This window comes from Ixodes scapularis, unplaced genomic scaffold, assembly GCF_016920785.2.
Source record: "Ixodes scapularis isolate PalLabHiFi unplaced genomic scaffold, ASM1692078v2 PGA_scaffold1__304_contigs__length_218370807, whole genome shotgun sequence".
Taxonomy (NCBI): Eukaryota; Metazoa; Arthropoda; class Arachnida; order Ixodida; family Ixodidae; genus Ixodes; species Ixodes scapularis.
The window spans coordinates 63316088-63460266 of NW_024609846.1; the positions used below are offsets into that span (position 1 = coordinate 63316088).

At 45.4% G+C, this 144179-nt stretch overlaps 2 protein-coding genes and 1 pseudogene across 2 annotated transcripts; 1 reads left to right on the plus strand and 2 right to left on the minus strand.

The window, feature by feature from the left end:
- Positions 1–35503: 35503 nt before the first annotated feature.
- Positions 35504–36414, minus strand: LOC121046900. Its single transcript, XM_040501609.2, has one exon. It carries the CDS (start codon positions 36400–36402, stop codon positions 35602–35604), a length of 801 nt encoding a protein of 266 aa, XP_040357543.2. The 5' UTR covers positions 36403–36414; the 3' UTR covers positions 35504–35601.
- A 12691-nt stretch (positions 36415–49105) lies between these two features.
- On the plus strand, positions 49106–80045 carry LOC8025045 (monocarboxylate transporter 12). Its single transcript, XM_002407830.5, has 4 exons — positions 49106–49277; positions 49854–49997; positions 70938–71786; positions 79906–80045. The coding sequence occupies exons 1-4, from the start codon at positions 49106–49108 to the stop codon at positions 80043–80045; spliced, it is 1305 nt and encodes a 434-aa protein (XP_002407874.5).
- A 19028-nt stretch (positions 80046–99073) lies between these two features.
- LOC120846648 lies at positions 99074–100532 on the minus strand (annotated as a pseudogene).
- Between the last annotated feature and the right edge of the window lie 43647 nt (positions 100533–144179).

A 144179-nucleotide genomic window follows, 5' to 3' on the forward strand; every position in this document is an offset into this window, starting at 1 on the left:
TTTTCTTAATACGGCTGAGTATGCGAGGTAAAACTCGGAGGCGCCATTGAAAAGCTCAATTTTAAGACACTTCTTATCTCTTATCTGTACTGACCCGCAACACTGCACGAAGTGAAGTCCCCACCCGCTTGCATTCCACTAATATTCAACATCGCGTATGCGCATAACGTTATTTGCAATCATTTAGGCAAATTGGCACATACAGACCGTTTTAAGAAAGCAAAAGTCGAGCACTTGTGTGAAGAATGTCGCACCGTTCTCCGGAAGTGCGCCGGACGGGCATGAACCCCTATGCGGTGTGCCGAACGAACGAATTCAAAGCGCGTTTGACGGTTGCTAATGGCCATAATATTTGTTATGTGTTTGCTTTCTTCCTGCCTGAGTATGCCGAGATAATTTCAGACACACCGTTCAGGCACAGATCTAGGGCGTAAGTAAAAGCTCGTCCAAAAAGGCTTAGCGAGGAGCAGGGGACGCTTGTTAGGGCCTCTGTCGTAGCTAGCCGATCTCACGTTTGCGAAAACTTAATCTTTTATCAGCATAAAATTTTAGTGTGAGATATGCGATGACACAAGGAAGACATCACACAAACTTTTGTGCAGAAGTGAGGTCGAATTTATTGCGTTCCCTTAAAAGTTCATGCGTAAACGCTGGGCTCAACTTTGATACCCTGCGAGGATGCGGTTTGCTTTTCGCCCAATGAAGTAACAAGAAGCGGACGTTTGGCAAACAAAATACGTGTAAGGCTCCAGATGAACAAATTTTAGTTCTAGTTCACTGGTACTAGACGGGATTATTGAAATTGAGCTCAAACATGCACTCGTGGGGTGAGGTGACTAAGCCACACTTACTACGTTTGCCTACGCACGCACAATATCCGGTGTTTCGGGAACCTAGGAAAGTGCCCCGGTCTTCGTCTTGTATCGCTCGAGAACGAGTGTAATGTACGTTCATGAAAAACCAGATAATCGAAAACGCAAGCAGCGCGTTCGGTCGCGGCGTGATAGCATGAGATAAAGATGCTCAGTCGAAACCGAAACTGAGTGGCCAACTATAGTTCCCAGAGTGCACTGCGTGGTATTTCGCCGCGATGGGGCGCGTCGGTTTTGGAAGAAGTCCATTGGTGTATATAGGTTGAAAATCTAGACTTCCTAACTTTTTGAGTAACCGCTGGTGAGGAAGCCTGTCAAAACCCTTAGAGAAATCTATAAACAGAGCATCTATTTGAACCCTACACTCTCAACAAAAGGGTAGTCGTTCGGTGCTACCTTTGGGGTAGTCAGAAGCCGTCACAGATATCGCTACACCCCCTTCGTTATACTAACAACCCCATGGGTAGTCACACGGCACGCAATCAACAGGTTGTCACAGTGAGCACCCCCAAAAGCAACATGGCGGCTGGCAAGCGACAGTGGAGCAATACGAGTAAGGCCTAGCGAGCTGGACTGCTTTTTGCTAAAATACGATTCTCAAGTGCGTGCGCCCGTTCGCGGCCTTCCGTGCGCACTGAAGCACTCCAAAACGCGCCTCGAACCACGGGCACCGCACCTATTACGAGTAGAGGCGACGATGTGAAAGGGCGGGGGGGGGGGGGGGGGGGGGGGCATTCGAGGGGGTTTGTCCGCGACTGCTTTCGGCGCGGCCGGCTGCATTTACTTCGCGGCCAGAAAACATTCAAGAAAGGAATCATATAGCGACAAATGGAATGATGTCTTTGCTTGCCGCAAGTGATCCGGCGTTTTCGGTTGACAGTGGCGAGGCGAAGCATCACCGATTTAAGCGGCGTCGGTTCCAATCGTTCAATGCTCCTGCTCGCCTGTTAGCATTCATTTTCCACTTTCAAGTCCCTGGTAAAGCTCACCGCGTCTGTACACGCACTTGGCGCTATTCACCGAACGGAACACCCATTCAACTGGCTATGAGACTGATTCCACTGGGACGAGAGGCCGAGAACCGAACCCTTTGGGGCTGCTCCGTGGAGCCATGGAACGCCTTCATGTTTTTTACTCAAATAAGCAGACACATAAACGCGCGACTCCTTGAATTGGGCGGCGGGACGCGCCACCTAACGGACAGCGCTCAAACAAGAAAAAAAAAACAGTTTTGTGTTTAGCGCCTTGCCAGACATGCACGTATGTACATATTCCACAACACACTGCACACATACGCGACAAACCGACATCATAGCATTCTACACAGGAACGCCTCCAGACACAGCACAATGTGCTGTGTCTGAACGCGTTGTAATTGTAACTCTTGACCCTGATGTAAATTTTATAATTTACGCAGACGATACGAGTATAATCATTTCTGATAAAAATTATGAACATCTTGTTACCCGAGCAAATATTGTTCTATCTAAATTAAAATGTTGGCGCGAAATTAACTCCCTCCATATAAATACTAATAAGAGCAAGGCTGTAATATTTCAACTACATTCTAGAACTCAAACAAATTTATTCCTTCCTTTCAAATATGGTTCTGATATTATTCATTGTGTTGAAAATGTCAAAACTCTGGGTGTATTTTTTTCCTTTAACATGTCCTGGTCTGAACATGTTAAATATGTTCGTACCAAACTTTCAAAAATAGTTGGAGTAATAAACAAATATAGAAACATTTTACCTACCAATATCGTACTTCAAATTTTTAAATAATTATTTTTCCCTGGCTTTGGATACCCGCATCTGATATGGGGATCAACTGGTTTAACCAACTTAAATTTGCTCCGCGTGCTGCAGAAAAAGCTCTTCGTGCAATAGCCAATGTTCCTACGACCTCACCATCATTGCCTCTGATAAATTTTCCATAACCGACGTGTCGAAACTTTACAGTCAACGCCTAATATTAACGTACCAATCGGCCCTAAAAGGTAAATCCGAAACATTTCTGAACCTCGCTGACCTTCATTTGCAAATTCCAATTTATCAAACCCGTCAAATACATCCATGGCAAATATCAAAATCACGTACGAACTTTGGACATCAAAGAATTAATCATGCACTTCCTCACTTACTAAATCATATCGGATCGCTAGAAATTAATATCACTTCACTTAATAAAAATAGCATCGTTAACATTGTATAAAAAAATGCACATTCTATGATTTATTAACATTGTATAAAAACGCACATTGTATTGTTTTTCTAGATTTATTTGTTTATTAAATGATCTCTTGTTGCGTTGTCTGCCATGTAGGGGTGCCAGGGGCTCGTCAAGCTGCATATAAGCAGCTTTTTCCCTTGGTATCCCCCGTCATGTGATGATGGAAAATAAAAGCTGATTTGATTTGATTTGATTTGAACATGAGATTTTGACACTCTACATTCCTATACACACGTCTAGTCGACACCACCTTATATACTGCTGTATTTTCTGTGACCGATTAGGATGGTAACCACTGTCATATTTTGCATAAATACGAAAAGACTGTGCAAGGTTTACGCGTATATATTATTCTCCTCTACTGCCCTTAGGAAAGCGCTCGTATCTCTAATGTAATCCATTGCAAAAGTGAACTGCAGGTAATGAATAAATTTGAATAGTCGCTACACGTCACGCTTTGATCAGTTTCGTTTTCTCCCTAGCCTACACATTAAGTATACAGAAGCCTGTTTAAATAATTGTATTAATTATCGAAACCAATTTCTGCAATCACAACTTTCTGAACACGCTGATGCATTTTCTTTTTTCTTTTTACATATCCGACCGACTTTAGCGGCGGTTGAGTACACGTTGAGTACACTGAGCACACGCAGGTGATTCCAGCGAAGCCCGTCCGCCGGTCTTCCCCGAAGCGTTGTTTCAGTTTTTTTCTTTTAGCTACAATTGTTTTTGCTCAAGCGCGTGCCGGTGAGTCTCTTTCGGTTCTCGACGCAACGCTGTCAAACTCATTCAAATGCAAGTGTCTGAACCGGCCTTACCGCTCATTCACACTGGAAGCGGATCCGCGTTTGCAAAGCGGTTGCGAACGCGGTTGTATAAATATCCAGTACAATTGCGCGCGCACTCCATGACATCAAGTGCGCGTGCAATTGGACTGGATCTTTATTCAACCGCGCTCACAACCGCTTTGCGAATGCGGATCCGCTTCCAGTGTGAATGAGGGGTTGAGCATCAAAGAACGCCGAGAACATAGTTCTCTGCGCTGCACCTGCTGTCGTCTCCAGCAGTACTTTTTCTAAAAAAAAAGAAATCGAAAACAAATAGCACGTATATGTTTGCCAATGCCTTATTTTTGGAAATTTACTTGGAATCTTTTATATAGGTAAAAGGAACGCGTGCCGGAAGGCCTGAAATCCTAGTCCCTTTCAAAGTACTCCGCCTTGGATGACACACACTTGTTTGAAGCATTTTTTTTATCGAGTATCCTCGATGAAATGTGCCAAATGAGCCAGTGAAGGTGAATGATGTATCCCGAGACAGAGAAATAGTGAAATACACGAACATGATCCAAGATATCTGTGTAGGTTCGTCCTGTCCAGCCTGAGTCGTGGTGTTCAATGCTTCATACTTCACTGCACTTGCAAGCAAAAAAATTGGGTACGACAGGAGCACAAGTTCGGCGGAACGGGCGGAACCGAGGAGACCATTTGCAACTGAACTGCACGTAGAACTGACCGATCACACCTTTAATGAGAGCAAGCTCTTTACTGAACCGCACAATAAAAGACGACAAGAGTATCTCGTGCGGCGAGCATTCAAGTCATCTCACGCCTGTGCGTAGCTTTCTGTGCTTTTCTAGAGATTTCGTTAAATTCCTCGAGCACGACGCTAGCTGCCAGCTGTTTACTGTTGTACATGGTAAAACCCGCGACGGAACCAAAAAGGACAACCGCGATACTTTTTATCTGCCTCGGGTTTTAGTAGATGCTTACCAAGGTTGCCTGTACTTGTTTGTTTTCTGCCAGTTTAGGCGATCTGAGCCACACGCTTGTTTCGCCCGGTTCAGATTTGAATAAATGGTAACCAACGCACAAAGAAAACAAGTTTTAAGTACTTTTTGAGATTTTTGTAGTGACTTTTACTATTGAACGACTGAATGCACTTGAATGTTCAATTCAAGAGTTTATAAAACGTGACTACCCCATGCTTGTCACCTTCCAACAGGGTGGTAACGCTCAATGGCTCGAGTCCAGTGAGTAGTTAGGTAAGCCTGTGGGGTAGTTACAGCAGTCAAAACGCACGATGACTAGGGGGGGTTCTTACTTTTTCTTAGAGTGTAGAATGAATAACTTCATGAATGCCGTTACCAATTCGAATAACTGCGTTTCACATGATTTATGTTTACGAAAACCGTGTTGATTGCAAAAGAGCAGGTCGTTGCCTGAAAGGTGACTCATAATGTTGCTATATAATATATGTTCTAAAAGCTTACAGGGAATATTAGTCAATGATATAGGGTATAGGTTAGGAGAATTTTTGTCATCGGACTTAAATATTGGCAGCACTTTTGCATGCTTCCAATCTTTAGGAATGTTTCCAAGTCAATACTCTGTTGGTACAACAAACTCAGGACACTACTAGAGTACGGGGCAGTTAGCTTGAGCAATTTGGCAGTGATATTGTCATTACCCGGAGAAGAGTAATGCGGAAGATTGTCGATGAGTTTGCTTATACCAAGAGAAGTAAGGCTCACTTTGTCTAGAAAAGGAATGTTGACATCGGGATCACAAGTTGGAAGTTGGAAAATCTCACTGGTGAATACTTCGCCAAAGAATACGTTCAAAGAGTTGGCACATTCAGAATCAGGCATAGGGTTACCTTCGTCGTTAAGAAGCCCCTTAGGGGTTCCCGGGGCCTTCTGAGGCCCACTAGTACTCCAAAATTTTCTTGGATTTGATTTTAACATATCTCTAAGCTTTACTCCAAAAAAGTCTTCTTTCGCTGTTTTCACTTCTATTTTACATACCTGCGCCTGATTATAGTAACGGTTTCATGAGTTCGTATTATTATTTCTTTTTGCTTTGACAAAAAAAAGTTTTTTTTAGTATTGAGGAGGCTGTTTAAAGACATAGAAACCTGGGTTTTTTTACATTAGAGGGAATCTTGATTTTTGAAACATGCAAGTTTTGCAATTTCAGTAATGTGTCCTTAATTAGGGTCCACCTCTCATCAATAGATCGGCACCTGTAGACCCTTTCAAACTGCCAAAGAAAAGCCTCTAAGGCTGTAGAAATCTCAGCTGTGTTTGCTTTCGCATAATCATAGATCACTTTTTCGTCATCCGATTTGTCATGTATTGCAATGTCTACCGTTACTAAAACCACTTTGTGGTCGCTAAGCTCTTCGATCAAGCAAACGGATTTAACCTTTTCATGTGCAGAAGTCAGAAATAAGTCAAGGATAGAATTCTCACGAGTCGGCGTGGGTACTACTTGTTCTGGGTGCCTCGACTTACACAAATCCAGAAATATTTGACACTGTGAGACATTTCTGCAGCCATCTTTTGGTTCGTACGCAGTCCAGTAAATATCTGGGAAATTAAAATCGCCTCTAAGAAAAACTGGGCACTGAGGGGATTGAAGAGTGACATAATCAAGGGCTTCACTCATTTCATCGTTGAACGAGGCATGCTCGTCAGGCGGTCTGTAACATGAACTTATTATGGCATAGGAAAATATGAACCTCAAACGAACAAAAACAATTTCAATATCTGTATAAAACAAGATTGGAGTGGTGGGAAAACAGTTTCTGATAGCAACAAGGACTCTACCGCCTCTTGATTGGTTCCTGTCTTTTCTATAGATAGTGTAATTTTTATTTATAAAGTGTGCGTTGTTGTCTATGTCACTCGAAAGCCAGGTTTCCGTCCCGAGAATGACACAAGGGTTGCATACTGCGATCAAGTTGTTTAAGAGGGAGCGCTCCTCGATTTTCATCTCCGATAGGAACTTTTCAAGATTCCAGATGGCGCGCGCGTCGAAGGCGTGAAAAGGCGCTCTCCCTCCGAGGCGAATGAGTGCGTAACGTATCTGGGTCTAGCAGCGAAATGAGAGCTCGTGTCCCTTAAAACTCCTCGGGAAAGAACGTAAACCACATTTTGGTTCGTTACAGTTGCATTTCCTTCAGTGTAGTCGAAACGCAACCAAAACGCCGCTAGTGACAGCCTTCACAGTGCTTCCGTGCCCCGAGAAATTCGCGGACGGCGCTTCACGTCTCCTTCGGTAGGGTGACGTAAACGACACGTGATGACGTCGCATTCGATGCTCGCAGCGGATTGGCGGGTTTGTGAGGCTCGTGCCGAGTCGCTCACGGCGGCGGCGGCGGGCGGGCCGCGGTCGGCAGTCGCCCTGAGGGGCTAGAGGGGTGAGGAGTGCGGTCGGTGAATGTTCGCGGGGAGTGACTTCTCCGGAGGATTCGCAGAACTCTGAACGCCGATATGTTGTCCGTCCGGCGGTGACGGCTGTTCGCGCACGACCGCTTTGTTTTGGTCGTTATTGGTTGAGAAGGCCTAGACTTTTCAGTCGCGATATGTCAGTCGGCTAGCCTTCCCGAAGAGAAGCAAAATCAAGAGGTAAGAACTTTTTTTTATGACGTCTCCATTCAGTTATGATTTCTGTCGCAAGTGATGTACATTTTCACTTTATCAAAATCGTGCGATTGCCACGATCAACTGAGAGTCACTTTGTGTACTTCAGGTTGGTGCGAACCACACACTGAATAAACGTATAACACCTATTGTAAACAGATTGCTTCCAGATTCGGATGTGTTCGAGGGACGAAGTACGTCGCTATCATTAGCTAGTTTGAAATTTTCATGAAAGCTCGCAACTGTTACTTGGTGTCCTGCATTGAACATAATTATTGACTCTGCTTTTAACCAATCTGCTATTTATACATTCTAGCGCAAGACTTGGTCGGCTCGGCAAACAGTCTTATCGACTCCACTTTGTGACCGCCTCCAGTGCTTCAACTTGGGCGGTTTCGTGCCTGAAGACTGCGCTAATCTGCAATCAAGGGACATGATGTTATCATTCTATGCACAGGCCTTTCAAACATCAACTCGTTATCGTCTTCACTGTGTTGGCGTTTTGGAGGAAGGACCAAGTCCCGCTACAGTATTCTGAGTGAGGACAGGAAGAACATGCGTTCTTTCAATCGAGAACGTTTTCCACTTGCGTCTATTTTCCAAATTTAGATGAATTTCATAATTGCAATATTAAAATGCGACCGCGCAATGTGAATAAAGTCTCCTGGGTGCTTGTTTTGCACTTGACTGACCACCAGTTTTCGTTTCTACATTTCTTGTCGTGTCTCTATAGTCGTTCCTAAGTTTGATTACTTCTCCTCGACTACTAAGATCCCTCTTTTGTACTCGAAAAAGTAAAGCTACTAAAATATGTTACGTGAAGGGTCCGATTTTCCTCTACCCACTAAAAGAACGCAATAAAATGTGATGGTGCATGCGTATTCTACATAAATAAAACGTACAGAAGTCACCTAGCTTACTGATATTTGTTTGTCAAATATACACGCAGTTGTGTTATGTTATGTCGCGGCAGAAGACGACTCCGTCTTCAGATAAGAACGGCCGACCGTGTCCGGTAACAGTTTTTAATTTTGACCAGAAAAATGCATCTTGCTGCCTCAATGCCCCGAAAAACGGAACCGGTCTTTGTTTTAGGAAAAAGCAAACTTGCCTTCAAGAAAAAAAGTCAGAAACACCTGCTCAATCTGAAGCGTTGTTTGTGGATTTCGCAAAATTGGCATTTCAGGCAGCTCTCCCCCAAACTGTGCTGTGGCTACTGGCCCCTATGGGGATGGTTGACCTAAATTATTTATCACGACGTATTGACGTCGTTATTTTGAAATAGAAAATCGCACAGACGACGGCACATTGAGCCATACTGCCTAAGTTTTAACTTTTTTTTTTCTCCGCATTTATTCAAGCCCGGATTTTCAAACTTTGCTAGCGTGTTGTCCTCTATCTGACCATAAATATTGTTGTCCTGATTAGCAAGAAAAGTTTACGAGAAACGCTTAAATGGAGGCATTTTACTAAATATGCATACTTTTGCAAATCAATTTAAAAAAAATTGCTATCTTAGATATTTTTAACTCTTCCAAATTAACGCCAATGATATCTATGAGCATGATGAGCAAAAATATCATTGCATTGTTTGCGTGTATTATACATACCCGTAGTTGACAAGTTCATAATTTTTACAGCCCGTAAAAGTGCTCCGGGGTGGTCAGATGGACAGCGCTCGGGTGGGCGATAGTTTCTAAGTGATAATTTTGAGCAAGTCATGTTTTCTTTGTACAAGATTTAAAAAAAAAAAAAAATCAGCATGACCCGGAGCAATCCAGAGACGCTAGCCTGTCGCACGCTTCGCAGGGTACGTTTCCAGTAGTCGGCGTGTACGCCAAGCAAAGGAATCAACCGAAGTGGCTCCGATAGCAGATGTTTATCTCAGCGTGTAAGAGAATGGGGCTGCCGACAACAATGAGCTTGGGCACGTAATCACAAAAGATATATTGTGCAACAATAAACAGGACGTGGACGGGAAGGAATACACGAAGTTTCGGGTGGACGCCCATCTTCTTGTAAGAAACAAAAAATCGGTGAGTAAGAAGCATAGCCCCCTTTTCTTGTGACGTATACAACCCTTTCCTTGTTCCTCACCGTGTTTCGTAACTATCACTTGAAGGACGTTCCCCCGAAACGTCGTATTTTCCTTCCAGTCCACGTTCTAGGCAGTTTAGCTGCATCCTTCGCGTTCTTGATTAATTAGTCACCCAGAGGATCACGTCACAAGAAGGAGTGCGTTGATTGGTGGAAAAGGAGGGGAGGCGAAACCATTAGAGGGCACAAACTCTTCGGTTGCCATATATTATTAGAGAATATATTCACAAGCAACGTCATGCGTAGTGACAACCAAAAAAAGGGCTTGTAGCTGCGCTCCGATCAGTGATGATACCAGCCACGATTCCTCCCGCACGTGCTACGGCCTTGGGAAAATTCACGAGTGGCTGAGGACGTTGCTCCTTTCTACGCACATTTTATCTAGGTCAGTGACGGCGGAGCAAGCTACTTCAAGAATAGGTACGAACTTCATGAGCTCGCTAAGACCGAGTACCTGTCGGCCAAGTAACAAGTTTCCGCTACTGGGAGGTAAGAACGCCTGCGATGGGATTGGAGGCCTCGTCAAGCACCATGATGCAACTGTTTACAACCTTCGAGGGCCGGCTACATCAGATATCAAATGTGCGTCAGATATGGAGGACGTCCTCAGCACCAAATTACCCAATGTGGCATTGGTTCGCAAGGGCTGACTTTCAGGAGTTCAGTTGAAATGAAAACCACAGCCTGGGATTCCCTCCATCCCGTGCCTGGAATTCAATTCTGGCACTGCTGACAGTGTATACATGCATCAACCCACTGCGACACGAATTGCTGGTAGCAAGAACGATAGCGTCTGCAAACAAGCCACTCGGACAATAAAGGCACGATTCCACCCAGGCCTGCTGGCAGTCTAGTGCGAAGCGGCTACAGTGAGTCTGAGACAAAAATGTGATGAAAAGGGAGCATAAAAAGTCTCAAGCAAACGAAAGTCTTTCTTTTCTTTTCTTTTTCTTTTTATTCTCTTCACGGTGTGCGGTGTGCGGCCCACCACGAGGCCCTATTGCCGCGCGAAGGTGCCCCCGTTGTACGTCGCCCTGTCCTCAATATCGTGTTAGAGCCCTATGTCGTGTTACCTAAACGCCTGTCATCGGAGCCGCACCGATCGTTTCCCCTACGTGGCGTGCGCACAGAGGCTACACGCCCGCTGTAGAAAACGGGCACTGCGAAGCGTGCGACAGGCTAGCGTCTCGCGATTGCTCCAACTTCTGCGCATTTTTGTGACTCTTGTACTAATAATAAGGACAAAAAACAACCGCATCTCCACGTGGTAAATGGTGTTGATTGAGGCGAAGATCTGGTGGTGCTTGTCTGCGTAGACGCTGAGCCGCAGCATGCCCAGCCTTTCGTTCGTTTTCATCCATGTCACGCTGCGATCAAATGCTCAAAGGCGTATATAACCACGTTCGATACCACGCATTCTCTTTCTGACATGGATGAAAACGAACGAAAGGCTCGGCATGCTGCGGCTCATTGTCTACGCCAGGTGGGGTAAAGGTGGGTGAGGAGGAGTGGCAAATCCCGCGCGCCTACATCAAGGGCCTACATCTTGGGTCCCGAGTGAAAGATCGCGAAAGAGAGCGACAGAACATGAGAGAAAGAAACCAATGTTGCCAGCTAAAGGACGGCAGTCGCAGTGGTAATCGAGAAGACTGAAAACTCTCAGCAATATAAACAGTGATAATTTAACTTTGTAAACTAAATTCTGAGCTATTCTAACGCTTATAAAAAGCAGTATACTCATTACGCTGCATTAACTTTCCTTCTGTTGAAATCTCGGAAATCTTGTGTTTGCTTGGTTTCGTATTCCTGAGGCGCGCCCACTCGCGCCCCGCCTGGGAGGACGGTTATCTGGTTTAGTTTAGCGTTGATGCGAGGCCGTACATCTCCGCGCTATGCAAAAAGAAAGCTTCGAAAGGAACGCGAATATCTTTCCACCGGTAAGTTCGTGGATTGTTGAAGTTCATGACACTGCTCTGATGATATAATTATATTCGCGAAATCGAAGGCAGTTGGTAACAATGTGTGGGACCCCGAGGGTCTGCCTGCATGCTCCGCCGCTTGCGGCAGCCAGAATGCATGGGAAAAGGGCGGACCTTTTCCTCTAGAGTTAGTATGTACGATCTCTATGGTCTACGCAGACAACCACCACCAGAGCTTCGCCCCAAACAACATCATTCACCACGTGGAGATGCGTTTTTTTTGCTCTACACGAGCACGTGCTCACGTGCTCGTGAGCGCGTGAGCTCACGAGCAGGAGCACGTGCACCCGGCGGCGGACGGACATACGGACATGGCTAGCCCCTAAGGAGGTTCGCCCCTAAAAAATACGTATCACGAATTATCACTTCAAAAGTACCCTCCACCTCTGTGCTGTCAATCTGACCACCCGGGAGCAGTTTTACGCTGTGTAAAAATAATGAAATTGTCAACTAGGCGTATGCACAGGCCTCATTCATGGCAACCGCGGTAGCCTCCATTTAGTCAGTTTCTTGCTTTGTAACTTCAAAGACACACAAATAATGCAACGTGTTTTTGCACATCCTGTTAGTGCATATCATTGGCGTGAACTTGGAAGAGTTTAAAAAAAATCGAAGATAGCCTTTTCTTTTTAAATTGATTTTCAACATTATGCACATTTAGGAAAATGCCTTTATTTGGGCGTTTTTCGGGAACTTTTGCCGCTAACCAGGACAAAAATATTTATCACGAAGATTAGCCAAATAGAGGACAACACGCTGACAAAGTTTGAAAATCCTGTCTTCAATAAATGCGGAGAAAAAAAGATGAAACTCATACCCTTGCCACACGGGCAACTCAAATGCCATTTACAAGGAATGAAATTTGAGCGAACGGCCAATGAGCGGGCGACACTCCGGGCGTGGCGCATTCCACGCGCGACAGAGTGCGAGCTGATTCTCCGATCACACAAATCTCATTCGTTGTAAATGGCATTCAAGTTGCCCGTGTGGCACGGGTATTGGGCAGAATGGCTCAATGTGCAGTCGTCTGTGCGATTTCTTATTTCAAAATAACGACGTCGACACTTCGTGATAAATATTTTGGCTCAACCATTCTCATACTTACTTTGTCGGTAAATATTTGTGGGCCAGTAGCCACAACACATTTTGGGGGAAAGTTCCCTGAAATGCCAATGTTTTGAAATCCGCAAACACCGCTTCAGATTGAGCAGGTGTTTCTGACTTTTTTTTTTTTTTTGAAAGCAACTCCTCTCCCGCTCCCCCCCCCCCCCCCCCCCACAGACACACACACACACGCAAACAAAAAAAAAGAAAAGAAACCAACAAAACAACGACCGGTTCCGTTTTCCTGGGCATTGAGACAGCAAGATGCATTTTTCTAGTCAAAATTAAAAATGGTCACCGGATATGGTCGGCCGTTCTTATCTGAGAACACCCTCTAGCATATGCCCCTTCCCCATTGTGCAAAGCATATCGAAGCGCGTAGATTAAATAAAATAAATAATGTCTTCGCTGTTTGCTATAATTGTTTTCGAGATATATATATATATATATATATATATATATATATATATATATATATATATATATATATATATATTTTTTTTTTTTTTTTTTTTTTTTAACATGTAGCAATGTGTTGGAATAAAGGTTGATTTTGTTTTGGTTGGTGAATGTCATTTATGCTGACATACATGATGATAAGCTACAATATTGAACTGCGGAAATAAAAAAACAAAAACAAAAAAAAAAAACAATTCTTATTGCACAAACTCTCTTCGCGAGATTATGAATTTCCCGAACAAATTACACATGGGTAATTAGATCCCCATGTATCGATTTAAGTTACCTTTAAACAAACGAGTTTTTTTTTTTTTTTTTTTTAGCACGACATACTTTTATATCTTTTTCGGCATTTATACGTTAGGCATTTGTCGCTTGATCACTTGGCGTTTTGGAGTTCACGCCCCTGTATTGTTCCAAACTAACATCCGCAAGGTGGCTCGTAAAGTAAAAGAAAAATTTGCAAAGCATACCTAAAATGCCTTCCGAAGTCATTATCTTGTGTAAGTACTAGGACGTTTTGGGAATTTCGGGGGTAAACCTAGGGAGATAAAGGTTATCACATTGACATAATGTCAGTGTTATCCGATTACCTCATCTTGCGAGACGTTTGCTTTTAGAATCTCAATAATTGGCATACTTTTCAAGCAACACAAGCAGCACACGCACACCTCAAAAAATCGTAAAGAAATGAAAAAAAAAAAAAAAAAAAAAAAGCGCGCGGCACGGGGCAGTTAGCATTACCTGCGCTGCGTCGCCCATTGGCAATGACATGAAACGCCAACAGCCCAAATGGACAGAGATGTGCGCATTTCAACGTCGCTCTTACCTCCGCGGATTACCGTTTTGTCGCGGAGGCATGCGGTTTAGAAGAGCTCCTTTTAGCGAACGCCGTTTTATCGATATCAGTTCATCCAATCGCAGTTTAGAGAAAATAGCGGCAGCCGGCGAGCCGTTTCCGATATCCCCCGATTCATTAGCCTAGATTGCCGAACCCTTGGCGGTGAACTATTGGTAGTGCACGCTCAAGCTTGAGATTATATTAAATTTTCCCCCAGCGACAGTGAGGGGCGCGCGCGCCAAGCGCGGTCTGATTGGAAGCCTAGCTTGCCGCCGCTACAAACAACAGTTCTCAAACGGAGGCCTCGATAAAACGTACACCTCTCGCTAAACCGTGCTTCCATAAACCGTACCCTTTTCGCTAAAATGAGCCTCGATATAAAGGCGTTCGATCAGCCGTAGTAAATGCGCTTTGTCGCTGTTAGTACAAAACCGACCGCTTTCGCGGAGCAAAATATTTTACTTTGTATATTTCACTTTTTTTTATCAACTGGTTAACTTGCTCGGTTCACTGGGTGTGAAGTCTTGCTAGTCTGTAAGTTGGCAAGCCCATTCATTTGCGGGTGCAAATGCCGCGATCGGCAGGTTGCGCGAATTTGCTTTCGCCTTCCTCCCCTCCAACTTCGCGTGAACTCGTCCGTCCGGGGCCCGCTCCCCCGCTCTTCGACAGAGACGTCTGCGCTCAACTTCAACTTCAAAGCCTCCTGCCTCCTTTTTCTCGGTTGGAGACGCGCGCGTCTGTCTCCTTCTGTTTCCCTTCACTTTCAGTGCCCGCAAAGTCCGTCTGCAGGGAGCTGGCGGCACCGGGCAGCGTTGGGTCGCGTGCGCAAAGTAAAAACAGAAGGAAAGACCTCGCGCGGAGTTTGCACGGGTTTTGGCTCTTTTGTTTGTTTTGGGTTAGTTTTTGTTTGGTGTTAGTTTTCACGGTGTTCATTCCGCAGCATTGTTGAATGCTAGACATCAAAACAAGTAAAATACGTACAAATAACCGCTCCCCCACAATTTTCTTTTCCGGTGAAGACCATCTGCACGTTCCGTAAAAAAGACTTGTGGTGTATTGCTTTCAAAAGACGTGCTCTAGCGTTCGACCCTGGCATACAGAGAAGTGAGGTTTAGAACATTTCATTGAGGTCCGGACGAAGATGAAAGGCGCAATCTTCGGGAGCAGCCAAGTGAAATGGCTTTGCCGCGACCGTTTGTTTTTAGATGAGCGCATACAAGTGTGCACATTTAGCTTGTCGGGAGCGACGGTTCAGGCTCTCAAAGAGTACATCGACGGGTTGCCTCTCAAAAAGTTGGATTTTGCGGCAGTCTACATAGGAGGAAACAACCTGCAGAATGGCGACAGGGGGTCAGCAGTGGTGAAAGAAGTCGTGGTAAGTATATGCCAGAATGGTTGTAAACTATGGAGAAAAATATGCTGATTTTCGGAGAAGTGCGGTTTAGCGAAGCTCGTTTTAGCGAACGCCGTTTTGGCGACAACAGTAAATCGGATTGCCGTTTAGAGAAAATGGCTATGCCGGTAGCTTGCCGAACCCTAACCAACCCTTGGCGATCCACGCGTTCGATCGACAGCGAGGGGTGACCGCACGAAGCGCGGTCTGTTTGGAAGCCTAGCTCGCCGTCGCCTACAAGCAGGATTTCTGGAACGGAGGCCTCGATAAAACGTATCCATTTTCGCTAAACCGTGCTTCGATAAACCGTACCCCTTTCGCTAAAATGAGCCTCGATAAAACGACGTTCGATCAACCGTAGTAAAGCCGTTTTTTTCACTTTTTTGTGGACACTATTAATAGTCGTTTGAAGCAAACAACAAAGTTCGTTGAGTAAAACGAAAGTCATGCAACTATCTTGAGGTCTTTTTATTTTAGTTTTATACTATACCCGTTTTCACCTCAAGGACCTTTTCTACGTAGTAAAAAAAGTCCGGCTCTTCGCGGAGCACTACTAATTGCCCCCTCCATGCTTATAATAAAAATATATATAGGTTAAATTTAGATTAGATATATGTTATCTCATCAAGACGTACGCGTTCTAAACGCCAAAAGCACCGCTTTTTCCTCCGACAACCGAATTCCGTAAGAACTACTTCGCGCCGCGTATGAACACTGCGCAAAACTTGCTTTTTTTCTTGAGGTGAAAATGGGTATAGTTCCGAAAGAAAAACATGACGTATCTACATATTTGGGCTAAATTTTATATTTTTGTGTCCTTTTTATCGAGAAATACTATTACAATTTTCCAATGATCCAATTAGTGTGCGCGTTTTTGCAAAGCGCTGCTAGCATCTGGACTTTGCTTTTCAGGAATTGCTCCTATGGCTCAGGCAAAGGGCATATTTCGTGTTCTGCTACAAGCTGATACCACAACTCCGAAAGAAGTCAGTTGACCCCGAAGTGCGGTTCTTCAACAAGGCGCTGCCACGTGCAATAAAGCGCGCGAAGGAGCGGAACTTGATCGCCCTGACTGTGGACGTAAGCTTGTATCTTTCCGAGTTGCCCTTTCTCATAAAATCGCTCGTCTCTTGTAAAGGCAAGGTCGTTAGATGTTCTAAGCAGCTAATTAGAAGAAAACGTAAACACTATTGAGAGGAGTTTACGCGTAATTTTGTTCAGTTTAACGAAATTACGCCTACTTTTTTAGACCCATTACATTCTAGCGAATAACGGCATTGATTTTCGCAAATGGTAAAGTACATTTGCATGAGCCAGGAGAAGCAGGAAAAACATTTTGATAATCTTAGTGACTTATTTGAGTCTTCAACATTCTTATTGTTAGAGTGCTGAAAATAAAAGCCATGAACGCAAGAACTTTCGCTCTGTCTCGGTCAGCGCGCACCTCGATAGAAATTCAGTTGCACCCGGAATAGGGGCAGCCACCCATCGTTCTCCCTTTCTATTTTTCCTTTATTAGACTTATTAAAAATGTTTTTAACAACAAACAAAAATGTTATTCCGGTCTACCTGCTGGCTACCATGAGCCTGTACATGCTGCACTGCCCTCTCCTAACTCGCTTATCCCCCAATGAATTACTGGCTTTTATTTCGCCTATTGTAGGGACAAAGGCGAGCACGTGCGCTAAAACCGGAGACCGTGACTAATTTGCTACCACGCGGTTTAAAGGGGCGTTGCAACGATTTTGAGTTCGAATTTCAGGCACTTTGTACAACTATACTAACACAAGTGTCACGCAAGCATACTCATGCGCAACGCCAATGAGCTACAAGTTTAATCGTCGTTGCGTAATTACGTTACCCTATGCAACAAGGTCACGTGACCATGTGACCACCATAGGTGCGCTATTCGCAATTTGGTTACGTGGCGCACAGGACCCCACGGGTAATGGCCCACCGATCACTTATTAGGGCACGACCGAACACTAATACGCAAGGTCTGTGGAGGGTTGCCACACGCTGTCCGCCGATAATGAACCTCAAGTACTTATTCGGAACAGTATTCGGTGAAAGTAGCAAAATCGTTGCATGGCCCCTCCAATGAAACAGCATTAACCATGATCATAATAAGCGGTTCAATCTTGCGGTACTATAGTGGAATAGGCCTGCTTTTGTCCAAAAACATCCTCTAAATCTCTGCTCGTTTTCAGCACAAATTCCTCGACCGAGAGAAAACGGTGAAAAAAGGCCTGCTAGCGGCCGACAACTATCACGTATCGGGTGGCCCCGGCACAGCGACCTTGGCTGGTATTCTGGTGGGCGCTCTGAGCGTCGCTTTTGGGCCATGGGTGAAGAAGCGGCCTTGCGTTGTTCGACGCCCACGAATTCAGAGTTGCGAAAGTTGTGGGGCTAAAGGCCACACGACAGGAGTTTGCCGGAGTTTCCTAATATAAAAATGCAGGCCCCAATGAAGTCTGCTGGCAGGTGGACTTTTTTATTTTTAAGTATTGTTCAAGTATTTTTCAGTCTAAACATATTAATGGCTTCGTCATTCGCTGAGCATCCTCCGTAGCTTACAGGGACTGGCCCAATTGCTTTGGGAAAACACAGACGCACGATAACTTTTTTTTTTTTTTTTTACCGCGGTATACAATTTGGACTGGTGTCACCCACTGTTTATTTTACCTTTATTTTTAAGATATTGAAAAGTGTCGACGAGCTAACGACGGCGGTAACGTTAATACAAAAAAGTGCGTTTCCTGAACAGTTGTGTACTAAGTTTCTATATATGTATATGCGCGTGTCAATAAAGATATCTGTAAATGTTTCGTAATTATACTGCTTATTTTATGGTATTTTGAACAAGAGGGCGGGTGACCACTTTTCTCCTGTGTCGCCAGCAATATGACGGCGGGAGGTTCGCCTGAAATAAGCAAATAGCACGACTCGCACGTATCTCAAATACTCAACTCAAAATACTGTAATTAAGATAATTTTGTCGGTATTTTGGTACCTTGAACATACATTTGATTGACGGTAATTAGTACTCTTTCTTAATTACATTTCTTGGTATCTTCTACTCAGTATCTCAAATACTTCTTTCCGGCTTATGAAGAAGTTTGTCCCCAAGGGGAAGTACTAACTCTAAATGTTCGTTTTTCTTCTTTGCACGTGTCTGCACGTGTCTAGGGGGACAAATGAGGTGTACTCTAGGAAATCATCAAACGATATGCGTTTCAGCTAAGTTAAGATAATCAGGGTGCCCCATTTTTTTATTTAGTTCTTATAACTTCAGCTCGTCGCGCGCTTGTCAGGTTTCTTCGAAAGTAATTCAATTATTTTTCAAAGTATTTGCACTCAACTCAAGATAGCTGGGCGCAAAATTAACTTTAATACTACTCTAAATACTTTCTTACTTGGGTACTTAGTATCTTGTATTAAATACTTTTTGTCGAGTATCTTGTACAACACTGCAAATAGCTGATGTCTATACCATATAAAGTATAGATAAAATCATCGGTTCAGATCGCCTTGAACCTGCAGACGAAAACCGCCTTGGTGTCGAAGCGCGAAGCAATTGATCGGATTTGGTCGGACACAGTGGGTCTAACAAATACTGGCAAGCGGGTTCCCAGTGGGTTCAGGCGTGTTGATAAAGTGATCATTTCAGCAATCTGTTTCGTTTTGCGTTCTTTGGCGAAGTGCACTCACAGACAACCTTTCGTGTCGGAGCCAGACTGAAGACTGACGTCTCGTTTATTAAATATGAAACGAAATAAAAGGAAGGCGCCTGTGGTACGGGGCGCTCAGGTTACGCGCGAAGCGGACCAACGGATGTTTAGATCTCGGGCTCCGCGCGCGAACGCTTGTTCTCGGTCCCTTTGGAGCTCGCTAGCGTCGGCGCGTCGGCGACTCCATAACACAATCCACCAGCCGGGATTTTTGTGCCACACGAATCATGAGATGATGGTCAGCTCTATGTACGCAAAATCATTGAACCATCGACCAAGCAAAAAGTAGAGTACCCATCTCACTCATATCCTTCAGTTTTATCAACGAGAATAATTTATCACTATGATTTCGCCTCGTCCTGCGATGGCCGTCGGCCGACGCTACGGCCCACAGGTTCAATCAGGAGCCAGTCACGTAATACATTACTTCAACGCGCGCATAAGAAAAGTACGCTAATGCACACGTGCGTATAACTGGTCTGTGATTGGACGTGGTGTACCCTAACCTATAGGTTCAGATAGGCACTCTAATTTTCGGATAAATGCTATAAACTCTCTAAACACTCGCCGATGAAACTATCGTGAATTCGGATTTATCCGAACAACTCCGAATTCGACGGCTGTCAGTTGTAAAATCTTGAGCGGTCCTGACCTTTTTCAGGGATCCTAGGACAGGTTTTGCAAACCGTGTTTTTTTTTTTTTTTTTTTTTTTTTTTTTGTAAGCGTCAAAAGGAACACCTTTCGCTGCACATATTTTTTTGTCACCCTCGCGGGCAACAGGAATTCGATAATCAGTCAGACTTTCAAAGTATCCGCAAGCAAAAGGCAGGACTGTGCAAAGGAATACAGATATTTTGAAGTAACTGACAGAGACATTTTATTGTCTTTATCATAGAACCTGAAAGTGTAATGAAAGAAAGAAAAAGAGAAAACGGAAGGAAGAGAAAAATGTGGACGGACCGTCTGCCTTTATGCGCCTTTATATGCGCGCATGCAGACACTAATATCCGTGCCACACGGACAACTCGAATGCCAGACGAATCGGCTCGCGACCTGTCGCGCGTGGAACGCCCCACGCCCGGGGTGTCGCGCGCTGATCGGCACATCGTTCAAATGTCATTCGTTGTAAATGGCATTCGAGTTGCCCGTGTGGCACGGGTATTAGACTACCTTTGATCACGATGAACATCCACCAGCTCACTTTGACTTCTGAATCGGTTTACTTTATGGTTTGCGAGTCTTAGAGTGTTAATTAAAATGATAATTAAATATCTCTGTTAATAGACCCTTTTCAAAAGTCAGAGTCCTCTTGTGGCAGTATAAAAAGCTCCATTATTGCCGCTCTAATGGCGGTGATAGGAGATCATGCGCGGCTAAATCAAACACCCTCGATTCCGTGCATCGAAGGTGACGTGAAAGGACCAACATCTTTTCCTTTTTCTGCTCTATGCTTTCGAAGACGTTCGATTTTTCTGGTGTGGAGAAACAGTGTAGTTCCGCCATTAGAGCGTCGGGTCTGGCTCTGCACAAGGTGGGTAGACTGACTTTCGTAAAGGGTCTATTAGCTACCTAATTCCAGAAACAACCTTGTGCTTAGTGACCCCCAAGTCGGGTAAGCTGTAGGCAAAATTAAAAGCATCCTAATGCCATTCTTTTTTATTTTTCATGCAATACGTTTGGTGCAACTAAAAAAAAAAAAAAAAAATGAAAAACACCCGGTATATAAATCAACTTCGGGAGGGAATATGGTATCAAGAGGCTAGTTCGTTTCACGTTATGTGCGAGCGAAGCTGACGCTACAAGCGCGAGCAGGGTGCTTGTAACAGCGCCTTTAGCGCACGAGCGCACGTGCGAAGCCGGAACGCTCAGAGCGTTGGGCTCGCGCTTCTAGCTTCGACTATATTATAATAAAAGTTTGCATCATCATCATCATCATCGCTCGCCATCCCTCTGCGGTGGCGCTGCCTTGAGCACGGCGCACATGCAGAGGCTTCTTCTCTGCAAAAACGAGATGCTGTGATTCCGCAGTGCCCCCACCCGGTGTGGGCAAAGCAAGCGTGTTTGGAAACACGGCAGTCTTCGCGCGCTCGTCTTACAGATGCAAACAAACAAAAACACAAAATGGTCGGGCAGTGAAATCGCCGAGATGTCGCCACTTCGCACAAGCGGAGTGGTGTCAGAAAAAGAAAAAAACGCCTGCTCCCCGCAAAATCAAACCACAAAAGCCTACAGTGTAAACGCGGGCGCAGACACGTCCCAGGCCCCACGCGCGCGCGCAGAAACGTTCCTCACTTTCCCTCTTTTCTTTCTCTGCGTGTTGTCTTGGATGTTTGTTTTTATATATTTCTCCCTTCGTTATCTCTCTTCCACGTCCCTCCTTTGACTCAGGTTCCTGCTCCGTTTCTCCTCACGATGGACCGCAGAGAACCCTACGAGCTATCAGAGCTAATCCAATGCCGCGTGAGCGTCACGTCACCTTTAGGACGGACACAGCGAAGCACGAGGCGCGTGGCCACGCGATACGTTCATATGCGCTGGATTGGCTCCTGCGGCTTGTGGCGTCCGTTGCGGTCCATCATAAGCTTGAGACGGGCTCCGTGTCCAACCATGTAACCGCCAAGAAACGCGCTCCGCGAACGGGCACGCTGTTTGAAGCTAGACGAGTTGCAACTATGCGTAGTACTCTCGCTTGGAAGAAGCACTGCCGTTGTTCGTGGGGAAGAACGCCGTCCGTCGTCATGTACGGCGACGCGGGGCTGGCGTTCTCGCCATCGCAATGTTTAATCTTCGTCTGGCCCTTGCAGAGCCCTTGAGCTGGTACGATAACTATCGCAAAGCCGCAGGGCTCGCTCGGAAGGTGTGGTAAAATTGATTTAGACGACTTTTGACAATATGACTTACACAACGTATGAAGTAAAAGCAGGGTGTTGGAACAAAATGTATTTTCGTACCGGTTTCATTTGCGTTCCATACAAAATAAGTTCAGTTCCGTTTCTGCTCCGGAACGAAACAAATAATGGTCCGTAACAACTCGTAAAGCACGCTTCAGACGGAGCAATTTCACCCAGCAACTTGACGTCGCAACACCAGCAACACCGGCCGCCCGCGTTCACACGCAGCAACCGAATCGCTCCGACTTGCCATCATCATGATTAAATTTGATTCTTTTTTCACTACTTAGACGCCCAGCTACGCACTACAAAAAGCGTTCTTATATCTTTGAACGGCGTTGAGAATACCAACTCATTTTTCTGAAACTATTTATTTCCGAAAACGATCCATTCCAAATCAGAACTAAGTCTTTAGCTGTCATTATCACCACCACAGGGGTGTCACGTGAAAATATCGCGTCTCTGATTGGCTGCAGCCGCTTCAACGGTCTTCGAATTGCTCCGAGTACCTCGCTTGTTCGAGCCGGACCCGATCTCAAGAATTCGCGTCGATCTAGGGAAAGTTAGGGAACAACCCGCCAGCAACCTCAAAATTGCTGGAAAAGTTGCCCCGTTTGAAGCGGGCTTAACAATTTGTGTCAAAAAAAAAAAAAAAAAAAAAAAATTGGAAAGGAATTTAACATTTCCTTTTACACAAAAATAGATAATTCAAGAGCTCTGGAGGGATCCGCGTAATCGACACTGCTTCTGAGATCATGTTCATTGCGTTGAGGACGATATCATGATCAAGGCACTGAGCATGAACTCAGAAGCAGCACGTCATCAACTGTGCTCGGTGAAATGCGAGACCTCTGGTACGATAAAATATATGTCAGCGCCCAGAAGGCCCGCTCTACGCTGGCTTGTGTGGCTGGCACACCTAGGGCTACTTGAGTTGACGTATAGACGCTTTGCTCACGCGTAAATTACAGCCGCCATAACTGACCATGTGTCTTGCCAAGAGGCCGGGCCACAAAAACTAGCGATGATGAGTGAAAACAAAGCCTGCGTCGGTGAAAGGAACACCATGGTGTCTAGAAAAGCATTGGCTTCTCATGTAACCACAGTAGTAAAGCGACCCGAATAAAAGGAAATAAAAAATGAAGGTCAGTTATGGTCGCGCCCATGCACATCTGCTGCAAAGTGTCCGGTACATTTGTCGTCCACACACGGTCCGCGAGTATGGACGACAAATGTAAACTGCTTGTGTATTTTTCAAAGGAAATCTAAAAGAACGATTCAGAGTCTGCGAGATGCACGAACTCGTGTTATAGTCCTCGTGCGAATAAAGCAATGGTCAGGGTAACGCGCGAGGAACCGCACCGCCGAAAGTGGTGGTCGTTTGTAAATTATGTACAAGGTAACCAATGTGTATGCTCTCGAAATAAACACCCAACTGTGTGGACAACAATCTAGAGAAAGCGGTCCCTATATTTCGATCCCCTCCCCAATAGTCAAATTCACGAGACGCTCTCACTGTTCATTAACTATTTCTAAGCCAGTTCATTCATGCTATAACGAGTCGCAAAAATTCATCAGCCTTGCTCTTCCAAGCGATAAAACAAATTCCGAGCAGGATACATTGAAATTCGTTTCAAAGCACACTGCCGAGATAAAGCCGCCCATAATAATTGTCTCTAAAATAGCAGCTGCAACATGACGAATCACGGAATTAACTCAAGATATTTAGCACATCTTAGTCCAGCGGTTCTCAGACTGTGGTCCGCGGCGACGTTTGAAGGGGTCCCAGCTGGTTCGAGGATCACCCTGTATATCTCTTCAAAAAAAGCGGCGCACAGACACAACTAAAGGGAAAAAAATTAAAACAAATACAAATTTAATAACTCGAGCAAAATAAGCGAGACCGTACTGAACGCAAGGTTGAATGTACTGAACGTAGATTCAAATAAACACTTGTCAATTACACACACATTGGACACGAGGCGACAAAGACAATCACAAGACATTACTTCAAAATCCGTCTTTACAAACGGACCGGCGTGGAGAGTTCGGCAGTAGCACTGTCAATATATAATAATTTTTTAATTACATAATATATTTCTCGCGACACTGTATTACATAAATGACCTTAATAAAACACTACCAAATGATCTCTCCCGCGACATGCGCTCCGGATTAAAATATTTTGTCAATATAAACATTGCGTTTGCAATTAACACGCTATTTATTTTGTACGAGGGGTTAGCGAGTGATTGCTTTATTCAATATGCAGAAATAGCGGTAGTGCGATTCCCGTGGCCAAACCAGCCAATTATGTTTGGTCCATTTAAATACCGCTGGATCCGCTCCGCAAGATAACCCAAAACAAATCAATGTGAAAACTGAAAACCTAGATACCTAAAATCCCTTTGGGTTTTAGCAATACGTCCAAATTTATTTAGCCTCTAATAACTTTAAATATATAATTCCAACACCAGCCATAAACCCGCTCGTGGGAAACTTGATTAGCAGATTTTAGTTATTTACCCACCCAGCTTATCGCTACAATGATCTCCCATGCAATGTTCGCTGAGCCCCCTAAAGGCACAGTGAATACGGCACTAAAGTAAATGCCTCCCCCTCTTTTAAAAGAAAAACACGTTCCAGTTAAGTAAAAACAACACTGTATATTAGGTACTTTAAAATTAAATACATAATCGAATACATATATGACAAACTACCGGCATAAACCTTCGTTACTTCATCACAACTGGTTAAAACCTCTATACGACAGAGTATTTTTATACAATTTTTCTCGACACTGATTGTTTCTTATCGTATTTCATAGCAAATTTGTAATGATTGGTGACCAGGCAGTTTTTCATCACTTGTGAGCCTATCTTCCAATAGTCCTGATCCCCACACGTTCTGCTCCTCGGAAGACTTCATAGAAGGTTGAGGCACTTTCGTGGTAGTTCGTTCCACAGTGCAGAATCGTTCAATCTAAAAAATAAAAGCAGAGAAAAACACCATGAACGGTTACAGTGTCTATTCACGTGCTGAGTCATCGCCCACAAACATGGCCACCACACGATAAAGCAAAACTTTGATTCACGAGTTGTGAAAAATAAAAGACAAAGCAAACTCGCCAATGGGATAACTGCGTTTGCCTTCGGCGGCCATACTTTTGTGTTGTGACTCGGCATCAAAAGGCAGTATGACGTAATACAAATACAGTCTATTAGCCCCGAGAACGAACGCAAGCGTCGCTGTTGTTTCAGTACACTGATTGGCCGAGGCGTCCAAGATCGTTTCATACGTCACAAGGAAAGGATACAGAGTTTAATCGCAAAAGATTACAATCGCACGAATAAAAATATAATAAAAACGGCGCTAAACATAAAGCAACAAATTACGGTGAAGATCACAGCGGCCAATCACCAACCGTCCGCAAAGTGAGTACTAGGGGTGTCGTGAACCAACCGAAGTTCGAGTTAGATAAGGTTGGACTTTTTCGAACTCTTCCCGCAAATATCGTCAAAAGTTCGACTGACGTTCAACTAATGTGCGCATGCGCGAACAGTGTACGTAGGAGCTTCGGAAACCAGACGTAAAAGAAATACCATATAAAGGGACGATTTTCAAATTCAACGCTCAACATTAGCAAGTGGGCTATTACCTAATGTGTGAACTAGCGTTGACGGCGTCGGCTACGCGTATTGTGCCCGCGTGTATACTTTCGCTCTACGCTCCCCGTTCGTGCGCGCCGTCGAGTCGTCGCTGAAATGTACTTTAGCGAAGTGGTTATCCGTGGACATTCCGAGGATTACCATGGGATGACGTTCCCCAGTGACAGAGGTTCGAAAAATTGTCACGAGAAGTAATTCTTATTCCTTATTTTATCGGAATGCTTTTCACTCACTGAGAGTGTTTAGCACGAATATTTTGAAAGACAATAAAATTCCTATGTTCTAGGTGTGATAAGAAAAGGACTAATTGGATATGTTGTTTATCACATTACGAACAAATTACATAGGTAAATGGTGACATATTTACTCTAATAAGTTTTCAAAATGGCCCATGTTTGTATGTAAGTCTGGCAACGCTGTCTATGAAGTCGAACTTTCTTGAATTTTGTGAAAAGTGCGAAGGTTCGTCGAACCAGTCGAACCTCCGGTTCGGCGAAAGTTCGCGACACCCCTAGTGAGTATGCAAGACAAAACTGTGCTGTGACGTCAGATCAGGTAGGCTGCCAGAGGGTAACTTCTCGGGGCTAATAGCAAGAGTGCCATCAATAGTTCTACATCACGGTGGTACATACAAATAAAACAAAACCAAGTTACCTCTTCCTCTTCCATCATGACATCACAATTCTGGCTTGGTTGACTGTCTGATTTTCGCTGACGAATTCACCCCAACTTGGGTCTGACAACACGAGACAAATGAGGTTCGCGTTATCAGTCCTCGTCACGTGGTAGTAATGAAAATAGATTTTTAAAGCAATTACGAAGTAAAATTTACTGGCAAATGGAACTGCTCTGGACAGATCCCACAAATATCGGTGATTTAAACACTTATCTTGTTCTCGCCAGGGGCAGTTCCTGTGTCATTCCAACGTGAAAATGATGCCGAAGGTTTTCAAGTAAAAAAATCCTGCAAATTACCATACCGTATCTGCAAGAACCTAACATGGATGAGCTTTTATTTATCAAACATGGCAAATAATGTTATCAATCTAACGATAACCTTGTCTCGCTTGCTATTTCTACTCGTGAAAGGTGATCGGCAAATATGCTACCTCCCCCTTTCAGTGACTGACACTGAGCAGGACCCGACGTTCCCCACTGGCGGACGGTGGAGTGCTGTTTCGAAGGCTTTGCCGCAACTCTTATAACATCGTCCGTCAGAGGCTCGCCGGGCGTCAGAGCTCAGTGCTTTCAAATTTGGAAGTCCCCCTCCCGAGTTTTAGTCGCTGCATGGGAAAACATTTTTACGCTGAAATTCGTGAAAATGGAGTTGAATTATAATTGGAGGTTTACCTGTCACACATCCAAACTACGAGTCCCGTTCGCATATCTGCGAACGGGACTCGTAGTTCAGCATGCACGGGGTCGTCTGCATGTTCCCGTATTCCTAGCAGTGTGGTAAAGGTGCGACAAACACCGGGAAAACAGTTCCGAAATAAAAGCTCTTCATATTCGTGCAAATACGGTATTTAAAATTAGTTCAGATGGCAGGATAGCAAAGAAAGCTACACAATATACTTCCAATTTCGAATGTAATTAAGCACATCCAACGTAAATATTACAAATAAAAGGTACGCACGTCTGTCATTGGAACCGCCGTAGTTTAAACCTGAAAGAAAAACACATTAGACGTGTCCACATAAAAGCTAGAATTGAATGTTTGAAACAAAAACTTAACTTTGACTTTAATGTGGTGGAGGTAACTAGTTTTCGGAGACTGGATACAAATATGTAAAGAAAAATATGTAACCAAATACATGCCACAATATAATGTAAAACATACAATAAAATACTTACACGCTAATGTTGATAACGGCACAGTATGCGTGCATCTGGTACCAATTGGCAGTGGGGACGGTTGAAGTTCATACAATTGAATAAAATGTAAGGAGCATAAAAACGCTACCAAAAGCCGAGATATATTTTCACACTCAGGTGGGCTCATGAATTTGGGCAACTGATTCAATGATAAAAAGATTACAGATATGCCGCTGTCGTACACTTTCACAGCTAATAACGCAGATAACACACTTATAAAAGCGAACTGTCGTTGTAACGAATTATCCTGGAGGGGCAATGGAAGCTTGGACGGTATCGTGAAACTACGAAGCTAATGGATGAAGAGAGCACACATATGCAAGCACCGTGTCGTTCCCATACCGTGTCAAGAGTTATCCAGGAGGAGACGGAAGCTTGGACGGTATCGTGAAACTACGAAGCTAATGGATGAAGAGAACACACATATGCAAGCACCGTGTCGTTCCCATACCGTGTCAAGAGTTATCCAGGAGGAGACGGAAGCTTGGACGGTATCGTGGAAGTACGAAGCTAATGGATGAAGAGAACACACATATTCAAGCACCGTGTCGTTGCCATACCGTGTCAAGAGTTATCCAGAAGGAGACGGAAGCTTGGACGGTATCGTGGAAGTACGAAGCTAATGGATGAAGAGAACACACATATGCAAGCACCGTGTCGTTCCCACACCGTGTCAAGAGTTATCCAGGAGGAGACGGAAGCTTGGACGGTATCGTGGAAGTACGAAGCTAATGGATGAAGAGAACACACATATGCAAGCACCGTGTCGTTCCCATACCGTGTCAAGAGTTATCCAGGAGGAGACGGAAGCTTGGACGGTATCGTGGAAGTACGAAGCTAATGGATGAAGAGAACACACATATGCAAGCACTGTGTCGTTCCCATACCGTGTCAAGAGTTATCCAGGAGGAGACGGAAGCTTGGACGGTATCGTGAAACTACGAAGCTAATGGATGAAGAGAACACACATATGCAAGCACCGTGTCGTTCCCATACCGTGTCAAGAGTTATCCAGGAGGAGACGGAAGCTTGGACGGTATCGTGGAAGTACGAAGCTAATGGATGAAGAGAACACACATATGCAAGCACCGTGTCGTTCCCATACCGTGTCAAGAGTTATCCAGAAGGAGACGGAAGCTTGGACGGTATCGTGGAAGTACGAAGCTAATGGATGAAGAGAACACACATATGCAAGCACTGTGTCGTTCCCACACCGTGTCAAGAGTTATCCAGGAGGAGACGGAAGCTTGGACGGTATCGTGGAAGTACGAAGCTAATGGATGAAGAGAACACACATATGCAAGCACCGTGTCGTTCCCATACCGTGTCAAGAGTTATCCAGGAGGAGACGGAAGCTTGGACGGTATCGTGGAAGTACGAAGCTAATGGATGAAGAGAACACACATATGCAAGCACCGTGTCGTTCCCATACCGTGTCAAGAGTTATCCAGAAGGAGACGGAAGCTTGGACGGTATCGTGGAAGTACGAAGCTAATGGATGAAGAGAACACACATATGCAAGCACCGTGTCGTTCCCATACCGTGTCAAGAGTTATCCAGGAGGAGACGGAAGCTTGGACGGTATCGTGGAAGTACGAAGCTAATGGATGAAGAGAACACACATATGCAAGCACCGTGTCGTTCCCATACCGTGTCAAGAGTTATCCAGGAGGAGACGGAAGCTTGGACGGTATCGTGGAAGTACGAAGCTAATGGATGAAGAGAACACACATATGCAAGCACCGTGTCGTTCCCATACCGTGTCAAGAGTTATCCAGGAGGAGACGGAAGCTTGGACGGTATCGTGGAAGTACGAAGCTAATGGATGAAGAGAACACACATATGCAAGCACTGTGTCGTTCCCATACCGTGTCAAGAGTTATCCAGGAGGAGACGGAAGCTTGGACGGTATCGTGGAAGTACGAAGCTAATGGATGAAGAGAACACACATATGCAAGCACTGTGTCGTTCCCATACCGTGTCAAGAGTTATCCAGAAGGAGACGGAAGCTTGGACGGTATCGTGGAAGTAGGAAGCTAATGGATGAAGAGAACACACATATGCAAGCACCGTGTCGTTCCCATACCGTGTCAAGAGTTATCCAGGAGGAGACGGAAGCTTGGACGGTATCGTGGAAGTACGAAGCTAATGGATGAAGAGAACACACATATGCAAGCACTGTGTCGTTCCCATACCGTGTCAAGAGTTATCCAGAAGGAGACGGAAGCTTGGACGGTATCGTGGAAGTACGAAGCTAATGGATGAAGAGAACACACATATGCAAGCACCGTGTCGTTCCCATACCGTGTCAAGAGTTATCCAGGAGGAGACGGAAGCTTGGACGGTATCGTGGAAGTACGAAGCTAATGGATGAAGAGAACACACATATGCAAGCACCGTGTCGTTCCCATACCGTGTCAAGAGTTATCCAGGAGGAGACGGAAGCTTGGACGGTATCGTGGAAGTACGAAGCTAATGGATGAAGAGAACACACATATGCAAGCACTGTGTCGTTCCCATACCGTGTCAAGAGTTATCCAGGAGGAGACGGAAGCTTGGACGGTATCGTGGAAGTACGAAGCTAATGGATGAAGAGAACACACATATGCAAGCACTGTGTCGTTCCCATACCGTGTCAAGAGTTATCCAGGAGGAGACGGAAGCTTGGACGGTATCGTGGAAGTACGAAGCTAATGGATGAAGAGAACACACATATGCAAGCACTGTGTCGTTCCCATACCGTGTCAAGAGTTATCCAGAAGGAGACGGAAGCTTGGACGGTATCGTGGAAGTACGAAGCTAATGGATGAAGAGAACACACATATGCAAGCACCGTGTCGTTCCCATACCGTGTCAAGAGTTATCCAGGAGGAGACGGAAGCTTGGACGGTATCGTGGAAGTACGAAGCTAATGGATGAAGAGAACACACATATGCAAGCACTGTGTCGTTCCCATACCGTGTCAAGAGTTATCCAGAAGGAGACGGAAGCTTGGACGGTATCGTGGAAGTACGAAGCTAATGGATGAAGAGAACACACATATGCAAGCACCGTGTCGTTCCCATACCGTGTCAAGAGTTATCCAGGAGGAGACGGAAGCTTGGACGGTATCGTGGAAGTACGAAGCTAATGGATGAAGAGAACACACATATGCAAGCACTGTGTCGTTCCCATACCGTGTCAAGAGTTATCCAGGAGGAGACGGAAGCTTGGACGGTATCGTGGAAGTACGAAGCTAATGGATGAAGAGAACACACATATGCAAGCACTGTGTCGTTCCCATACCGTGTCAAGAGTTATCCAGAAGGAGACGGAAGCTTGGACGGTATCGTGGAAGTACGAAGCTAATGGATGAAGAGAACACACATATGCAAGCACTGTGTCGTTCCCATACCGTGTCAAGAGTTATCCAGGAGGAGACGGAAGCTTGGACGGTATCGTGGAAGTACGAAGCTAATGGATGAAGAGAACACACATATGCAAGCACTGTGTCGTTCCCATACCGTGTCAAGAGTTATCCAGAAGGAGACGGAAGCTTGGACGGTATCGTGAAACTACGAAGCTAATGGATGAAGAGAACACATATATGCAAGCACCGTGTCGTTCCCATACCGTGTCAAGAGTTATCCAGGAGGAGACGGAAGCTTGGACGGTATCGTGGAAGTACGAAGCTAATGGATGAAGAGAACACACATATGCAAGCACCGTGTCGTTCCCATACCGTGTCAAGAGTTATCCAGGAGGAGACGGAAGCTTGGACGGTATCGTGGAAGTACGAAGCTAATGGATGAAGAGAACACACATATGCAAGCACTGTGTCGTTCCCATACCGTGTCAAGAGTTATCCAGGAGGAGACGGAAGCTTGGACGGTATCGTGGAAGTACGAAGCTAATGGATGAAGAGAACACACATATGCAAGCACTGTGTCGTTCCCATACCGTGTCAAGAGTTATCCAGGAGGAGACGGAAGCTTGGACGGTATCGTGGAAGTACGAAGCTAATGGATGAAGAGAACACACATATGCAAGCACCGTGTCGTTCCCATACCGTGTCAAGAGTTATCCAGGAGGAGACGGAAGCTTGGACGGTATCGTGGAAGTACGAAGCTAATGGATGAAGAGAACACACATATGCAAGCACCGTGTCGTTCCCATACCGTGTCAAGAGTTATCCAGGAGGAGACGGAAGCTTGGACGGTATCGTGGAAGTACGAAGCTAATGGATGAAGAGAACACACATATGCAAGCACTGTGTCGTTCCCATACCGTGTCAAGAGTTATCCAGGAGGAGACGGAAGCTTGGACGGTATCGTGGAAGTACGAAGCTAATGGATGAAGAGAACACACATATGCAAGCACTGTGTCGTTCCCATACCGTGTCAAGAGTTATCCAGGAGGAGACGGAAGCTTGGACGGTATCGTGGAAGTACGAAGCTAATGGATGAAGAGAACACACATATGCAAGCACCGTGTCGTTCCCATACCGTGTCAAGAGTTATCCAGGAGGAGACGGAAGCTTGGACGGTATCGTGGAAGTACGAAGCTAATGGATGAAGAGAACACACATATGCAAGCACTGTGTCGTTCCCATACCGTGTCAAGAGTTATCCAGAAGGAGACGGAAGCTTGGACGGTATCGTGGAAGTACGAAGCTAATGGATGAAGAGAACACACATATGCAAGCACCGTGTCGTTCCCATACCGTGTCAAGAGTTATCCAGGAGGAGACGGAAGCTTGGACGGTATCGTGGAAGTACGAAGCTAATGGATGAAGAGAACACACATATGCAAGCACTGTGTCGTTCCCATACCGTGTCAAGAGTTATCCAGGAGGAGACGGAAGCTTGGACGGTATCGTGGAAGTACGAAGCTAATGGATGAAGAGAACACACATATGCAAGCACTGTGTCGTTCCCATACCGTGTCAAGAGTTATCCAGGAGGAGACGGAAGCTTGGACGGTATCGTGGAAGTACGAAGCTAATGGATGAAGAGAACACACATATGCAAGCACCGTGTCGTTCCCATACCGTGTCAAGAGTTATCCAGGAGGAGACGGAAGCTTGGACGGTATCGTGGAAGTACGAAGCTAATGGATGAAGAGAACACACATATGCAAGCACTGTGTCGTTCCCATACCGTGTCAAGAGTTATCCAGAAGGAGACGGAAGCTTGGACGGTATCGTGGAAGTACGAAGCTAATGGATGAAGAGAACACACATATGCAAGCACCGTGTCGTTCCCATACCGTGTCAAGAGTTATCCAGGAGGAGACGGAAGCTTGGACGGTATCGTGGAAGTACGAAGCTAATGGACGAAGAGAACACACATATGCAAGCACCGTGTCGTTCCCATACCGTGTCAAGAGTTATCCAGGAGGAGACGGAAGCTTGGACGGTATCGTGGAAGTACGAAGCTAATGGATGAAGAGAACACACATATGCAAGCACCGTGTCGTTCCCATACCGTGTCAAGAGTTATCCAGGAGGAGACGGAAGCTTGGACGGTATCGTGGAAGTACGAAGCTAATGGATGAAGAGAACACACATATGCAAGCACTGTGTCGTTCCCATACCGTGTCAAGAGTTATCCAGAAGGAGACGGAAGCTTGGACGGTATCGTGGAAGTACGAAGCTAATGGATGAAGAGAACACACATATGCAAGCACCGTGTCGTTCCCATACCGTGTCAAGAGTTATCCAGGAGGAGACGGAAGCTTGGACGGTATCGTGGAAGTACGAAGCTAATGGACGAAGAGAACACACATATGCAAGCACCGTGTCGTTCCCATACCGTGTCAAGAGTTATCCAGGAGGAGACGGAAGCTTGGACGGTATCGTGGAAGTACGAAGCTAATGGATGAAGAGAACACACATATGCAAGCACCGTGTCGTTCCCATACCGTGTCAAGAGTTATCCAGGAGGAGACGGAAGCTTGGACGGTATCGTGGAAGTACGAAGCTAATGGATGAAGAGAACACACATATGCAAGCACCGTGTCGTTCCCATACCGTGTCAAGAGTTATCCAGGAGGAGACGGAAGCTTGGACGGTATCGTGGAAGTACGAAGCTAATGGATGAAGAGAACACACATATGCAAGCACCGTGTCGTTCCCATACCGTGTCAAGAGTTATCCAGGAGGAGACGGAAGCTTGGACGGTATCGTGGAAGTACGAAGCTAATGGATGAAGAGAACACACATATGCAAGCACCGTGTCGTTCCCATACCGTGTCAAGAGTTATCCAGAAGGAGACGGAAGCTTGGACGGTATCGTGGAAGTACGAAGCTAATGGATGAAGAGAACACACATATGCAAGCACCGTGTCGTTCCCATACCGTGTCAAGAGTTATCCAGGAGGAGACGGAAGCTTGGACGGTATCGTGGAAGTACGAAGCTAATGGATGAAGAGAACACACATATGCAAGCACCGTGTCGTTCCCATACCGTGTCAAGAGTTATCCAGGAGGAGACGGAAGCTTGGACGGTATCGTGGAAGTACGAAGCTAATGGATGAAGAGAACACACATATGCAAGCACCGTGTCGTTCCCATACCGTGTCAAGAGTTATCCAGGAGGAGACGGAAGCTTGGACGGTATCGTGGAAGTACGAAGCTAATGGATGAAGAGAACACACATATGCAAGCACCGTGTCGTTCCCATACCGTGTCAAGAGTTATCCAGGAGGAGACGGAAGCTTGGACGGTATCGTGGAAGTACGAAGCTAATGGATGAAGAGAACACACATATGCAAGCACTGTGTCGTTCCCATACCGTGTCAAGAGTTATCCAGAAGGAGACGGAAGCTTGGACGGTATCGTGGAAGTACGAAGCTAATGGATGAAGAGAACACACATATGCAAGCACCGTGTCGTTCCCATACCGTGCCAAGAGTTATCCAGGAGGAGACGGAAGCTTGGACGGTATCGTGGAAGTACGAAGCTAATGGATGAAGAGAACACACATTTGCAAGCACTGTGTCGTTCCCATACCGTGTCAAGAGTTATCCGGGAGGAGACGGAAGCTTGGACGGTATCGTGAAAGTACGAAGCTAATGGATGAAGAGAACACACATATGCAAGCACCGTGTCGTTCCCATACCGTGTCAAGAGTTATCCAGAAGGAGACGGAAGCTTGGACGGTATCATGAAAGTACGAAGCTAATGGATGAAGAGAACACACATATGCAACACCATGTCGTTCCCATACCGCGCAAAAATTGAACGAAAGGCACGGAGGAACGGCATACAAAACTTCAGCTTGGACAGTAACATGAATCTGGATAGCTAATGGGCGGTATCATGAAACAACTAAGCTAATGGACGGAGACAACAGACATATGCTAAATCATGTCGTTCCCATGCCGCGCAAAAATTGAACGAAAGGCACGGAGGAACGGCATACAAAACTTCAGCTTGGACAGTAACATGAATCTGGATAGCTAATGAGCGGTATCATGAAACCACTAAGCTAATGGACGGAGACAACACACATATGCTAAATCATGTCGTTCCCATGCCGCGCAAAAATTGAACGAAAGGCACGGAGGAACGGCAAACAAAACGTCGACTTGGACAGTAAAATGAAAGTGGAGGGGTAATGGGCGGTATCATGAAACAACTAAGCTAATGGACGGAGATAGCACACATATGCTACACCATGTCGTTCCCATGCCGCGCAAAAATTGAACGGAAGGCGCGGGAGGAACGGCAAACAAAACGTCGACTTGGACAGTAAAATGAAACTGGAGAGGTAATCGGCGGTATCACGAAAAAGCTAATGAACAGAGAGAACGCACATATCTAACACCATGTCGTTCCTACGCCGCGCAAAAATTGAACGAAAAGCACGGGAGGAACGGCAAACAGAACGTCAGCTTGGTTAGTATCATGAAACATCGACAAAACACTTGCGTTGCATTTTGAGGTGAGCGCGCTGGTATTAGTGAGAACGTAAGAAACAACTATACAATGTAAGAGCACACCGGAAAAGATTTTCACGCGCTTGCTGTTGCTGCAGGCTTAATGCTTTCTCATTTTTTCGCTTTCTTCGTCTTCGGTGCCTTCTGGGCTTTCTCCCTAATTGCCTCAAGGATGTAGTCAGGGTCCCTGATGGGCATGCTTCGACTTTGTCGGGGATCAACGATTTCTGGAAGCAGACAGTAGCGGTAAAACTTCTGGAGCTGTGGGAGCATCTGAGTTTCCCAGAACTGATCGTCTCGAGCGATTTTCTCGATGGAGATGTCGCTTCCCGTCCATATAACGAAGAGGCAAAACTGACGCCCTGTGATGTGCAGTTGTCCTTGAACTTGGTACCAGAAGTTGTGCGTCCTGATGAGACTGAAACGTCCATCTGTTTCCGTGACACACTTGATCTTCTTCTGCTTGACTCCCTCCAACACAGTGAGGCCACGGGCTGTGTAAGAAGACTTAACCTCAACCAGGCCGTCGTCATTCACCAGCCCATCAGGGCTTGCTCCAAGGTACGGGTGCTCCCGATCAACGAAAAGCCCACACTTTTCTACAGAAACTCCCATGTCAGCCTCGAGCCTTCTTAGAGCCAGAGGCTCTTGATCGTTGCCATACTGTGTTGCTGGTGAACTGAATTCCTTGTAGAGAAGCCCTACCACCGTCTTTGCGCAGCTTGTTGTTGGCTTCATCTTACAAACCTTGCCGAAGGAGGAAGCAGTCAGTCGCTTTTTCCGCTCCTCTTTCCATCTCGGGCATGCGGCCTGTCCCTGAGTGGCCCGTTCGAGCTCCGATCTACCCTCATCCGACAGACGAAGAGACTCCAGAAATACCTGACAAGTGTGCTGGAACGTCTCTGGTTCCATGTCTGGTTGCTGTGCCTGAGGGCCATAATCTGCGTCAGGCCCACAACGCCTAGAGGAAGATGCCATGATCAGGCAACGTCTTGCACGAGGCTGCTGCAACAGCTTTCGCTTCTTTCTCGCAGCCCGACGCGATGCCAGCGCCATCTGATACACCTTCGTGTATTTTCCGGGACTCTTCTTGCACACAGATTTGTGAACTGCTCGGTGATACCCTCCTGGCGAATTGAAAGCGACAGAGGCTCCAAGGCAACGCAGTCGGTACGACCCCCTTTGCGAGTAGTTAATACGCTTGCCGCCAACAAACTTCGCCACCAGAGAGTTCACATGCTCTGCTGAGTTGTTGTCAACGTCCAGGATCAGGCTGCTGGCATTGTTGGCAACACGATTTGCTGCAATCGCGACCTCATCGTACAAGCCACATCGCTTCAGTTCAGGCACATGATTCACTTCTCCTGGCTTTGGGCCCTTGCAAAAGTATGGGGCACAATTGTCGTGCTGCCCAAACACGTGACTTGGCCCATTTCGAATGTCCCTTGCCAAGTCCTCGGTTTTTGCACGCAAAGGACGATCCTCACCTGCTGCTCTCGCTTTGATGGCCGTGGCTACACCAAACCTCAGACGAACTGAACTCTGCAGGACGAGGTTCCTCAATGCTGCCGGGACTGGTGTCGACCTCTTTCTCTGAGCTACCTCTCTAAGGTGTCCACTGTAGTTACGGAGGATGTGATTCCTGCATTCAATCTTTTGGACCACCTGGTTTCCGTATGGAGCCGCTTCCAAGATTGCCCTATATGTGCTGGAATCACCATCTGCAATGAGACGAGTGTATTTGACGCCATGCATCACGACGCTTTGACGGAAACCTTCAACAATTATGTCCTTCTCCATGCCCGTTGAGCTCCCCTGCGAGTTCTTGAAGCACCTGTGGTCTGGCGGCGTTTCTCCGGGCTTCGTTCTTGCGCACATTATGCAAAACTTGTTCCTGACGCCAAGGAACAGGACTTTCTGGGTACTGTGGCCAACAATAGCTGCCTGCATCAAAAAAAAAAAAAAAGAAAGGTGAATAATTGTAATAAGTGATTGCCGCGCGGTCGGATCATGTAGGCTAATCGCACAGTGCTACAAGACACTTCGAGCATTGTTAAAACACTGTTTAGCTAAGTAAGATAGTTATCTTTCCTGGTCTCTAGAATCGTCATGCTTTATTTATTAAGTTGTAAAACCGGGTGTTTTTTCTAGTTGCACCAAATGTATAACATGATAAATAAAGAAAGAAAAGTGGCATTAGGGACTCTTTAAAAGAAATGACTTGGGGGTAACTAAGAACAAGGTTGTTCGTAGAATTATGCGGCTAATTAACGGAGATATTTACTTAACATTTTAATTAACTTTTAATTATTGACTTTAGAGGGCATATTGAAGTTACGAAATTGAAGCTCAACCTCCGTATGCTCCAACCGCATGCTGAAATTAACACAGAAAAAATCGCTGCAGGTGCTACCGGACAAATTATTCGATGACGCTGTCATACCTTTCCCATAGAGTTACGGTTTGCAGTGGTGTAATAGTTTGCCCGGTAGCACCCGCAGAGATTTTTTGTGAGCTTATTTCAGCGTGCAGTTGGAGCATACGGAGGTTGGGCTTCAATTCCATATCTGCAATATGCCCTCTAAAATCAATAATTACAAAGTTAATTAAAATGCTAATAAATTAAAACAATTCTAAGTCCTTGTTAAATAGCCGCCTGACTGCACAAAAACCTTGTTCCGACAGTCGGTTACAAGTCAAGAAGGTAGGAGAAGCTCCTCCCATAAGCGTGATGCGCCCGTTTCAAATCCATCCGCAGTTGAAAGAATAGTTCACTGGACACGCCCCTTGTTCCGCTTCAATGAATAGATATTGGCTACAGAGTGATGTCAACTAGGGAGCCGTCATGTGCGCTTTGCTAGGGTGATACCACCCTTTGTAATACCACTCGCCGACAAACCAGCAGCCATTTTGGTTCTCGACGATAATCCGTGGGGCTTATAACCCTCCCGGAAACGAGCACCTTATCTCACAAGTTCGGAGCAGCGTTGTGGAACCCACGGAGGGAGGATTAGCATTTTGCCCCTCGGATGGGAGGACCGATGGACACAAAGGCCACTTTCTGGCGCACGGGGAAACAATGAGAGGAACAAAATGGCGGTGGAAGAGGGTGTGGGAAAGAGAAACAGGCAGTTGGCATCACTCTATGCGAAGCGCACACGAAGGCACCCTAATGCCAACTTGTGACCTTTGTATTTCTCGGAGAGGGAACCGAACCCCTCAAAGGGACATTTGTATCCATCGGAGGGGAACCTAACCCCCCAAAGTCGTTTTTGATCCCATCGGGGGGTGGGACTTCTAATCTACCTCTTGTGGCTTTCACAATGCTAAGTCGAAGTCGAAAGATAAAGCAAATATTCACAGGAAGGCAAAACCCTCTCTCACGACGTCTCGGAAACAATGAGACGTGATTGGATGCGGAGGTGGTATTTGCCGCTACCTTCTTGACCTGTAACTTACTATGCTGACACCCAAGTCGGGTAAGGTAATGACAAAATTAAAAGCATACTACACGTAGCCAGGATTTTGTTTCGGGGGGGGGGGGGGGGGGGGGGGGGGGAGAGAGCCCATGACAAAATGCTGTATGAGAAGGAGGGAGGGGAGAGAAGGGGGCCTCAGCAAAATGAAAGATTGCCCCCCCCCCCCCCCCCCCCCCCCCGGGCTACGTGCCTGGTCCTAAAGCTACTCTTCTTTTTTTTTTTTATTTTAATGAAATACGTTTGGTGCAACTAAAAATATATTTACCCTATAGCACGATTCTTTCTCATTCAGGCAGCGTTACAAACAATTAGAATAAATAATATATAAGGCGTTTTTGGAAAGGTCGATAGAACTTTGCAATAAACGCCTTCTACGAGCTGTCATCTCTCCTTACTAGGCTATGGGACGCCTTCTAAGCATGCGTAGTAGCTCTCCTCCGCGAAATATCACACGCTGCGCCTGCGCTGCGTGCGATATTGCGCAGGCACGCAAGCACGCGAAAACGCGCACTTTCATGCGCGCACATGGACACGCATGCAGGCAGCGACATGCACGCACATGCAGGCACGCGTACGCAAGGCCACGCACGTACACACACATGGGCACAGGCATGTACACGCCCGCGCGTGCAGGCGCAACACGCACATTTAATTATGCGCACGCAAACACGCACGACCATGCGTGCGAACGTAAGCCCAAGTACATACGCGCCCACTCAAGCACGCACGCGCCAGCCCACACGCACGAAGTAGGCCCGCATACGCATGCGCGAACACAGGTACGCGGATATACGCGCACGCACGCGCAAGCACGGATGCGCATTCACGTACGCACGGACAAGCCCGTGCACACGCACGCATTCGCACATATGAAGGCACACGCCCACGCGTGTAAAAACCCACGCACATGCACGTATAATAATGTGAACACAGACAAGCGCGACGCGCGCATTTTAATTAACTTTTAATTCACGCGTAGGCAGGCAAACACGCATGTACAAGCACGCACAAAAAATCTCGCGCGTGCACGCGCACACGCAGACACGGACGCGCACTTACGTACGCAGGCGCGAGCACGAACATGCATGCACATAATAGAAAAATTCGACGAAACGTCATAAGGTGTATCGATGAAACGAACGCCGGCTATTTCCGACGGAAGGATTTATCGATGCAAAAGTGCATCTTCGAAGAAACGAGCTGTCTATGAAACGTCATTCGACGAACTGATTGCATGGCACCGCGTATATTCGGAATGTACTACATAAAACAGAGGTCACTAAAACAGGCACACAAGAAGCATAACTGTTTTCAATGCTTCGTGAGAAATCGTCGGACCCCAGTTGCCGAAACAAATCTTGCATTCACAGAAACACAGATACAATAAAGCGGCATTCTAACCACGGTCATCTCCTCATAAAAATAAACTACGCATTGTCAAATGCTCAGCCTCCGCCCAAATGCCGCCTAGCGACAGAGACTGAGCGTTCGACAATATATAATGTATTTTCGCGGCGAGAAAAACATGCTTCGGATTTCTTTCGAACGCACTCTAAAGAAATGCATATTATATCTATGATCAAAATTTGCATCCCTCTGAGAGGAAGAAATGTAGTACTTACCATGCCAGAAGAAGCGTCGTATTTGTTCTTGTAAGATCGCTTTGACCATGCACCGTCCGCAACGACGGTCACAAGCGGACAGCCTTCGGCATCGATCTCGCCAGATTCCCTCGCGCGCCTCGCTTCTTCAACTCCGGCCTGTTGCATGGCTTGCCAAGCGGCATCTTCAACACCCTGAGTCAATTTCTTCTCGCAGTTCGCAAAGGTCTTCCTGGACATCGCCGGCACATTCATTGAAGCTAAAAGCTCTGCCAAGTTCGATACCCCGCAACCAACGGAAATTATTCCCGAGACCGCGGCAGTGTTCACGTCCATGCGAGACTTTGCTTCCGCTGTGTGAGGAAGTACCTCAGACTCAATCACAGCCTTTTTGTTGCACATCTTGCAAACAAACGTGAAGGAACTGTGCAGCCCGCGTCTCTGTTCGGACACGAACAGCCATGTCTGCGAACGAGCAAGAGAATGGGGCATGGTCGCAAGCTCCTTGTACCGACCGAAACAAATGACCGATGTCGACAACGCGACGACCCTCCAAAACGGACGTGGATGCTTGCGCTTGTTCTGAAGGTCGGATCACATCTTCATCCACACAGAAGCCTATTCGTTCTGAAGAACCGCCTGGTTCCCCTGCAGGTTCTACCTGTTCGTCAAGAGCGAACGGCGAGTCTTCCGCGGTCGCAGCACCAGCATCGCCTGGATTTCTCTCACAAACTGAACCACGAGCGCTACGACACGATGACTCAACCTCACCTGAAACCTCACCATCCGTAGTTTCAGCAGAGGGTCGCTTACGAGTAAACTCTATTTGCGACTTCGAGACCTTTCGCTTGCCATATTTATACCTCTTTGGACCCATAGCTGCGACAACGGCCTTTGAAAACACGCACAGCTATCCGCCTGACACCCACTCCGAAGAACAAAACCACTCTGACTGGACGGGTCTTGCCGTCTCTGGACCACCACAAGCGCGTTACTGAAGAGCGCATGCGCGCGGAGTAATACAAAATCAGAGCAGCCTGCGTGGCGGAACCGTGGCGCCCTCACGCGCCGCTCTTCGAACTAGTCGTGACCGTCCAAACAAGGAAAATCAAGCCACATCACCTTGGTTCAGTTTTTTCGACGTAGTTACAGAACGGATGTACTTACAGCTATAATTCGAATATAATTGAATTCCATGTTAAATTCCGCAGATATTCCACCAGAAACATTTGTAGTTCGAAATTCACAGGTTTTTCAAAACGCGTTCTAACGTTAACATGTCAAAACAGCCGATTCCGACCGATTTCACGATTTAATATAAAATATAATAAAATTTTTTATGAAAAATATGCTCGGTGGGATATTTGGACGAAGAATCAATCTTTTTATAGCAAAAAAGTTTGAAAAAATCGGAGTAGCGGTTATTAAATGAGAATTTCCGTAAAATGGCAGAAAATCGCGTGTATTCTCTATGGGGCTTGGAGGAGCGCTCCCTCTTAAATCATCTTGTTTCGAGAGAATACTTCGAAAGTTAGCAACAAGAAAAGATGCACCCATATCGGTGCTGGGCCTCGTCCCGCACTGTCATTCCTGCCCTGTGCTTGTATTCGGCGCAGAAGTTTGAAACTGTTTTTGCCATCTGGCAACTGTATAAGTCAGGTGTCATTGGAGTTTGGGAACGAATGGAAACAATTTATACGCATGTAAAGTTTTTTTTTCTTTTTTTGTACTAGCGGTGTTTATATGTGTATCCTTGGACTTGTTCGAGAAATTCGCAGTGTTTAGCCAATTGTGGTTCGTTGTAGAAGGGCAATGTCGTTCTCAGTTTTGGAGATGGCCCCAGTTCCGGCTGTTAGCAGTGTCTAGTATTGTTTCTTTGGACTAAGTGAGTTGTTATAGAAAACGAAACTTTGAAGGTCAAACCCTTTTTTGTGTTCAGTAGTGATTCACCTACGTTCACCGGGGTGCCGGTGGTTATGCTAGAATGTGACCCTTTGTGTGAGTTTTTCGCAGCCGAGGTCAAGGGAGATAAGAGAAGGTTTACCCAAATTTCATTGTCCTCTTGTCATATTTTTTTTCCTGTAGAGACGGCGTTGGAGTTGTGCAATATAAGGCGTGTACGAAATAAACTTTGCAGCTGAGTTTGAGACGTTGCCTCCTCTTTTTTTACCTTCTGTTGTGTTCCCTTTTCTGCCCCAGTCTCAGGTTTACAATCATGTTCATCTTACACCAGCTCGCCTGCATTCTGACTATTTTTTCGTTAATCGTACCTGAAGCAGGCTTAATCCCCTTTTCTTATGAATCCACTCTTCCTTCGTCGTCTTTTATACTCATTTTTTGAGCACACAAGGCACTGGACAAGTTGGCACTTCGTTTGGCGGAACTGGAAGCAGACATCGCGTACTATGGACTTTCGTTGCGGAAAAACTTCATCGGCCCTGCGCAGTACAGACATCTATCAACAAGTGGTTTATCTTGGAGTTCAAAGAAGAAAGTTATGAATATATACAAGAAAGGAGCCACCAGGAGGATACAAAAACTCTACACGGCGTGCAACAGACTTTGGGACCTCCTTTTGGGAATGGACTACAGGCGTCGCAAGGAGTTCCAGCACTGGGACAACATCAAGAAGGCACAGTTCCACAGGATCTGGTATGTCAAAAGAACGCAAGTCTTGAACTATCTTAAGATAATGAAGAGGAGGGAGAATTGTTTGCTATTGGTATGGCGTAGTTCTCAGTGTGTGTCGGGATCTCGTTTAAATGCAGTCAACCCATGTAACATTTCGATTTCAGAAAGAACGGAAACTTTTTTTATCCAAGGGACCTAAATTTTGTCCCAATGTGAGGCCTTCCAGACTCGATGTGTTTTCCGCTGTTCAAAACGTTGCGCGCTTAGTAGGTCATGATGAAAAGACGGCTTTTGTGGATCAGACGGTGGGGATATTAGATAAAATCATGGGAGACATGTAACCAAAAGAAAAAAGGAATTTTAAGGATGTAAACATGGTCAAGAATTAGATAGATTCACGGTTGTTAAAATTACTCCAAACAAATAAATCGGGGAGGTTTGGTATCCTTCCGATGAAAGAATTTCAAAACAAAGCTGAAAAAGCCATGAGTGTATTGTTCAAGGACTGGAACGAAAAGTTGGCAAAGATGAGAAGGGACATATCCACAGTGTTAAAGGAAGAAGATAAAGAGCAACTTGCCAAAATAATAATGAGTCAATCCAAAATGTACCTATGTTTGAAATTTTTCCTAAAGGACCATAAAGATGAGATGCCTCTTAGAGTTGTTGTAAACGAAAACGGAACGTGGAAAAAAGTTGGATGTCTAAGTTTCTGCAGCATGGGTTAGGTCAGGTCAGTTTGGACAAATCCTTATCGCTGAGAGACACAGAAGAACTTATTCAGATCTTGAAACACAACCATGGGAGGAAGAGTTCGGTATTCTCCATGGATATAAAAGATTTATATTATTCTTTGGAAAAGAAGAGGCTGATGAACGCCGTGAAGGAGGTGCTAGAGTTGAATCTGGTAAAGTTTCAATCAGAATCGGGCGTAACAGTGGAAAGCTTCCTTACCGTGTTGGATCTCTATTTAAAGTCAACAGTCCTGGAATACAATAATCGAAAATACATCCAGAAATAAGGTGTATGCATAGGCTCGTCGGTCGCTCCGTTGTTAGCTGAGATATACCTCAACAATTGGATGGAGTGTTGTTTGACAGGCAGGTTGAGTTGTCACCTAACGTGGGCTTCATCAGAAGATATGTAGATGATTTTTTTGTCTGTACGTTTAAAGAAGGAAAATCGGATTATCTTGAAAAGCTTTTTAGGTCAACGGCCCCGGAGTTGCATTTCACGGTAGAAGAACCAGAGGATAACATGTTGCAGTTTTTGGACTTGGGAATTCAGGTGAAAAATGGCTGATGTTGGGAATATGGTAAGAAGATGGCTAAACCGGTGCTTCCCAAACGAAGTTGCCACTCTAAAATTGTTAAGGCGTGAGTTGCGAAATCATTAATTGGTAATGCGCTGAAAAGGTCATGTACCCATTTCATTAGTCAAACTTTAAAAAGACAATGGGGAAGACTGGAGGTCGACGCGGGGTAGGAGGAAACTTTTTTTAAAACGACAACCTTCTATTCAAATCAGGGACAAGCGGGATGAACCGAGTGTGAGGAACCGACGAGTTGCTATACCGTATTTTCACGGTATTTTTCATAACATAAAAGCGACGGCGAAAACGTTTCGCGTAGAAACAGTGTTCACATCTTTGAAGTTATGCAAACTTACACCTTTTGAATCGAAACAGAAAGTTTGCCAGAAGGCACATCGCGAAAAGTCGGTACCGTGTGAGAATTCGGTGGTTTATGAGATTCCTTTGGAGTGTGGATTTAAATACGTAAGTCAGACGTCGAGATGTCTAAATGATAGACTGACGGAACACAAACGGAATGTGAAAAACAACGCGTCCAATTCCGAGTTAGCCAGGCACCTTCTAGAGTGTAATAACTGTAAAGCCAACCAGGCACTTTCTAGAGTGTAATAATTGTAAAACCAACTGGTCTGAAACGGAAGTAATTCACAAAGAACGTAATGATATGAAACGTATAGTTCAAGAAACGATTCGTATAAAAACGTCTGGCAACTGTATAAGTCAGGCGTCATTGCAGTTTGGAAAGGAATGTAAACAATGTTTACGCTTGTCAAGGTTTTTTTGTTTTCTTTTGTACTAGCGGTGTTTATATGTGTATCCTTGGACTCGTTCGAGAAAGTCACAGTGTTTAGCCAATTGTGGCTCGTTGTAGAAGGGCAATGTTGTTCTCAGTTTTGGAGATGGCCTCAGTTCCGGCTGTTAGCAGTGACTAGTATTTTTTTTTTGGACTAAGTGAGTTGTTAGAGGAAACGCAACTTTGAAGGTCAAACCCTTTCTTTGCGTTCATTTGTGATTCACCTACGTTCGCCGGGTGGCGGTGGTTACGCTAGAATGTGACCCTTTGTGTGAGTGTTTCGCAGCCGAGGTGAAGGGAGATAAAATAAGGTTTACCCAAATTTCATTCTCCTCTTGTCATATATATATATATATATTTTTTTTTTTTTGTAGAGACGGCGTTGGACATGTGGTAAATAAGGCGTGTACGAAATAAGGTTTGCAGCTGAGTTTGAGACGTTGCCTCCTCTTTTTCTACCTTCTGTTGTGTTCTCTTTTCTGCCCCAGTCCCAGGTTTACAATCATGTTCAACGTACACCAGCTCGCCTGCACTCTGACTGTTCTTTTGTGCAAATAGTGACCGCTGGTGATCAAATCTTCAAGGTTGTTCTGGGAGAAGGCGAAAAGAGGTAACCAAGGAGGACAGATATAGCATTTTTGAACTGACTTAACTCATAACGAACAAATAAGGAACAATGGTCTAAGCGGGTATGCTGTTTCGGGATATGGCGATATGGGAAGAGGTGAAATGCGTAGGTCGTTTTTATACAGGTCGGAACAGGGAGGCACAAACGAGAAAATTGAAATGGGAATGGGTCGAAACGGGAACCACCCCTCCATGCACGCTTAATTTTAATGGAAGCTTAGCTCACACCAGGATTCTTTCGAACCCCATGGACCGCCTCTGTTAAGTCGTTTTCCTCTGGTGATCAACGTAAATGTTTGGATTTTCGGCGGCACTCAATCATTTGCGACGGCGTCCGCCGTTGAAAATTTTAAGGGTGTTGTTTGCATTTTGTTTTTAAAAAAAGTGTTACACCTCAAAATATAACAAGCTAGCGTAACAAAGCATGTAATACGTGTAAAATAGCGAATTTGAACTCACTAAGAACGGACTTCACAGTATCAATCATATAATCAACATTGCTATTTCAGCAACCTCATATTTTCTTTTCCAGGGAGCACCAACACCTACGGCCTACAAACTTATGACCTATAAAGCGATACGTTGTTCTTTCACGGACAGCCAGATTACTTCAAAATTCACTCACCCAACCAGAACCATGGAAAACAGCAAACAGAACCCGATACGGGTAGAGCAGATTGACAGCCAAGTGTTTAGTAATGTGAATATATTGACTAAGTCACATGTTGTGAAATTAATATGTCGACTAATGCTCACATGGTGTGCGCGCCCAACATGTCCACAAACTGTTACGCAACATGTTATGATGTCGCCATAGCAAGAAACGAACACTCCGTGCATGTTAAAAAAGATAAGGGGCATTTGTGTTTACGAATTTCATTTTTAAGCATTGGTCTAAAATTCTAAACACCGAACAAGTGCCTTGTCCCATAAAAATGAAACTATGCTATCCACGTCGGTTGACTAAACTCTTTAACGTCTCCTAACACTCACTTCATACAATATTAGGCTGACCCCCAAACTAGAACGTTGAACTAAAAGAAAACGTTTGCAACATTGAAGTTAGAAAATTATGACTTTATAAAAGTGGAGTCATTATTAGAATCCGCTAAATAAAATTTGACCATTTAAATATAAAATCCGGCAAGTTCTTTTAATAATTATCCTATCGCTTTTATGTTCCTTTGCCGGAAAGCCCCACCTAAGCGCGAAACACATTTAATTGGAAGAAACTGTGCCCCGCAGGTCAACGTACGTAACATTTATTTTTGTGTCTTCGTACCCCAGTCAACACCTCATCAACGAAGCGCTGCTGGTTATTCAAAACAGAAATATATTCAGCAGCAAACCAACTAGTTTCCAAGCACATAAAACAAAAAACTACGGAAGTGGAGCATCCACTGCACCTGCGGATATAGTGGGTGTATGTTTTTCGTCGAAAACTCACATAGAGCAGGTTGCAAAATTTTGTTTCTGTTTTCACGCGTATATGGCCCAACCGAAAACAATCTAGATCGTCGAGAACACAACGTGGACATGCGTACTCTCCGCTACATGTTGCAGCGGACATTTCTGACCTGAATACGCGTTACCGTAAACTGACAACACTCTCATTCGTAAGCCGTAGCATATAATGAAATCAAATTGGTAATTTGACACTGAACGTACTTCAAAACTGCACTGACCACTGCAGGGTAAGTGTTAATATTACAGCTACTACGTAATTTGGTTAACTGAAACTAGGAGCGTAGAAGTCTCCTGAGAAATCGCCATTGCCAGGTCGTTGTCTTCGACAACTTTCCCTGATGCTTTCGCGAAAGTAATTTGAATTACGTGAAACCTCTAAAAATATGCTGGGTTAACCTTCGTCCACTGACTTTTAGGTTATAACTTAAGCTTTAAAGGAGCCATGCAAAGATTTTCGAACTTTTCCCCCTTGGCAGTGGAAATTACTCTCTCATGCTTGAAGAGTGAAGAACAGAAAACAATGTTTACTTGTGTGCGCTAGCTTATATTTAACAATAATTAAAAAAACTGAACTTGAGATTCTGCTCAACTTTTACACCGTCTTCCGAGTCGCCTGTGCCGTGACATGAACACGGATGATAGGAGCTTCCGATTGTGTTCTCGAACACGCTCACGAACTCTCATTCTCCTTCTGTGGTCCGGATGTTTTCGCCTCAAATCAAAACACCTTTAAAGCTCCAGTTCAATCACGTCAGAACACCAGACCTAGTTGGCATCGCAGATAATCGCAAATGGTACCCGATCTCAGGAGAGAAGGAAAATTTACGCAGTAAACGTGATTTTGCTAGTTCGCCACAAAAGCAGCTGAGATTATGTGTTTCGTTGACTTTCCGTTTATGGCGCCACAGACAGCCGATCAAACTGTCTGTGACAATAAAAGTACCTTTACTCATTTAATTTAGTGTAGACGACAAAAAACGTAAAAAGACTACGTTTAATCTGAGCAGATATTTCACAACTTACTCATTCACTACACTTGTTCTCGTAATGACATCACGGGGTGGTTTCCATGGCCGCCGAACGCGGCTTTAGTTTGGCAAATACTCAGATATTTGCTTTGAAATAACAGGGTGGACTAACGCTTTTTCCAAGAAGATTCTGCATGTTTTTTTCTCCTTTTACATGGACTATGTTAAAAAAATTAAAGTAACACGCTGCACATTATTTTAATGTTAGAATTGTTCACCGCCCGTTGAAGAGCTTAATACACATTTGCGATTTTTTTTCGCTGAATCAAGGGGCGATTTTTAAAAACGTGTAATCCGTGTTATAATTTTAAAGCTAAATTAACAGTCACATAATTACATTACATTCTACATTTTTCTTGGCAGAAGAAATAATCGAACTATGTGTTGCTCGAGCTACGGTGATTGTTCTTGCCATTACCTTTATCTGGCAATTCAAAAACGTAATCTCCTAACAGATCGTAGATATTTAGATGTCAGCAACTGCTATTCCCTCAGTGAAGTTACTTGGAGCTCATCCTAAGAAATATAATTGTATACCTTTCAAGCAAACCGAATTGTAGATTTACGTGGACGACAAAACTGCGGTTGACGTTTTGTTTCTCTCTAGTTTTGCAGTGAACAATATGACGGAAGATGAACCCCAAGTCCAAAGGATTCCTGAAAATACCGATGATATAATGGATCGCAGTTGGCATGTGCCATTTCTTGGAGCCTTGGTGACCTTTTTCTCGTCATCGTTGTACAGGCTATCAGGCCTTCTTTTCGTGGAAATTATGGAAGAGTTTAGCGTGAACCGGGAGCAGGCTTCGTGGCCCGTGAATATGATGTCAAGCGGTTACGACATGGGTGGTAAGAAATGTTGCAGTTAGCATACTTACTTACAATTATCATTGCAATATAGCTAGCTTACAACATTATGTTAAGAAATGGCGACACAAAATCTGCATCATATAACTCAATTCTTTGAGCCCTATCATTAATGTTGCTAACCCCTAGCTCAATTCATGAGTGATGATATTGTGAGCTCATACTAGATATGTGGCATTTTACGCAGAACCTACCCTTAAAACCACAGCTTTGAGATTTTAAAGTGATGGCATACAGTTAGCGTCAAAGTTTCTGTAACTCATTATTTTTTAATATTAGTTCTAATATAACCACGTACTTTTACTTATGACGTACCTAGACATAATAAATCTTGTACCTCGATCGAGTCCATGTCAGATTTCATAGAAAACCTCAAACTCCTGAGGGTTCTACTGTCATCAGTTAATTTAAACCGACACGATCGCTCATACCGGAGCTTCTGTAAGAGCAACATCGAATTTTATCTCTAGGTTTTTAGGCAAAAGCCATACCAAGCCAAGCCAGATAGTAGAATGGGTTGACAAATCATTTTATCTTACTATTTATTCCAATGACCAGGTCTGCTGTATGGTCTACTTTCCCAGTGTCTAAGCTTACTTCAGACGGCCTTCATTGGAGCCTTGCTAACATCACTGGGAGTCATTACCTCTGTCTTCGTGTCGAACATTTGGTGGATGACTTTTACCTTGGGTTTGGTGCACGGTAAGAGCGAACTAATATTTTGCATTTTCCTTTCTACTTTCTACTTTCTGGCTGTCAAACGTCATCATGATTAGAAAGTTTTAGTAATGGGCATAGGAGCAAACGCAAGCACCGTTTGTTTGCGTCATCGTTGCGGGCTTTACATTGCGCATGCGCCACACGTACGCTACGCAGCGAGCTATATGCGTACATGCGCTCGATATGGCGTTTTGCGTGCTTAGGAAGCGGTGCAAATCCAATACGAGTCTCGCGCGCGGAAAGCGCGAGGCTCGCGTTGGCTGACCTGTAGGCTGACCGAATATTGGTCCTAGATTGCTCGGAGCAGTTCACATGTGTACATCTTGATGGCGCTGTAGCTGCAACCGTATACGTTCGCGTCCCGCTGCAATAAAATTACTGGTTTTGATGCGCTCCTCTGCGTTCCACTGAGAGCCTGCGTGCGTCGTACGCAGTGATAACGCAAGGACCTTTACTCCATTCTAAAACTCTGATATTTCAAGAACTAGCTACTGACGACTTGAGAAACGCAAAAGGGCGCGGCTCATTTTGTTACGCAACTTACCTCGCGATTTCTGAAGCGGCTGTTATGGACTGTGGGGATAAGGAAGCTCCCTCGAACTCGACGCATACAACGCCCGCGGGTGGGAATGCTCGTCCTCGTCCCATAACTCTAAAAGAAGTCTGTCCGTCTACTTTCCTGCACAACACTCTGAGAGCCAATCACCGCAACTTACGGAGGCAGCTCAGCGAATGACGATGCCGCAACATAAGTTTGGACCATAAACAACGTCTGAGTTGTGACATTAAGCAATGCAAAACGTCACGTTAGCATTGCTTAATGTCACTTTTTTTTGGTCTAAGCATACGTTTCGGCTTCGTCATTTGCTGAGCTGCCCCCTTAAGTTGCAGTGATTGGCTCTCCGAGTGTTGTGCGTGAAAGTAGATCCACAGACATTTTTTAGAGTGTATAATGAATGCCCTGAGCTCTCACAACACTTCGTTTCATATTAAGCCCGACCACAACCAACGATAAGATTCGAAGAAATCACAGCGATGGCGTCTGCACTCTAAAAAAAGTCTGTGCATCTACTTTCACGCACAACACTCGGAGAGCCAATCAGCGCAACTTACGGAGGCAGCTCAGCGAATGACGATGCCGAACGATATGTTTAGACCAAAAAACGCAGTCTGAGTTGTGACATTATGCAATGCAAGCGTGACGTTTTCCATTGCTTCATGTCACAACTCAGACTGCGTTTTTCGGTCTAAACATATGTTTCGGCAACGTCATTCGCTGAGCTGACTCCGTAAGTTGCGCTGATTGGCTCTCCGAGTTTTGTGCGAGAAAGTAGACGCACTGACCTTTTTTTACAGTGTGTCGATCAATCAGCGCCAAAAAATGCATCGTCATGGCGCTCATCCTTTTTTTTAGTCAGTTATTACCGACTCAAACGAATCACGGACAGTGAGCGCGCCGCGATTCTGTGTTTTTTTATGCGTGATTGTTTTAGCTGATGATATCAAACCCACGAAAACAACGATCGCCGCGACGAAGCACTTTTGGCGTTACTTCATAGGCTCCATGGGGTCAAACGCAAGAGTAAGATCCCATCCTTTAGACCCCGCCCTTCTTTGGTATGTGTGACTTAATTTTTCTCCGAGAGTGACAAGGCACAGTCGCCCAATTTTTCAATAATATCACGCGAGCGTCGACCGCACGGACGGCCAGCGCTGTGCCGCGGAGAAATGCGGCGTCAGGGGAGAGATTAGACGCGTGCACACAAAGCTCTCTCCGGTGCGAGCGTCGTCTGCTAGGCTATTCTGTTGACCGTACACAGACCCTGTTCCTTATCTGCTGACATAGCTGACTGCCTTTAAGCAAAGATCTGAACAGCGGTTGCTTGCGTGATACCGTGATATATATCTATTTATCTCTCTCTCTCTCGCTATATATATATGGGTGGTTTCATCTCAAATCGTGCAGGCAAAAAGGGTCGAATTTTTAATTTCGATGAAAAAAATATATGTTATGGCGCCGTTTTTGAAAACGCAGTCGCCGCAGACCGCAAGTTCGTCGGATTTTTTGTTCGCGACTTATGAATTTTTAAAGAGGCCGCGGCGAAAAGCAGTGTTTTTCACACCCGTCGTGGGTCGGATGTTTCGCTTGATCTCCCGCCGTGGATTTTCAGTCCACATTATATTATCTTTTTTAAAGCACTCTGTGGACACATTTAAAAGGCACCAATACCATAAAATAATTTTAGGCGTTTTGCTTTTTTTCTGTAAAAATGTCAAAAACGCCCCCTCGGTCAATTGTTGACGAACTTTGACAATTAATTACTGGCGATCTACTTCGGTTACATCAATACTTTTTATGTCCACGGAGAGCCCAAAACACGTTCTTTATATGTATTATAAAATAACTTGGCTGTATAAAATATTCTTTGCGGTACGTTTACGTTAATGTTATGTGAAAACCAAAAAGTACAATTTTTGAAATTGATTTTCTCAAAAAACCCATTTTTTATTTTTTTTATTTTTTGTTAAAATGTAGATGTGATAGTTTTCTATGCGAAAATCAAGTCTAGAAAGTGTATATTTTGTTTGTATGTTTTATATTTAAGCATCAATATCGTACAAAAACATGTTTTTACGGCACGAAATGGACTTACGAATTGCGCGTCTTCACAAGCTTGGAAATAGTTTTTTTTATTTTTTTCAACGTTCCCATATAAAAATGAAATACAGTATTTCCACCCTGTTATATTTATTGATTATTTAAGTTTTATTATAGGCGGCACGCTACATTGGGAGGAGTTCCAAAAAGAGAAAGCAACACTTCTTAACAGACCAGCAGGTGTCGTAAATTTTTAACGTGTAGGAGTCGGCAGACGTCGTATTGATTCGGGGCCCTCATTGGCCTGCATGAACGTCCCGCCCTTTCGGAGCCAGCGGATGACCACGACCTTTCGCGCTCGTTGTGTTAGATGGGACGGCCCGTGACAGTAAAGCGAGCAGCTCACCCTGTGTCACGAGGAGTGAAATGGTACGATTGTGTCGTTGACGCGGCGAACAGTGACAGCCACCCAGGAGGAGTCAGTCAGAGTATTGCACAAGGGAAAGCAAAGGAATCGTTGCCTGAAAGGATGAGGACACCATGGCCTTACAATATCGACGGTCAACAACTGTTCTGCCAGCCAAAACAACGCCGCGTGCGCGCTAAAACCGGCGGCGCGGGACAGAAATCCCACAGACGCACCCACGAAGATGGGCCGGTTTCGTTAGGGATGTGGGGAAATTTGAAACCAGCCATCCGTGCATGCGTGAAACGATACCGCCTGTTTGCCCCAGCTTCGAGCGCCCTATCCTTACCTTGAAACGGCCGTGCTGTCTCTCTCTCTCCGGGGAGATCCGATAGCACCGAAGGGTTATCTATTAAACTTGAGGAAGAAAACGAGAAGGGGCTGTTTAAGTTTAATTATCCCCACCAACCCGCTCATTCTGTCCTTATAAAGGGCTATCTCTTTTGGAAACAGCAAAGCCCGGAGACTGACATTAAAACGAGCGTGTTGGTAAATATACTTGTGTTTGTATTTTGCCCGGAGACTAGTTGGGTCGAAGTCAGCCTCCTTGTCAACTATAACCGTTTGTGAAGAGTGGGCTTCTCCCGAGATGAAAAGTCAGCGCCGGCTGACGTGCTCTTTTGAAAAAGGGATGGGGAAAGAGAAAGTTTGAGTAACTGCAGAAACTACCTCGAAAGCTCCTCTCCCGATATGAAGCTTCAGGCATAGTCTCGGTTACCTTCTCGCGCATCGCCTGCTCGAATCTATTCTTCACTTTCTTTCGCACAGCCACTGTTCCGCACAGCCGTCGTAGATGTGCGTAACAGAGGGAAAAACAGATTCGAGCATCATATGGACGCCGTCATCCTGCCAGACTTCAGTGTCGTGGGACCGACTCGTGTGTGTTTCTTCGCCCCGCTGAACTTAGTTTCTCGGGTGCGTTTTTGAACGTTTTTTTTTTCAATGTTTTCTTACTAACTGTTTGTTAGCACTGTTCAGTTGTTGGGTTTATTTTTTCATGGCGTAGCGGCCTAGGCGGTGATGTAGAGAGCGTGTTCGCACGCATTTGGTTGCGTCCCATTTAGGGAATGCCCGGAGGAGTTGGTTTATCTTCTTGCCATGTGCGGCTGAGTTTTCCCGTCTTTATTAAATTATTGATTTTTTTTTTGTTTTACCTTTACGTGCTGTCGACTTCTTTGTCTGACTCTCCACCAGGCGTGGACCTATCGTCTAGCCACCACTCCAACCTAAATACTTTATTTTTTAACGCAATTTTCGTTAAGATCGCAGCTGGGCAATTTAATTCCTATTTATTTATTTTTATTTCCTACCCCTCTCCATGACACACTCTCTGTGTGTTGCGGACCGTTTCTGTGTCACCACTTTTGTGTATTACGGAAGTGAAAGGACATTCCCTGGTGACCTGTGCGATGTGCGGTGAACAAACCCCCAGTGTTTGGTTTCGGAAAGAATTGTATATAACATATCGACGGATGTGGTGACTTTCTTTGTCTCAGTAATATGACAGCTATTAGCTAGTCGTGCTAGTTTACTGTGAAAGGTTTATAAATCGAAACAATACAACGTCTGTGCCTTTTGGTTATTCAAAGTCTACTAGGCCTGCTGATTTGGTTAGATATGTATCTCGTGGTTCCCGCTCTTATCAAAACATACATAAATATTCAATACCACGAAATTCGTTTATAATTGATTACAAAATGCAGAAGAAAATTCAAGAAAACTTTTTCACAATTCATAGAGACGCATGGGTCGGAATGTCTGACTTGGGTCTTGCAAAACAAAGACGTTTTTTTTCCGATATTGAGGCCTAAATATAAAACATACAAACAAAATATACACTTTCTAGACTTTATTTTCGCGTAGAAAACTATCACATCTACATTTTAACAAAAAATAAAAAAAAATAAAAAATGGGTTTTTTGAGAAAATCAGTTTCAAAAATGGTACTTTTTGGTTTTCACATAACATTAACGTAAACGTACCGCAAAGAATATTTTAGACAGCCAAGTCATTTTATAATACATATAAAGAGCGTGTTTTGGGCTCTCCGTGGACATAAAAAGTATTGATGTAACCCAAGTAGATCGCCAGTAATTAATTGTCAAAGTTCTTCAACAATTGACCGAGGGGGCGTTTTTGACATTTTTACAGAAAAAAAGCAAAACGCCTAAAATTATTTTATGGTATTGGAGCCTTTTAAATGTGTCCACAGAGTGCTTTAAAAAAGATAATATAATGTGGACTGAAAATCCACGGCGGGAGATCAAGCGAAACATCCGACCCACGACGGGTGTGAAAAACACTGCTTTTCGCCGCGGCCTCTTTAAAAATTCATAAGTCGCGAACAAAAAATCCGACGAACTTGCGGTCTGCGGCGACTGCGTTTTTAAAAACGGCGCCATAACATATATTTTTTTCATCGAAATTAAAAATTCGACCCTTTTTGCCTGCACGATTTGAGATGAAACCACCCATATATATATATATATATATATATAGCTGAGAAGAAAAAAACCCTTAGTGAAAACAGCAACAACGGACGATTTAATCTTCGACGTTTCGGCCGGAATCCGGCCTTCGTCAGGACGAAGGCCGGACTCCTGACGAAGGCCGGACTCCGGCCGAAACGTCGAAGATTAAATCGTCCGTTGTTGCTATTTTCACTAAGGGTTTTTTTCTTCTCAGTTTTATACCCGCGCCTTCGGCCTCCCGCCACCATGCCCGTTATATATATATATATATATATATATATATATATATATATGTTGTCCCCTCCCCTCCCCCTCTCTTTTTTTTAAGGATTTGGATAAAACGCGTCACACATGAGCTGTGTCGCCATTCCTGACGAAGGCAAGACTCTTGCCGAAACGTTGAAATAAACCTTCCGTGTTTTTGTTTCTCTGACTTGGGATTTTCAACTTTGTATATATATATACTCCTCAGTCGTGAAAGAAACCGCGCGTCATCTCGTCTAATTTAGTTCTTTTTTTATTCTTTAATTGTTTGTTTGCGTTTACTTTGTCAGCACCAAAAAAAAAAAATACGATGACGTGGCAAGCTGAATGCAACGATGCATTAAACTATATACCGCAGACAATGCTACGAACCATCAAAACCAATCCAGTGCTGTCACACTGCCACGTGACATCGTGCTTCCATGTGGAGTTGTGCCCAACAGGAAGGCCACCTGGACACGCTTTTAGCGATGCACAGAGTGAAACGGAGTATAAACAATCGGCGCAACGCGCTCCTTTGCTGCGGAGCAGGGACTGTGTGCGATCAGCGGAATAGCCTAGCAGATGACGCTCCTCGGAAAGGGCTTTGTGCGCACGCGCTTAGTCTCTCCCGTGACGCCGCATTTCTCCGCGGCACGGCACTGCCCGTCCCGGCGGTCGACGCTCGCGTGATATTATTAAAAAAATGGGCGACTGTACATATCACTGGCATGGACTTACGTTTTATCGAACCGGCCCACGGCGATGTAGTTCAAACTCGGTCAACATTGCCGCGGAGATGTGAGTCCGCTCTACCAGGTTGGACGCCTCCTGAATAAAGATCGCCACCGCAGCTGTAGAACCCTTTGTTTAGTACACGCTCTAAAAACAAGAATCCGTTCTTGAAAGGTGTTTGACGCACTAAGAACTCTTTCATCTCGGGAAGAACAGTTTCCTCTCAAGCACTATCGCCCCCTGCCGCACTAGAAAGGAAATCGACCGATGAAGAACGTTTTCCCATAAAAAGGAGCCTTAAAGAAACCCTTATACGGTTTTCACAAAGATCCCTTTAGGGGGTGCTTAAAGGAACTTTTTAAAGAAAAAATATGAACTAGCCGAAAAATTTATAAAAGTTTTTTTACGGCGAGAATTTTTTTAGTGTACTATCAGCTTTTTTTATAGTAGCGAAATCTGACCCCCCCCCCCCCCCCTCTCCTCCCGAAGCTAATGCCGTAATGTTATTAGCTGCAAAACCATATTAGGATAAACAGGACTACCCCACGTTCCGTTTCTTAAATGGAAACTGAAGAGGTTCTTGACAAAACGAGTTAAAGATGAATTCTACCGTATTTTGATTTTCCTGTGAATATGAATTTCGCAAGCATTTGACCTGAAGGTACACCAACAGATGGGAGAAAAACGGAAAAACCAACCGCTGCGTGCGACGTCATGTCCAGAGGTGTCAACTGCCTTGCGTGTGCAGCGTGTTTGACATGCTCCGGAAAGGCTTGCGGAAGACTCGAAAATGCAGAAATGTTCCAAAAGCCGGGTGAATTCATGATTAAAAAGGTTTACTCCGACTTAACATAGCAAATTGTAAACAAAAGGGTACAGACGTTTCCCCACCTATGCAGGTGGCATCTTCGGTATACACTGACACAAATGAGGAGAAGTCGACCGGTCTACTTATCAAACACGTTCCTGTAAACGTACGGCAGGAAGCCGCGGTTGCTGTCGCGCACCAATGCGTCACGACGGATGAACCAGAATTCGACGAATTTCCTTCGCCCAAACATTTGTTCTCGGGCCAGCGTCGTCACAATTTCTAGGTCGAAACTGTTCTGTCGTCCAGCAATGTTCGACAAGTTCCATCTTGGACCGCGTGGCATGGATGGACTTGGCAAAGTCCCTTTTGTGTTCTTTTAGTCTCGTTGCCCTCTTTCTGCCTGTTTCGCCAATGTAAGTCGCGTCACAATCCCTGCACTGCACTTTGTATACGACCCCGCTCTGGGCGTCCGCAGGGGTATGGTACTTCGGTTTCGGGAACACATTTATCTAGGTGTAATGTGGTTTAAAAACAATTTGTACTCCCAGCGGACGCAAAGGTCTCCGAACAGCATCTGACACACTCTGGACATAGGGAATAGATACAATAGACGTTGTCCGCACTCGTGACTCACTCCCCCTTTCCCTCTGCATTCACCTCTGCGTATTGTTAATAAATGTCCTGGGATAATGACATTGCTCTAACGCACCAACCGCATGTTCTACTTGTTGCAACCGTAGCTTCTTGTTAGAGCACACTGCATCATAACGGGATAAATAGTTCTCACAACAGACCGTTCGTGTTCGGTCAGGTGATACGAGTCAAGGACAAAAAATTTCCGGTGTCACACTGCTTACTGTAGATCGTCGTTTCCAAACTGCCATTACTGACCCAGCGCACCAGCACAAGCAAAAAAGGCACGACATTATCTCTATCTGTTTCGTACGTGAACTGAATGGCGTGGTGCACGCCGTTCAGCGCCGCGTAAAAGCCATCCAGGTTTGCCCTTTTCAAAATTACAAAAAGGTCATCTATGTACTTAAAATACATTTTCACCGGAAAGGGTAATCTTTTCAACTCCCGTGTTTCGGCATGCTCTATCACCAAGTTTGCTACGGTAACGGAAACAGGACTTCCTATAGAGCACCCTTCAATTTGATGGTTAATGGTGTTGGCGAAACTGAAGTATGTTTTGTTCAAGCAAAACCTCAGCAAAATTACAATCTCCTCCACAAGCAAGGACGTAGAACTCTCCAAATTACAATATTCTTTCAAACGCGCCTCTACATAATCTTTTGCCAGACCAATGGGAACATATGTAAACAACGCAATAATATCAGAAGACGCCATCACATCGTCATATTCAAGCAGCTGCGTACGAACATCGGCTACAAAATCGCGAGTTTCCAACCGACCTTGAGCCGCCCTCAGTTAACGGCTTCAGCACTTCAACCAAGACTTTCGGCAGGTTGTAAGTTGGTGAACCAAAAAAGACACGATAGGACGGAGAGGTTAGCCCTCTTTATGCACCTTAGGTAGGCCATAGACCGCTGGAGTAGCCCCGTCCGAAAAACAAAAAACAGTCGGCGGTAAAACGTTTGATGTAGGCGTCCTTTGTTACGTACACTCTAAAAAAAAGCCCGTGCGTCTACTTTCCCGCACAACACTCGGAGAGCCAGTCACCGCAACTTACGGAGGCAGCTTAGCAAATGACGATTCCGAAACATACGTTTAGACCAGAAAGTGCAGCCTGAGTTGTGACATTAAGCAATGCAAAGCGTCACGCTTGCATTTGCTTAATATGTCAACTCATACTGATTTTTTTTTGTCTAAACATGTGTTTCGGCATCGTCATTCGCTGAGCTGCCTCCGTAAGTTGCGGTGATTGGGTCTCCGAGTGCTCTGCGGGAAAGTGGACGCACGGTTTTTTTAAGAGTATTGTACCCGTAACTGCTCAACGAGCTGGCGCTCTGACTTTGGCCTGTTGGGTCAGGGTTCAGCTTCACAAAGTTCAAAGGATCGTTCAAGATGTTGTACATTTTCTTCTCATAATCCTTTCGATCTAGAAACACAGCACATTGGCCCTTGTCAGCAGAGAGGATAAGGATAGAGTTATCTGATTGGAGGTCATTTAGCGTCGTGCGCTCCCCAGCGGTATGGTTCGTACCACAGCTTTTGGCTTTCGAGAAGACACTTACAGTTCGGCTAAGAGCCAAGTTTAGCTTTGTTGTATCTTGGATATGCCGCAATTTCTCCTCAACATCCACGATGCTATCGCGTTTCGGCGCGTTCCGTGGGGCAGTTGTGAAATTCAGGCCCTTCGACAATAAGCTCATGTGGTTGTCCGATAGACGTTTTGAGGAAAAATTGTGCACAGCTTCTAAACTGTCATGTTCTGGCATATGGCAGGGTAACAATATGGACAGCTCCTGGCGATAAACTTCGGTGCACGTCTTTCCAAATCTTCAGCTTGTTTGCGCGCCCTGATGATATCGCGGAAGTCATTGGGACGGAGCTTAGAGCGGAGACAGGTTTCCGCCGCGTATACACGACGTCTTACTTGCTGTATTTGTTGGTTTTTATCCTGGATTCTGGCTTTCAGGCACATGCGCCTGAAGTTCCGTGCGAGCGTGCTGCCGTGGGGGTGTCGACGAGGGTCTTGCAGTACAGACTTCTGGGCACCTCGTTGTTGTTCTACGAGGATAATCTGGCTGGAATGTCAACTGCTCTTCAACTACGAGTGCCCAACAAAAACGTGGTGTGCACAAATTTTCGTCAAAACATCTATCGGACAACCACATGAGCGTACTGTCGAATGCCCTGAATTTCGCAATTGCCCCACGGAAAGTGCCTTAATGTGATATCATCGTGAAAGTTAAAACGAAATCACGGAATATGCAGGATATAACTGGGGTGAACTTGGCTGGTAGCCGAATTGTAAGTGTCTTGGCAACTGGCAAAACCACTTGTACGAACTTACCGCTGGGGAACGCATGGCGTTAAATGATCTCAAATCAGATAAATCTATCTTTATCCTCTCTGCTGACAAGGGCAAAGGTACAGTGTTGCTAGATCGAAAGGATTATGAGGAGAAAATGTACATCTTGAACGATCCCTTGCACTTTGTTACGCTGAACCGTGACCCGACAGCAAAGTCATGGCGCCAGCTCGTTGAATATTTACGTGCACTACGTAGAAAGGGCGTCTGCCAATAGAGTGAAAGTCACAGCCTTCACGAGGCATTCACGAGGGTCACTACGGTCAGGATGGTCACAAGTGAGATCACGAGGGCCAGGGAAACAGGGGGAGGAGGAGGGGGAGGAGGAGGAAGGAGGACCACGGAGGAGGAGGAAAGGCATACCCTCCTCTCCATACCCTCCCGTCCTCCTCCTCAAGAGCTTCGCTGTAATTCGGAGTTACAGGGAGTTGTACACGTCTTTCATTTTTTTATATAGAGGAATACATTTTACTGCGTTGTGGGAACTTGCGTCAAAGTACCACTGCGAGTTGTCACGTCAGCAAAACGACGAAACGATTGCTTGAAATCATAATCTCGCAGTCGTACTTTTATATGAGCCCTGCAACGTATTTAGACGTTATTAGACGTTAAATATGATTTAAAGATTCAATGTAGTAGACTAGAAAGTGTTAGGAACATATCAAGAACGACAGCGGCTCATCAACTGACGTGCGCTGCTAAGCAAGTATTCACTTAGTACTGCATCAGAATTAAACATGCAGCGGTGAACAAGAAAGCTTTCTACAGCTGCTTGTTCCGCTGTATTTATACCGAGCATGCACATGCTCCGGGTCTGGCTCTGGCGAAGTTGTATCTCAATACAAGCCCCGCTACGAATTTAGACGTTATCAAATCATTAATTAAGATTTCAAGGTCTAATGTCATAAACTGGAACTATTAGAAATATACCAAAAAAGAACCGCTCGTTGACTGGCGTGCTCTTCTAAGAAAGTGTTACCAACTGAGCACTTCCTCAAAATTAAGCGCGCAGCGGTGCATAAGAAAGCGATTTACAGCTACTTGTTCAGCGGTATTCATACTCGCCGAGCACGCACCAGAGTACCACAAAAACAAGCCGATATCTTATAGTGACTCATTGGACAAACGTGATGTCCGGCAAACGATATAACCAGGCTGTTTACTTTCCGGTGTTTATTTATGAAAAAAAACTCGGCGGATGTTTTTGGTGTTTCATTATTTTTAAATAACAGGTGCATTTAGGTTAATTGCCTCATGCAATCGCTTAAAGAAATAGTGAATCAAAATTTGGATTTAAAGAAAAAAAATGCTGGAGATGTAGGCGGGACGCTACAATCCCTACAGCACTACTCGTAAGGCGATATCTTGAAAGAAAGCCCGTACTTTTTGTACGCTGTATGAGTAATGTTTTGGTGTTTGTAGCAACCCGTTGCATGCCTTAGCAGCCGTGTTTTGTGCAATCCAGATTTCGGTTCAGCATCCCTTTAAAACGGCTTTTAGCGACGGATAAAATTGCAAAGAGAAACGAACAATCAAGACGAGGAACATTTCAACTTTTATTCACAACTGTTATGCAATATTTTTCACACTTCATTGTTGTAATATATAGCGTGCATACATTCCGAGGCTTCCAACTGTCATTCCCGCTCGATCCTTTATGTTGACCACGCGCCATTTCGAGAACGGGTGCTCTTCATTTGCTCTAGGCGCGGCAGGTGAATGCAGTATTGTTGAAGCTTGGGCGAGCTGGTTCTGCATTTGTGAAAATTAATATCAGTGCGAAGAAGGAAGAGGCACGAGTACATGCACACAGGCAGAGCGCTCCGTCTGTGTGCATAAACTCGTCTCTCGTCCTTCTTCGCCATGTTCTTAATTTTCACAAACGATGAATGCAGCTTCCGGACACCCCCTTAGCGAAAAGTCGGTCAAAATAAGTATACTGAAAGTATACTAATAGTAAACTTGGGGTATGTACTGAAATCGTACTAGTTTCACACTTTTACGAAACAAAATAGTACACCTTTAGTACACTCCAAGCACATATGTAGTATACCATAAGTGCACCTCAAGTGTACTTTTAGCATACTATAAGTGCACGTTTAGCACACTACATGTATGCTTTTAGTGCACTAAATGCACACTACCAGTACATATATGCGGGGTGTCCCAGATAACTTGCACCAAACATTTAAAAAAAAAACAAAAAAACGGAGCGTTCTGCGGGAGTGAAACCAACTGTACGGTGTTAGAAAGTCTCTTGCGAAAGTGCACGAAATTGTTTTAGTGCGCCTATTTATTTAATTAAGAGTAACAAGCTAACTTTTGAAATCTTCGTTTAAAAGCCGAAGTGTGAAATGGAAAGTTGTACAGCGCATTAAGAAAACCCAATTAAACCATTTTCAACAAGGTGCACTTTGAATGCTCTTTTTTCCTAGCCTTCAAAAAAACGCCTGCGAAATACAAAAAAATACCGCGTGACAACTCCCTTCCTCAATCACGGCGTGCGAGCGCGCCGAGAATGTGCGTTCTTTGAAGGCCGAAAAAAAGCACGAAAACGTATTATGTTTCAAACACTTTAAACGGGTGTTTCTCAATGCGCCCTGTAACTTTACAATTGACATCTTGGCCCTTAAAAGAATATTTGAAAGGTTAGCTCATTAATCTTAGTTATTTACATAACCAGGCGCATTAAAAAAATCTGTGCACTTTCTCAAGACGCTTGCTAACGACAGTTGATTTCACTCCTGCAGAGCCCTCCGGTGTTTTTTTTAAAGTATGGCGCAAGTTATCTGGGACGCCGTGTATGTCGGGCGTTCTGAATGGAAAGAACGGTCTCAAATTGACCAGAAAAATCGGCGCCTGCATTTAAAAAGCTGACTTTTCAAAGGTGTTTCTTTGAACGACTGTATTCCAACGTGTGAAATTTCATGTCATATAGCTCCATTCTCGTGAAATGTTAAGAAACGCCGTTGACAACTCAATTCATGATGATAATGCAGAGGCGCCACCATCGGGAGATGCACTCTTAAAAATGAGTCAGGAAATTAACGAGGAAATCTTTGGCAGCTCTATTCCTCGTGAGAATGATGTACCGGCGTCTTCTGAAACTGCTTGAGAAAAGCCAAAAAGAAGAGGTGCATTGCATTTTTCAACTGAAAGTATGTATGTGTAGCATACAAACATTATGATCAGTGTTCTTCGCGTGATTGATAAGACAGAAATTGAAATCCTACTTATCACTTTATTCAAGTTTCCGAGCCTGCCTCACTGTACACTCTCCTTTGTGATGATGGTATGCCATTACATTCTGCGTAAAAAGAGAAGAGAAAATTACCCTCTGCCACTCTATGATATAACAACACATAATTCGCTCAAAGGACCACTATGTGAGGAAGGCAAGATAGTAACAACTTCATCCTGACAAAAGGGTGAGGAAAATCGGACAGTATCGTTTCTGAAAGCCTGATATGTCAGACATTGGTGGTGTGCCTTCTTTGCATGCCCAGGGCTATGCTACAGGTAATAGTGTTCATTGCAGGGCACAACATTTGTAACACCAAATCTTAGGCACCATAAAGAAAAAAAAAAAGAAAAGATTCAAGGTTGCAGCTTCTACATTTTAAGCACATGGATTGATGAAGGCCACAACGAAACCATCTGAGAATGGCCAATTGCAGGGCTGTGTGTTCTAATAATAAAATTTTATTTTAGATGTTTAGTATAATATGGTATTCAATATTGGTTTCAAGATTAATTGTACTACAGTAAACGACCTAATTTTCGCGAAGGCTTAGTTTTTGCGAGTTTATCGAAATTGCTCAAAATTGGTCATGCAAAAAAGTAACCCCATGGATACGAATGCATTGAACAATACTCCTGATTCCAAAATTTTGAACCTGGAAAACATTCCCAATACTAACACTTCATTAAATGAATGAAATATTGAGCTCGCGCAAACAAAGTCGTTTATGCCATTCAAACCTTTCAAAGCGCTCGCAGAGTCACCATTGCGATAGATTTACTTTGCTCAGGCTTCTCCGCATGTGCCAGTGCGCTGCAGAAATTAGTTCTGGATGAAATCCCAAGAATAGGCGGACATACAGACTTTTTGATAAAATAGAATCTAAAAATGTTCACGTCGAATGGCTTCCCAGGAGACTTCTCGGGTCCGGATGCACTGTTACTCCACCACAAGCAGGCTTTCTTGGGATGACAAGAAAAAACCCAGCGCCCTGAACGCTGTTCGAACCAGCACTTGGGAGAGTTGAAAAGCCTGTCAAGCGCTCGCTATCGGGACAGGCCGCTTACTTACGGTGGCTTCATACCTGCCTGCTCGATGCATCATCCAGCCGCCCATAATAGAGATCAGTGGGCGGACGTCACTTTTACTCTTGTAATGCAGGTCCCTGCAGGTTCCCATAGGTTGCAACCTGCTAGCCCAACTGAGTCAGGCCTGCAGCCCTGCGGGGAATGTCAATTACACTTTTTTAGATGTAGACACCCACATTTTGTGTGTGCCTAAAAGAAGCTCTAACACAGAGCAAACAAAATGATTGGCCTTTTTTTAATGCCTCCTTTTCTTTTGCTGAGAACAAACATACAAGTCATACGCTATAACACAGTCAGTGGTGCGGCTTAATTTATGATAAGCACATTTTTTATATAACTTCGAGCTTTTAGATAAAAGATTCAATGTAATGGGTCGGACATAAATGGTAGCCATGAACTATCCTATATATTTACACATTATCTGATATCATAAAAGCACTACAGCAGGGTAGGGGTATACTGCATCAATTATAAATTTCTAACCTATTAAAAGTTGGCATTTATTTAATTTATTAGTATTGGCTATTATTCTTTGACAAAGAATAACTGGGCGAGTTGGTACGTTGGTAGTGTACCAACTCCATCGAATATTCAGGTTCTTTTAACATTTTTTCATGCTTTTGCTTTTTCTAACTGCTCTGCCTTTCGCCGCCACTAAAAAAACGTGACATCCAAACTCACTTTATTCGCAACACACAATCGCAAACTTGGAAAGCGTGCCGCTTCGGCATACGCAAAGAGATCGTCCGTCTCTACGGCACGGGCAAGAAATCATGCTGCTCGCTCTTGCAACGTTTTTCTCGCTCCCGCTTTATGAAACAAATCGTTGGCGAGAGACTGTTGGGACCACACGTCAGAACTAGCATGACCTATGATTGCTTGAACTGCCGTCAGACTGTACTTGAACGCTCAGCAAAAGCGTCGTCGGGTGACCGTCGTAGGGACGGCGCCCAGGACAGGCCCTCGGCTGGCCCTCGGTTCCGCCGCACGCGAATCTTTCTCACTCTGCGGAGAGCCATAAATTTTGAAAATACGCTCTTCTCAAATAAGGAAATAAAACCGGGTAGAGCATAGTGAGAGTCAAGCATAGCTTAGCAAGCACACGGTACAAGACGAAGTTTGAAACAGCGGCGCACTTCGCAGAAACAAAAGAAACTTCCTCACCTTGGCTTGCACCAGTCGGCCATGACTGTCCGCCACTTGCGACGCTGCGTCTCACAGCTGTCAGTGATCGCTTGCTATTATTGAACACGGTGTTCGTAAGTAAGCTATATAAAAGATCAGCTAAAACGGCTAAAACGTAAAAAGGAAGCGATGCGACAACCCTCCGGAACTCCAACGGCGGCCGAACGGAAGCTGATTGCAATAGCGATGGTCTTGCGCAGTTTTCAAAAGTCTCTTATTTTTGTTCTTTGTTTTTTTCAGGACAAAACTAAGCAAATCAGTATATTATTAATAATATTGTCACATTATTATAATCATAAAAAATTAACAAAACGTTTAGTCTATCTCAGGTTTTATCTAAACTTTCGGTTTTCTTTTTCAGTGTAAAACCGAAACTATCTCAAGCAATTTCTCCCTTGTCGCCAAGGCTATCTTGATTCATCAGCGCATGCTTGCACCGCTGGGATTTCGGCTTTTCAGGAAGGATCGGCTCTCGCGGCACATAAATAATGAGGGCAACCTCGCGTTTTGAAACAATGAGCGTGCCCGTCTTTTCTGACGAGGAAAGACACGTTAAATTTACGTCGATTTTTTACTGTGTGGAACTCTCTATCGACGGTGTTGTTCGTTGTTGCACTTGTCAATCTCTTTTCACGTGAATTGAGATGTCTTAGAGTTTTGCAAGATAAATCTACACCATGAAACACTTTCGGTGAAAGCCTTGAGGTTGTTACATGAAGGCGCCGATTTCTCCAGCCAATTTCAGAGCGAGCTTCCATTCATAACACCACTTCGCTTACGCGGTTCAGAAGTTGATTTGCGCTGCATGCGACTATGCAAGGTGGAGCATCTTATGTCCCCATTATTAGCCGTGGTTTCTTTTTCCTCCTGTCCTTTTGATTGCTGTGGTTGCAGATATCTGAAACAGCGTATAGTGCGCTGAGACCTGTATTACAAAAAGACCGGATTATCCTGCTAACGTAATTTGTCTACTAGCCTATGAGGCAGCACGCAAGTGGCGGTGCACTCTAAAAACAAAGTTATATGCATGCTTTTCTTCAGCAGCATTAAACACTTGGTGCGATGGCCCTCGATCGCCTAGCTTCCGAATAGTGCTAACAGTTTTTTTTTACAGTAAACTTTTATTCTTCAATAAAGGTAACAAATACGGCTCAGGGAAAATAAAAGCTATCTTTGCAATAAAAGTAGACTTTTCAATTGCTAAACTTATAGAAATGACTAGCTAAAATAATTATTGACAAGTTAGATAACGCTACTTTCCGTGACGTACAATGTAGCAAATTGTGGTATTTGTGCTTTTTTTTAGGTGTAAGTCCATGTTGCATTTGCGACGTAAGTATGCTATGACAGTGCCGGTCGTTTCCCCGGGAAACTTTTGCACCACGTGGTCTGCAGTGAAATGAGAAATGAAGCATCCCTATGTCACATTATGTCAGCTATAGACGATTGCAAGCTGGGCGACTGGCCGCCGCCATGTCTCTGCTCGAGCAGGCACGCCCGTGCGATTACGAGCTTGCCAAAGCTACGTTCACCCGCGCGTTGCACGCGCTTGCACGCATGGGGCACCACTTGTCGCGCCATGCTTGCAATTGTCTATACCCGGTGATATCTTTTAATCAACTGGTTTCAGGAAAATTGGGGGCTCACTGTCATGTTGATGCACTCTCCATGTGTGTCGAGCGACTCGGCGGACATTACATGGGTGAATAACCGTGGCAACATTTTTTTAAGTAACTAAAATTCGTAAATTGACTTTTTTATTATTGCTGCTTTAGAGGCAGTCGTTATTAGAGCCTAACACAATCAAAACTATTCATGAAACAGCAAGGGGCTTTCCGATATTTATTTATCAAATTTTGCACTTTTTTCCTCGATTCAAGAACCACGCGCGGCAGGGGCGGGCAAAGTAGAGGGTGACTTAGCGGTTTTGACTGGCATATTGGTGATGGCATGTTTGTTTGTGTTACCGAGAACTTCTCATACTGAAGTTCTATGCATTATTTAATTTTCTAGTGAAGTTACAACCCTCATAAAGTGCTGTCGCATTCAGCATAAACGAAGTTGCACACTTTTGACAGCGTGCCTTTGGTAAATGCTCCAGCATCATGCATCCAACGGTTCGACTGAAGGGAATACGTAAGAATAGCATCCTGCGCTCAGTCCAGCGCGCTGTTTTTAATCAGGCGACGAAAGGCAGAGTTTTAGCTATGAATAACCCAAAACTCGTCACCTTTTCGCAAATTGTTTCAGTTGGGCTAAAGTTTATTGATAGCCCCTTTAAAATTGAAAATTCAACATGGTCAATTACACTGTCAATTAAAAAAGCTAATTAGACAACGTACTGTGACGTTTATTTACTCATCTAATGTCCTCCGAGCCCCGCAAATATTCTGTGAAAACGGCATCGGCCTATCTATCGCGTTTTTAGTGTGTTGATGTTAAAAATTGCACTATATATATATATATATATATATATATATATATATATATATATATATATATATACCCGTTATTATAATTTGAGTACACCCACAGCAAGCACTGAAAGTAGACCTTTAGTATACTTAAGCGCACTTTCTGTATACTGATTTTGAACTACTTTTTACCGCGGGCACTACAATTCTACTACATGGATGAAGAAAGAATAAACAATTAAAACAGGGACAACACAACCACATCTTTCAAAATGAAAGATGTGGTTGTGTTGTCCCTGTTTTAATTGTTTATTCTTTCTTCATCCATGACCTAAACCAACACGCTCTTCTACCAAGCAATTCTACTACATGTACTAGTTTTGTACGGACGAGTATACTTTCAGTCCACCGCCATTTTTACTGGAAGTATACTTTAAGTACACTTAAAGTATACAATCAGTACAAAGACAGCACTGAAAGTATACTTTAATATACTTCAGTACACTTCGAGTGTACTGATTTTGAAGGACTTTTCGCTAAGGGCCGCCTCACCCAAAACAATACAAAAGTGATTCAAACGACCCAACTAGGGTCCTCAAAGAAGGGGGGCAACAGGGTTTGGATTTGGGCTAGTTGGTTGAACATGTTTAGGGGTTAAAAGCGCTAAAAACGACGGTGATAGGGACATTAAGAATAGATTGGAGGCAGGAGTCGTCCATGTATTCAGATTTGTGGACAACTACCTTGTTCTGTTCCGGAAAAAAGGGGAGTCAGAAAGGGCGGTGTTTGTGTCAGACATGTTGGAGATTTTCAGAACTAGCGCCTCGGGCTTGAATTTCACAAGTGAGAACCCGGTGGAGGGTGGTTTGCAGTTTTTGGATCTGAAGTTGGCCCTTCTCCCGTCGCATGTATGTTGGACTTACTGTCCTAGGGCGAAAAAAGGTGTTTTGCCCTATGACTCGAACCACTCCAAGATTATCAAGAGGGGGATCGCCACAACCTGCCTGAACGCGGCCTTAACGAAGTCCTGTCAGCACAGCGTAGCCGAAAGCTTCGGGTTACAAGTGAGAAGGCTAGAGGAGGGAGGCTTTCCCTGTGAGATTATTAAGGGGGTGGTAGAGTGCTTGCTAAAAAAGTTTCGTAGAGGAGGGAAGAGGGAAGAGAGGGGCAAGCCAGAAAAAAGACCAGTGGTGATACCGTATATACATAACGTTAGCCATAACATCAAAAAGGTAGGGGAAAAGCATGACATTTCGGTTCTCCTTTCAGCTCCACAGAAATTAAGCAAGCTATGTGGGAGGGTGGAACGGCGTGACACACGGTTGGATATTTGTCAGAAAAAGCACGCAACAAAATACGTAGGATGCAGAGTGGGGGTAGTGTACAGAATTCCTCTGTCTTGTGGGAGGGTATACGTGGGGCAGTCGGGGCGATGCTTGAACGAAAGACTGAGGGAACATGCCCTGTCATTGAGGTCAGCCCCCACTGGCAATCTCGCAGTACATTGCAGTAGGTGTGAGTGTTTACCCTATTTAGACAACACCGTCATCTTGGCACGAAACAAAAATAGAAAGACAAGGGAGATAACGGAAGCGTTTTTTACTTCCGAGTGTGACGAGGATACGTGTGTAAGTGCCCCATCGATAACCCTGTTTGAATCAGAGTTATCGTTTTTACGATCATGCATGGTGTAAGAGTAAGAAGTGTGATTAGCGACGGTTGGAACTGAATCGGATGTGTGTCTTGTTGGTTTCGCGGTACGTGTGGTTTTTCCAATAATAAACCAGTTGCAAATAGCGCTCTGTGGTGTGTGTCTCTCCTACTCGTCCGTCGTTTTTAGCGCTTTTAACCCCTAAACAAGGGGGGCAACCTTGAATGGGACAATCCACAAAAGACCACAGCGAGGACCAACTTTTAGGGATCTAAACTGTAGGTTAAAGTAACCGGCACTGACAAAGAAAAAACACACCTCGATTACTAAGGAGACGTAAGGAGACCTAAAGCAGCCACCGTTCAATAAACAGAACCAAAGAGTCTGACGAACGTTTACATAGGACATTATTTTCAGTGGAAGAAACAAAAATATTCAAATACCGGTATTTCTTTTTTTCTTTTTGGCTTTAAACAATATTATTTTTTTTACACCGGCGGATGTTTTTCGGTGTTTCTCGGTTTAAACGGGAAACTATACGACCTAGATATAACAAATGAAGACTACGTACAAATAAACAACAGCAGCACCACTTTTTTTCTAAAACTTGGTATCCCATCATCCCCAAGTAACTACAGTTTAGTGACAGCACTGTTCCATTACTCTTTAGTCTAGCGCTTCTGAGCGACAAGCAGTACAGCTACCCGGGCGCAGCTCTCTTTGCGTTCCGTGCTGTAAATCACACGCAGAGAATTAGCAATGGCACTCTGCAATAAACAATCCTCCGCGTGAGTGCATTGAGAATTGTCTGGGCACGTTTACCAGGAGAATAAGCTACGGAAAGCTGTATAGCACCTCTCCGGCGCTAATCACCACTTCCTTAAACACCAAAAGCTAAGTTTTGTATCTCATCTAGCTTTGGTTCGTGTAAATTTAGAAACGCTAATGTACTTTATGATCTTCAAGTGAACTCTAAACCTCAATATGAATATAACATATTGTGTCTTATTATTCCCGCAGGACTCGGCAGTGGAACGATAGCCGTCTGCGTACAAGTGTTTGTGAGCCAGCATTTCGCGGTTTACCGAGGAATAGCCCACGGCATTGTATACACTGGAGCAGGTGTTTCAACTTTCGTCTTGCCAAGTCTCATACTGTTACTAATACGTGTATACAACTTAAAGGGCACTATATTTCTTCTGGGTGGTCTCCTTCTGAACTTGATTCCTCTTTGTGCATTTTTCAGTCATCCCTTGACAATCGCACGGGCGGAGTTTCATGTAATTGACATCTGCGATAATTTAAATGACTCTGCAGACGCACTCCACAGGGAAGCAAAACAATATGGAACATTAGGAAAACCTACCTTCAAGTCCCCGGAATCAAAACCAAAGCTCATGAAGATGGTGGCAGAGTTACTCCGAACTTCAATTTTCTACGTCCTGTTTTTATCGTGGCTAGCGATGTATTTGAACCTGGACTTAATTACGACCACTATTGTTGACCTTTCCAGGGACATTGGAATCTCAGAATCCAAAGCCGCTACCCTGCTTTCCTATTTCTCAATCACGGACGTGTTAGGCCGACTACTGATTCCTCTGATTGCAGATAAGAACCTCCTCCGTCGCAGCACTTTGTCATCCATCAGCTTACTCTCTGCCGGAATACTTGTCGCCGCCCTCGCTAGCGTGAAATCACATGCCATGTTAGTTGTCGTAGTCCTCGCTATGGCTGCGGCAATGGGTTGCTCGCTATCAATGTTTGCTGTGTTACTGGCGGACTATCTCGGCCTCGAAAGGCTTTCGGCTGGATATGGCTTATGCAGTGTCATCGGTACCCCAATTCTTCTACTGAAGCCTCTCATCATAGGTGAGTAATGTTTTCACAAAGGTTTACCTTATAGCCCACATTTTTCGATCCCAGATGAATTTCTTTTTTTTTTTTTTAATGAGCAGTCCCGTGTTAACCATTACAGTCACAGCGGTAGCCTCGACACGTCACAGCGAAGGCGCTGAGCATAGGCGACGCATTCATGCACCATGGTTTGCTGTAGCGTAAACAAAAGCGTTTGGAACAAAACATAGATGTGACCCCCATTCTGTTCAAAACGCTTTATATTATTTTTGGTTCCGGAGTGTGTGAAAGCGGGTCTCCTGGCACGAGCTCTCGGCTCTCACAGTGCCATTGGATCATTTTGTTACCGGATATTTTATTTTTTTTTTATTTTCCGAGAGAGAGTGCAGGCAGTCGCAATCAAATAATTCGAAGAATGGCATCACCCTAAACAGGGGGACATTAATACCCCTCTCAGACGGGCGTCCTGAAGGCCTTGGGAGTAAATGTCCTTTAACTCAAATGTCATTTAGGCGGTTTCAGACGCGCAATTCAAATGTCATTCAGGCTGGATGACATTTACGATCAACATAGTTACAACAATTCCGTTAAGTACTCAACTGCCCACTCTCGTGGACAGCGATCACGGATGACCACAAAAATCATTAAAAAAATAGATACCCTTATTTAGGAATTGATCAATTAGAATAAATTTTAAAACGATTGATGAAGCTCTCTGCTTTCCTTAGAGCGACTTCAGCGTCATTTTTAAACACACACACATTATATATATATATATATACACCAGTGTTGTACGGAACGGCGTTCCTGGAACGCGTTCCTTTTTTTTTGTCCAGTGGGATAATTTTTGCTTTATTTCTAAAAGGGAAATTGTAAAAGTATAAAAACCATATATAAAAATCATATCTTTAAGAAGAGCGGGATCTCGTTAACTTTTTGGTTACTTGTATTAATGTTTATTTTGTGTGGTCCTCGCTTGGTAACAGTCGGGTGCAGGAGAGCTAGTGAACATCGATTCTTTTTTTCAGTACTCGAGGCTGCGGTACAAAAAGCAAAACTTTTAGTCGAAGGAAAAGACACAGAACGAGGGTCGTTTCAAACTCTACTTCCTTTTGTTTTTCACGAATCCTAGTACGCCCAAAATCTAAGGCCGACCAAAGTCATCACTCAACCTCTACAAAGAGACCTACAGTTACAACAAACGAACAGGTTTCCAGACATGGAACACTCCCTTGTATCACGAACGATAATCACTTGAAGATACACAAAAAATAACCTTTATTCCTTTACCCCTTGTCCCCCACTTTCGAACTGAACAACGAATCCAACCTTTGCGAAGAAGTACTTGCAGTTTTCAAGACTGACATTCCAAAAGCCCTACCCTCTTCTTCACTTGCTCGTCTTGAGGACCGCAACAACGAGAGGCAACTGCTGTTAGGTTCGAAGAAGGGACTTTGTTAGACTGAAACGTGTGAGGTTGTTGTAAAACCCTCGTGCAATATGGGGTAACAGTACATTTGGCTCGTCTGAATCGCCCACCACAAACATGATTAAGGTTCAAAGCTGAGATTTTAAAGGTTAAAGAGGCACTGACACATCAAAATCATTTTTTTTAGTATCCGAAACGATTGAAAACGATGCCAGGACATTACCCTCAAAATTTGACATTTGGGAATTCAGTATTTGTGAAGTAAAAAAACAATTTCCAAATGCCGAATTCAAAGTTCCCGCGCTATCGGCGCCGGTGCCTTGACGTCAAAAATTGCGGAGCCCTGAGAGTTCACTTTCTTTCACCACTCCCTGCTGTTGCCATGACGACCCAAAGCGAGGAGGAAAGGAGCGGGCGCCGGCGTTGCGGCGGACCGGTTTGGAGTAAAGCCCCTTGATAAAAGCGTTTTTTACAAGTACCGCCAACCATTGTTGTGGAAGCGCTCGAGACACGTGCCATGAGCGGGTGCTCCGCCGCCATTCGCTTCCAAGGCCCGCTCATTTCAGTGCTGCGCCGCCATTTGCTTCCAAGGGCCGCTCGAGACATGGGCCTCGTGCACTCGCGCATTTGACGCTACTTGCAAGACAAACGCAAACCCATCGAGGGGCTTTAGTTTGGAGCGGTGTCGCCTGTTTTCCGTTGGAGGATACAAATCCAGGAGACGGCACCACAACGAACTCCCGATTTTTGGTATTTCATAAAAAAAGGGCCGTAGTGCGTTCGTAATTGCATTAAAAAACATGTTTTAGGATTGCCGTAATTAAATGTTTTAGAGATGTCGCCTACAAAGCTTCTAAATTTCATGATTCTTGACGTCACCGATCAAAAGAAGCGAGGAGGCGAGAGGCGGGAAAATCAAACACCAAAAATAAAAAGGCGCGCGCGCGCGCGGGAAAATTTTTTTTCGCGATGCGGTTTTTTTTGCGTGTCTATGACTGCAACTTGCATCGTTTTAGACAATAAAAAAAATACGACCTTTGGGGTGTCAGTGCCCCTTTAATATATCAACAAATGAAACCCTGCTTACTCTAGTTTTCTTCTCCTGGTGTCCTACCATCATGGCACTCAAATTCGTATGTTTACATTTAAAAAAATAGATTAAAAAAAAGATTTCTTCGATTTAGCAAAATATGGTAGCAAAATACAAAAGTAACGTATATGTAACGATACGTTCCATGTCTTTTTTAACGGGAACGAGTTCCTTTTTCAAATATGAAACTTGTAACGAGAACGCGTTCCAAAAATCAAAAGAAACGAGGAACGATCTTTCGTTCCTTTTTTTGAGGAACGTGTACAACACGGACACACACACACACTCGGGGCACAGTAATCACGTCCTCCTCTGTTCCTTCCTGTTCGTATTCGTCACTGCTCATCACTGCTCACCACTGTGCTCTACCGTTCTCCTTATCTTTTCGCTCTTGACCTTATTTTCGTGTTCTTCGTTCTCCTTCGCTTGTGGTTTCGTTTTATAAATTATACTTGCAGTGTTCTTTTCTATTTCGCTTAGAGGACCAGCATCTGGCACTCCATCCGATCGGCTGCACTTTTTGCCGATGACACGGCAGCTCGGATGGCAGCGAAGGAGCTTTCCTGTTTCGCGTGAACACGAAAAAGACAAGCAACCTGAGTCTCGTCGGTAGCACACCCGCTTCTCACGCAGCGGAGATCGAATTTATCCCGCGGACGGCGGGTGACCTTTTTCATGGATCTGGCAAAACCGACGACGGACAGCCTACGCCCTACATTTACAACACCAACAAATTCTACGGGCGTAATTTTTCAGTGGTGGGAACAGCCCATAGCTGCTATCGCTGTAAAAAGGGCTAACTGATTAATGAAAGCGTTCTCACTATTTAGACCGGAAGGGGAGAAACTTGGGTCAGCAGGTTGGGTTCCTATTTCTGAAGTAATCTCTTTCCGTCCACTACTTTTTTTTTTACGCAGCAGGGTTACGTTTGACCCGTAATGGTCGCAATTAGCATGGGTGCTATATTATTGTGCAATTAAATTTAAATTTTTGTTTTCGTCCCAGATGTTTAGGAGAGGGGTTTGGAGTCAAAGATTCTAAGTAATTGCGCGCTCTTTTTAGTCTACTAAATGTTTCGAACAGAAGATTGACAAATATTTAACAAATATTTTAAAATTGTTGTAGACTTTTTTGTTTGTTTTCGAAAAAAACGATGTCTGCATTTTGCTATACTCAGATGTGAGCAATGGTGCAGACGAAAATTAAAATTGTTTTAAGCGACAACCTGCTTAAGTTAATATTCCCTACTATACTAACGTTGATGAGCGTCCTTATAAGTGAAGCAAATAGAAGTAAGCTCATGCATAAATGTTGTATTCCCAACTTTCTTGGACATCACGCCTCGGCGCAGGCACTAAGATGACAATTACAACTGAACAATAACACACATGGCAATCTTCCCTGAAAATGTAAAAGATGACTGTCATAAAATATCAATACACAGTAATTAAACTTTCCGATATGTATAGGTTGTATTGCACGGCCCTACAATTTTTCGTTGAATTGAATCATATGGGCATCATTCACAAGATTGTCAATTTTCGTTTTCTATACATAATATGGTAACCTTCCTGAGGACCATAATCGCCTCGATTTCATATACGGCAAATCAAGTATAACTTTAATATTTCCTTAAAACCATTTGATTCCACGGAATATCCCAGAAAGTTGGCCATGCTATAACACAAACTAAAACGCACAGAATAGAAACTCATGGTCATGACGCATTATTCGCGCTTGATTGGGTGTGTTGACTGTACCGCACACTTTGAAACACAAACAAACAATTCCGTTATCTATCGCTTTCCGAGAAACTTAATTAGTCCCATTGGCTCGCAGCGCTGATAACGTTCAGACTTAACGGGAATCAAAATACAGTTAATTGACTTTTTTTTAGACATAAATACAAGCTGGTCATGAATATTCAGCCTTAAAATTGCCCACGATTGCTAACAGAGCCCTTAAAACACCACGTTTTACCCCATCATACTTTTAGACCAACCTTCACTAATTTTTCCACAATGGCTGGAAGCGAAATTAAAGTCTAAATAGCAATTAATTTTTTTTTTTTTTACGAATTGATAATACATGTGCACGCTGTATGCACAGGTGAATGTTGATTTGCATCTTGAGCTTTTTTCAGACAAGGCTAAAGACTTACATTTTCAAACAGTCACCGTAAGCGCCTTCCAATTCGTTGACCTGGGTTATCGTGATGCTTGTACTCGCAATTTCCTCCTACTGTCTCCGGATCATTATTGTGTCGTCTCGCAGCAAAATCGAGAACTTTGACTTTTGAAAGTATTCTACGTCTTTCTGCAGAGTGTATGAGATGCCTTGGATAGTCCCCATCTGTAGCTCGACCATTTTTAACGGAGTGTTTTCCTTTCCTCTGCACTTCTCCCCAACTACCGTTCCTTGAGGCTGGAACACCAGAATTGTAATATAATGTATGTGCAAGCCCAATCGCTCCGGCGCTTTCTTGCATGGCGCGAAATTGTAGTAAATCGATCTAAACTTTTTGTTGATGTAACTTACTTCTGAGTTTATCCTTTCAATATCTACACTTATCTAAGTTGCATTACCTTTATACCTCGATATTAATACAGCGCATTTATCCAAATTCAGTCAAAGGGGTCGAATAAAAATCGCAAAGCATACGCAGTTAAAAAATATTTGTGACAAACGTGCCGCAAGGCGCCATGGACGACGGCGTCACGGCATTTGACGTCGACGGCGTCTAGGAGGACGTCGAGGACGACGTAGGAGTAGACGACGTTGTAGAGGACAACGTTAAGAAAGACGTCTATACTTCGGTTCAGTTTCCGTCCAAGCGCAGCCAAAGCTACGTGTGGCCGGAGCCAATCACACGCCGGCAATAGGTCACGCGATCTCGCCTGCACTTTTGTATCACTCCGCTGCGCCGCTGGTTGTCCGCGCCGCCAGCGCTCGCCGAGTATTTCGTCTGCTACGTGTGTACCAACGGTATCTTCTGCTACAGGTTTAAAAAGTGCATTTTCACGTTCTGAAATTTAGTCACAGGGGATGTCAGTACGTAGGCTGGCCGCTGGCGTCTGTGTCCGAGCTTTCCACCTTTTCGGCATATAGTTTCGAGATGTAAGTACACATTGCAAGGTGCCCGATGGCCCGGCCGTTGACGTTTTGTTCTATTGTCTGGATATATCAGGGCTCGAGGCGCGATCTTTTCCACCGGCTTCTCGGCGTTAAATGTGATCGGCAAGTAAAGGGGTGCTCTGATTTCGCCGCGTATCAGTGAATTGTAGTGGTTCGGACACTTTTCTTGTTTACAACGCATTCCCGGTACGACGCGGCCGGAGTCTTCTGCCGAATTTGAAAGTAGACATTCCATCACGATCTCTCGCGCCTGACGCCCAAACGTGCCTTTGCGAAAGGACGTTTCGAAGCGACTCGGTGTGGAAAGCAGCGAAGCACATTTTTCGACCATTACGGGAACGAAATCACTCAGAGAAACCGAGCGCTGCAGCCGTGTTGCCAGCGGATATATGTGTTTTCACCAAACCACATGCATTTACATATAATATTAAAAACAAACTTGAGATATTTAATTCCTTTAGTTGCAAATCATTCTTAGCAGTACACATCTGGAATATTGTGCAATGTTTACACACAAAACAGTTATTAAAAAAAAAAAAAAAAACTTTTGCGGACTACTTTGTGGTGCGTAGGAATGCTCTACTCGAAGTTGCGAACCGTCCCTCAGCCTTTGGCCGCGCTCGGACGGCAGGTGAAACGAAGTATAGCACGACCTTATTCTTATTCGATTATTCGACGACATGGCGATGGGGAACTATTGACATTGTGGTGATTTTGGGTCATACGATGATTTGTTATTGAAATGAGATTGCGTCGTTGATTTAGCGTCAATACGTTGTCGATTAAAAATTCAGTTTAAGGTAGTGTTTTCCCTCCAAATATAGCAAGGAAGCTGACTTTGTACGTAGGTCACGTGACGTCCAATGTTCAGCTAAATATAGCAGGGAACATGAATTTTTTTGTAGGTCTAGTGACGTCAGTTCACGTGACAGCAATTTTCCAGCGAAATTTAGAGGCGAAACTGAATTGGTGCATAGGTGACGTGACGCCCATTTTTCCGCTGAATTTCGCGGGCAACCTGAGTTTGTCTGCAGGTCACGTGAAGTCAAGTCCCGTGACATCAATTTTTCTGCCATATTTAGCGGGGAAATTGAATTGCTGCATAGCTCACGTGACGTTTCTTCCTCCGAAATTAAGCGGGGAAACTTAATTGGTGCATAGTTCACGTGACATCAATTTTTCCGCTAAATTTAGTGGGAAACATAATTTTTTTGTAGTTTCCGTGACGTCAGGTTACGTGACATCAAATTTCCTGCCAAATACCGGTGGGAAAATAAATTTGTCTGCAGGTCTCGTGAGTTCGGGTCACGTTAAATTAATTTTATAACCAAATTTAGCGGGAAAACTGATTTTGGAGACCGGTCACGTGACATCAGTTTTTCTGCTAAATTTAGCGAGAATTTAGCAGAGAAGGCCAGAAAGGAGGCCAGAAAGGTTCACAAAATCGGGAAAGGAAGGGGGGGGGGGGGGGGTAGCAATAGACTGCTATATCGCATTAAAACGTCACAGGAAAGCAGTGTTGTAGGCGTCGCCGCAAAAACGTAAGAAAATACGCTACGCGCTACTTGCAAATAAAAGGAACGCATTACCGACCTACGTTGGCTCAAAATAAAAGGAACACGTTACCGTTACCGATAAAACGTAACGCACGTTAGTTTTGCGTTACTTTTTTGTTCTGAATTAATACGCTTGACTGTTTTGACGTAACAAATATGCACGAGTACCATATTTAAAAAAAAAAGTATGTTCATACAGAAACTGAACGTAATTACTTTACATTTCTGTCGGTTTTATCTAAATACCCACGCAAAAATACGCAAAGAAACACACACAAAAAAAAACTAGAAAATTCCTAGTATTTGGGGCTTGAAACACGAAAAACACTTAAGTGTAATTGTGTAAGTCTTGAAAGATTGTGGAACAAGTAGCGTAACAACGTTACTCGTTACTCAAAATAAGTAGCGTAAGTGTGTTACCCGTACTTTTTTCAAAAAGTAACGAGTACCTTACTACGTTACCGGAAAAAGTAACGCGTTACCGATGACGCCGTTACATGCAACGCGTTGCCACCAATACTACAGAAAAGCAAGTCCGAAGTGAACCGGACTTATTGGTTTGTATACATCACAGTTAAAAAAGATCTTGGATAATTGGCGTGTGAAACAAAACAAGCATAATGGTGTCCATATTTACTACTGAACCCCTTACCGGTTTTTAATAAAGACTCTTCATTAAGACATCCTTAATAGTGTAGCATGCTAGCCAATTTCTGGACAGTCTGATAATACTGAATACAATCATTGGTTCTTTTTTTTTCTAAAATGAAGTAGACGGCCATCGGAACGTATACTCAAGACATAAACATCTCTTACAGGCGAATATTTTCACGTAAACTGCGGGTAGAAAACGAGATATCTGAATGCATTCTAGAAAATGTAAGAGTGGGACTGAATACCCTTCAATACTTTTGTCCATTTCAGGTTATTTCAGAGACACTGTTGAATCATACGTGAACATGTACCGCATCCTGGCTGGGCTTCAGATCATCAACAGTTGCCTTTGGTTTGGTGTGCTACTGAAAGAACGTACAGAGTTCGCCGCGACGTCCCTTCGGGAATGAACACACAAGATGAAAACATCACCCTTTGCAGCACAAACAATAAACAATTACATTACTTTCCTGGGACCTCGGTAGTTCCGATACAAAGAACCGGTTTACGGACCCTCACTTGGTGCGTTCGAATATCGGTTGGCGTTGGCGTACCCGTATTTTGATAGACGCTTACTGTCAATTTAGAAGGTAAAACGCTAAAGTAGCTTCGTTAATGGTAACGCGATTACAATATTATTAAATTATTTTTTGGTCTGTCAAAATACTAAATGACTAACAAAAATGACACCATGTAGGGCATGGCAAAGCATGACAGCAGACATATGTACCCTTAGCGAAAAGTCGTTCGAAATCAGTATACTGAAAGTATACTAATAGTGAACTTGGGGTATGTACTGAAATCGTACTGATTTCATACTTTTATGAAACAAAATAGTAAGGTTTTAGTACACCCCGAGTACAAATGTAGTATACCATAAGTGCACCTCGAGTGTACTTTTAGCATACTATAAGTGCACGTCTAGTACACTACATGTATGCTTTTAGTGTACTAAATGTACACTACCAGTACATATATGCGGAGTGTCCCAGATAACTTGCACCAAACTTAAAAAAAAACAAAAAAAAAACGGAGCGTTCTGCGGGAGTAAAACCAACTGTACGCTGTTAGAAAGCCTCTTCCGAAAATGCACGAAATTGTTTTAGTGCGCCTATTTATTTAATTAAGAGTAACAAGCTAACTTTTAAAATCTTCGTTTAAAAGCCGATGTGTGAAATGGAAAGTTGTAGAGCGCATTAAGAAACACCCAAATAAACCATTTTCAACAAGGTGCACTTTGCATGCTGCTTTTTCCTAGCCTTCAAAAATACGCCCGCGCAATACAAAAAAAATAAAAAAATACCGCGTGACAACTCGCTTCCCCAATCACGGCGTGCGAGCGCGCCGCGAATGTGCGTTCTTTGAAGGCCGGAAAAAAGCACGAAAACATATTATGTTTCAAACACTTTAATTGGGTGTTTCTCAATGCGCCCTGCAACTTTACAACTGACATCTTGGCCCTTAAAAGAATATTTGAAAGGTTAGCTCATTAATGCTAGTTATTTACATAACCAGGCGCATTAAAAAAAATCTGTGCACTTTCTCAAGACGCTTGCTAACGACAGTTGATTTCACTCCTGCAGAGCCCTCCGGTGTTTTTTTTTTTTTTTTTTAAAGTATGGTGCAAGTTATCTGGGACGCCGTGTATGTTGGGCGTTCTGAATGGAAAGAACGGTCTCAAATTGGCCAGGAAAATCGGCGCCTGCATTTAAAAAGCCGACTTTTTAAAGCTGTTTCTTTGAACGGCTGTATTCCAACCTGTGAAATTTCATGTCATATAGCTCCATTCTCGTGAAATATTAGGAAATGCCGTTGACAACTCAATTGATGATGATAATGCAGAGGCGCCACCATCGGGAGATGCACTCTTAAAAATGAGTCAGGAAATTAACGAGGAAATCTTTGGCAGCTCTATTCCTCGTGAGAATGACGTACCGGCGTCCTCTGAAACTGTGTGAGAAAAGCCATAAAGAGGTGCATTGCAGTTTTCAACTGAAAGCATGTATGTGTAGCATACAAGCATTATGATCAGTGTTCTTCGCGTAATTGATGACAGAAATTGAAATCCTACTTATGACTTTATTCAAGTTTCCGAGCCTGCCTCACTGTACACTCTCCTTTGTGATGATGGTATGCCATTACATCCTGCGTAAAAAGAGAAGAGAAAATTACCCTACGCAACTCTATGATATAACATCACATAATTCGCTCAAAGGACCATTATGTGAGGAAGGCAAGATAGTAACAACTTCATCCTAACAAAAGGGTGAGGAAAATCGGACAATATTGTTTCTGAAAGCCTGATATGTCAGACATAGATGGTGTGCCTTCTTTGCATGCCCAGGGCTATGCAACAGGTAATAGTGTTCATTGCGGGGCACAACATTTATTACCTCAAATCTTAGGCACAATAAAAAAAAAAGATTCAAGGTTGCAGCTTCTAGATTTTAAGCACATGGATTGATGAAGGCCACAACGCAAACATCTGAGAATGGCCCATTTCAGGGCGGTTTGCGTTAATAATAAAATTGTATTTTAGAGGTTTAGTATAATACGGTATTCAATATTGGTTTGAAGATTAATTGTACTACTGTAAACGACCTAATTTTCGCGAAGGCTTAGTTTTTGCGCGTTTATCGAAATTGCTCAAAATTGGTCATGCAAAAAGTAACCCCATGGATACAAATGCATTGAACATTACTCCTGATTGCAAACTATTGTACCTGCAAAGTATTCTCAACACTAACACTTGATAAAATGAATGAAATGTTGAGCTCGCGCAAACAAAGTCGTTTATGCCATTCAAACCTTTCAAAGCGCTCGCAGAGTCACCATTGCGATAGATTTGCTTTGTTCAGTGTGCTTCTCCGCATGTTCCAGTGCGCTGCAGAAATTAGTTCTGGATGAAATCCCAAGAATACGGGGACATACACACTTTTTGGTGAAATAGAATCTAAAAATGTTCACGTCGAATGGCTTCCCAGGAGACTTCTCGGGTCCGGATGCACCGTTACTCCGCAACAAGCAGGCTCTCTTGGGATGACAAGAAAAAACCCAGCGCCCTGAACGCTGTTTGAACCAGCACTCGGGAGAGTTGAAAAGCCTGTCAAGCGCTCGCTATCGAGACAGGCCGCTTACTTACGGTGGCTTCAAACCTGTCTGCTCGATGCATCGTCCAGCCACCCATAATAGAGATCAGTGGGCGGACGTCACGTTTACTCTTGTGATGCAGGTCCCCGCAGGTTCCCATAGGTTGCAACCTGCTAGCACAACTGAGTCAGGCCTGCAGCCCTGCGGGGAATGTCAATTACACTTTTTTAGATGTAGACACCCACATTTTGCGTGTACCTGAACGAAGCTCTAACAGAGAGCAAACAAAATGATTGCCCTTTTTTTAATGCCACCTTTTTTGCTGAGAACACACATACAAGTCATACGCTATTACACATTCAGTGGTGCAGCTTAATTTATGATAAGCACTTTTTTTATATAACTTCGAGCTTTTAAAGAAAAGATTCAATATAATGGATCGGACATAAATGGTTGCTATGAACTATCCTATATATTTACACATTATCTGATATCATAAAAGCACTAGAGCAGGGTAGGGGTGTGCTGCATCAATTATAAATTTTTAACCAAATAAAAGTTGGCATTTATTTAATTTATAAGTATTGGCTATTATTCTTTGACAAAGAATAACTGGGCGAGTTGGTACGTTCGTAGTCTTTCAATTCCATCGAATATTCAGGTCCTTTGAATATTTTTTCATGCTTTTGCCTTTTCTAACTGCTCTGCCTTTTGTAGCGGCTTTCGCCGCCGCTAAAAAAACGTGAAATACAAACTCACTGTATTTACATCACAGAATCGTAAACTTGGAAAGCTTGCCGCTTCGGCATACACAAAGAGACCGCACTTTTCTACGACACAGGCATCAGCACAGGCATCAGCAAAGGAAAGAAATCATGCTGCTCGCTCTTGTAACGTTTTTCTCGCACCCGCTTTATGAAACAAATCGCTGGCGAGAGACTCTTGGGACCATACGTCAGAAGTAGCATGACCTGTGATTGCCTGAACTGCCGTCAGACAGTACTTGAACCCTCCGCAAAAGCGTCGTCGGGCGACCGTCGTAGGAACGGCGCCTGCAGGACAGGCCCTCGGCTTGCCCTCGGTTCCGCGGCACGCGGATCTTTCTCACTCTGCGGAGAGAGCCATAAATTTTGAAAATACGCTCTTCTCAAATAACGAAATAAAACCGGGTAGAGCATAGTGAGAGTCAAGCATAGCTTAGCAAGCTCACGGTACAGGACACAGTTTGAAACAGCGGCGCACTTCGCAGAAACAAAAGAAACTTCCTCACCTTCGCTTGCACCAGTCGGCCATGACTGTCCGCCATTTGCGACGCTGCGTCTCACAGCTCTCAGTAATCGCTTGCTAATATTGAACACGGTATTCGTAAGTAAGCTATCTAAGATATCCGCTAAAACGTAAAAAGGAAGCGATGCTAGAACTCTCCAGAACTCCAACGGCGGCTGAACGGAAGCTGGTTGCAATAGCGATGGTCTTGCGCAGTTTTCAAAAGTCTCTTATTTTTGTTCTTTGTCTTTTTGAAGACAAAACTAAGCAAATCACTATATTAATAATAATAATTTCACTTTATTATATTCCTAAAGAATTAACAAAACGTTTAGTCTATCTTAGGTTTTATCTAAACTTTCGATTTTCTTTTTCAGTGTAAAACCGAAACTATCTCAAGCAATTTCTCCCTTGTCGCCAAGGCTATTTTGATTCATCAGCGCATGTTTTGACCGCTGGGATTTCGGCTTTTCTGGAAGGATCGGCTCTCGTGGCACATAAATAATGAGGGCGACCTCGTGTTTTGAAACAATGAGCGTGCCTGTCTTTTTTGACGAGGGAAAGACACGTCAAGTTTACGTCGATTTTTTACAGTGTGGAACTCTCGATCGACGGTGTTGTTCGTTGTTGCAATTGTCAATCTCTTTTGACGTGAATCGAGATGTCTTAGAGTTTTGCAAGATAAATCTACACCATGAAACACTTTCGGTGAAAGCTTGAGGTTGTTACATGAAGGCGCCGATTTCTCCAGCCAATTTCAGAGCGAGCTTCCCATTCATAACACCACTTCGCTTACGAGGTTCAGAAGTTGATTTGCGCTGCATGCGACTATGCAAGGTGGTGCATCTTATGTCCCCATTATGAGCCGTGGTTTCTTTTGCCTCCTGTCCTTTTGATTGCTGTGGATGCAGATATCTGAAACAGCGTATAGTGGGCTGAGATCTGCATTACAAAAGCACCGGATTATCCTGCAAACGTAATTTGTCTACTAGCCTATGAGGCAGCACGCAAATGGCGGTGCACTTTGAAAACAAAGTCATGTGCATGCTTTTTCATCAGCAGCATTAAACACTTGGTGCGATTGCCCTCGATCGTCTAGCTTCAGAATAGTGCTAACAGTTTTTTTACAGCAAACTTTTATTCCTCGACAAAGGTAACAAATACAGCTCAGGGAAAATAAAATCTATCTTTGCAATAAAAGGTCACCGAAAAAATGGTTACCTTCAATATGTAGGCTATATAAGGCTCTAGAGCAGTCAACGGGACTGTGAATGGGCTGTTCAGTGCGTCATGGTGTTTGTGTTTGTGTTCGTTTGTAATGTACCTTGGTGAGATGTATCTAGTAGCGCCTTCAAATACCGCAGGGACACCATTTGCTGACAAAATCGAAAATAAAAAAAAAATTGTGTAACCGGTTTTTAATGCACAAATGGTATCTTCAGTGTGAAGGGATAATATTTTTGGTATATCTAAAATATTTTTGATTCATATTTATAGTGTATTTTGAATACATTACGCGCGTATTTCGAATGCGGCCAAAATCATACAGAATAAATACAAAGTGAATACTCGTACTAAATATATTTAGACTACGTTTGAAGTACGGCCTCTTTTTGCTATGGGTAGACTTTTCAATTGCTAAATTTATAGGAATGACTAGCTAAAATAATTATTGACAAGTTAGATTACGCTACTTTCCGTGGCGTACAATGTAGCTAATTTTTTCATTTGTGTTTTTTTTAGGCGTAAGTCCATGTTGCATTTGCGACGTAAGTATGCTATGACAGTGCCGGTCGTTTCCCCGGAGAACTTTTGGACCACGTGGTCTGCAGTGAAATGAGAAATGAAGCATCCCTTTGTCACATCATGTCAGCTATACCCGGTGATATTTTTAATCAACTGGTTTCAGGCAAATTGGGGGCTCACTGTCATGTTGATGCACTCTTCATGTGTGGCGTGCGACTCGGCGGACATTACATGGGTGAATAACCGTGGCAACATTTTTTTTTTAAGTAATTAAAATCCGTAAATTTACTTTTTTTTATATTTCTTTATTATCGTTATTAGAGCCTAACACAATCAAAACTATTCACGAAACAGCAACGGGCTTTAAGATATTTATTTATCAAATTTTGCACTTTTTCCCTCGATTCAAGAACCACGCGCGGCAGGGGCGGGCAAAGTAGAGGGTGACTTAGCGGTTTTGACTGGCATATTGGTGATGGCATGTTTGTTTGTGTTACCGAGAACTTCTCATACTGAAGTTCTATGCATTATTTAATTTTCTAGTGAAGTTACAACCCTCATAAAGTGCTGTCGCATTCAGCATAAACGAAGTTGCACACTTTTGACAGCGTGCCTTTGGTAAATGCTCCAGCATCATGCATCCAACGGTTCGACTGAAGGGAATACGTAAGAATAGCATCCTGCGCTCAGTCCAGCGCGCTGTTTTTAATCAGGCGACGAAAGGCAGAGTTTTAGCTATGAATAACCCAAAACTCGTCACCTTTTCGCAAATTGTTTCAGTTGGGCTAAAGTTTATTCATAGCCCCTTTAAACTTGAAAATTCAACATGGTCAATTACACTGTTAATTAAAAAAGCTAATTAGAAAACGTACTGTGACGTTTATTTACTCATCTAATTTCTGCCGAGCCCCACAAATATTCTGTGAAGACAGGATCGGTCTATCTATCGCGTTTTAGTGTGTTGATGTCAAAAATCGCACTATATATATATATTGCAAGGGTGGGAAATGGGATAAATTAAGAGGCAGCGAGGGAGCGACAGATATTGCGAACCGTTCGTAAGCACACACAGCGCGGCCTCTCGAGCTGCTCGCACGTTCCCCCGTACCCAACCGTTCCTCGTCTTTATCTTCCTAACACTTCCCGCCGGTCGGGTAAGAGCTGACATGGGTCAGATCAATGGGGGTTGTCCGGAATGCAGAATGGCTTCATCCTGGCAACGTGAACAATGTCTGTGGTCTTCGAGCGATGATCCTGTAGAGGCGACAGCGGTGACACTTCATAATTCGTGGGGGAAAGGCGACGAACAACACGATAGGGTCCAATGTACTTAGAGAGAAGTTTTTGAGATAGTCCCGGTTGACGCAGCGGTGTGGCTAGGAGAACTATGTCCCCAATCTCGTAAGTGACGGAAGAGTGACTCTCGGCGTGGCGAAGCTGCTGTTGCTGCTGCGACTTGAAGGTGTGGAGGCGGGCAAGGTGACGAGCATCTTGGGCTCGGCAGAAGATGTCGGCGGCAAAGCCACTGACTGGGGGGTGGTTGATAAAGGGCAAAACTGTGTCAAGAGTTGTGAGAGGTTCGCGGGCGTATAAAAGGTAGTAAGGGGAGAAGCCCGTGGTGGCCTGGTGTGCTGTGTTGTATGCGTAAGTCACATAAGGGATGACGGTGTCCCAATTGGTATGATGGTCGTCGACATACATAGACATCATTTGTGTTAATGTCTTGTTAAGGCGTTCGGTCAGTCCGTTAGTCTGTGGGTGGTACGCGCTCGTCCACTTGCGAACTGTGTTGAAGAGGCGTAAAATCTCCTCAAGAAGCTGAGCGATGAACGGAGTGCCTCGATCACTGATGATGACTTGTGGTGCTCCATGACGCAGTAGGATCTTATGGAGAAAGAAATCCACTACTTCTTGGGCAGTGGCCTTTGGTACAGATGTCGTCTCAGCGTACCACGTCAGGTAGTCGACGGCCACAATAACCCATCGGTTGTTGTTGGCAGAAAGCGGAAAAGGACCCAAAAAATCGATACCAATTTTTTTAAAGGGAGTGTCCGGTGGAGTAATAGATTGAAGAGGACCGGGTGTCCTGGTCGTACGGCTTTTCTTCGTTTGGCAAAGGCGACATGTTCGGATGTATCTGTTAATGGTGCGGTACATGCCGTTCCAAAAATAGCGAGCACGGATGCGGAAGTATGTCTTGCTAAATCCAATGTGACCAGCAGTCGGGTCGTCATGATGCGCTTGTATGATATCTCTTTGGAGTATTCGGGGTACAACAAGCAGCCACGGACGCCCATGTGGTTCGTAGTTTTTTCTATAAAGAACACCCTCGTGAAGCGTGAAAAGGGTAGCCTGTCGTTGCAGTTGGCGCGTGGAACGTGTGGCGGTTCCCAATAGGTAATGTATGATAGGTTTTAAGTGTTGGTCCGATAGTTGAGCGTCGGCTACATCAATTGTGTCCAAAGATGCAGAGAGCAAAGGGGAGCCCTGGGGTTCCTGTCCAGAAGGCTCACTAGGCAGTGGACACCGAGACAAGCCGTCAGCATCGAGGTGTAGCTTTCCAGACTTGTGGACGATGCTGAAGTCGTAGTCCTGAATCTTGAGGGACCAACGTGCAAGGCGTCCAGATGGGTCCTTAAGATTCGTAAGCCAGCAAAGGGCGTGGTGATCTGTGACGACTCGAAAGTGGGTTCCATAAAGATATGGACGAAATTTGGTAATGGCCCATACGACAGCCAAGCACTCACGTTCGGTGATTGCATAGTTACGTTCGCATTTTGTAAGAGTTCGGCTTGCGTATGCAATCACTCGCTTTGTGTTACCAACGTTTTGCGCCAGGACAGCACCTAATCCGTGACCGCTCGCGTCGGTGCGTAATTCTGTGTCGGCGCCTTCTAAGAAATGTCCAAGAATCGGGTCAGAGATGAGGGCCCGCTTAAGAGAGTTGAAGGCGTGTTCTTGGGGTTGATCCCAGTGGAAGGCTCGGCCCATTCGAAGTAGCTCATTCAGCGGTTCGGCAAGGTTGGAAAACGCCGGTATAAATTTTCGAAAATAGGTGCAGAGGCCAAGAAAACCGCGAACGTCTTTCAAGTTCTTAGGCACAGGAAATTCGGAGACGGCTTGAATCTTGTCGGGGTCAGGGCGAAATCCGTCGACACTGACCAGGTGGCCAAGTACTTTGATTTGCTGCTCTCCGAACCTGCACTTTTTGGAATTTAGCTGTAGTTTAGCTGCACGGAAACAATCGAGAACTTGGCGCAGTCGGCGTATATGCTCGTCAAACGTTGCTGAAAAGACAACAACGTCGTCCAGATAGCATAAACAAATGTTCCACGTAAAGCCCCTAAGCAAATTGTCCATCATTCGTTCAAATGTCGCGGGGGCATTGCATAGTCCAAACGGCATTACGTTGAATTGGTAAAGACCATCAGGAGTGATAAATGCTGTTTTTGGTTTGGCGTCATCGGAGAGAGGTATTTGCCAGTAGCCGCTGCGTAGGTCCATAGAAGAGAAAAAGGATGAGCCCTGAAGCGTGTCTAAGGTGTCGTCAATTCGAGGTAACGGGTAGGCGTCTTTTTTGGTGACTTTGTTTAAGCGGCGGTAGTCAACGCAAAATCGCCATGAACCATCCTTTTTTTTCACGAGTACTACAGGCGACGACCAAGGGCTGGATGAAGGTTCGATTACGTTTTTCTTGAGCATGTCAGCGACGTTTTCTTGTATCGTTCGGCGCTCCGCTGGTGAAACTCTGTAAGCTCGACTTTTCACTGGAGTTGCCGTACCGGTGTCAATGCTGTGGTTCACAGTCGTTGTCTTCGTGAGGGAACGTCGGTCAAAATCAAATAAATCACTGTACGCGGTTAGCAGAGTGGACAGAGCCTGATGCTCTGTGTTGGTCAGGGAAGGGTCGATCATCTGAACAGACTCGCAGCTTGAAGGAGTGGCAGAAGGTGACCGCGGAGAGGTGTTGAGAGCTCCCGGAGATAAAGCAGCAAGTGTATGCTCGTCATACGTTTGAATGGTGGCGACACGAAATCCCCGAGGTAGCATTAACACTTCCGCTGAAGGGTTTGTAATGTACAACTGGACTCGTCCTGCTTTCTGTACGGCAATTGAGTAGGGTACAAGAGCGGCTTTTTTTTCAAAGCTGGTGCGAATGGGCTCGACAAGGCCGCAGGAACCGCTAAAGGGTGCCTCGGGCACGAGCTCGACAAACACTGCGGTCAACGGAGGCAAGGATACGTCCTCTTCGACACGAAGGACAACCGGAGTCGAATCCAAAGAGGTGGCATCTTTGTTGTAAGTGTTCAGGTGAAGCTCGCGACTTCCGCAGTCAATACAAGCATCGGTTGCTGTAAGAAAGTCACACCCAAGGATTACGTCAGCGACACAGTTCGCCAACACTGTGAAGATGACTGTGTATCGGCTACCCCCTAGAAGCACTGAAAGGGTTGAATAGCCAAGAGGTCGGACCAGTTCCCCGTTACCCATCCGTAGCAACCGTCCGTCAGCAGGCGTGAGCACTTTTCGTAGACGACGACGAATATTTTCGGCAATACATGACTTGGCGGCGCCTGTATCCACTAGGGCTGTAAACGTCTTTCCGTCAATTTTAACTTGAACAGTCGTTGGGCTGTCAGAAGGAGGTTTTTTGTCGAGATTGGAGAGTGCAGTCTGACCTCCGGTGTTCGCACAGACTGCTGGCTTTAGTTTGACGTCTCGGTGAATTCGGCAACGGCGTTAAGGGGCGACACGGAGCGTGGGCGGCGAGGGTAGGGTGATGGTGATTGGCCACGGCGATTGGTGATGGGCGAAGAAGTACGTGGGTCGTGTCGGTCGTCAGAAGGGTGCGCCTCATTCCGGAAGGTGCAGGAAGCGTCTGTCGGTAAGGGTCGGTACATAGTAGTGTCCACTAGATGGCGGCAGTAGCGTGCGATATGGCCCGGTGTGTGGCAATGGTAACAGATGGGGCGGTTATCTTCGGTTCGCCAGATTTCAGTTCGACGACGGGGCCCATAAGGCCGGGAAGATTGGGGCGTCTGTTGAACCACAAGCCTACAATAGCGGGGGTACGAGTCTTGGGGCATTGCACAAATGAGTGGAGGCGCCGATGGCGCTGGCGGGCAAGCGGCAGTTGGTAGGTCAAGGTGACCTAACGCAGCGCGGATTTCTTGTTGGACAACTTGCTGCATAGATTTCACCTGTGGTATTTCTTGGTCAAGAGCAGCGGCTGGTGTTAAATGAGCGAGGTAAGGACGTAGTTCATCGCGGATGATTGTCCTAATCAATGTAGCTATGTCGGTACTGGAGGCGGTGGCAAGACACACCTCGGGAAGACGCTCGAAAGGTGCCTTAGCGATTCGGGCACTCTGCAGCTCTTCATACTTTTTGCATTCGTCAATGAGCTGCTGTACTGTTGGTGGAGATTTAGGCGCAACGATGGTGAACAGCTCCTGCGAAAGTCCTTTAAAAAGGTGGCGAATGCGGTCATCTTCTGGCATTTCAGGATCAACGCGGGAGCATAGCCGCAGTACATCCTCAATGTAAGAAGTGGATGACTCGGTGTTTGCCTGATAGCGGCTAGCCAACTTGTCCTTTGCTTGCTGCTTACGCTGCTCTGGCTTGCCGAAGGCGTTTGCAAAAGTGGCCTTGAAGGCGTCCCACGAGTTAATTTCTTCTTCGTGATTCTCAAACCATTTCAGAGCGGTGTCTTTGAGGAAGAAAAAAACGTTGGCGAGCTTGAAAGAGTCATCCCAACGGTTGTGGAGACTTGCCCGTTCGTAGGTCTTCAGCCATTCGTGGACATCGGAATCTGGTGTGCCCGCAAAAAGTGGCGGGTCCCGCTGCTGGTTCTTGACGGTTGGTGTTGTGGTGGCTGGAGCGGCAGGCGGTGCGCGGATGGTGACGCCGGTTTGGGCTTCTTCAGCCATTAGCCCCGAGAGCGAACACAAGCGTCGCTGCGGTCGCCGCGCCCGGATTGGGTGAGGTGTGCCGTGACGCCGGGGGGAGTACTCCGCTCCGCGATCTCGCATCGGCTCGCTTCCCAGCACCGGTTTCCTGGTTTGGCGTTGTGTGCCGCAAGCTCTTCGAGGAGCTGGACTTCGTTTACCCGGTGTGCAAGACGTTGAGTTAGGCCAATATTGACGTGCTTCCGTACATTTTATAAGCCTGCTTGTCACTTTTAACTTTAAAATTGGGTTAAAAATTCCGAACGCTATCGGCGGATACCATTCCGCCGATGAACCTCTCCGTCCGTCCACACGACACAAGGCAATCTTGCGAGGGGTCGGTGAACCGGTGGCGCGAGTGTTTCAGACGCTGGGATTCTGTTCCTTGCACGTTTATGATTTAAGACGATATTACATCCCGCTTTCAAGGCATTTGAAGTGGCATTTATATCATGGGCCTTTGGGTGGTCGGCAAATTAGCTCGCGACCCCGACTTTGTGCTGCCACTCTGCATGCGCTGGTTCGCCGATGTTTTAAAGGCCCTGCGTCTGATGATCTTGAAAGTGCTCGCGGAACAGAGTTGTTTTCAATAAATGTAGCTTCTTCGTGAATTAATTATATAGTTTACACACGCATGCAGGCATATTTCTTAGAAGCTGCACAATTACTGGAAATCAGTTTGTATGGTAGCAGCAAAAACGGCCGAATTGCCCCCAGTTGTCTGTATGATATGTATTGAACTGCCAAACTATGCACGGCAATAGTGCCGTAATATGCAATGTTTATACTTTTTCCTGACATTCTTTATTCCAGCCTTGGGTATTCCGAAAATACACCGTTTAGTCTGAATTGTCATTTCCAATTAAAAGGGACACTGCTGCAGGTCCCCAAAAGCTTCCTCGGCCTCCAAACTCCCTACAGCTGGACTCTCTGACATCAGAGGCAAACAGGAGTAAAAGCAAGCATTCGAACGTCTGTCCAGTGGTAGATGCAGCACTAGCAGCAGAAAATGTGGAACCTGTGAAGGGCGACAGTCTGCGTGAGAAAAGCTTCTGGTATTTTAGCTTTAGGACAATTCGATTTAAGTAAAATTTCAATTTTAGGGCTTAAGGGGCTAATAACGAGCTAGACACCTTCGCTTACGTTTGTTATACATTACTTGAGGGTTGATATAAACAAGTCCACAGATACCACCCGTATAGTCCATTGAAATACCATCCGAATCCAGCAAAGGTCAAATGCGAGCAATGTATATAATAAATGTCCCTTGTTTTTTTGTGTTTTTTTTTATTTTGCCTTTGCACTTGGGCTGTCTTACTTGTAATTCTCTCTTCATGGCCCAGACTGTATTTAACATGTTGCTCGAGCAGCATGCAGCTTTTCTGCTTCGGCGATCTTGTTTAAAAACAGAGATACAAAAAAATAATATACATAACCTGCCAATTCATTCATACCATCAGCAGCATTTATTGTGCAAAATGTAAATCTATAGTGATGCTCCTGTAATTGTGGCCATATTTCTTTATTTTCATATACCAGCTGTGATTATTGCGTTGCCTGCCCTGTCAACCATGCTTAAAATGTTGGTTGAAGTTTCGCCTGTAACTACAGGCCATACCTCAATAAAGGCTCATATAAAAATTTACACTTCCCACGAAAAACACGCCAAAAAAAAAATTAAATAGAAATGAGCGCGCCGTCAGCTAGCGTTGTCACAGCCTCCACAGGGCGAGCGGGCCGAGTCGGGGGAAGCATTCTCTCCTCGCCGTGACGTCACCCCGGTTCGCCGTAAGGGGGCGCCACGCGAACTTCTCGGGGCTAATAGTGGTGATCTTGCGACCGCTACGGAGTTCCAGACCGATGTGGTGGGAGAGTTGGAGGGGAGCGAGAGGTTGGGGAGCTAGAGCACCTCCACCACTTGCAAGGGTGGGAAATGGGATAAATTAAGAGGCAGCGAGGGAGCGACAGATATTGCGAACCGTTCGTAAGCACACACAGCGCGGCCTCTCGAGCTGCTCGCACGTTCCCCCGTACCCGACCGTTCCTCGTCTTTATCTTCCTAACAATATATATATACCGGGTGTTCATTTTTAATTTGAACAGATTTATATTAAAAAATCCGTAAAAGATGCACTCATACGGTTTGTGCAGGTGAGTTATACGGCCAGGGGGACATATTATAGGGGGCTATTCGTAACGATCAGTTCGCTGATTAATTAAAAATTGTTAATTAACTTTTTAATTAATGAAAATAGACATATGGTTCCAATTAGAAACTTGCACAGCGTCACCGAAAACCACTAAATCAGTCATTTTCAGAGAGACTTTGAGCGCTTGAGAAGCGTAGTAGTGGACTAAAGTTACGACTCGTGGAGCAGGTACAAGGCTGGGGCTAGATAAGAGACGGGAAAATCGCGCGGGCGCCTTACCGCAACCGCTAGCTTTGTACCTGCTCCACGAGTGGTAACTTTAGTGCACTACTACGCTTCTCACGCGCTCAAAGTCTTTCTGAAAATGACTGACTTAGTGCTTTTCGATGACGCTGAGCAAGTTTCTAACTGGAATCATATGCCTATTTTCATTAATTAAAAAATTAATTATCGAATTTTAGTTAATTAGCCAATTGATCGTTACGATTAGCCCCCTATAATAAGTCCCCATGGCCGTATAACTCACCTCCACAAGCAGGATAAGTGTAACTTTCACGGCTTTTTTAAAAATAAATCTGTTCTAATTAAAAATGAACACCCGGTATATATACCGGTTATTATAATTTGAGTACACCTACTGCAAGCACTGTAAGTACACCTTTAGTATACTTAAGTGCACTTTCTGTATACTGATTTTGAACTACTTTTTACCGCGGGCACTACGATTCTACTACATGTACTAGTTTTGTAAGGACGAGTATACTTTCAGTCCACCGCCATTTTTACTGGAAGTATACTTTAAGTACACTTAAAGTATACAATCAGTACAAAGACCGCACTGAGAGTATACTTTTAGTATACTTCAGTACACTTCGAGTGTACTGATTTTGAACGACTTTTCGCTAAGGGTAAACATTAAAGGACGTATTTGCTTGATCATAGTATGCTATTTCTCTTGCTTTCCCAAACTGTACCTTCTCGACTCATACAGTAGGGCTGATGTACTCTCAAGACCACTTCTTTAGCGGGCTGTGCACTCCATCCACTGCTCTAACTTTGTGTGGAGAAGTGGATTACTAGCTAGGACCGGTTCTTGAAGAAGTTTCGGCGATGCTTCTGTTAACGCTGACGTTGGCACATTTCTCAGATGTGTTGATTTATTCTGCTAATACAGTCCCAGTCATGTTTAATTATTCGCCTAAAATATCACAACAAAACTGTGTTATTGCTAAATATTGGAACACTAATATTGCCACGAAAGAATAGCAGAAAGACGGTTAGTGCGGTAGGAAACTAAACATTTAATAAGGCGAACTTGTACCCATAACAAACAAAAATATTTGTAGAGGAAGCGTCGCAGGCGTCGAAGGTCGGCGGAGTAGCACGATCGAACGCAAGAGCGAAACTGACTCCCGACCGCCACGCGGAGCAGCTTTCGTACCCGCTTGGGTTTCTCCAAAAGTCGGCGTAAAACGTTCGGCGTGTAGAACAATCGAACCTAGACCAGACGACAAGATTCTCGGACTTAGGACAACACTAAGTTTAAAAAATAAATAAACGGAGCTTCCACTTCCAGGATGAAACCTGAGACCTCCACGCGAAAGCCCACCACGGTAACCACTCGGCCACGCCCGCACTCGCTCGGCGACGCCGCGTGGCTCTACTCCCCCCTTTTAAAAGCACATCATTCCGATGCAACGTACCATAAAGCAAAACAGGAATACAAGCAACAATAACAAGATGGAAAACTGTCGAGGATTGCAAAATACAGACCAATCGAGCGCACTTCAAGAACGTAGTTTACAGTCCTAACGAGCGTAGTACGGCTTGAGGTGCACGACGTGGGCGACTTCCGGGTGTGGACGGCGACGTGATGAATTCCGTGTTCTGTCGGGCATCACCTCGTATTTCAAATCCCCGAGTGGACGAAACAGCTTGAAGGGTCCAAAGTGCCGTTTTAACAGCTTCTCGCTGAGACCGCGGCGGCGAATAGGTGTCCACCCCCACACTTTGTCATCGGGCTCAAAGTGGACGTTGCGATGACGGAAGTTGTAGCGGCCAGCCTCGATACGTTGTTTGTCTTGAGCCCGGACTTCGGCGAACTGGCGGACTTCTTCGGCCCGTTGCGCAACCACCTGGTCGTCGTTGCTCCCATCGTCAACTGACTCGTGGGGCAGCATCGCGTCGACCATCGTTGTTACCTTCCGACAATGTACCAGCTGGAAAGGTGTTACTCCGGTGGTTTCTTGAACCGCAGTGTTACAGGCAAACGTGACGTAGGGTAACACCTCGTCCCACGTCTTGTGCTCTACGTCGACGTACATGGAGATCATGTCGGCGATTTTCTTGTTAAGCCGCTTCGTCAGCCCGTTGGTCTGCGGGTGGCATGCCGTTGTGCGACGATGGCTGGTGTGGCTCGGATGAAGAATATCTTGCCACAGCTGCAGACTTTTGTCTCGGCGTGTCGTGCTAGATATTCAGAGGCTACGATTATCCAACAGTTTCCCAGAGTTGTCTGCGAACAAGGACCAAGTAGATCCTTTCCGATCTGCTGGAACGATGCAGTTCGCGGAGGAACTGGCTGCAGGAGACCTGCCGGCTTTTTCTGCGGTTTCTTGCGTCACTGTCACTCGTGGCATTAACGTATATAGAGGTGAAAGGTTTTGTGGAGTTTGGGCCAGTAACACTTTTCACGAATACGGGCCAGTGTTCGGCTGTAATCAAGGTGTCCGGACGTTGGTTCATCGTGACAGGCGAAAGATCTTTTCTCGAATGCCGGTCGGGATTACCAGCAGCCATGGCGAGTTGTTATCCCCGAACTTCTCTTTGTAAAGTACAGCGTGGCGGATGGCAAAGGTCGGCAGGGCTCTTGAGAAGACATGAGGGGTAGCACGCCCTCCTCCTTCGAGGTGCTTGATCAGCGCACGTAGCTCAGGATCGTATTTTTGGCTTCGTGCCATGTCATCGGTGTTCACTGCGCATTGGAAGCACTCGTCGTCTCTGCTGCAGGGAGGTATCTCGACAGGGGCTCTGGACAGGCAGTCGGCGTCACTGTGCTTGCGGCCTGACTTGTAGATCACAGTCATGTTGAGCTTCTGCCTTCAGAGACTCCATCGAGCGAGGCGTCCTGAAGGGTCCTCCAGGTTCGCAAGCCAGCAGAGCGAGCGGTGGTCCGCGGCAACGCGGAACGGGCTCCCATACAAGTACGGACGTAACTACGCGATCGTCCAGACGACCTCAAGACATTCCTTTTAAGTCGTGTGGTAATTTCTCTCCGCCTTGGACAGTGTCCGACTTGCATATGCCATGACTTGCTCAGTGCTTTCTTGCACTTGAACCACTATCGCTTCTAGTTTCGCGTTACTAGCGCAGGGCTTGGAGCGATCTCGGTTTCTGCATCGACATCGATGTTTCCTAGAATACGAGGAGTCTGGAGTCATCGCTTCAGCGCGTCGAATGCCTGCTGCTGCTTTTCGGCCCATTCCAACTTCTCGGAGTAATTTGCGAGGTTTGTGAGCGGTGCCAAAATCCTTACAAAATCTTGAAAGAGAGCGCCGGTAGTAGGCACATTATCCAAGGAATATTCGCACAGCCTTCTTGTCTGTCGGCACTAAAACGCCACGAAGGCGCGAGTTTTCTCGGGGTCTTGGCGAACGCCTTCGTTACTAACCTCGTGACCTCAAAACTTCAGTTCGTCATAGGCGAACCGACACTTCGATGGCTTGAGGGTGAGTCCAGTGTTCTCTTAGGCTTGGAGAACAGCTCGGAGTCGTCGCAAGTGCTCGTCAAAGTCGCTTGAAGACGCTACGACGTCGTCAAGGTAGACGAGACAGCTATCTTATTTCAGTCATGCCAGTACGGTGTCTACGAAACGCTGGAAAGTTGATGGTGCCGTGCATAGTCCGAAGGGCATCACCTTGAACTCGTACAGTTCACCCGGCGTGACGAAGGCTGTCTTCTGGCGGTCCCGTTCGTCGACTTTGATTTGCCAGAAGCCGCTTCCATGTCCATCGATGAAAAATATCGAGTGTGACGCAGCCGGTCTAGTGTGTCGTCTATGCCGGGGAGTGGATAGACACCTTTCTTCCTCACCGCGTTCAACTGCCGGTAGTCCAAGCAAAACGCAAGCGTTCCGTCCTTCTTTTTAACCATTACGACTGGAGAGGCCCACGGACTGCTTGAAGGCTGGATTATGTCGTCGTTCAGCATTTCTTGCACTTTCTCCGGATGACCTCCTTTTTTTTTACGCCGATTGTACGGCCATCAATGCACAGGGAGCGCGTTTTCCTCGGTAATGATGCGGTGCTTCACAACGGCGGTTTAGCGTACCTTCGACGATGTCGCGAAGCACTCACTGTATTCGGCGAGAAGGTTAATCAGCTTCCGCCATTCCGGGCCTGTAAGCTTGGGTCAGTCTCGAGCTGCGCTGGCGGCGTACTGTCTTGCTCACGTGGAGTGGATTCTGCAGCCATCACGGCAATTTCGGCGGAGTTCCGGAGTTCCTCGTTGGGGCAACTGCGGCACCTTTAGTGAGGTGTTGCGTTTCTTGTCGGAAGTACGTCACGAGGACCACAGTTCAGTTATACACCAGTGCGACGCCCATTTCTCTCCCCAGGAGCAATTGAACGTTGCCTTTCAGAATAACTTCGTCGCAGGTAGCTGCATCGATCACGACGGGCACATTAGCACTTGATCGCGGCGGCAGGTTCACGTGGTCGGCAGAAACTTGGACGGCAACTGACGTTCTTTGGCGTTCCTCTGGAGGCGGAACAGGTGTCCGCATTGTCAATCGGTTCTCTCCAAGGTCAATGACGGCGTCGTATTCACACAGAAAGTCCATGCAGGAATGACATCTCTGGCATAGTCTTGTAGGACGATGAATTCACGTCTCTCCGTGAATTTCGACTCGGGGAGTGCACCTTCCGACGGGCGTAGTCAGCTGCCCTTCGGCCGTTCGAATTTTTGGTCCACCCCAGGGCGTCGTAACTTTCCTCGGGCGGCGAGAGCGCCTCCCACTCAAATCTGAGTAGTCTGCTCCGGTGTCCACGAGGGCCGAAGCGCCGTGGCCGTCGATAACAACTTTAAGGTTGTTGGGCACTGCTTCAGGAGCGTCGTTGCAATGCGTGGCGTAGGGAGAGTGAGAGCGCTCCGGCGTTCTTGGAGGCTCTTTACATCAGTCGTCTTCGGCAACATCACCTCCAGGCGTTGCCGCACTTAGTTTTCCCTGCTACAGAGGGGGGACAAGCTTTCTCGGCGGGACCGACGAATGGGTGATCCCGGACGTCGTGGGGACAATGAGCAGGATCCCCTGGAAGGTCCCTGCACTGAAGACGGCAGACGGCGCAGGTACTATTGTGGACACTGTTAGCTATAACACCGCAGCGGCGGCCGTCCCGTACACCCAGCGCCTCATAGCAGGCGCCGTCCGAAACTCCGCGCATGCGCCGTGTGGCGGACTCGCTCTTCCCGTTTGCGAGCACACCCTCGCTTTGTCGTCTGCTAGGCGCAGAGCAGGCGATGCCACACTGCTGCTCGTCTGGTACCCTGGCCCTAGCGAACTGGTCTCAAACTCATTTTAAACCGTCGATTTTGATTGGGGGAGATTGCAGAGTCATTGAGGCATTAACCCTGTCTACGTTTTTTGTTTTTTTTGCTTTTTCAGGAACAGGATTCCGCAATGCATCTTTCACAATATGCGCTCGCAAACCAGTATGAGCGCAGCAGGTGTGATACAGAAATAGACTTATACTCTGTTTCACCTAAAGTCCGAATGCAGCGTACGCTACAAAACGACATAGCCAGTCAAATAGCGGCAAAGGTGCAATGTCACGGAGTGCATCACCGGGGGACACAATAAGGTGCAAAAAGTGAGCTTTTGTCGCTTTTGGTTGGCCTTATCGTGTCGTAGCATCCTCTGCGCTTAGACCTAGAGTGAAACGGAGTATAACTGCAAGTTTGTGCCATAAAAAAAAAAGAAAAAAGTAGCCTACCGTGATATTACAATTAGTGGCGATGATTATCCTTAGCCAGCGGAGTCAGGGAATCAACCGTGGACACCACTTACGCCGTGGTTTGCTCAACCGTGTTCAGGGAAAATTGGCAAGCGCTCTGGCGTCGTCTGCTCCGTGCCTAGCAGACGACAAAGCGAGGGTGTGCTCGCAGGCGGGAAGAGCGAGTCCGCCACACGGCGCATGCGCGGGGTTTCGGACGGCGCCTGCTACGAGGCGCTGGGGGTACGGGATGGCCGCCGCTGCCGTGTTATAGCTAACAGTGTCCACGATAATACTCATCGATGTCCCTTGTTCGTTCACTAAAGCGGGGCCGATGGTCGTTCAACGCAAACCCTATCAGCCTCATCTGGCGGAAGCTGCAACGTCGGTACACCTGGCCGGCTTGCCCGCAGTGGTAGCATATTGGGCGTGGGTCGGACTGGTCGTCGTGACGTCGGTCATACTGAGGCGCAGGAAACTGGCGTCGGGGCGGCGCGACATAAGCGCGAGGTTGAGACGGTGGCCGTCGGACCACTGCGGCGTATGTTAGCGAGGGTTCCTCGGGGGCTGCCACGCTGATGGGAGCCTCTGGCTGGGACAATCTGGACTTTCTTCCGCACAACCTCGGCGACGGAGAGAGAAGCTGGTTGGTCGGCGGCGGGTAGCCGCTTTCAGAGCTCTTCCCGAACGACGTCACGGATGATCTGTCGAACGTTGTCCGCACCGACGCTGTCCAGGTCAATCCGCGATGATGCGACAGTTGACGCAACAGAGGTGACGACGAGTCGGTGGTAGTAGCTTGCCCGGGCCGACAGCGCACGCTCACTGTTCGTGGTTTCCGCAACAGAAAGTCGTCAGCAGTCCGGGGGCGGGGGGCGTGCGTGCCGTAGAAGACAACCGAAGATTTCACTCTTCACGCCTTTCATGAGGGCGCCCAGCCAACCGGCGGACTCTTCCTATACCTCCCATTAGGACTCCAATTGCAGACGGCAGCGCCAAATCTTTCCTAACGGGCGTTGGTTTTCTCCAAAAGCAATAAAAAATAGACAAAACAATACGAGCGCCGTCCTCATGGCAACCGCTTGGTTATGGGAGAGGGTGTGAGAAGTGTGCAACGAGGTAGAGGGGCTTAGAGCGATAAACCGGGGTTCCGGTCTGCACTCGAAAGTGACCCCCATAAGGAGGCTGCCATTGTACGCAAATTTGACCACACGTCACATGACCAAACCAAATACGTGACGTCACAGGAAAGATGGCAGCGCCCATGCAGCGGCTGGCCCCAGCTGGGCCGGAGCTTGTCGGATACTTTGTTGGTTGTCGTTCGTCTCGGCGAGTTGATTTCAGACGCGGAAGCCGTCATATGAGGCCGGTCGAAAGCGAGTTCAGAGTTCAACGTGGTGTTTGACGTAGGTATAACGTGAAAATACGGAGGAACGGTGTGCATTTCGCTGGTGACCGACCGGGATATTGCCACGGAAGAGACAATCTGACCTACGTTGCTCGGACCTCGGATTGATTCGGATACCGCTAGGATAAAATTTAAGGCGACGTTTCTCTGCTCTCGTTGACCATCGGAATCTTCGAGGTTTTCAGTGAAGCGTGTGCAATATATTTGGATACACAGTTTAGCGACGGAAATTGCGTGAGTAGTGCTTGGCGGTGTGCAATCGTGGTGCAGCTTCGATCAAATGACCGAGGGCTTACTTCGGTTGTGCGGCGCACCGGAAGGCTGCCTTGAAGCTGGTAGTTCCCGTGCCGTGCTGAATGATGCTGTGCTGCTTACAAATTGTTCCGGCGTAGAAGTGCACTTTCACGGAGCACAGGTGTGCGGCGCACCGAAGAGCTGCCTTCAAGCTGGTAGTTCCTGTGCCATGCTTTAGGTGATGCTGTGCTGCTTCCGAAATTGTTCCGGCGTAGACGTGCACTTTCACGGAGCACAGGTGTTGCAGTTGGTACTGATCCCGCTGGTCTGTCGCACGTTTCGTCAACACAAACGTTTCATCCACACTCGTTACGCGAATTGCAAGCTGTCCGGACATTGCATCGAGCGTGTTACGTACCCAGCTCACGCCGCTTTGTGGCAACAGTCTGCAGTGGCTCATTACCAGAAAAGTGGTCCCACATCCATTTCAGTTCAGTTCGTCCACGGCAGTCGCCAAACCTCGAAGGAGAGGATTTATTCGGACAGAATGCCACTAAAGCAATGCAGCTTCTTCAGTGGTCAGGATAGATTCTCTTGTGCGAGTTTTGTTATACTGTCACGGACCCTTGTTCCAGTCCTAGCTTCTATCAATATTCACTATTCTGGGACACTGCAGGTCATGCTCAGCAGTAATCGTATGTTCTGGTGGAGGTGCTGGGCACCCATAGCCCTTCACTCTGTGTGAACCCGGCGGCTCTTCAGCCGAGTTACTCGATAATGGGACACGGCTGGCGGACTATCCTGCGTCTTACACTCCCGTCGAGCCGTGAGCAAAGTCCTGACCCGATCCTGGCAGAACAACCGCAAGACGACCGAATACCACAAAAAGTAACCTCGGAAATACACCACGAAGCACCTGAAATCCGAGCCAGTTGCTGCTACCAGGAAAAACCACCGGAATTCGGTCTCCTGTCAGAAAATCCGAAGCTGACTAAGCCAACAATGACAAACCTGTAGCAGCAAACCGTGTCCCCTCCCACCATTGTTTGCATGCCCGTCGCAAATCACACTCCGACGCTTTTTCACGCAAGGTGTATGAAGACGTCAAGGACTGGATTGAACAATATGACAGTGTCGCCCGCCACATTGGGTGGACAGACAACCAGCTCCTGCAGAACCTATACTTCTCGTGGAAGAAACTGCCGGCGCTGGTCTGAGAACCATGGATCCTCCTTAACGTCATGGGAAGTTTGCAAGATCGAGCTGAAGCGCGCATTTGTCAGCCAACATCAACGAGAGAGAGCTGCATTCTTGATTCTGTCCAGGACACTGCCCCAACGAGAGCGCCACCGCACTCGTGGAGGATGTTTTGCGCTTGATCGAGCGCCCACGCCCACGCCGACCTTGATGCTACAGAAGACAAGAACCTAAGAATCCCATGCCCCTCACGGGAGGGACAACACCTTCGGCAGCCTTGTCCGCAACCCCCAACAACAGTCGAAGTGTTCATATCACCGAGGCTTCCAATATGGAATGTGCACTGCATGCCCGAGCCTGCCACTATGAACAACTTCCCGGCGTCTCGACACTCGAGTTGTCCAGCTACTACTTCGACGCCAGCCTCCCAGGCATCCACGACATCATCCACGACGTTGTCTGGGAGGAGATCAGGAAGCTACTTCCTGCCATCAGTTGCCTGGCTTTTATTTTGATTGCCGAGATTGTTTCGGAACAAGTTTGACAGGTATTTCAACCGAGACTTCTGCGAGCGAAGCGGTATCTGACAAACCAAGGGCCGCCACCGGCTGCCTCTTAGTATTCAATGCCAATTCAATGAGACACTCTAATGCCGAAGCATTCCCGACATCGTGTGTAGGTTTCTGCTCAACAAAGTACACCGAGGAAAACGTAGGTGATGCGAATGTGCGACCGAAAACCGCTTTGCTTCCACTGCATGAAGCCGACCATGTCTACCAAAGCAGCCCGTACCAATGAATTGGTCTGCGATGGTTCGTGCCAAACGACCCTCGATTACGTCTCGAGGAGCGACCACGGGAGATTAAGGATTACCTTCGGCGACCTTTGTCCCTGATGCCGAAGGTGCTGAATCGAAGATTCTGAATCCCTGATTACCCCGAAGCTCCTCATGTCCATCACCTCAACAAGAGGTAAGCACGACAAAGCAGGTGAGCGGCGATGCAGTGACAGTGGATTTGGTGTTGGTTGTCGTCCAAGGACAATACCTAAAAATTTGCTGACATCAATTTTCTGTGTCCACTCCACGAAGCACACAATTTCCAACTTTGAGGGAGAATGCCCCTGAGTGACTTGAAGGAATAGAATGGTTGGTTGCTCTCAAAAGTGAACTGCAAGCATCACCAGACTTGGATAGCAAACAAAAATTGTTGCCAGCTATCAAGTCAACGGTACAGCAAAAGGCACAGCCAGGTAAGCAATACATGCCCGAGCTTGCTGCATTGATGCCGAAAACTACCAGGAAAATTTTCGGATTAGAAGCCAGCCCTGCAGCTTCAGTGCATCAGACGTCGGTGGCCGCACATGACGTATGATTACAAGACAGCATCAGTCGGTCAAAGTTGCCACTCGACCAAACTGAACACCGACGTGCCAGGAGCGTCATCCGACAACAAGGTCCACAGGTACTACGACGGAACGCCTGACACGAGACTGTCGCAGAAAGAACTCGTTATGGAACCATTTCCTAAGAATCAATAATTATGTAATCAAGTGGAAATAAACATATTTGATACACTAACCAGATAAACATATTTCCGCTTGCCTTCATGCCTTGAGAGTCTACACACCGAGAATTGTGTCCACTGCACGCTCTGGACCTTACGAGGACACTCGCATCTCTGACCCTTCAATATTAATTAAGGGGTCATACCAGACTGGCAGACTTCTTGCAAGGGGCTGCACTCGTTCAACCTTTCCTGAACATGTGGTGCATCCGAAAACCAACTCCAGAGATGTGAAAATGTTATTAATTTATTCCTTCCAGGGGCCTTCATAGGCATTGCAGAGAGGATACTTAAAACTACACACATGATAATAGCATTAAAGCACACTGCTGTAACTTGTTAAATGGAGAAACAAACACACCTCAGCATATAGTTTAATAGTATGTGTTGATGCATTGTTATATAGCATGACACTTCCTATATGTATGACACAATAGACCCCTTGCAGAACCTTATCAAGCAACACAACTGTCACCATTTTTTTCGGCGTAAAGCACACGAATGGGCCCCAGTTCACGTCGAACGCTAATGCAGCATTCGAGTCCAATACGTGCTGAGCCGAATTCACAGGGATGGCGGACATAACATTCTTGTCGAACAAATGCCCAAAGTCTGAAAGCTTGGGGTAATTACAATAGTAGCTACTGTAATTTGTTTCATCAGAATTTGGCACACGGCAAAGGCTACCGTCTCGGTGAGTCAATACACACATTGGAGAGAGGCACATGACAGCATATCACCAGAGTGCTTGTCTGCACAGATTTGTCACACACCTTCGCTCCGTCTCTCTGATTGGCTCGAGGGGGCTGTGGCGGTTGACCTTTTCCAAGTAACGGTGATGCGAAGTATAGACAGCCCACACTTTTAAAAAGAGTCTATTGAAGAGACCGAAAGGAATGGTAGTCAACATTTTTCAACAAGACTGCTCTCTAGGCAAGGGATGAACACAAATATGAATCATCTTACCCAGGTAATTAGAACAATTAAATAATTGACCGACTAATACAATGCACTCTTGATGGAAAAGAGTATAGCTGCAATAAATCCTACAAAACAGAAAAAATGCGCAGTTAATCTATGCATGCACCAAAACAGTTGTTCTTATAGCAAGTCGAATAGCTTTGAAGCAGGTGCCTGCAACGATTTATTCTTCCCCATACTCAGTAAAACGCCATCCTCGTAGCTGAAAATAAGGGTGCACTTCGCACTCACACACACACAAAAAAAGAGGAAGAAAAGCGATCGAATGTAGAATCGTGGATTAGCACAAAAGAATCGCAGGAGCTTCCTCGCTAAAAGTTGCTATGGTTGTTCGGTGACGGAGGGCTGAACCAACTTCCCTTAGGCCCTAACGCGACGTATACATTTCGCGTAGATTCTCAGATATTTCAACGTTCAAACAAAGCTAAGAGAATGCGAAAATTTCATGTTAGAAGCACTCAAAGTTCTATCGGTCCTCGGACACATCCCGGAATCCGAGCACCGGTACGGCGATGCTGTCTCACAGGCTTTAATATCCAGATGATCCAGAGCGATCTTGCGCAAAAACGGTATAAAGTCTCATTCCTTCATATTTTCACATTATACCTGCGTCAGCGAGCACGAAGAAGCACGAAGAAGCCCGAAGTCGTCGGAAAGCAGCTGCACATCACGGCTACCGCGCACCGAACAAACTCGCATTCGCCAGCTCTGGGCGCTGCCATCTTACCTGTGACGTCACGGCTCTTGGGAGGTCACGTGACGAGTGGTCACATTTGCGTAAAATATGGCGGCAACCGGGGGGGTGCCACTTCCGAACTTCCGGTTTATCACTCTAAGCCCCTCTACCTCGTTGGAAGTGTGGTCCCTCCTCTCCCTCTCTCTCACCCTCGGCGACAAAAGGATGCGAGTTCGTTCGGAGTTCGGAGCAGCCTCCGAACTCCGAACGAATTTGCATCCTATACACCAACTCATGTTTACAAACAAACCGGAGCGCCCCTAGCGGACGCCACCGGCGCCGCGCATGCGCGATGGGGGTGTGGGCAAGAGGCTCGCCGTCGCCCATAAACAAACGATTTGAAATGCGATGTTGTCGGCGTCCGTGTGAGTCCCCCTGCCCTTTTTCGCGTTCGAATCGTTGATTCTACGTCTTCCTGGCGATGTCTGACTACCTTGAGCGGCGTCAGCGAAATTACCGAGGCTCGTTACACCGGAAAACTTCGCGTGAATAATGTGACATGTGGCGATTCATTCCGCGTGGACACTGCAGTATGTACGCTAATGCCTGATTCGGATGATGAGATTTCGCTCGCGATTTTTAAGTCGCGACGTCGCTGGGGCTGCAAAAGCGTGAACCGTAGCTGAGATGGTCGACGTCGATACTGAAAATCGCAAGCGGAATCTGACCAAGTGAATTAGTCATAACAAGTCGGTGATGGTCACTGGTAACAATGATCAACATTTTCATGTATCTACTGTTTACATCGAGCCTGCTTACCAACCTTCAAATGTAAGTCTTTTGAGGCCTGCACTTACTTCTTATCGCAAGTACCGGGCCAACATTTGGTCTACGGGCCGGCGTCGTCTAAGAGAGCAGACGACAAGCAGAAACGTTCGAAAGAGCATACGACAGTTCGAACGATCAGGCGGCCGTTTGAACTTGAAGACGCACTGAACGTAGTCCGCAGGGGGTCCCCACAACTTGACGGTTTTCTGGCGTTCATGTTGGAACAAAACAAATAAATCTGATGACCGCAAGCATCCGTGAATTCAACCCAAACTGCTTCCCACTCAAGCAATCGTTGTCCGACGGCGTCTGCTTTTCCCTTTTCACGGCACATATCCAGATTCTCGGACGAACCGAGCACGTGAAAACTGACCTTCAAACCTTTCTCGACTCTCTTGGTACGGCCCCAGTCGCGGCGTTTTGACGAGAAGGCAGGTTTTTGTCTGGTTCCTTTCAAAACAACGCAGGAATACACGTCTGGCATGGGGACTTCTGCCTACAGCACCAGACCGGAAGTGCGACCGACGCGCCACCACTGCGCCGTGACGTAACAGAGATGAGTTCGTGTATTGTCGCTGATGTTGAGAGAAGAGGGAACTGCTCCCATTGCCGCCGTCTCGTTCTTCTACAATACAATGTGTTTACCTTTTTTTTTTGCGAATGTCCGACGCTCCGAAACGATTGCACTTGACTTTGCGTCGCTCGATTGATATCAGCTTGGCAACAGTGCATGTTCAGTGACAGCCAGTTCTCATAAAATGGTCACTCAATGAATGCAAAGTACGCCCAGCCGCTGCTGTTTAGCGGCTTTAGATGGGCGCACATCGCCAGTCTGAGCACAAGTCCAAACTTCTTTTGCAAGTTCTCTTTTTATTAGGCACGCTCTTTAGACAGAGAAAAAAAAACAAAAAAAAAACGTTCACTGCACGGCACAACAAAGTAACAAAATCTACACGAAACTACTATTCAAGTATTCACAGACCTGCAATAACACATTTAACTTTGCGGTAGTCGGCGACAGTGATTCGATCGCCACGGTTTCTCGCAGGTTCCTTCTGCAGCGAGCTGCTCCACGCACAAGCTGCGGTGCTCTAACACCGATACCGCCCACACCGCTCATTTTAAGATGCATGCGCTGTTCCTTGTGACCTTCTACAATAACTCTACCATAAAGAAACATGCACCAGCAAGTTTTCGGCAATCCGAAACTGTATAACCAAAAGTATAGCAGCCCGTCTTTACCTTTCGTCACTCGACCGGGAACCCAAAGAACTTGGCAGAGATGTTGCCACTGGAATTAGAGCACCACTGAGTCGAGCAATAGACAAGGTTTCGTTTCCTCCGTGTTTTGGTAGAAGAAATAGACCGATAACCAATAGGTCAACGCCACTGCCCGCTGCCGCAAACGAAAACCACCACCGCACCGTTGGCACAGGCGCCGTCGAGCAGCCGACGCATCCGCGAGAGCGGCAGACGACGCGCAACTGTTCTCAACGGTCAAAATACAAAAAACAACCGGCCAATGAGGGCAAAGTATGAGGGCGAAACTTTAGCTAACCAAAATATTTGTTACATCTTACCAGGATAATTTTTGAAATCTGTAAGCAGCAACAATAATATGTATCTCATCCTATCAAATAAACTTTCCGGCGTAAACCGGAAAAACTTAATAGAATACCAACGGATAAGAGATGGCGCTGAAATAGCTAAACGGAAGTCGCTCGAAGTGTCCGCCGGTTGGCCCAGCTTCTTCTCCTAAGTGGCCTGAGGTTCTGCGAGGGCACTCAGGCGCATGTGTTTCTAACTGTGTTTCTAACTCTTTTTGCAAGATATGGGCTGCCAAAAAGGATTGTGACAGACAATGGCCCGCAATTCCGATCAAGTGAACTCCGGGATTTTATGACAAGAAACGGAGTGCAGCAGTCATTTTCCCCTCCGAACCATCCCGACACAAACGGTGCGGCTGAAAGCGTCTTTGGAACATTCAAGAAGTCTGTCACCGCAAGCCTGAAGTCGGGGCTGACCATGAAAGAGGTATGTCATAACTTTATGGTGGTATATCGGACGACCCCGCACACGACAACTGGCTCAACACCTGCCGGAATGATTACAGGAGACGTACTTCGCACAAGGTTCGACCCTCTTAGACCATCAATAACGCATGTCGTGCGAACAAAACAGGGGAAACAGCACGCCTAGCGCAACTCGAAAGAACGACACCTACATCTGAACGATCAGGTCAGGGCAAGAGACTACAGGAACGGCAAGAAATGGTCGAAAGGCGTCGTCGTCTGAGTTCTAGGAAACTGAAGATATGCGATCCGCACGAACGACAAAAGTGCATAGAAACGACACATTGAACAGCTGAGACATGTACCCAAGGAGGAAGATCAGTACCTCCGAATCAAGACGATAGCCTCAGGTCCGCAAAGAACATCGAGAAAGTTCGCCCTTGCCCGAGGCATCAGTTTCACCGTCTCCAATTTCCAGTGACGACTTTCCAACCACGATTCAAGACAGTCAGTACGATCCTGCTACACCGGATGCAGGCACTCCAAGCTCGCCTGTCACACCACAAGAATTTTAAAGAAATTTTAAACGAATCTTAATATGGCTTTTTTAAGTCTCGGTCCGTGGAAACAAACTTGAGAAACTATTTCAGTTGCGTTGGTTCTATCGTCGCCAGCGTGGTCAAGACGACAACATTTATTTTGACCTGAGAAAGGCATTTCACCTTGTGCATTATGAACTATTACTTTACAGACTCAGAATATGGAGTGTCGTTGCCATTATGTCTGTGGTTCAAAGCATACTTGACTGGGGGCATTAAAAGAGTTCGTGTTAGCGGTGAGTTATCGAGATCATCCATATGCCCTTCTGGTTTTCCCGAGGATTCAACTCTGGGACCTTTGCTGTGTAATATTCTTGTTAATGACCTTTATCGTTGTGTAAAACATTCCAAATTGCTCAAGTTCGCCGATGACATTAAGTTCTGCAGACATATCAAATCGGATGCTGATTGCAAATTTTCGCAAAATGGCGCATCTGCAATCTCGTTAAGGTGTGAGATGCAAAACTTGCGTTGAAATAGGAAAAAAACGCTTGTCATTTTCTTATCGCGCAAAAAATGTGTTCAACATTTTTGTACAAGCTAAATAATAAACCCTTACGTCGAGTAGATTGTGTGCGGGATTTGGGCGTCTATGTGGATTCCACCCTCATATTTGCATATTTGCCAAATCTGGACAGTTCATGCTTCCGACGTTTAGGTTTGTTTTCGAGAATAACCCGCGATTTCAAAGGAGCCCTCATGTCTTGTCAGGCTTTACACCTCTATTGTGCGTTCAAAGCTTGAGTTTCGCTCCGTGGTCTGGATCTGTTTGAGTGTGGCAGGCTCTGAGAGGTTTGGACATGCTCAGAGGAAGCTAGCACGCATTGTGTACGACCGTTATTACGGTCACCGGATTATTCTTAGTCATGAGTCAATGTTACACAGAATGAATTTGCAGACATTAGTAGCTCGGCGAAATTTTCGAGAGTAGGCATTTCCGACCAAAGCTGTGCATGAAACATTAAGTTGTTCGAAACCTGTGTCTCTGCTCTCTTTATCCCTTCCACGTGTGAGCAGCCGCAGCCCCAACACGTTGTATGTGCAAGACTTATGTTGACTTTCCACCATATTGAGTATTCAAAATAGATTTACTTCACTCAGCGCGGAGGATGATTTCTTCGATAGTGAACGCTTGTTTAAAAATTCCCAAGTATTCAGCTATATTACGATCAATGCCTTTGTGTTTCCTTTTTTTTTGTACAAAGAGTGTATTTGTGTGTACCAGCATTCAGGCTTCGGCTGTTCCTGGTCACAAGAAAGAAATAAGAATAAGGAATAGCGAACGCGAGCTATTGAGCCCCAACAACGGCGGATGCAACCGGAGACACCAGGGGTGGCAAGGGGAGGGGGTGGGAGCGAGCCACGGAGAAGCACGGGACGCCTGAAAGCCGCAGACTGCGCACTCTTGGAAAGAAGGGCGTCCATATAGCCCTCCATACACGGAGGAACGCTCTTGTGACCTATGTTTTTTAGAAAGAGAGAAACTTCCGTCCTTGGAGCAGTGTAGCAAGGTTCCTCCGTTGCCTGCATCTCTTTATGGCGGCCCCGAATGGAGGAAATCGAGCTCAATAAGGCTTAAACGTCTATTGTACGGGGCAAGAGGAACAGAAAATAAAAGTGTAACACCAGCTTTCTGCGAACTGTATTAATTTCGAAAGCCAGCTTTTTCCCGTAGGTAATGAAACTTGCGTTTCGAAAGCGTCTTCTCGTCGTCACCACTGCAATGTTAAACGCAGATAATCGACATCCAGTTACCTTTGCTCTTCCTCGAGCCACAAGTCTTTCGTCAACCGCACTTCACGGAGTGGTAAACCATTTGCGAAATCAAGAGTTGCTCTCAAAAAGAGCAAATTCAAAGCACAGCTAGTACACGGTAATCAGAAATTATCGCGAAGCGTGAAAGAAGTTTTAATTGCTTCCCGCAAGATGGCAGCGTCAAGCAAGGTAATTGCATGTAGCTAGGCTAGGTGGCGCCAGGTACCGCCCAATTTATGTTGTAGAAAAACATTTCACTTGCTCACGCCACTATTGCGCTTCGGAACCTACGGGAACCTTTTTATACACACACGTGGCACATACAGACATCAGTGCAACACTAAACCAATCACTACATGTATGCTCTGTGTTTCCGCCTTTTATAGAGGCCGTTTTGCAGGTACAGATTTTCTCGGTGACCTAATGAGCAATAATAACTATTCCCAGCATGTTCGTTTTTTTACAGCAATGTCATACCTCTGAAAGGATTTTGAACGGCTCAGAGGATGAATCTCTTAGTAAAAAGTAAACGCTCAGGCCGTAATTATTTGAAAGCGAATAAATCAAGCCGCCCCAATTTGGTTCCAAGCCATATGTTTGCTTCCCCGCACGGCACGTCATAGCCAGTATTTCCATTGTAGAGTTTATTTTTCTATCTGTGCTGGTCGCGTGCGGCTTCAATTGTCGTCTTGAATTAATCTGTGTAGAGGGGGTATTCACTCAGGTGGAAGCGAAGCTTCACGGGCAGAGAAATCGCTTTTCGATCAACTTGAATGCAGTCAAAGCCGCGACTTGCGGCAGGTGTTTAGTGTACGAAGCTACGCCATGGCGAGCCCGAAAACTTCTAGCCCTTTTATTCCCGCGCGACACTTGGAGGGCAGTTTTTCCATGAACCGTAGTATATTTAAACAACAAAATGAAGGATCGCTTTTTTTTCCATTTTACCTACCATTCTTTTTTCATGTTAAAATTTCAAACTGTAAATATACGTACTTTCCGTCATATTTTCCGAAGTCCTTTCCCCAGAGCGCAATCGCTCTCGGGGAGGAGACAACAGGACATCGCAGACGAAAGTCACATTAGCCACTGTATGACAGGAGCTACGGTTCAGACCAGCGTTAAAACATGACTGTAGGTTGATCGATTGCATCGTAATCCCTCAAGCGGTATTAAACTCTTTAATGTAAATCGGAATATCAACCTGGGACACCCCGCCCCCCCCCCCCTGATCAATGCCCGACCGGCGTCATCAATGCCCGGCATTTTACGTCATCTCCTCTTGTTGTTACACCACTTATACGCGACCACACCGTCACATCGGCGATAATTAAAATCTTGGTTCACAACGCACAACACTCCCATCGCGATGTTGCTGCCCTATTGAAAAATCCACCAGCCCGGGTCTGGTCTGTTTCTGACGTTTACATCAGAGCGGAAATTCAGACACGGGTCTTGGCGTATTCTGTTGTCCTGGTGTGTTCTAGTGTCCTGACGTGTTCTATTATCCTGACTTGTTCTAGTGTCTTGACGTGTTCTAGTGTCTTGACGTGTTCTGATGTGATCCGGCCGACCTAGTGTCTTCTGTGGTGACCTGGTCATGCATGCACTATATAATTTAGATGCAGAAAGGACTGCTGATGACAACAGCTAGCAAATTGTGCAAAAAGACTGCTAATTTTTTGCAGGTTTAGGTGTTCATTCTGCCATGAAACAAAACTACAAAGACAAAGAGAATGGAACTTACTATTTTATTTTTTTTCCCAACATGCACCACTCGCAAACATTCTCCTGCAGACTGGGCTGTCCATGGCTCTTTTCTTCCATGCCACTTTTGCCGGCACATCTGGATGGCTAAGATGATGGCTTCGGCACGTCGGTATTGCGTGATAAAACCTGCAGTGCATAAAAAGAAATACACGAGCAGTTATTCATAAAAAAAACCTTAAAATAATAAAATCACAACTACAACAGTAAACAAGAGGTTATGTCGTGTCGAGCCTGATAATCAGTCAATTTATCACTCAGCCCGCCCTCCCACGTTCTATCTGATTTCGCCTACCTGTGGGCAACATAATACAGTCAAACCTGACTATATCAAACACTCAAAAAACCGTCTACCACTTTGATATAGCATGCAATTCTCTATAGAAGTCTTAATGAATTTGACAACGAACAAGCACGCCACATTTAGAAAAGTTGTTCACGCTCGAAGGGGCATCTGTACATCATGAGGGACGCCGACTGCAGTTATATAGTGGCCGCTTCTTCGTTTACCGGCTCACCCTCTCCCCCCACAAGACTTTTTTTTACTCCTGGGCGGCCGACGCGGCTGCTCAAAAGAAAAAAAGCCAGCTTTCTCTGCAAGCTGGCTCTCCCACAAGCAAACCCTCATGCAGGGGGAAAGCCAGCTTGCAGAGCTAAACAGCGCTCTTGGCAGATCGGTCCATGGGGAGACGCTGCAATTTTCGTTCGATGTAATTGCATTTTTCGCTATGCATTTTTATTGCAGCTACCAGTCCATTTACAAATAGTTTAAGGGCACAAGGTAAGTCCTATACTTCCCATGCATTTGAGGCCATGTTGAGGAACAGTTTTCTCGGTGACTATTAGGAGTATTTCTGTCATCCATGTATCATTTTGTTTGAAATATTGTGTTTTATCCACTGAACTAGAATTATTTGAACCAATCTAAAACAAGTTCTTTTAATACTTTTTTATTCTAGTACTGAATTTTTAGTTTTTTTCATCTATTAAAAACTTTGTAACTCAAAAACTGCGGGGTGCACATGTTTAATTTTAGTCCAGTATTTTTGAACACCCATGTATGTGGTAGAAATAAAAAATCAACCCTCTATAATGTCAGGTTAAGGAAAAAATGGTACCTATGTACTAAAAAACACTGTTTTGAGATAATTGAGTTTAAAGTAAAAAAACTGGTGAATAACAAATTTCTATTGGCACCAACAGCCTTAGTCATTTTTCAATAGCCGCCAGCTTGAAAGGCATCGCTAAAGTCATATCTTCGCCTTTAGGCTTATCGCCTTGCTTGCCGGGCCTCTTTTGTGACCTGCCATGTCGCTTGGTCCGTAAGTATATTAGAGTGATGTCAACTTCCCTCAGCCACTTGATGGCTTTCCAAACAGGGTTCCATCCACAAAACTTCAAAACGTTGGCTTGTGCAATGCTGCCACCATTGAATAAAGGAACAGCATTCAATGGCGCCATTTTGTCGTTATGAAAACACAAACACTTGAATGTACACACGCTACACACCTGGGAAAAACGTGCGCAGCGTCTCGTGATTGGCTGAGTTTACATGGATGCGAACGTAGAGAATCGAATCGAGATTAACCACCTATGATTGGGTAGACGAGGAAGGGAAAGGAGGATCGCGGGCGCGTGACTGGTCACATCTCGATTCGATGCGCCATGGTCGCATCCATGGAAACGTAGCCAATGTCTTGGTTGAAAAAAAGCTATGCAATAGTTGCGAAATAATTTTTTTAGATTATCTGTTACTGAACAAGCTTTTAGGTCTTGTGTTGATTTTGTTTTGTTGGAGAATTCATTGATAAACAGGGAGTGTATCCCAAAAGGAGGCGTAGTCACCTGCTACTTGCTTTCGGAAGAAGTGATTTTCAGCCCGAAATATAGCTTTCCAAAAACACTGCGACAATGGAAAATGTGCAAAAAGAACTAAACTTTTCAAATTGCGAAAAAAACTAAAATCAAATTTTTTTTCTTCAATTTTACCTTACCATGTGCCCTTAAATTAACCGGGTTCGATAATATCAGGTTTGACTGCAGATCGAACATCGTGGCCTCGCTCCCAGTGAGCAAAGAAAGCGCTGCACCCCAAGTGGCATTTCTCCTGCTCTGTCCACATTCACCTTGTCTGACCTCTTAGTGCCTCTCACTGTACATGTGTGCTGCACTAGGCAAAATGAACAATAGGTTCATAAAAATCCCAAATCATAGTAAATCATAACTCACACTATACAAACATTATGTCTGCCATTAAAGTTCCAACGAGTCACACGCTGCTCATCTACAGCGTGTGACTCGTCGCAACTTTAATGGCAGACCAACTACACGCTGTATAAATATCCCCATAGCCAAATTTTTGTTTTGTTTTTTTGTTCAGAGCTAAGCACAGCAGCCACAACAGGTGCTGTGCCCTTCCAGGCTGATCAGAAATACCCACCTGGTGTGGTAGGGGCTGTTTTCTCACCACACCCTCCTAGAGGAGACGCCTACAGGCTTGTCCTGACACACCCTTGTCGAAGAGCTCCGCAGGCTCCCACAGTGATCGGCTGACCATTCTGAGAGAGCGGCCAGGAGTGGCAGCCTTTTCCACGGCGTGTGTAAATGCTGCCTCTCGCATTTTGATGCCAGGTCCAAGATGAATCTGCAGTGAATAACACTGTCAAGAAAATGCACAAAAAGTGGAGAAATACAGGCAACACAAATGGACTCTCCACTTTCGTCTGCAATCATGTTCCTGCTTTGTTTCACTGAAATGCTGAACTGTAGATATATATAAAAAAATTAAATAAATTAAAGGGGCACTCTCTAGTATTCCAGGATGGCCTATTTATGTTCCTAACTCAACCTATGTGCTCTAACATCCCACAAGTCCAAAACGTACAATCATGTGTGGCCTATTTCTTTATTAAAAAATGTGATCAAAGATAGCGAATGCGGTTGAACCGAATCAAGGCGAATAGGGTGGAACGGCGAAAGACACTTGTCAGTCAATTGCAAGCGAGGGCCTCTTGTGCAGACGAGCAGGGCTGGTTGGCTGCTTGTCCGGACGTGAAGCTATCGCTTGTGATTGTCTGATGAGCCCCGTTCGTTCCTCACCTACATTCGGCCGGGTTCAGTGCCGCCATTTGTATGTCCGAGATTCACTATCTTTTATCACATTTTTATTAGTGAACTAAGCTGCACATGATTTAAACTTAAATATTTCGGATGCTTAGAGCACGTAGAATGTGTTACGGCCATAAATAGGCCGTCTTAGAAAGCTCCCGAGCGCCCCTTTAAGAGAAGTAATTTCAGCTTTGGAATATGCATTAAGAAAGGAGGTCCATTATTGCTGTACACATCAAATACTAATAATGATATAAAAAATTGTTTCATGAAAGCTTGACTTTAATGAACCATTGGACAATTTTTAAATTCGACATCGCCAAGTATGAAGGAAGTATACTGCTGTGCACTCCCATGTTTTGTACTAATACTTGCAACCTCAAGCAGCCGAGCAATGTGAAAAAAAAAACAAAAAAAAACCTTTGGCTCTACTTTATGACAAGACATGAAAAAGAAAACACGAATGAGCAGCTCACTACCTTCCCTTTCTGTGTTCCGAAATAGGCATGAATATGTCTCACCAGTCAGCTGCTTATCAGCTGACAAAGAGGACGTGTTTTCCAGAGCTCCTGCGAAGCTAAGCAATATTTGGTGTATTTAGTTTAGTTGCGAGTGTGCTTTTTAAAGTAGCAATAGGATAGGCTTGCTTGTTAGATCTGCTTCATTGGTGGTGTTGCACGCTAAAGGCAAGGAGCACACCCCATTGGGGTTGATCCTCCAGGTTTACCACCCTGCTGTAAAGCATTTTTGCTCTAACTCTGGTGGTTTTATGAGGTAGCAGAAAGCAGTTTTTAAAGTAGCGATAGGATAGTTGGGTTACAGCAGGCTTTTTAGGTAGGGTCACAAGACCAAACCACCTGCACGTTTGAAACTTTTGGCGGGCTAGTTGGTTTTGTGGACAGGGACGTTACCCAGGCTTTTTTGGTTTTGGTGCGATATTTTTCGTGGGGTCGCGCTGTGCGTCCGTAGGCAATGGTGAATATGCGAAGGAAGAAAAATGCGCAGGCTAATGTAAAAGGGGGACCCGATGTAGAATCTGAATCTGAGGAGTGTGGCCGTTAATGCTGCATGATGGAGTTGGAGCTCAAAACTGTAGCAGAAGCCGAAAAGAGCAACTTTACCTGTCGGAGTTGCGAGAAGGTAGAACTTGGTTTTGGGAGAATAGGAAGGGAATGGGCGGATACGGTTCAGGAGTCGAAGTGGGAGATACGGGTAGAGCGGGAGAAGCGGGTTCAGCTCGAGGCGCAGGTCGGAGATATGAATAAGAGGGCCGAAGCGGATGTGGTGGAGATGACCAGGGAATGGGAAAGTAAGGTAGGGAGCGTGGCGGGAGAGCTGAGACGATAACAGCAACAGGAAGCCGAGGTTGAGCGACAGGTAGGGGAGCTTAGGGGAAGAGTGGAAGGCGGAGTTGGAAGAGCATAAGAAGAAGTATGAGGAGATGGTGCAGCAACTGACAGGAGTAGTTAATAAGAAAAAGGGTGAGGTGGCAGAGAAGACGGCGAGGGGGGGGGCAGACAAAGGGGGCCAGTTAAATAGTGACGAGGTGATTGACTGTGTAGGAAAGGAGCCTGCACAGCTGTATAGTACTGCAGTACAGCAGGGCTTGAGAAAGGCAGCAGAACTTGAGGCAGAGAAAGCACAGATAGCTGGAGGGGGTGAAGACAGGCAGTCGGGGGTTAAGAGGGTGCTGGTGGTAGGAGACTCGTACATAACAACGGTTAAGGAGGGGCTGCTGGACAGGGTGAAAGGGGATGGGAGGGTAACCGATGGCTCAGTCAGGAAAGTGCATGGTAGATGCTATGGCCAAAGCGAAGGTGGAGGTGTGGAAAAACAGGGAAGGAGAGAACCTAGTGTTTGTACACGCAGGACTAAATGATGTGTTAAAGGGACGGAGCCAGAACCGCGCCAGGCAGATAGAGTTGGGGTTACGTAAGCTGAGGGACGTCTCTGAGACTGTGCATGTGCAAATATGCACCGTCCCAGAGGTCTGGGGACAGTCTTTGCAGATAGAGAAGCAGGTGGTGGAAGCTAACCGGGTGATAAGGGGGTTGAGCCGACGATTTGAGTATGGAGTAATGAAAGTAAACAGGGCGGTGCACGAAGCTCGCTCCGACCCTTTTACAATGGGCATCCACTACAGTGGAACCACTGTGAGCACGGTAGGCGATAGGATTGGATGTCACATCATACAGTTTTTGCGGAGCCCCGGAGCCCTGAGGGCGCCGGTGTAAATGAGGGCCAAAATGTAGATACAGGGGAAAGGGTTTGGGAGGGTGAGAGGAAGCCTTGCAGGACTAGGAAAAAGAAACAGCGTTCATAAACATGCAGGAGGGCAGGAACAGAATAAAGTGGGGGGAGATTGAGCAGCGATTAGAAAGCGACAACTTTGCAGTGTATGGATTAGCAGAAACACATCTCAGGCATATGGAAGAACTACCATACATACCGGGATATCATTGGATGGTATGCGACCGGGCCAATGAGGAACACAAGGGAGGGGGATTAGGGGTGTTAGTTAAGGTTCAGGAATGGGAAAGGGAACAAGAGGGCTGCAGGGAACACATGTGGGTCAAAGGCAATATTGGGGGTTTAGACACAACCCTCGGTTTTGTTTATCTAAAAACAGGCGGTGATGCAGGGGAGGAAAATGCAGAACACTTGACATGTATATCAGGAGACGTTAGGGAAATTGGCACTAGCAAGAAAATAATTATCTTGGGGGACGTGAATGCATATTTGGAAGACTTTGATGGACTTACAGATACAACAGGGAGGATGTTAGAGGCGTTCTGCAAAGGTTAATGGGTTAATGTTAATGGGTTAACACCCAGGGGAAATGTGATGGAAAAATAGCATGGGAAAGAAATAACTCGCACTCGACTATTGACTACTGTTTAATGTCGCGTAAAATATACAACAGATTAGGAGGTATGTAGGTCTAAGGTCTGGGGAGCGACCATAAGAGAATCAAAATCAGATTTGGCACAATAAAACCAGAAATGCAAAATCAAAAACAAGAGGGTAGGAATAACTTAAATGTTAAACAGTTACAAGAGGCATCTAAGCAGATCGAGAACATAGTATCCAAGCAACCGGAAAGAGAATGGACATATGAAGACTAAGTGTTTTCAAAAGAGAGTTAGAGAAATATTGAATCAAACAAGGAGGAAGAAAACTAAAACGCAAGCCCAAAAGCTGGTGGGATAAAGAGGTTAAGGCAGCAATATCGAGACGCCAAGCGGCATCTAAAGAACACAGATGGGCAAAGAAAAAGGGGGTCACACTAGCTGAAGTAGCGACAAAATGGGAGGAATTTCAGGAAAGAAAGCAGGAGACATTAGCATTAATACCGGCCAAAATTGGGAGAGCAGGGGTCCAGTGTATGATAGAGAAAAGCAAAAGGATAGGAATGCGGCGAAAAGATTCTGGGAACACATCAGTGCACAGGGAAAAATGACCGAGGCGTACCAGCAGGCACTAACAACACAGGAAGGGACTAAGGTAGAAGGGGATGATGCAGGAGAATACATTAGACATACAATCGAAGCAGTATTTTCGGAGTTAGAATCAATTCAGGTCGTAGGGAATGGTAGCGTCTACACAACACATGCGGAGGATCATAGTGAGGAAGAGGAAAGTACCACAGAGGAATGGGAAAAAAGTAGAAGAAAAGGTTCTGGCTGGCACTGAAACACGTCCAGACGGCATACCAATGAGATTGATAAAAGTTCTAGGCAAAACAAGCAAATTGAAACTAAGGCAGGTGATTGACCAGATATTTATGGGAGGGAGGTACCCAGTGGACTGGAAATTGAGCAGGATGAGATTAATATATAAGGGCAAGGAAGAAAAAGACAGTGTCAAATCATACCGACCAATCACAGTAACTTCAGAAATATACACACTAGCTATGCAAATTGTAAAAAGAAGAATGGAAGAATGGGCAACGAGAAAACAGATTCTGGGGGAGCTTCAAAATGGTTTCAGGAAAAATATACGACTGGATGAAAATTTATTCATAATCACTCAGCGCATAGAGATAGCAATGACAAGTCAAAGGCCATTATGGGTAGCATTTTTAAACATCAAAGGGGCATAGGACAATGTGAATCAGGAAAAACTCTGGAACCAATTGAAGGGATATGGGCTAGAGGGAACCATGGTTAAGTTTCTAGAATAGGTTTATACGGAAAATAGGGGTGATTATAACATGGGAAGCCGAAACTACAAGACCAGCAGCAATAAAAATATATCTCAGACAGGTTTGGCCATTGTCTCCCCTGGTCTTTATGATATACCTCAGTAAGATGGGAAAAAGTTAGAACAGTGCAACCTAGGTTTTGATCTAACATGAAGGAAGGACATAAAGTAGATCAAATATTGCCACGGTTAATGTATCAGACGATATTGAACTAGTATCAGAAAGTCGTGACACAATAGGGGAACTCATCAGGATTTGCAGCAGAGAAGGGGACAATTTAAGACTAAAATTTAATAGGGACAAGTCGGGTATAATCCCAGTCGGTTATAAAGACGAGAAGGGGGAACCCCTTGAGATAAAGGACACATTGATAGAACACATAGAAAAGTACAAATATCTGGGAATATGGTTAAGTGAAGGAAAACAGTGTCTAAAAGACCATGAAGATATTGTAATAAAGAAGGGGAAACGAGATTCAGCTGTCATGAAACACAGGGCACTACGGAACTATAATAGATGTGAAGTCGTTAGGGGTGTAAGGAAGGGAGTCATGGTGCCAGGACTGTGATTTGGGAATACGGTATTGTGTATGAGGTCAGAAATCCAGCCAGGTTTAGAGATACAGCAAAGGAGTGTGGGTGGGTTGGCATTGGGGGCACATGGGAATACTACAAATAAGGGAGTAGAGGGGGACATGGGTTGGGCGTCTTTCGAGTAGAGAGGCGATAAGTAAAGTTAAATTTGAAGTAAGACTAGGTGAAATTGAGGGGACACGGTGGGCAAGGTAAGTGTACAAGTAGCTACGTATAAAAGTCTAAACACTAAGTGGACAAACCGAACCCGCAAGCTGATATTTAAGTACATTCAACGAGATGGAGCCGATCAGAGCATATCAGAAGAAAAGGGAGTAAAGGAAACAGAAAGGAAATTGTGGGAAGAGAGAATGCAGGGGAAATCAGCTTTAACAATATACAGGGCATAAAAACAAAAAAATAAAGAAGGAACAGCTGTATGATAATTCAGTGGGGAGCTTTTTGTTGTTTGAAGTTAGAACGGGGTGCTACGAACGAGAACGTAAAGGGCTAAATTCCAGGAAGTGGACTCTCTGTGCGACATATGTAACCGCGAAAGGGAAACTATAGAACATGTAATTTTAAGGCGCACGGGGCTTTGTCCCACCCTCTTGGGCGGATAACTACGGATTGGGAGGGGGCACTGGGTTTTCCGGACATGGATGGACAACTGGATAGAGAAAGAATTGCGGTAACTAAGAGGAGATTGGAAGATTGGTGGAAAAGATCTAGGGAAGGATAAAAAAAAATGATATAAATAAGCAATATAATCACTTTAAAAAGGGGGCTGGGGTTGTGTTAGAACAGAATTTATACAATTTAAAAAAAAGAAGGGAGGACGAAATGTAAGGCTAGGTGGCACAAGCTGCTGCCCGCTACAAAGGGTATAGCCCTTACCATCCATCCATACTCTGTCTTCTTTGCTAGTCTATACTAGTGAAGCGGGCTAGCTTACTAACCCCTGGATAGGTATTATTGGCACTGCTAAACTGTAATTTGTGGGACACGGCTATCAGATAGCACTGTTGTCACTGTCATCCGCATGTACACTTTTTCAAAGAGTGTTCACCTGCTCGTCCTATGGCAAGACTTAAGTATGTTCTTTTATTTTTATTTTTAGAAGGAAAATAGGAATGGAACGAGCATAATTTTTTGGATATTTAGGATGCTTAGAGCCTGTCGAATGAGTTATCACCAAGAACAGACAATCTGAGAAACATCTTTAGTGCACCTTTAAGTCAGTACCTGTGTTTGCCTTTTTGTGTGCCTGCCTGTTTGTGTCCTTGTTTTTTCTTCCATTAGTCTGTTCTCCTGAACAAGTCAATGAAGTGAAAACAATAGACAAAATGTCTTGTAGGCCCAGATACGTATCTCACCATCTTGGACAGCAAAGAGAGGTGGCCAAGAGTAGGCCACGGCCTCACCAGGTGGAGCAGCCACTGCAGCACCTAGGATAGCAAATTAAAGGTTAGAGCGACGAGTAACATCAAGGTCCTGATTTGTTTATACGCTAGGATATACTGTAGCTGTAATGAAGAAAAAGATAGCCGCACAACATATTCAAAATGACGTGCAATGCAGTATAAATAAAGCACAATATTCCTTCACAACGTCAATATAGCCCTATGCTCAGGAGCTATGTTAGTCAAAACATTAAACCCCATTTCTTTGTTGTAGTAATAGCAGGAAGCATGCATATTCCCAAACAAAATGTATGCTACAGTTGCTAATAGGGTGAGATTTCAGCAATGCATGCCCTCAAAATGTTTCGTAATTTCACTCCACCAGTAAATCACTTTCACTTGTTTTAGGATTTTCAGACCATTAGGAAATCACTTTAACTTGATTTATGACGATGCAAACCTGTAGAGGTAATGTCAGCCCTTTCTTGCGGTACTTTTAGTAAGGTGACACAAGGGCTGCGGTCACTACCATTAAGGTGGTATTGTTGCTTATGATGTTGCCAGAGCCAGGCTGCTTTATGCACTAAATAAACGAACACTACCTTTTGAAATCACGCCTTTAAGATAGTATTTATTCATGTGGGATACTGGCAACCTTACCAACTCTCGTTGTTACAACTACTCGCCTGTCAGGTAAGCAATGACTGTATCGTGCTACGCTGCATAAAGAAGTCATGAAATGATGTCTTCCTGTTCTGTCATCAACCATTTGTTGAGTTAAAAGTCTGGCTATAGTAGTATGACAGTGTTGTCCAGCCCCTAAAGAAGCGACTTTTGATCCCTCTGCTCCTGTGTGCAAAGAGGGTGAAACACTATTTTCTTAACGGTAGAAGGGCCTGAAGCATGTGAATAACAGTACTGGGCAGAGCCTCTCCTGAACAATCAATTGACTTGCTCCACTAAATTGAGATTGTCACTACCTGCAACTACATTATCAGCAGTTCAGATTGCAAATACATAATTAGATTTGGGCCCACCAGCACTGTCATCCTGTCAGTAAATTAAATCTGCTTTTATACAGATGAAAAACAAATTAAGATTTGCAACGTACAGTCGGAGGCGTCTTGGGTAACGACTCAGCAGAATCTCGATAATACAAATCTCTCCCCCCATTCCACTCCACCCACTCCCCTCACTTTAAGTGACCCAAATATTAACCGGGAATGCAATTTGTCACTACGTATTGCGCCATCTAGCGGCTGCAAAATAAAAGACTGGGTAGGCCAGGACAGCCCGGATCGCAAGGACTGCAGGCGGGTGCATTTAGAAACCAAGTGTGAATGTGGCATTTTGGATCGGCATGAGCCTTTTTGGGAACCGTTCTTCTTAAAAGTAAGTCCCGGCTTCACGTCTCCATGAACCCAGCGGGTTTCTGTAGCATCTTGCCTACTCCTATAGGAGTAGGTGAGATGCTACAGGAACCCGCTGGGGTTCGATAGGGTTCCCCCAAAAAATAAATGTCGCTACTGCTGCGTGAAAGACTGTCACAGTCACGAAGGCGACTCAAGCATCAAACTATACCGCTTCCCCTCGAGATCTTCGGAAGTGACACGGCAACAGAAGTGGATCACTGCAGTGTGATGCATCAGGTAAGTAAATTCTACAGTAATTGTTGCTGTTGAAGTGAACGAAAATAGATGTGCAGGCTTGGAAAGTGGTCTGACGAACTTGTTTTGCAGACTACTCAGCAAAATAACAATTTTATACAAGTTGTTCTACGAGTCACTATAGTCCGTTGCAACCTAAGAACGAAGGGCGAGGGTAAGACGGGTCGGGGAGGAGGAAGCAGACGGAACGCTGGAAAAGAGAGGGGAAAACCTCATTCTCTCTTTAGCGTTCCGCCTGCTTCCTCCTCCCCGGCCCATCTTACCCTTGCCCTTCGTTCTTAGGTTGCAACAGACTATAGACACCACATAGGGAAATACAACAGGAACCATTGGGCCGATTGTTGCTTCGCTGTGACGACCAGAATCAGGCGATCAGGCCTTCAAGAAGCGAGAGGCCCGTCCCGGCAGTCGTAGTTGTATGTGCGCATAGCCGTTCGGCACACACGCGGTCGTAACCAAAACCTTCCAAACCTGCGAGTTCTCAAATAGTAAATTTTTGCAGCACATAAAGCTTTGTTTGTTTCGGCAACACAATTTAACGCTGAATCTGGTAACAAATGTGACGGCATGCAGAAAACAGGATGCGTAAGTTTTTCTTTAGAAAGAACTCAAGTGAAGCGTAAATATCCTTCTCACATGTGCACTTTGTTGCCAGTTACCTTTTCACACCAGGCTTGCATATCACGGTACAGCCATTGTAACGCGCATACTGTTCTCTAGCATGCAGAGTATGTTTCTAATTACTCACAGTTTCTAGCCGGGGGCGAGCGCGAGAAAACAGGAAGAGCGTGCCGCACCAGGCTGGGGCCGCGCAGGAACGATGGAGCCGTTCTGGCTGGTCTGGCTCATGGCGACTCCTGGAGCGTTCCGCCAGCGAGGTTCAGATCAGGACCGGCGGAAACGGCGAGCCCTGGCCACACCGACCTAGGCCATGACGATCCCGGAGTGGTTCCGCAGCGAGACTCTGGCTCTGATAGCCCGGAACAGCTTGCTTACGCAGCGCTGGCGTGGGGAGGACGATCCGCAGGCCTGGACACGGACAGCGACTGCGAGCTCTGAATGACGGGCGACAACCCGGCTCGGTGGGCCGCAGTGCCGGCTCTCGATGACGGACAACTGGGAAGTATAGTAAACCGATTCGCAATCTTCTCGTTGTATTGTGTCACTCCCTGAGAGACGAGCGAAGCACATGCCGATCGCGCGGCGATTATTGCAGAGAGACCCCACAAGTGGTGAAGACAACTCAAACTGGTGTCCAAATGACAACTCTAGAAAATGCTTGCCGGCTAGCAATGCTGGGTAACAAAGACTTTCGAACTGATAGCCGCCCGGAAATTTTTCTTCTGTAAAGCTATACATTCAGGCTCGAATCGTTCACTGAAAATAAAGCTACAAGTGTCTCAGCAGACCTAATAATGCGAAATCCCCACATGGTAATGCAGCAAGCACAGAAAGAAACTTACCTTTCCTCCCACGACCGTTTTTTCCTTCGCGCTCAGCAGCTCGCTGGCGGGGCAAATTGCCCAGTGTGCACTAGAGCACTATATAGCCAAATACCGTGGAAGCCAATACTGGCAACTCCCGCGGAAAACGGGCGAAAAGTGATTGCAGCGCCCCTGGCGAGCTCGGAGTCTCCGCTGGCAGACAAATTCTCCGAAATGCATTGGTTTTGCCTATCTCCGTGCGAGGTGACCAACGAAAAAAAATTGTCACGGACATTCGCTGCTTTGAAAGTTAAAAAATGGGTGCCAGCTCATGGGTGAAAGACATTCTCTTCCCGTGGGAAAGATGTTACAGCTTTCTGGGTGCAATTTCAGAGTTTTCCCGAAGAAAACATTCTGTCACAACTTATGTAAGCCAAGCAAAACACGAATGTATGCCTTCGCGCTGTTTCGTGAAAAAGGGAAATGTACAAACATTTCAGAACATAGCTTTGTTTCAACTTTATTGTTCTTATCAGTCAATTCGTTTTGTCGTTGCAATTCCCATTTCTCATGAGTGTCTTGCTTATAACCGTTTCGTCGAACAGGCGAGCTGGCTAATCCCGTTAAGATCGTCTCCGGATGAAGAAGCAGAAGTCAATTTCGAACCACGTACGTTACGGCGATGTCAGTATGCTCCGAAAGAAGGTGTTGTGCGTATGCAAAGCTGACGCGATTATAGATTAACAAAAGCGGAGTTACGAAAAAAGCCGACACTCTCGCGCTTGCAAAGAAAGAAGGGGAGAGCGTCGTAGCCCCGCGAAAAAAGATGATTTCAGTCACGTTATTTACAGTGCACAAATTCCGATTGTTAGCGCGGGGACGACCAACATCTTCTGCTTCGCTGCTTCTTTACTTCTGCGATAAAGGCCGACACCCGTTGAACCGTCTCCACTCTTTTCATTTTTGAGTCTTCTTTCTTTTATATTTTTGAGGCGACGGCACTCTGCCGCGTTATTTCTTCCTTCTGCTTATATGTTGCTGTGTATATATATATATTTTTTTTTGCTTTTTGCTTTTTTTTTTTTTTTTTGCCCGACGTGTAAACAATCGCGTATCCTTGCTTTGATTGGCTTAGTTTTTACTCCCTTACCTTCGCTTCGGCGCTTACTACCCCCGGTTCGTCTGCGCTAGGCCCGGGCATTTTGAGGGCCGTCTGCAACTTTGCTGTCGTGTTTGTTGTTTTCTTCCACTGTCGTCTCCGATAACCTCCTATTTTCGCCTTCGATTGAGTTTCTAATCCAAAATCGTCATACGTGCTTTTTGATATTTATTAAATATATTAAGAAGTGTTAAGCTTGTTACCCATTTTTATTCGAATTTTATTTGTGTACTCCGGCCGACACGTCTGCTACGGGTCATCGTTTGTTGATCAACCGGCCGCATTCAAGAACAAGTTTGTGCGATGTGGTGGAAAATCTTTCTTCTGCTTCCTACATCGACCTACGGACACCTACGTCAACAAGTACTTGAATGCACTTTTAAACTGCTTCGTCAAGCGAGCGAACGAACAACCCGCCAGTCACTGGAAAAAGAAATTCGAAAGCAAAAAAAGGTTTCTCACTGCTAGCACATATAGAAGATTGCTGCCTGCGACCAAAACGTTTCTGCGACTCTTTTTTACCGGGCAGTGTGAGCTGCACTACGTTATTTATTTCCCCTGTTTTGTTCTTAGTTCGTACCTACGCCGCGAAAGCAAATAAAGAAATGTACAACAAGCAGCTGAAAAAAAGGGACGCTTTCTTCTTTTTTCATTAGTTTCGTCTGTTGCTTCCGCTTTGTTTGTCGTGAACTCAACACCGGTGGCGACCACCAGCTATTCATTTGCTGCTTTCCATTTTTCTTTCTTTTTTTCTATAAGCGCCGTAACGATCGTCGTCGTTGAAATAGTTTTTTGCTAGCTTCTTTGTTTTATTCGCCGTTGTTCGCTTCTCTTTCCCGTTTCTTCTTATTTTCGTCGGGAATGGCGACACCATTTTTTCTGCAAAGTTCGGTAAGTGTTTGCACGTTCATTTTTATCCTTACTTTTTGTTTTGTTTTTATGCTCCAGCAGCTCGTGCGCTTGCTCTGATAATATTAACATGTTGTTTTTGCATGTTTTAACGATTACGACGTAGTTCGAGTAGCTAAACGCCTTTTTTCCGCTTCCCAGACGCGTTTCAAACGCGTGTGATCTCCTGAGAGGCGTTTGAGACCGCTAAATAAACTGCTCTATCTTTGTCTATGCGCGCGTTGTTATTCGATTGTCGTTGCAGTTGCGATCAGTGGATTCCGCTTTGCAAGCAAACTGACCGTAATAAATTGTTTCTGCTGTTAGGGTGACGATACGGGGCTCGTAAAGCTCGAGGACGTCGCGGAGCCTATACTTTTCCATTGCGACGACTGCTTCCGTAGACTCCGAGTCCGCTAGAGGCGCCACTGTCACGTTCGCCGCCCCTCCTATGTGTTTTCGGAGGAGTTTCCAGTATTGGCGAAGCTATATTGTATTTGATATAGCTCCTTCGGAGCAGAGTAGCGCAATCCAGAACGCCGTCTCTCGGCGACTAGCGGCGAACGCCCGGAGGTTCCAACTGCGGTCAGAAATGCATGGAGAACGTGAGAAAATCGTTGTTTCTTCAGTTTTGTGGGGATGTGCGGAATGGAAATCATTTTTTGACATAATAATGAAACATTTTAGAATAATATGCGATAAGTTTTGTGCCATACAAAGACGTAACTTTTTTTTAAAAAATTGCCTGAGCGGCATGATGCAGCAGACGACACGGGGACGTCACACCATTCACGTGACCCGCTCCGGCCAACCCGAAAAGCCCATCTCCGCTGCGAGCAACAATCGTCTGCTTCAAACGCCATTGCCTTGGAAATTGCCTTCTCAACATTTGTACACGCATCCGATACTATTAAAACTTTTATGAAGTGTTTAGCACTTTACTAACTTCACGACAGGCTAGTTTTGAAAAATGTGAACTCTCCGTTAGTTTTTTAATCAGCCGTGTTATGTCGATCTCCATGTATTCTCCCATAGGGCGGGCCGCCTCCTGGAACCCTGAGTACCACGTGACTCGCGCCGAGCCACTCTGTCGGCCATGTTGTCGGCAAAACACGGGGTTCAAAGGATTGCGCTACTCTGGTCCGTAGGAGCTATATAGTGCTCTAGTGTGCACAGACGCCGCCGACGATTCCTAGCACTTCTAGCAAAACTAAAGTTTTCCTTTCGTTTTTATTTTTATTAACCCTTTTAGGTACTTTAAAAATGTTTGTGCATTTTTAGGACACATTCAATATAAAAATAGTGTTTTTGGGACCCAAAGCAATACTCATGAAAAATGTTTAACGTATCTTAGGAAATACATTTTCTGGTTTCGGTTTCGCGGTCTCGACTTTTCGCCGCGAGGGGTTTCCAAATACTCCGTCGCTCCGTCGGCTGCGATGTGCATGGCGGCGCCCAAGATGCGTATCGTTCACGACGTGCTACGCACTTCGACCTGCTGTTACAAAGGTAAGCAGTACTTTGCTCTGAAATATGCTAATTTTGAATTTTTACAAGTTCTGGATTCCATAGCGCTGACGTATTTTACCCTGAAACGTATGAAGGTCGGGACTCGGGGGGAAAAAAAAGTACATAGTAGATATGCGAAGGCTCTTTCACATGCTCTGATTCTCGCCCGAAATCGGTGCGATTTCTAGTATATGTGCGATTAAAATCGCTGTCGCATTGTCGCAGCGGCTCTGCAACTGGTTTCCACCAAGTTGGTATTTTGCCGCAGAGCCGGTGCGATCGCTTTCTCGTCAATCAGCCGTTCATTAGCCAGCTTTCATCCGCGAAAATAAATGTAGGCACATAAAAGCTTCTGATTTAATGCTTTGTTATTATAAATTTCTGGTTACATATTGCATTCCTAAAACATGTATGCTATTAAGACGTTTTTGTTGTATTTTAGACAAAGTGAAACGCGTCGCGTCTGTGTCCGAAGCGCCAGCCGCTCCGACAGAAATCGCGCTGTTGGAGCATGTGAAACCAAACATTGCGATCGCACTCGCTGCGTCGGCTGTCGCACCGATTTTTTTTTTTTTTTTTCGCACAGTCGCTGCATGTGAAACTGTCTTAAGACAGGAGTCGCATAGTAGTTCTGTGATTTCTATGGTGTTCCGTTCCGTGCTTAGATTTGGCAGTGTTTCAGTAGTTTACTTTGGGGGCGGGCGTTCACTCTGAATTTTACATACCTGTGCTCGAGGAATCGGCTGTAATTGTCGGGAGAAAGCTTCCTGTTTGGCGTGGTTTAGTACATCCCTGTTTTCTGGTAGAATTTGACGTGGTGCTCTTTTCTTTTAGGCTTCGTATTCTACTGCTGCCCGAAGGAAATTCCATCGGGATCTTTCTACCAGACAAGGTGTCGCGATCGTCCCTGTGTGGTTTTGATTCCGGAAAGTGGAACAGTGTCTGATGCGGGACCTAGTGATAGTGAAGTGAGTGACAGTGACGAGCAGAACTTGCCAACGAAGGGCCTAACAACAGAACTTCCAAGCGATAACGAAACTGAAGGCAGAACGCCCACCTGTCCACTTCTGTCAACGTCAAGAAAGAAGCAAAAGTCACCGCCGCAAGTTTTTGACTGGGGAAAAGAAGACCGGTGTTTTCTGGAGCCTGCGGAACCCATGTTTACGGCCTCTGATGATGTCAAATGCCGACTGAAATATTTTCAAGTTTTCATTGATGACAAGCTGCTGACGATTGTTGACGAGACAAACCTGTATTCTTTCCACCAGGCTATTGCATATAGGTAAACGTTTGTTACACTGTGCCAACATGCTTATGCAAAGCACATATTATTTGAAGTGAATCGTTGCATCGCCCCTTCAATTAAGCACCTTATAAAATCAAATGTGGTGTTTGAGCTCTGCACATCTTGTTTAATTTTACAAGAAAACATGTTTTCATTCAACACCATACATATATCCGTAATGTGTGCTCACCAGAGGCACCCTGGTGTGCATGTCAGGCCAGTTTAGTGTGCCTTGGTGTGGACATTAGACCAGTCTGGTGTGGCATAGTGTGCACATCAAGCCATTCTGGTGTGCTGTGTTGTGCACATCAGACCAGCCTGGTGTGTTTTGATGTGCACATCAGACCACACTAGGATGATGTGATGGGCACACGAAACCAGCCTGACGTGTTCTGGTGGGGACAACAGAACACGTTAGGCTGGTCTGATGTGCGCACCAGAACACACCAGGCCGGTCTGATGTTTACGTCAGAAAAGAATAGGACACACCAAACCGGTCTGGTGGATTTTTCAATAGGGTGCTATGTTGCTGACACGCAGAAATACGGAACCATATTGATTATTGGTTGGCACTCGGCAACGGAAAACAGAACTGAGCTCAGCACAGAAGGCACTCAGGCACCTGGCAGCAAAACCTGCCTGTTTTGGACGCAGCTTCCGCGATTTCCATAATGTCCTCAACGTCGACACATCATCATTCCTCGTGGGTCACGCAATCCGGAGACGGCCTTATCAGCCCTGTGTACGTACCGCTGCTGGCACTGCACCGGAACTTCGCGGTTTCTAGCGGCTTCGTTTGCTTGTTTGATAAAAGTAGTTGCAAAGACGTCAACGGAACCGAAATGTTCTGCACGTTTGGACTGGGAGACGGAATCACAGATGGCCTTCGCTGCCGCTGAAGCTCAATGAACTAAATGGTACTACATGTACTCGTCGACGTCATGGTACACAATGTTTGAACTTATGTATTTTATGTTTGGTATTCTGTTAAAGCAAATATATCTTTCCTTTTTTCCTCTTTGCATATTTACGGTGACTGTGTTCTGCCGTCATTGCCTCTCCTGCATACAACCCCCAGCACATCTTGAGGCGGAAAAAAAAATTGTTGACGAAAAAAGATCAGTCTCAGACTTTGAATATTCGCTTCAAACCTCTTCCTATTTTTTACAATCGAAACATGGACTGATGCTGTGCACCATTGTTTTCATGTGAGACCCAAGTTGGAGTGAATTCCAACCAAACATAGATCTAACTCTCCGTGGAGCCCGCTGATATCAGTGCAAGGCAAGAGGTAACTTAATTTTGTTTTGTGTACTCCTGTAACTTTTACCTAAATTGCTGTAAGTTACTCCACACAATTTCTTTTAACTAAATGCTGCTCAGCCTGTTTCTGTGTGATTTTTTGTTCATCAGGTAGAACTGACGTGGTACTCTGGGACAAGCTGGTAGGACATTCTTGCAGAGATGGTATCTGAAGAGGATCATATGTATATTTCTACATCTCTTATGATATACTCTAAAAAAGTCATGAGTCCCTCGTTGACCATGCAGTTGTTGTTAGATGTTACAAAAAATATCATTGATATAAAAGGCTCATTTTATTAATGTATGTTTATATCATGCATTTAGTTCTAAAAGACTGCACCTAATTTTTCGATTAATGTCGTCCTTGAAATATAACAAAGTAACTTTGCGGGGTAAGAGGACACTCAAGATGCGGAAGTGAATGCTGTGTTGCTCCGTAGAGGTGACGTATATATGCCTGCATGCCGAAGGGCCAGAGTAAGAGTGAATTAAAATGTTAAAAGCGTGTATATTGTTATTCAGACTAAAAAAATTGCCCACATACCTTGTAAACAAGCTGTATTTGATGCTGACCGATAGAGTAGTATTGTTTCTGAATTTTATTTAGTTCTTTTGCCAGATATTCTTAGTAATTGTTGTAAAATATGTAAGTACATAGTTTCATGACAACTATATCTTAGCCTAGGTTCTGAAGTTTTTACTGTATTTCGAAAATGGTTATTGAAATATAAGATCTTTTGCAGAATTATTAATTATATCTTTTTTTTTCTTGTTCGTTTCTCACCCTCCAGCGTGATATGGTAGTATCTTTTTGCATGTAAAATATATCGAATCATTTTCCTGGTTCTTAGACAATTATTGGAGCTTGGGACTCCTGCCGCGAAGACGACCAACTCATTCACTCTTTCTGTGTTTATGTTCTTTGCACTTTCGAAAAGTGGGTGTAAAACTTTACAAATAAAATAAGTATCAAAATCCAAGTATAAATGCTGTCCCACGCTGCCTAGAGCCTTGAAACTGAGGCCCTCATGATGGGAACGATGATGATAATGACGACAACAATGATGATGATAATGTTGGCCAAAGAAGGAAAGTTTCTGTAAAACAGAAGACATATTTTAGTAAAACGTCCACCCTTATAATTTTTTAGAATTCTACTAAGGGGACACGATTTCTATTAACAATAATTTACAACATCATTTCTGACTATATAATCATTATTATAGAGATTACAGTCTTATTTCTCAATTTTGTTTTTGTTTCTCTCATTCCAAAGGAGGGGGCCATCACTTTCCTTCATTTTTATTTTTGCATCTTGAGAGATGCTACCATATGCAACTATTTTCTAGGTGGCTTAAGATAAAGAGAGAGGGAGAGGTAAGCCGGATTATTACTGTCACTAAATTATAATCGCACTTTGCAAAATTGCAAAGTCGGATTTTATCTTAGTGAAACCATCCGATACTCCGAACGCAATTGCAGATGCATTGAACACTAACGCAATTATACACGAAACGCTAAAAAAACCGCCCTCAAGTTCCGAATCGCAGCCACGCCTTTTGAAGACAGTGGCAGAGGTACTCCAAACTCCAGTTTTCTCTGTTTGCATCGTCGCTAGCGATGTGCTTGAACCTGGACATAATTTTGAAAACTCTCGCTAACCTTGCAAGAGTCATTAAAAAACCACAAAATCTAGAGGCAGGGCCCTGTTTTACTATTTCGCACTCATGGACGGATTGGGGCGGCTTCTGATTCCCTTAATTGCAGATAACAACCTCAGGCGTCGCAACACCCTGAGGGCAGTTAACTTTCTAGCAGTATAAATACTTTTCGTCGCCCAAAAGCGTGAAAATGTACAAAACCTTGGTCATCGTAACGATTCGCAAGGTAGCAGCAATCGGTTGTTCGCAGTCAATGTTTGGCGTATTACTGTCGTACTCTGACCGACTTTTTGTTGAATATGGCTATATAGTGCTTTCAGTGCACCGGTTCTTCTACTGAAGAATTTATATAGGTGAGTAATTTCACTGAGTTTGACTTTATGGTTCACGTTTTAGTTCAAAGATTAAATGTAACAGAGCGTTGAACATGGACAGCATTATTGACTGCCCAGATTCTAAACAGGAATGAAAAAACTTGGGTCAGCGAGTCACATCCGAATCTCTTGATCGTATAATGTTCTCGTATACAGCTTGCTGATGGGTTTAGAAAGGTGCAATATAAGGCGGTTAATTAAATGTACGAATGAGTGGTGTTTGAGTCGTTCCTCCTTTTATATTTCTTTTTGTTTTTGCCTTCAAAACTTGAATATCTTGTTTTATTTACATCAAAGGCACGTCGCTTTACATCATGCTCCTTACTATTTGCTTAATGGGACCCAACTGAACGCGAGAAATATCTGAAGCAGCATTTGTGCAGCTTTGCGCGCATCAGTTTTCATTTAGTTGGGCTGTTGTAAATAATATATTTTAGAACGAAAGCATTTTGTGTTAAGGAACATCTCCACCATAACCATTCACGTTGTAGTCTATAGCTCACTGATTAGCTACGGAATAAGAAATTCAAAATATTCTGTTGTTGCTTGCCTCGTAGGATACACAGACAATTATTATCCCAAACTTTTGGCGTAGACATGAACATCTTAAACAAATTATGCGTATAATGTCAACTATTGATACTAAATGTTATAAATCTTATATACACCATAACAACAGGGAGCATGGTCAAATAACTTACCTTCTTTACTTATTTCAGGTTAATTCAGATATATCACCAGATTGTTAGCGAAAACATTTCGTGTCCTGGCTAGCCTTCACATATGTTCAGCAGCTGTCTTTTGTTTGAAGTGCTATTCGTAGAACACAAACAAACATTTCGCTGTATCGCTTGATGCAGTCGTTCTCAACCATTGATGATTCGCAGAGCCCTTGCAGATCGGTATAAGTTAATTATGATAATGATTTAATAAATGAATATAACTAAGGAGTAGATAAAGTAGACTTCTCTCACTGACATACACACGAGAATACCTACACAAAAACTGGAGCATATGTTCTCAATTTGAAAAAAAGAAAACTTTATTGCCGGGCTTGACTGATGAGGCAGGGCTTCGCGGACCCCTAAAGATGCCTTCGCGCACCCCAAAGGGTCTATGGAATTCCATGTGAGAACCACTGGCTTTATGTTTAAACACTCAAAACAATATACAAACAACACTATATAGAAAGCCTAATAAAAAATTAAAATACCAAAATGGCATTTGTGTCGTGTGTGTGAGAGAAAAATCACCGGCATGGGGAAACCCATTTGATAAATTTTGCATTTTGATAAAGGCCAACTGTGGACAAGCCGCCGTGCAACAGAGACTTTAATTACATGTCAAAAGGTCCGCCTGTGGTTTACGTGCCGAGCCAGTTTGGTTTGTCTGGTTATATTATAGTGTGTTGTACCTTTAAATTCTCCGTCGAGAGGTATATTTCTTATGCATTCATTATCAATAGCAGTCATGAAGGATTTGGTAAATGCCCAACTCTTGCTGCTTATCTAAGATTCTTTTTTCCCGTTAGCATCATTCATAAATAAAATTGACATGAGTCCCGTCACCGTTTGTGTTCCATTTTGTTTTTGTCTGTTCGTTTATGTCAATCAGACATTTCTTGAGAAAAAAAAACAGCGGCTGGGATCGTTCTGAATGCGATACTGGTGGAAATGCTTCACTTGTCTCTAGAGTTTATTTTGAAAGCGTAGAACGGCAATTATCTGTGTGTTAGACGACAAAACACGTCGTCTGCTCACTGCGCCTATCGGGAGATGGCGCCAAAACTAAATAGCGTCGTTTATTTGGTCGTCCGCGAACGTGCCCAGCCTTTACTTTGGGAAGTCTTTTCCTCTCATGTTTTACAGAAAGAGAACGACGGCTTGAAATTTCACAGTAAAACTTATCTGCTCCGTGCACATTCGGCGAAAGATTGAGCTTTCTATGTCCAGGCGCCGATTTTTTCGGCTTGTTTTAGGGCGAAAGGTACGCTTCGGACATCTTATATACCGAGTGCAGACTACTGAAAAAGCTCATTTATCACACGTGATTGGACTCCGTCAGGATTTACTAAACTCGTCAGTTGCACCTAACGAAAGTCGGTCAATCCAGGACACGAAGTGTTCGAAGACCCTCCTTGCCGTGTGGTTATAAATGCTAAAATTCAATGGCATCTGCTTGTATGCATCTTCACATGTTTTAGCCTAAATCTGTTCTCCTAGCTTGTTCACTCCTACACGACACAGCGAAGTTTGCAGAATCAGGTTTTAATTCGATCTCATTAAGAGTGGTTTATTCACAGATCTGTATACTTTTTCATACAAAACAAAAATTCTAAGGGAGCATGGCGGGCATTGCTGCCACACCGCAGTGTTGACCGCTCTGACCTTTCTATTGCTGTTCTGAAACATATAAACATCTTTCTGGCAGCCATTTGAGGGAGTTCATAGCTGTGAATACGTGCAAATGTGTGTGACGTATTTCGATTTTGAGGTATAACAAGTGCCTTGCAATCATGGCGACAGTAACCCCATGGTAATTATTTTAGGCAACATGCCGCTGGTGTGCGAAGTTTTCTTTTTAGGTTGAAAAGAGTCAACAATAATAATTTTTGAAGGACAACTATTGTTTCAGAGAAACGACGGCTTGAAGTAACGAGAAAGTAGCGCTTCACTTTTCAGTTGCACTAAAGCGTTCCATTTGATTCTCATAACGGTTAACGTAATTGGTTACTTTGTGAGCGAATAATGGGGAGCGGTGTTTAGTTACTTTGCTAGTAACGTGTACAAGTATAATCGTTACGAGTTATTTTTTTTCTGGGCGATAAACATTATTTTTGAACACGGAAAGCGTTCGTCCCGTATAGGAGACGAAACGTCTGATAAATGTTGATATTGTTATGCAAGTCGGAGGTATTTGTTTTTAATCATGAATCCCGGCTTTTGGAACATTTTTGCACGGAAAGCGAGGCAGAGTGTTTACCCATTCCAGCAGCATCAACCAATCGACGCAACATCTACAGTCTCCCCAACAAGTCAGCACACCTGTCTTGCTGAAAAAAAAAAAAGAAAAAGAAGAAACCCGGAGACAAGGGTGTAGGGATGGCCGGAAGGGTTTAACCGAAAGAGTTCGGGGAATCGGCGGCGAGGTCACCCGAAGCATCCTTCGGAGGCGCCCGATGTCTCACGTTTTCTCTTTGGCGGCAAGCGGCGGCCAGCTCCCGAAAGTGGAAGCAGATTTCCCCGCGTGGGAAGTGAACAAAACCTTCGTTCTCCAGGCGGGAGTGGGTGGTCGCCCTTGCCGCCGTGGTAATAGACCATTTGCAGTCTCTCCCAAGCGCCCCGGCGCGCGCGCGAGGAATCTTGGGATCGGTGTTCTGTCGGCCCCCGTCGTCTGGCTGCTCTCCGTTGGAATCGCATCACCTCGCCCTAGACATACTTTTCATCTTCGTTGTTTATACTTAATAATCCTCTTTTTTATCTACTCCAGTGTATTTTTCTTGTTCATAAGTGTATCTATTTCGTTCAGCGCTTTGTATTTCTTCTGTATATTACGTGTTTTTGTGCATATTCCATCGTTTTCGACGCGGCCGTCGACGGACACCACGCCGCTTCGTTCGCCGCTCCCGGGGTGAGTACTGACTGTTGCCGTTACGCTCTATCCCGCTCCTAGGCCGTTCATTTAACTCGTGTGCGGTCGCGAGAGAGCAGTTTCGAACATCACTACAAATGTCACCGCTGTAAGCAGAGAAATAAAGTAGTCATCACGAAGCGAAGGCCGACATGCCTTCGCTTCGTGATGCGCTCGCCCTGTGAAATGTGAGCGTGGGATATCGAGTACTGCTTGCGTGCTCAACATTCGGGACGGTGCTTTGTCGTTGCGATCTTTTTGCCCTTCGGACGCTTGCGAAGCTGTACCAGCGGTCGGCGTGCCTCGGCAGCGCTCGTCAACAACCGTCCGCGCAGCATCACATCCTTCGCGTTCGGTTCTTCGTCGCGGCGGGAGAAGGGGTTCTGACTGCGTTTTATGCATAGTATGGGGGAGATTCCATTGTTTATCGAAATTACAGTTCAGCTAGCGCGCTCACTGTGGTGAGGCAAGATTGCCCCTGCGAACCGCGCTAACACAGCGTCCCGCGAGTGCATATCTTTATTGATCATCCCGTTTTCACGCAAGCGCGTGCATATGAAATGCTAGACACTTTTTAGTGGCTCTGCGAACTGCTTCTTTTGGACGAACACTGACGCATTGAAAGCTGGAGTGTCTTTGCCACTCCTGTACAACACTTCACGGTCGTGCCAGCAGCTTTATGCTGCTGGCACGAAACGGATTATGGTCAAAACGCGTTCTTCGTATTCAGAGCTGCACTATATCATGGACACTGACAGGGCAGCAGCAACAAGCAGCTCAGTGACACTGGAGATGCTTGTCCCCAATGCCAGTGCGTGGCTTGCTTTCAGAATGCTCCTTCGACTGTGTAATGTTCGAAAGTGCACAAGAAGTTGTAGATTACAAAAGCTGGCATGTTTGCCTAATAGCAAACGCTCTTTTTTTAGCACAAAGTTTACAGCAGGCTTTTTTTGAGGGGTTGTTACCCTAGATGAACTCTTACTTCGCAAGTTTAGGTTAATTCTGTCAAAACAACACCAAACCCATTAAAAAACTGTGTTGGTCAAATTTCCGTCCTCCTTTTAAAACGCTGACTGAGCTGCCTTTTTTTCAGGGAAGGCTATGGCGACACGGGATGTACCAGAGCCGCAAGAGCTACCACTTCCAGCAGGACCTTGGACCAAGCAGCTGAAGGACTTTCCTTCCGCATTCTCGGAAAGCCACATCCAAGGGCATGGCCAAGCAGCTGGAGCACAGAAGCACACAAGTTCTGGCTACAAAATGTTCAAGGCCCACAAAGTGCAGAACATCTTCCTCCACACCACAAGTGCATCAGAGACAATTGTCAAGGCTAACGTGGAGGCTTCCATGACCCTTACGAAGCGATACGCAGTGCATGCTGTGCTCTGCCAAGATGGGCAGGTCAGCAAGGCTTCCTGTTCCTGCAAGGCTGGACAAGGCGGTGTGTGCAAGCATGTGGCAGCACTGCTTTGGCACATGCTAGACCTGATAAGGGAGGGAAGGTCCTACATCCCGGATGCTCTGGCCTGCACTGAGGGAGCAAGGCAGTGGGGCCCATCTTCAAAGAGAGGTGCAAGTACGGTGTCGTTCAACGAACTAGAATTCGTCAAGCACGACTCTAGCAACAAGGCGAAGAGTGCGAGAAAAACCACGGAAGTGCATGTGGACGTGGCGCAGGCAACCGTCAAGAGGCTGCATACAGATTTCATTGAGAAGGGAATATTCCCAATGTTTGCGGACGTGATGGAAGAAGCTGCCTTCACACCCTTGCCAAGGAAGGTTCAGGAGCACTCGAACACGGATGATGGGGCCTCTGCAGCACGGATCAGCTTGCCCATAAAAGAGTGCTGGAATCACCAGATGCCACCAAGCGATCCATGCACCCTGACTCTTACACAAGCTCAGCACCTGGAGGAACAGACACGTGGCCAAAGCAGAAGTATGCTGTGGCACACGGAACGTGAGAAAAGGATCACGGCATCACAGTTCGGAGACATCGTCAAACGACAAGCACCCGTGAACGAAAAGTTTCTCAGGACGATTTTCTCGGGCGGACATGGCACGACACGTCACATGAGGGCGGGACTTCAGAATGAGGCGGCTGCTCTGAAGCGCTACAAGGCCAAGCAAAAGGTCCAAGTCTTCAGTGTTGGCCTTTGCATCAACCCTGGCCTTCCCATGCTGGGGGCATCACCAGACGGGCTGGTCTGGGACGAAGATATACAGGAGTACGGACTAGTCGAAGTGAAGACCGTGTCACGGGCGATAGATGCGAACCTGACGACCTTCGAGGAGGTGATGAGCAGAGGGTTTGTGGAGTTTATCCATGCGGACAAGAGTGTCGACAAAAAGCACAAGCACTACTACCAGGTGACAGGACAACTTGCGCTCACAGGACTGGAGTGGTGTGACCTTGTTGTTGACTGGGCGAAAGACTGCTGGGTCACACGGGTGCCCTTTGATGAGGCACTCTGGGTGAACGTTATGGTGCCACGCTTGACAGACTTTTTTTTTAAATATCGGAAAGACTGAGTGTTGATCATAAAATTGTAGTGTCTGTTGTGGGCGGTTCTAGTGCCAAGTTTGGACACTTTTGGTAATCGGGTTGCAAACACTGCCCGCGTGGGTGGGCGGCTCCGTACGTCAGCCTGCTGGTTTCGACTTCGACAACACCGGTTCTTGGCCTACCCGGTTTACGCAACTCGAGGAGTACGCTTATGCCTCCGTACTTCGCCAAGCACCACCGGACATTCAGGTGCGGACACTTCTCTACTGCATGGGCCCCGAGGCTCGGGTCCTTCTCGACATGTTCGGCTTGAACGCCGCCTCCCTGAACAACTACAACACGGTGGTCAAGCGCTTCTCGGAACACTTCCTGTACCCCGTCAACGAGGTGTAAGAGTCCTCGAGGTTCCACGAGCGGGTTCAGCAGCCGGGAGAGAGCGTCGACAGTTACTACGCCGAGCTCTGCAAGCTTGTCAAGTGGTGCAACTACCCGTCCCCCAAAGTCGAAGAACGCCTGGTTCGCGACCGGTTCGTTGTTGGTCTTTGCGACGAACGCCTGTCCGGCCAGCTCTGCTGGAAAGCCAAGCTCAGCCTCAAGGACGCGTGGACGCAGGTGAGGCAGATCGAAGACGCCGAAAAAGAAAAAAACTGCTCGCGGGAGTCGAGAGTGTCCAGGTCACCGTCAACGTTGACGCCACCAAGTCTTGTCATGGTCCGACGCACCAACGCAAGACAACAAAACGGTCAGACGACGCATCAGCAGTGTCTTCACTTGGCGATAACGACCCAGGTTCCTGCAGCTACTGCAGTCGGGCCCCCCACACACGCTCAGACTGTCCTGCTCGGCAGTCTCTGTGCAATTATTGCAAGAAGAAGGGCCACTTCGCGGACGTCTGTTGCGCTCGGAAACGAAAGCAGAGCAAGGTGGCGTTCCTTACCGCTCCACGCAATCCTCGAGACTGAGAAGGCCAAGGCCAAGTACGTTGAGGTCAATGTCGACAACTACACGGCGATATTCAAGGTAGATTCCGGCGCGGAGGCGTCTGCTGTTTCGGAAGCCTTCCCGAACTTACCTCATCATCTGGACAAGGTCGACGACCTGCTGACAGCACCAGGAGACCAGTCGCTAAAAGTCATTGGGTACTTCATGGCTACCCTCCTGTGGCGAGGCAAGACCGGTCATCAGCGTCTGTACGTGATCAAGTCCCTCTCTATGCCCCTGCTCGGGTTCCCAGCCATCCAGGCTCTGGGTGTGGTAAAGTTCTTGGACGACATGAAAGTGCCGGCACCGCAGGGACTTTTCAGAGGTCTCGGCACGCTCAAGGAGGAGTACAAGATTCGGCTACGCCCGGATGCGGTTCCGTTTTCACTTAGTGTTCCATGCCGCATACCGATACCCCTGCGCGAGGTGGTGCAAACAGAACTGGCCAAACTGGAGCAAGACGGAGCCATTCGGCGTGTCACCAACCCCACACCTCGGGACGCTGGACTGTTCATGGTTCCAAAGTCGTCGGGAGGTTACCGTGTCTGTATCGACTTTACAAAATTAAATCAAGTTGTCCCGAGAGAACGTCATGTGCTCCCCACCGTCGATCAAGTCCTGGGACTTCTGGGCGATGCGGCAGTCTTCTCGAAGCTCAAAGTTACCTCAAGCTTCCATCAGGTCAAGCTTTCCAAGGACTCTCAAGAGCTTACGATGTTCATTACGCCGTATGGGCGTTATTGCTTTTGCCGACTCCCATTTGGCATCACGTCGGCCCCTGAGTTTTTCCAGCGACAGGTGGCGTGGATCTTGGAAGTCCTAGACGGATTGGTCAACATGGTCGACGACATCCTAGTCTTCGGCAGAACGAAAAAGGAACATGACCAACGCCTGCGGCAGGTGCTGTTGTGTCTCTCCGAGGCCGGCGTCACCCCTAGCTTCCGTCGACGGTTCGGCCTCAGGTGGACCTGTCTACTCGCGTCATCGTGATGTGCCTCGTCCAGCATCACCACCACGTGTTCGTGGTGATGGTACGGGCCGACACTACTCAACCCATTCTGGAAGACAAGTGGTCGCTCCCAAGAGACTCAATCTGTAAAACTTTGTTTTTTTTCACAGCCAAGGTGTCCGATACTCTCCTTGAACATTCTAAAGGGGGGATTTTGCGGGCGGTGCTAGTGCCAAGTTTGGACACTTTCGGTAATCGGGTTGCAAACACTGTGCCCACGTCTTGTGTAAAAAGCCATTGCCTCGTGTGATAAAGGTGCCTTTTGGTTCCTAGCTCTGGACGCTCAGTTGGTTGCTTGCCGTCGCTGGTGGGCTGTGCAGTTTCACCGCCGGCCACAGCCCGGCACGGCAGTGTCACAAAGGAATCAACCTCATTTTTAATGCCAAAGACTTGGAGAACATATAATAAACCAACTTTTGTGAACTGAAAGTGGCTGTCATGACAAGTAGTTGGAATGCCTCAGACTGCTCATGTCGGCACAAGAATTTGTTGCAAACTGTAGCGCGTACCTCTGTCCGATATAGTAGTCGCAATATTTGTGTACTGAAAATAGAGTTTGTGCACTGTGCATGCTAAATTTCATACACTTTTCCATTGTTTACAAACCCACGCCCCAGCGTGTAATCTTCACAGCCTAGCATGCGCGTGGTCGTCAGTTGTGAAACCGTCCAAAGCACGCGCCATACACACAAACACTAAAGATGGTATGAGAGCGTGTGACACCTAAAGAGGGCATGATCCTCTTCTGCATTATGCGCGAAAGTTCCAACAACGACCATGTGCTGTGGCTACCAACGCCGCTTCCGGCGGCCCACCTGGGAGCAAAATTGGTTTACGGTAGTGTCGTTACTGATTTCAGCGCTATTGATGGTGAAATTTTGGTTGCACGTCAAGGTCCCCACATGTTCTTCCTCTGGGGTGACAGACATCTTCCTTTGGTTTAATCTGTAAACCCTCTAATCTTCATTTGCTGGGGCATATTGACGGAGAATTTTAGTAATTCGCACAATTTACAATGCAACAGCTTGTTTTCAACATCTTGAATTTTTGCCTGTGGCACACGCAATGGCATCTCAGTTAAAGCCCCTTCATGTTTTAAAAGTAGCGCAAAGTGCGTCGATGCACGAGGCACGTGCAACATGCAGCCCTTGGGAAGATCATGGCGACACAGCGCAGCACTGAGCTAGATTTCAGACGCCATGTCCTTCCCAGAAGTGGCACACGGTACGTGTCTCGAGAATTTCCACAACAATGAATGGCGCCACTTTTCCCAGGATAGAGGGGCTTTAATCTCAGTCTGCCTGTTGCCCCACCAAACAGTTCTGCTAGGAGTCGACTGTGGCCCCACCATTACGTCTATTTTTCTTTATTAACCACTACATTTCCGCCCTTTTTAGAGGATATGTGTGTATTAAAATAAAACATCCAAAAGTATTGAAATTAATTTAATCAGTCCTAGTTAAAAATTAAGAATAATCAAATGCTCGCTACTCTGTCGTGTAGTGTGCAACCAATCTAAAATTAAAACCTGGCAAGTTTGGACAACATTTTATTGCGTTGAGTACTTCTGACAGGAATCCTAACGTCCTTGATTTCTTTCATCATGACCATCTACCTTTGCTTTGAAACATTTATTTAACGACCAAAGAAGTGGCCACCATATCTGCCCTGCTGTTTGGGCATAAAAAGAGGAAAAGCTTTTAATCTTCTCGGGAGCTTCCAGGGCGAATGAGACAAGTGGCAGCGATCAGGGACTCCTGGGGCTTCAGTAGTCTGGAGTCACCTGGTTGATCTCGGCGAGTATGGTTTCCTTGAGTGCCGTAGGGAGGTTCTGAAGTTGCCCGACTGTGACGTTGTTGGGGGCCAGGTGCACTGCGAGTGGAGGGTGAACGGGCAATCCATCCCAAGAGCTTGGTGACAGGGTGAACACAAGTGTAGCATCCAGAGTCATGTTGCGCTGGTTGCGGAAAAAAGACGTCCGAGGCCCGTTCAGCTAGCTCCTCGGGAGAGACACCTTTGCGAAGGGCAACAGTGGCAGCAAATTGCCTAGGTTTGTGGTCCCCGAGGAGAGAACGGAGGAGCCTTCAAACTTTCGAAAGATGGCTATTGCCGGAGATGGATCTGCACAGGGAAGTCCAGCAGTTGGAAGCGAGTTCCGAAGTGTAGCACGAGATAGTCTTTTGGAGTTTATGTGAAGGTTTGAGGAGTCGTCGTGGTCTGCGAGAACGGCGGTAACAGGCCAACAGGTGAATGCGGCGGTCCAGTAAGTAAATGCTCGTCAAAGCGGCATCGTCCGGTACGGTTAGCCGCTTTGTGGCAGACTTGTGGGCGGACTGGATAGCTTGTATAATGTCGGAAAAGCCAGCAAGTTCCATGACAGAAGAAAGAGCTGCTCGGAAGTTGTCCCACTTAGTGAAGAATGTGTCGCAGCAGGCGCGACAGTGAGATAGGGTTGCGGATAGGAAGTCGTAGCGTAAAATAATGGGGAGGTGATCACCGCCGAGGCGGTCGCCGGCGACATGCCATCTCCAGCGTCGAGGGTAACGAGCACAGGTAAAGTCGGGGCAGGTGTCCTGCTGTTGGGAGGATTGTTTGATACGTGTGGGGGTGTCTGGGATGTTGAGGAACGAAAGTTTCAGCCCTGTGAGGT

What these genes read in the sequence shown, in the direction of transcription:
- LOC121046900 (XM_040501609.2), bottom strand. Translation starts at nt 36,402, where the DNA reads ATGGAACCAGAGACGTTCCAGCACACTTGTCAGGTATTTCTGGAGTCT.
- LOC8025045 (XM_002407830.5), top strand. Translation starts at nt 49,106, where the DNA reads ATGGATCGCAGTTGGCATGTGCCATTTCTTGGAGCCTTGGTGACCTTT. An exon ending in AAGCGGTTACGACATGGGTG is followed by an intron (nt 49,278 to 49,853) that starts GTAAGAAATGTT and finishes TCCAATGACCAG; the next exon opens with GTCTGCTGTATGGTCTACTT. An exon ending in TACCTTGGGTTTGGTGCACG is followed by an intron (nt 49,998 to 70,937) that starts GTAAGAGCGAAC and finishes TTATTCCCGCAG; the next exon opens with GACTCGGCAGTGGAACGATA.